This window comes from Phasianus colchicus, chromosome 6 (assembly GCF_987193195.1).
Source record: "Phasianus colchicus chromosome 6, bPhaCol1.hap1.1, whole genome shotgun sequence".
Taxonomy (NCBI): Eukaryota; Metazoa; Chordata; class Aves; order Galliformes; family Phasianidae; genus Phasianus; species Phasianus colchicus.
In genome coordinates this window covers 39,599,375-39,743,553 of record NC_143441.1, presented here as the reverse complement: position 1 = coordinate 39,743,553, position 144,179 = coordinate 39,599,375, and the positions used below count along the sequence as shown (strand labels likewise).

Genomic DNA, 144,179 nt, shown 5'->3' with positions numbered 1-144,179 from the left:
ATATTTTTTCAGAGGACATTGCTATTTCTCCTAGCAACTAAAAATTGTTTATTCCAAAAAATATAAGTGTGAATTAAAATAAAAGTTTGAAAAGCTCTAAGTAATTTGGTAAAAAGTCTCATTGCTATAGGCATCCTCTTTCTGATCACTAAAAAAAATATTTAGAAATATCTTTCTATTTTTACCAGAATAAATAACTTTTTTTCTCAATGAAGCTCCAAATCTCCACGGAAGCTGCAATTTTTTATCAATCCAAAAGAATATTCTGTACATTCCTAAATGTGATGTGATGAACACTTCTCAACTTTTAAGGTTGGGTCATCCTTCTGAATGAGGATCATTCAAGGTCAATGCACTATGCTCAAGAGTGATAATATGAAGCTTACGATGAATCATTTCTACACATGAGATAAAAGCATTAGGCTGCATTTTTTTCCAGATGTATCCATTAAATTACATGAAAAATTAGTAGGAAAGATGTCTTGAGTCACACAATGTCATAGCTCTAATTGAGATGGCTTGTGCTTACTCCAAGATTGAATTTGTTATAGTGGTTGTACATTGTTGACTGAAAACTGTTTTGATTCAGTTTATGTGGTTTCATAGCAGCAATCTTCACTTTAATTCATACTGGCATTGTGGTAATTAAATTTAGTTCATAAAACAAAGCTAATTCTAATAAGTTTTCAATTTTTTTTGTTTTTATATAAAGGCTAGCACTGAAAATTTTAAGCACACAGTAATCACAGCAGGAGCCAAGCAACTAAATATGCAGTCCTACCTCCAGATCCCTTAAATTACCTACTGTTGAGGCACATCATCTATATCAAAAGGACAGAATTCTGGCAGAATATGTCCTCATCCATTACTGTGGCAAGCGAGGAGATGCACAATCAGATTACAATTACACTATGTAAATGCAAAGGATCAGGATAGGACCTCAAAGATATATATTCTGGGTTTCTCAAGTAGAAGAGATCCTAAATGTTATGCAAAATAATACGTGGCATTTAATCTTCTAAGAGATATAAAGAAAATGTCTCCTATTTTATACATTTAAAGGGGAAAGTCTTTTGTTCATCACATTGGACAGAACTTTTATCCTTAAACTGTCAGGATGATAAAGGCATCAGCATACATTTAAATTCCGTACCTCAAAAGATGGTAAATGATGTATGCAAAAGAAAATCAGAGTGCACAAGAAATTTCTTTACACAGAGTTTGTACCATAGAAGAAAATGAATGTAAAAATATAGATGTGTTTTTTAAAGCTGATGTTAATACATGACGAGGTCAAGTGGCAAGCAAATCCAGCCAGCTAAAGGCTTTCTTTCTAATAAGAAAAAGATATTTTTGAGAGAGAGGATTTTTTTTTTGCTTTTGCTTATATTGATGCGCTATGAAGGTCAGGAAGAGATTGATCCACAGAGGCCAGTAAAAGTTAGAAGTAATTTAATTAGCATTGTCCAAATCCGAAATATCTTCAAATCCGATTATATATTTATTTCTTGGGGGAGACTGAATGGATCTCTGTATTTCCTGTAGAAATATACTTTTCTGTAATCAAAATGATTCAGTTATCAACTCCGGAGTTGACACGAGTGAAAACAATAAAAAAAAATCCTGGAATATTGGAGTACTTTTTCATAGTTTAAAAAGTATATATTTTTGTATTAGTTTATACTTAAAATTGACTGCATGTATGTGTCTATGGATTTGTAGAGATATATTATATCTACACTGGATAAAACAGTCTTGTTGAAACTTGGTCAAATGTGTCACATGAGATTTCATTTCAGTGCTTGCTACCTGCTTTATGTGGCTGGAATGATTCATCACAATAAAGCACATATCCTGGGACATTTAAAGAGATGTAATTTTATCTAACTGCTCTAACATTTAGTAGATTAAAATGTTTATGAGGAAGAGGAAGACTATCATCCATTAAAGATTCTTCCTCCTGGCTTTGCTGTAGGTTTTTAAAGGGTAGAAAATGTACATTAAATATAAGTGCAAAAACTGATGCTATTCTTAATAACTGTGAACCAAATGAGGCATCGTGTGAAGGTGAGCATGCTGCAAATGAGAGCTGAGAGGCTGGGAAACAAACTGCAGTACCTACTAAGATAGCATGGTCTGCCTAACAGAGCCTGAGCTGCAGAGGAAGGTCTTCAACCAACTGCCCCTGAAAAAATAAGGCCACAGACAAGTTTTTAGGAATGTATTCCACATGTTAAGCAGGAATTGCAGCCTTTCTTAGCATAGTACAACAGGATTTGCCTGAAAACTGCTCAGTTTTCTCAAATAAAAATCATAAGGTAAAGAAGTTTTGGGCATGCAAAAAGCTCAAGAGAGTAGATTGCTTCCTTCATCTCCCTATGTCCATTTATAACACTGAAATAGAAAGAAATGAGGCTTTGTAAGACATTTGATTATGTTTTTTAAAATGTCCCTCCTTTCAGTTTCCAGAATCCAGAGCCAGAAATAGCAGAGCTAAAATTCTATGAGAAAGACCATTCTCACACTTCTGGAAAATACCATTGTTACCTCTAGAAAGTCTGTTACTGTGAGATTTGGAGCTCTTTTGCTAACTGAGGAGATGTGGATATTCTTCAGATAAGGAATTGAAAGTTCATCTTACTACCAGATGCAAATCTCAACTCTAAGTTCCACCCATTAATAAGTTAGACACCGAAGTATAACTATAGTACAAATCTGGTAGGATCTCCTCGAGATTAATATTTGCAATGCTGCCTTCAAAAGATTTATAAACATGGATGGACCGGTGGTGTTAGCCAACATAATTAAGATGTTCTCTAAATCAATCCCTAATACCGAACTGCCCACAAATGGCACATAAATGATTTTATTTTGAGAAATAAAACATCAGAGATAAAAAGCTCCTTGCGCTGTGTGCTGTGCCTCATGGGCTTTTATTTTTTACCACTAGATGAACATGTTATACAAAAAACAATTACTTTAGGCAAGAACTTAAGTTCCATGTACTCAAGCTCTTTGCCAAACAGGCTTGAGGTTATTCGTGTGCTTACATATGAGTTGCTATTACATAGATAATTCAAAATTTGAAATTTATATCCATGTATATCCTATCCTCATGTCACCGTTTTGGAAATGAAGAAACATGCTGTGCTTTTTGGATCTTGCTGTATCCTGGCAAACAGAGAACATATTCCTTGTTCTCACTGGATACTTCACTGGACAGTTAATTTCTTGAAGAGTATAATGCATGCATTCCTAATGATTCATAAGCTAACCTGATGACAACTAGTTTTACCTTGAATGCTTCCCTGGACAGTGGTGTTTTTTCTAAGGTGCTAATAATATGTCTCAATCTCCTAAAGCAATAAGAAATACTTTCCTAGGAGCTGTGCTTGTCCATAGTGAATGAAGGCTACAAGAACAACCTCAGTGAGAAGTCATAGGAAAGCTTTTTTGTTTTTCCTTTTTTTTTTTTTTTAAAAAAAAGGGAAGAAAAACTGGCCTAAAAGAGTTTACACAGCTGTGAGTGATAAAATATAGCAGCCATGGCAACCTACTCTCCAGTATTCTGATAATGCATCAGAAATGAGGCTATTAGAATTATTAATTCACATTAGTGGCTATTAAAATTACTACCTGCAGATTCACAGCCTGAAAATCCTTTTCTATTTCTGAGAGAAGGTTCAATTGCAAAAGGAACCTTTTTGCTAAATAGGTGCACTGCATTATATGCTAGACATTATGGGAAGTCCAATAGATAATAAAGCTCACATTGAGCTTTATGTGGCTTCTATGTAATGCAAGGGTAGCAGATGTAATACTTTATTCTTTTAATGATGGCAAAGAACCAATACAGCCCCAATAGCAGTAACAATAACTGGACTCTTACTGGTTCCCTGGAAGCTAATACTAGAAATCCAACTTGTTCTAGTCTATTTCATTAAATAGCAAGTGACATACAAAATATTCTACTTCGGTAGGTAATAAACAAAGCTGACAGAAACCAGCAGAAAAGCTGAGCCAGACCCATAGAAAGGTTTTGTAGAGATTCTGCTGTGACACTCAGGGAGTCCTGTAGAGATTTGGCTACATCCTTTCCATCCCCCATTAACTTAACTCAAAATGCAATTGCATGCTGTTTTAAGTAAAAGAAGAAACACTATTACACCAAGGCCACAGCAGGAAATAATCAAGGGGAACAGCAACATGGCAGAGAAAGAACATTTTATTTATGGAAATGAGCAGAAAAAGTAACACACAAGCTACAAGCAGCCAAATAGGTACCAGTAAAAACAACAAACAAGTAAAGAACATGAGCTTGGATCACAACCAGTTTTTAGGAATTCACATCAGTGTCTATCTCCTTTAAGAGCCCATGTACCAAAAATGGATATGACATCCAGTGTTCTTTTTAAAAATTATCGTTCTCAAAAAGAGCAGAGAAAAACAAGGGTGACTGCAAAAAGAAATTTAGCACATGTCCACACACTAGACACGGCAAATTATATAGGCATATATAATGGAGTTTGAGCAGCCTTTTCACCAATTGCACTTCTGAATTCTCTCCCCTTGCTTGCCACCTAACTCAAGAACATCCTGAATTCTTTAAGGACTTTATTTTTCAATAAAATTTACCCAGAGCCTACATTTCTTTATACATACCCCCTTCTGATATCCTCTACAACTAGCCAATGGGCGCCTAGATGTAGAATTTTCTTCATCTCTGAAGTATTACTGACAGAATCAGATTTTCAACAAATAGAGCAATTGCATTTCTTTTCAAACAAGGTAGCACCAAGTATATAGGTGACAGTATTTATGGTCATGAATTAGAAGTCCCAGGATTGATTTCTTCCTGGGGATGTTCAGACTCACAAACATTGAATGTTTGGGTGGCAGTCTAGCCTGTGCTTTGGGAAGCTTGTATAGTTTTATCTCTGCCACCAAAAAACAGTTTCTGTGGGTGCCTTTATGTTAAGAAAGTGAACAGAGCAATTTGTTTTTGTATAGTATGACCAGCTATGACATAGACATTTTAGCTCTTTGAGCATGCAAAAAAATGTTACTGACAGTCCTTAAAAGAGATGACCAAATAACAAAAAAATTTGTCTGTGATCTTATTTATACAGTTTCCAAGGATTACAACTCTGCAGTCTGAGCGCCCTGCCTTTTTCCCATTTCTCCTCAGGCATTCAGAGAAACAATGGTGTATATGATATTATTCATACAGATAACAGTATCCCTGCAGGACGGAGGAGTTTCATGCATGAACAAAAGTATTTTTTCTTCCTCAGTGCTCGTTCATCAGCTCAAGTTCATGTCAACAGGATGACTCATGTGCTTCTGTTTAGCATGTGCTTAATGCTCAGTTGCGAGAAGGAAAGCCTGTTGTGGGCTACAGGATCCAGCTTGTCACTAAAGAGGGAAAGAGAAGAGCAGCCTCTGTGTGAGCAATTGCTACGAAGTCCAACATGGCACTGCTCCACAACATGGAAGAGCTGTTTCATCAGAGTTTCTCCCTTGGTCCTGCAGAGGAGGGGAATGAGAGAGCAGCTTGGGGGCAGCCAGCACTGTGCCAGGGTTAACCTCCCCATAACTTAGGCAGGCAGCTGACCTGTCTTCATCTAGTCCAACTGTCTACCTACCACCAATATTGCCCACTAAGCCATGTCCCTAAGTACACGTTTCTTGAATACCTCCAGGGACGGCGACCCCATCACTTCCCTGAGCAGCCTGTGCCAGTGCATCACCACTCTTTCTGAGAAGATTTTTTTTCCTAATATCCAACCTGTGGCCTACCTGCCTGCCAAGTCTGTTGCCATCCCCTGCTACCATGGCTGCCCAGCTTCTCCACAGCCACGGTGGGGCATGGGGAGCTTCAGCATGATCCCACAGGAGCATGGCCCATCACTGAGCATCTTTTTCTTTTCTCTTTCTGAAAAATCTGAATTTTGTCCTTTTTTTTTTTTTTGCTTTTTCCAAATCACATTTGGAAGTATATATGTAAATATATATAAGGCAAAATAATCTTTCTCTGTATGGTTTGTGCACAATGGAGCAATAAGCAGTCATTTTTTCCCTGCCTTATAAAGGACACTTTTGAACACCTCTCCTACAAAGACAGGCTAAAGGAGCTGGGCTTGTTCAGTCTGGAAAAGAGAAGGCTCCAGGGAGACCTGAAAGCAACCTTCTAGTATTTAAAGGGAGCTTATAAGCAGGAGGGAAATCAACTTCTTACACAGGTAGATATCGATAGGACAAAGGGGAATGATTCTAAAGTAACAGAGGAGAGATTTAGACTAGATGTCAAAGGGAAATTTTTCACTCAGAGGGTGTTGAGGTGCTGGGATAGGCTGCCCAGGCAGGTTGAGGATGCCTTATCCCTGGAGGCATTCAGGCCAGGTTGGGCATTGGACAACCTGGTCTAGTGCCTGATTTAGTGGTTTGGAACCCTGCCCATGGCAGGCGATTGGAACTAGGCAATCTTTGAGATCCATTCCAACCCAAGCCATTCTATGATTCCATGATTCTGTGATTCATAGAGACTTGCTGGGAAGATCATAAGAACTCACAGTGTCAAAATTAAACAAGAAACACAGGTAGTGATCCCCCCACCAAAAAAAGACACTGGGGCAGGAGAACAGGGCAGGAGAAGTATTGGAGGTGAAACACTTCTCTTGCTCTCCTCACAAATCATGAGTGCATATGCAGAGATCACCAGTGTGCAAAAGTATTTGGACACGACAATATCCTAAAAAATGCACCACAGTTCAAAAAGCAGGCCCATACTAGAAGAGGAACAGGCAAAGTATCTAAATGCATTATTACTGCATAAGGGGTCTGTGTTTTAAAGAAAGAGTTCCATTCTATAGTAAAATTTGGACAGATGCATTTTGAAATTCTTCAGCAGGTGAAGGGAGCCCAGCACCACAAACACAGGTTGTTCTGGCTGCAGCTCCTAGGAGATGCCCCATAAACCTCTGCTCTGCAGCAGCTCTGTGGTGGGAGCAGGCTTCCTCGGGAAACTGTTTCTGTCAACAGCATTATTGGGGAAAAATAGTTTCACATCATTCACTTCTTCCTATTTTAACATTCTCTTAACGTTATCCTTCAGATCATGCTCCCCACAAAGGCAAAGCTTCTATACATTGCCCACTGACAAAATGACTGCTGTTACTTTTAGTCATTTTGATTTTAGCTTAATCTCATATTAAAATCTAAATGAGAGATGATTTCAATTTCTTCTTGGAGGCTGGAAGGAATGGCAATGTGGGACTGTACCAGCTGCAGCTTTAGAGCTTTATTTGGAAGGCTACAAGGACACACTATATTTCCTTATGGATCTCAAAGGCCTGGACTAATTAGTACTTATTAGAAAACAAATTAGAAATGCATTTTAGTTCTCCATATGGTGAACGCAGGAGCTACAGTAAAGGAATAGAATCCCAGAAAAATTGAGATGGTGATTTCCAATGCTTTTTTTTTTTAACTAATTTTGCCTTTTCTGCGCACGCATTGTCTACCAGCAGGTAACAGCTTCCCAGAATCTATCTATTGTTCAAAACAATTCAACAAATAATTTTTGCCACACAGCTCATCTGTGAACCCTTTTTTTATTTGATAATGTGGATACCACTACAATAAGGGTTTTTTAATGTGAGTATGCTTGATTTGATTTTTAAATTTGCCATCAGCATAAATTATCCAAAATTTATCTTAAAACTACCTCATTGCCAATAACTTTGCTGTAGAAAAGAAAAAGGGTGCTATGAGGATTAAGTAGCATTCAGAGGGCCTATGGTCTTATCCTGCCTGTTTTGTGAATGTTTCCCCCATGATAAACTTTGTATTTGTAGAAAGTGAGTCTAGAAGGTGAATAAAAACAATTAAAGCAATTTCATTTTTAAAATTTAGCAGATTTGACTCTTTTGAGCCTGGAATAGAGAACTAATTTTTCATTATGCCTTGCATACATTAGAAAACTGGAGCAGTAATCACTTTAATGATCTCTTTCTTTACTTCTTTTTCTTGCATTGAACATAGCAACCATCACTCTGAAGCCATGCTTCTCAGCCCAAATTTTGACCTTGGGACTGGTTAAAGTACTGGAAGGTACTCTTTTCCACATGCACAATGTTCAGGTCTTCTAGGAACTCACCATCAACATCCGTTGTGGAAGTCATGTTGTGTGGTTCTGTATTGCCTGTGTGCTGGGTGTGCTTTCAGCAAGCCCACACACAGAACAGGGAGCCTCAGGGGAGCAAGGGCATAATGCCAGATCTATTCATCCAAACAGTTTCTCCCATTTACCTGCTCTGGTCAATTTAAGACAGCAAAAATGATGCAAGTAGAAGTGGTGAACAGAAGTAATTATATCTATATGTATGTGAACCATGCAACTGCATGAACAATTGATTTCAGATATTCTTTTATAGATCCTACACCTGGCTAACTCCAAGCTGTGGTCTTTAGATCCCTGTCCATAGGGGATACATGCATCCTAGGACCGTGAGCAAGATGGCTAGGATCTTTTGCAAAAAAAAAACAGATAACATTCACATTATCAAAAAATGCTCTACACTCACATACATCTTGGTAAAAAGAAGCGTACAAAGAATTTACATAAGCATGACAATTTGAGGGAATTGATTTCATCTCCAGATTAAACGTTTTTGTTCTCTATTTTAAGATTCCAGTCAGACTTAATCTATTTTATTTCACTGAGTAAAATGGTTGGAGATCTGTTATCTTCCTTAAAATGTTTTTTGGCTAGAAAACGCTTCTAATTTGTATGATGCATTATTCCATCAATGTTAGAAAACTATAATTTATGCAAACTATAAGTATTCATGGACCATACATAGGTTTTAAAATTCTGAAAGACCTCTTGACTTGCTTTTCTCTGTTGAATTTCCTTTACTGAGAGGACTGATCTCACCTTTCAGCCACCTCTTTTAACAGAACATTGCTCAGCTGTAGATAGCATATAAACTCTTCTCTCTCTTTGAAAATCTGTTCTCCAATATGTCCCACACTCAGCGCTGTATTTCAAAGTGCCACTTTAATCCTTTTTATCTTTCTGATAACTTAGAATATTGGTCATTATTTGGTTATTCCAGTCACATTTCACTGTTCTTCACTAAAATCTCTATAGAGAAACAATGCTTTAGGCAAAATGAACTGTGAACTTTTGTGTCATCAAAATCTTAATATAAGTATATTGAATACGGCCTGCACAGCTTAGCCTAAAATCATAGGAAACACATTCACATTATAAAGCTTGCACCGGCACACAAATGTAAGCTTTTGTGAAGAAGCAATTTCATCTCTCAGTGTTATTTCTTATGACCCTGGGTACTTACCTAATCTAATAATAAAAAAAACATTTGAAAATATTTATATCAAATCCAGGAAAGACAATGTAGTGAAGATAACAATAAAAACTTTCTGCTTCCCCCTATAGAAAGCAGAATGCATTTTACTGACCATAAACTTGATTTGAAATTCTACAATTAGAAAGCTATGACATTGTCTTCATGCACCACATCTGAATACATACAGGTCATGACGACACCATAAAAGTTAACGTGCATACTATTTTTTAAATACCATTATTACTCCAAGGAAGTAGTGCCTATCATAAAATTGTGTTTAATTTGAAAAGAGATATTAATGGGAATTAAAGTGTCCTTTTCTCTTTTATTCTTTCGATACTTCTTCCCTTAGGAATCATCAGAAAACTACTTGTTGTTTTTGAAACAGCCATTTCTGACATAGGTGTCTCTGCTCATACTTTTCACATATATTCCCCACATCATTATTACATTAAAATACAGTTTTTGCCGAGGATTTTCTTTTCTCTGCTTCATCTTCTGCATTTGTTATCAAACCTGCTGCTCCCTGCTGGTGCAGACCAATTTCTCACAGCTTAATACACAAATTATTATCTTAAAATTCCTAAAATGCAGCTTCACCATGGCTTAGCCACTTTTTCCACTTTAAAAATCACTACTTATTAACGTTAATCATGTTAGGATACTGGGTTTTCTTAACTAGTATAAGAGCTTACGTTTATAATCTGAGTCATTTTTTTTTCCTCACAAATTTCCAGAAAATTGCTAGGATTAAAATACCATAAAGATTTCCTTTCAACTTAAGTGAGCCTGTAGCCCAGATTGCTTAGGAGAAAATCTTTTATCCCATTTGAAGGACATATGTGCAGGCTGATGTAAAGCACAATCATGTACATATGTGTTCACTCCAACAGGACATTCGCACACTTGCATTCTGTGGTTAACAAAAAATTAAAAACTGATGGAACTGCACTACAAACTATTTCTTCCCTTTGCCTTCACCCATTTTTATGCAACTGTATTTATGTCTTCACCCATATTTTATACAACTTTTGAATGTGGCCCCGGGTGAAATATACATGGCTTTTAAGCTGTGCAGAACCCAAAGTGTAGGGAACACTGGATCTCTATTCAAAGGAACAGAGGTGACCCCAGAGGGGAAGCCATTCCAATCTCCTCCATTGCAATTTATACCTAGAGGAAAGAGTTGGACACGTGAATGCATCATCTCTAAGACAAGCAGTGTCTCTACCTGCAGTCACACAGCTGAGTCAGGAAGAGACAAATGTGACCTCTTCTCTGGTAATATCTCAGCCATTTGAAGTAACACTAATTGTGAAGTTTGTCAAAAGATCTCATTTTGCAGCCTGCATTTTTGAACCAAATTGAGCACAAACACATTAAAACAGATTTTTCTGATTCCTTGTGGAAACTAAAGATAGTATCTTCCCAAAACTACAGTCACTGCCCTTCATAAAAAAGATATTAATAATTGTATGTCTCAGGACTTGCTATTTGTTGTTAGCATTGTTGCTCCATGATCTCCTTTCTAAGTGTTATTAAGAAGGAAGAAAAAGTTCTTCATCCATTTTTAATTTGATTTAGGAGAAAAGCACAGACTATTCTCAGTTCTCTGACTTGTTTTCTGCCTAGAAATGGACAAAACTCTTGGATGTCTGTTTTAATTTCTTAGATCAGTTGGCAGCCTTTGATACCCAATGGTCCTTAGTTGCAATAAACAGCATAGCTTTTATGATATCACTCACTTGAGTGATTTTGTTCTTTCTTCTCCAAACACCAGCTATAGTTCCCACTGAATTCAACTGCAAAACTGCTTTAGGCTTCATCTAAAACAGGTTTGGGCCCCAGGAGATGAAAGAAAGTGATTTTGATCAATTGCTCATCTACCCAAAGAACACTTTCACACAGGTTCTGCCAGGCTACATTTTAGCGCCCCTCCTCTATGTGATGCTGAGAGAGATAATAACACAATTTGGGCTGTTGTACTATCAAGATGCAGATGACACACAGCTCTATGCCTCATTTTCATCAAACCCAGATGGTGCAGCATCTTTGCTTTGCCTGTGCCTGGCAGAGATTAATACTTAGATAAGGACAAGCCGACAGAAGCTTAATTTGGACAAGATGGAGAAGGTGTTATTGTGCTAAGGGAAAATAGGGGCAATCTTACTTCTTTTCCATTTCCCATTTGCTAGTTCAACCTGGAGTGAGTTTGGATTCCCATTGCTATTTGAAATTGCAGGTGGCTTAGAGGGCTCAAGACAACATTTCATATCTGCTTCGATTAAACATTTATCACATTTCTTCTTGGCTTCGGACAGTGCCACCTCCAAGCTATGTCTTTTTGTAAATTCTAGACTTAATTATTGTGATGTGCTCTATATGGGGCTACAGATGAGGACCAACTGGAAACAATAGTGCGTGTTGAAACCAGCTGTTTGCCTGCTTGGCAATGGAAGCCATGGAGCACATCCTAGATAAGTTGTGTGGCAAAAACATCCTGTCTCTCTCCCCACCAAGGAGATGGTTCCCTCCCTATTTGAATCAAGTTTCTATACTGATTTGGTGTTAAATGATCTGGGTCCCATCTTCTTGAGAAAACATTTTCTGCCAAGTGAACTCTCAAAGCAATTTCTGACAATATTATGTTAGAGATCTAGAATTAAACAAATAGGAGGCAGTAGAAATGCTTTTAAAACAAACAGCTCTCAGCTTCAAAATTGGCATCCCCAACTACTCCAGCAGAGCCCAAATGTGTTAAGCTTGGCACAGTAAATGACCCTTCACTTTTCCCTAGTTTTGGATTATCACCAGGCTTATCACAAAGGACTGGTTTGGGAATCTCACAGTAACTGCATCTGTATTCATGAGCTTTTTAACATTATCATTAATATTGCAGTAGAGTTATGAGATCTCCATAAAATTACATTGAACTTACACCAAGAACTTAATCTAAACAACCTTGAAGTTTCAATTTTTATTTTAAAGATCCCACTCATGGTACATTGCTCCCCAAAATGTATGGTTTAGATAAGCACTCCCCAGGATTCAATATTTCTCTCACTTGCCTCTTGGATCAGCAGAAGTGGTTTGGAAAGTTCTAGTCAGTAGTCTTGTTTATGACACTTCAGGACTTCCTTTTCTAGGTCCAGCTAAAACCAGGAAGGAACTCTTAGGACAATAAAAAATTCCTTTCAAATTCCAGAACGACTTTAGGTGTAGTCCTAAAATAGAAATAGCCTGTCACTTCTCACTGCAGACAAATTGTATATTTCAGAGGCAAATTTAAATAAAATACTGCAAACTGTATTTATACCATTATATATGAGATGCAGAGCATCAAAATTCTTTTCTTTTAGACAAATTTTGTTTTCTACATTCATGTCAGATAACGCTATTCTTCATCAGCAGTGAAACTGTCAAAATGGTGAAAGATACAGAGGACTAAGTTATCGCTTTTTGAGAGTAACCGTGGCAGAATACATTTTTTTATGATAATAGACTCAAATTCCTTTATCAGTTGCTCCAGCTGACCAGTTCAGACCTTGTTATCTGAATATGACACTTGCATCTGAAATCTTCAGAGTAAATGGAGTTCAGATGTGCTTCTTACATCTTGAAAAGGAAAAAAAAAAAAATTCCTATATAGACTACATATACCAATAATTAAATTCCTACAGATATGCAGGTGCTTGGATGGAAAAGGAGACATTTCAATTCCTTGGTCTCTGCTTAATTGGATTTTACTGAGCATTTTAAATCGGCTGAGACTTTTGATCAATGGCACATCCATTGCCACTTGCAAGAGCTTTCACAACAGTACAGACCTGAATATTTATCTGACAGACATATTTTTGAATCTACTAACAGTTCCTTACTAAGATATTTTCATCAAAAATGTAAAATCTTATTAAAAATTCAAATGTTTTGGTTCAGTTGAGGCCTTCAGCTAGAATAATGTCATCTCATGTCTATGCTGCATGGTGTTGTATTTAGTTGGGGGCTTTTAATGCTACAGTGATAGTGATTTCAAAGTTTCTAGCTCCTTTTTACGAGATAACTACACCATATTTGATTTTGATCTGTCACCACCTTGCCACAGTATGATATTCCAGGTTTCTTGTTTTGAGTAAATGTATTTTTTAATCATTGCAGCTTGATAAAACAGAAGCCCATTTTGAACAATAAAGCATAAGTAATGTATTTCTATTTTTATGTTTTCTTGGATATGATTGCAATTTATGAAAAAAAAACACTATAATTACGAATGCAAATGATTTCACAGTTACTGCAACAGATTTTGTTTATATATGTTAAACTATGCTGAGAAAGAGCCGGCTTTGATCTGCGAAACTCATTAATGTCTTTGCAAAACAGCAATCAGAACATGGTGTGTAGCAGTGATAGTGACCACGGTTCATCAGGATGTGACTCAAACTACACTACCTTTGAAATTCACATTCTTGTGTCAGAAAACAGAGATAGATGATAGAGAAGCAAGTATTTTCAAGTTAAATTGTTTAAAATTTTCTTTCCAGTCTGATACTAGTAACAAGGTAGTTTATTAAACCAATAGAACCTTGGTTTCTGCCAAAGAAGACAGAAGCTGTCCTGAAGACATACACATATCCTTTTAAAAAAAAGAAGGTGAGGGTGCAAGCCTGAACATTCAGCTATTGACATCCACACTGCGTTCTCCTTTGCAGTGATTTGGACTATCCCCTGTACATCTCTTCAAGATGAAACCTAGGTTCATCCTGAGGTTAGCTCCCACCAATGAGCAGCATCGATGAAGCCATACCATGTTTAGCTATCTCCATCTGTCACCGACCTCCAATGTTATCCCAGAAGACCTCATATCATCACATCCAACCTGAAATAGTCACACAACACTCCAGGGCATGTGTATGCTCTCCACATCACCCTTATTAAAATCTCAGTCTTGAGCCTGCAAAGCCATTTCGTTCTCAGCAGCCTGGCTTATGGAACCTGCCCTGATGACAAGTGTTATTAACACCACATCAACAGACATCCGCTAGGCACTGTGGAGATGGTCTGGGCCTTACAAAGAGAGCAGCCATGCTTTCAGTGTTCAAAAAAAAAAAAAAAAAAAAAAAATGTCTAGGAAGGGAGGGTCATCCAAATGTCCCAAAAGAAACACCAGAATTTTGCAACTTGCATTGGCCATGATGGTAGCACCACACAAGTTTAAAAAAAAAAAAAAGAAAAAAACAGAAAAAAAACAAAACAACAACAACAAAAAAAACAAGAGACAAGTTACAAAAATTCAATGGCTCACCTATACATTCAACACAGAAATAGCAGATCCAGTGATATCTGATGCATGTGTCAGATCCATGCTAACTGCACAAATTATTGAGACACTTGGCCATCACCATGCCCTTCAGTGCCCATGGCCTGAGGCTGTGGTGCAGCAGATCTATTAGCACTCGCCTTTCTTGCTTCTCACTACTGTAGAGCAGGATCCAGGAGAGGATCCAGATGAAGGGGTGTCTCCTTGCATACCCCTGGCATCACTGCATATTCAGAAGTGTCTCCAGCTCCTCTGTCAGAGATCAGTGACAGTTCTTTGTCATCTGATATCACTGGAAGGAAGCCCAGGGAAAAGAATTGCACTCTGGGATCATACAGTTTGTGATACCATGCAGCCTGCATAGGTAAAAATGAGGTATTAGCAGAAGAACTCCTCCAAGTCACTCCTCCAAGTGACAGTCTTCCTTTGCAATCTCAGGGAGAAACTTGCAGCTGTAAATGACAGCTGGTTACAGCACAGATACACTGCCCACAAGACCTCTGACAAACAAAAACTTCATGTAATGTAATAAGCTGTACAAGTCTCCCAGCCAACGGTGACTGGCAACTGCCAATGGTTGCACCCCTGCATACAACTCTCCTGACATCTCCCTCCCTCCCAGATCACAAAACAGAGTGGCAATTCAGAAATGGCCTCACATACCTCAAATGCAAAACAGCCTTGTTCCTTCTTCCTTATCACAAATACAGGGAGCTCAACTGTCAAATTGGATTTGAGCATACATTTCACCATCAAGATAAAATAGCTGCTGCCACAAGCCACTCCCATACACTCTCTGGGCAATGGGCACAGTCCAAATCCACACTCTTGAAAGTACTGATGAAATATTCTGACAGTTTCCCAAAGGCAATGTCTACAAGAAATTCCTTGCCTTGACCTTGACCACTTTCCACACATGAGCATTTATCCCATTCACAGCTAGTCCAAGATGAGACCGGAAGGATCTAGCTATGCCTTGCTCATGGCACAGGGAAGATCTGTGGGTGACCCAACATATGGGGACAAAATGAGCATCACATTAAACAGGCTCAATATTCAGAAGAGTAAGGCAGGAGCTATGGCACAAGGCAGGAAATACGACATGAGAAGGGTCGTCTCCCACCGCTTTCGGTTTTTCCTCAGGACTCCCCAGTTCTGGAGCACAGCACTTCCCATCATGCAGATAAGGCTTCCACCATGCAGTGTGTCAATGTTTTATGGGCTGGTTCAGACCAATTCCATGACTAGTGGGGCGGAGGGATTTCACAAAATCCAAGCCTCTGGAAAAGGGAAACTGGGGACCCAAAATAATTAAAAACGGCAATGATCTGAGGAGAAACAAACTAATTTACTAAATACAGTATTGGAATGCAATATAACACACTATAATACAGTATAATTAGAATTGAAGCTAATAAATCAAATATAATGAGAGAGAGTGTCCAAGAACGATAGACCTCGCCATAACGCTGAGGTGAGATGCGCAGTATGGTTGAGCAGCAGGGTGGAGAGCGTGACAAAGAAGAGCACATCAGGTGCTTGCCAGGGGTTATATCTCTTCTCTGACTGCAAAACCCCATGGGGTATGTAGTTCTTCTTCTCCTACGGGCAAGTGCCTGAACCTGGAGTATTATCAGTTTAACTCCCAGTGCACTACATGATGTTATGATGTGGAATACCAATAACCAAAAATCATAAAACCATGACACAGTGGAAACATATGCATGCCCTTTTCTAATAGAAAAAACTGCAAGTGCATTCCTGGAAGTAGTAGGGGAGCAGATTGGCATAGCAGATATGAGTGGTGCCTCTCTGTCTTTCTTAAAAACATTCACTTTCCTCTAATATGGCATTTGAAACCATAACAGCACTTGACCCACCACTCACTGGCCAAAAGCAGCTCACTGCTGTAGTTCTTCATAGACCTTCTGCTAGCCAGAGCAGTTGGGAACCCTGTACACCCTGGCCTGGCAGAACAGAGAAGACAAAACTATCACACAGCACCTGAAAAACAGGTATTTTGATGGAAGAACGATAAAAACTTTTGCTTATCCTTGTCATCAAAACCCTCTGAGAAGCCCTGCCTGGAGCCTCTGCAATGTCTGGCCCCTGGTGTCGACTCAGGGACCACGCTCCACACCAGGAAGCTGAGCAACAGGTTGTAGTACATAGGGTCACCCTTCACTTTGATTGCTTCCACTCAAAACCAAAAACATGTTCCCCAAATGAGAAGCCTTTCATTCTCATTAATTCTTGATAGGTTTCCATTAGCCGGTTAGCACCAGTTTTTGTATAGCTGCGGTTGTGTGAGCAGCTACTAAACCCATATCTATATTAGCTGAAGAGATGGGTGATGGATTTCTGCTCTGGCCCGAGGCCAACCAACCCACACTCATTATTTGTGCAGTATTGGCTTTGCTCAAATTTCCAGTCAGAAATGGTCCCTGGCACCCTCCAACCCTCACCCAGCCATTGTTTGCAAACATTTTTTTAACCTGATCAAAACCACACCAAAATCATACTGGCAATTAATAGCATCTCTCAGGTCCACACCACATTCTGGTTAGTTTATCAGCATAACCAGGTCCTGTTTAATTCACTGAAATACTAAGTTATTTTAAGCTGATATAAGTAGGGATTGGAATAAGAGTAAGATGCAGAGCGACACTCTTTCTTGCTCTCATCTTTTAGAAAAATAAACTTGTCTTAAGACTCAAAAATAAGTTGACAGCTGACTGAAATTATCCTAATCTTGTTTAAGATATAATAAGCCGAATTTCAGGAAAATGAAGTTTTCTGTAGTGTATAAGCAAGCAGAGTCCCCCTGGAAAACTGACTTATTTTAATGATTATTTATCCGGTAAACCTTTCAAACATTTGCAATAACTTTTTCTTCAGAGGGAGCTGATTATGGCTGGCAGCGTTCCCCTTCTGGGGCAGTGGGTCAATAGGTTAATGTCTTGGCTAAAGGACCTGAGTGTGCCTCACTTGGCAGTGCCGCAGTGTGCTGCCAGCGTGCAGCAACGGGCGATAAAAGTCAGCTTAACCTCCCCAGTAACTCTACTCTTCACCAAGGGAAGCATTACACATGAATATCTCCAGTCTCATTTATATACCTGTTAGCAGCCCTCTGCTGGGGTTTAGCATCTGTGTGCAGTCTTGCTACCATGGCTATAAATGCTGAACTTTTAAGCTAAAGTTTCATTTTTGAAAGTTATCATTGCATAAAATGCTCACATTTCAACTGCAAAATGTAGTCCTTTGGTATGATGAGCACCAGCTCATTCCTGGTCTTCTTAGTCATTAGAAATATAACACTTAAAAGCACTAATAGTTTGTCAACATAGTTTCATCAAGAACTTCATTTTTTTCTCCAAGTACCACATTTACATAATTAAGAACTATTTATACACTCTGATTTTTAATTTCAATTTACCTTCAACTCCCAAAAACAGAGCACCTATACTTTGCTTGAATGGAGACTGGGACTCTGAATGTACTGGTGAATACAGAGTGCATTACATTTATATTGATTGCACCAGAATCATATATGCATGCTACAAAATTATCTTGTAAGACAAAATTCAAGGCAATAAATATGAAAGAGGCATTTCCAATAAATCCAACAAGTTCCCATCATTCTCAAAAATGATATTTTAATTATATTCAGCAAGTGATACTGCGCATGTCAAGAAATCAATTTCATTAATTTTCTAATGTTTCATCCAGATACTGTATCACAAAGGTCTGGAAGCCCTTTTCTAATTATGGGTAATTGGGTGAAAGAACATTTGAATTTTTATTAGCACATGAACTTTCTGCATGAAGAATACAGCAAGATGCTCATCATTTTACTAAGGAGATGAAAAAACATCAGCTCCTAATCCATGTGGTGTGGCAGCTGAGGTAACTTTGTGTTTTATAATATTACTCGGATTGCAGGATTAATTTGAAGTAGAGCTCTTGGCCACTGGTCACAGCATGGTATTTTATGACCAAGTGAAATCATCTTCATTCCAGTCAGTAAAAACCAAGCACCCTTTGGATTCAAATGTACATGCGGTACCTTTTTTTTTTTTTCTGTTTATTAGTCATTAAAATTTGATCCAAAGGAGGAGAAAATAACTGAAGGTTTTATGGTGTGCTATGGCATGATGAACAAGACACAAAGGAAATCTTAAAAACAATGTAACCTATAAATGTCAGGGAGTTCCCATGCAAACACAAATCTCACAAGAATAAATCAATGACAGTTGCTAATCAGAGTCCAAACTAATCTTAAAGAGCAAAGGTGTACCTAGAATTATAAGTACAAGGATGAAAAAAGAGAAAATATATCTGTAAATTCTGAAAGTGTGACAAAGAAGCTTTAACACAGTAAAGCCAACAGAGCAGTTGAGAACAAAAAAGCAATGTCTCCAGATAGATTTAGAAAAACACTGAATTTAATTTTTTTTTCACAGCAAACAAGATGTTCTCTGGCAAAAGATATGAATCCTTTGTCAAGGCTGTCCAGATGGCCTTTGCGAATAAAATACTGCACGCAGCAGTGACATACTTGTTGGACAGATAACTTACAGATTTGGAAACAGCCTGTTGGAGAGCTTCTTCATTAAACTAATAATGTTTCTGGTTATTTGGTTACAAGAAGCCAAGGGCCTGGTGACAATTTCATGAAAAGGAAAGTTTAGGCTGCTATGACAACCTGGACAACTCTGATTCTTCTCATGACAACCCAGACAAATTATATAAAATCATGAACTCCCAGTCAAACCAGATCCCAGAAAATTCCCTAAAAAATATAAAAACATATCCGGAAGATTACAAGAAATTTAATTCTATTCTCTTTTTCATTAATAAGATTGAGAAGAATGTGTGAAGTCTTAAAAACTACTTTGTTTACTGTGAAAGCTTCTTCAGAAAAGACTTTTTCATCATGTAAGCAAAAAATACATTGCTTACATACAAAGTTGAAGTCAACTTTTCTCCAGATTGGTTTCTTCAGTTGTCCTCACTGGCAACTTAATGGTCCCAGTATCAGTAAAACTGCAGTAGAATTGTCAGGTGAGAGAACACAGACAAACACATCAAATTTCTGAGATAGGTAAGCCTACAGGTGAGGCCTTTTAAAACATAATTTCTTATTCAGTCAGACACTCTACAGTTTCTCTTCCATTTTCTTTTCCTGGCTGGGAGAGCCTGATACTCCAATTTCTGTCGCCCCCACTGGGTTTCTCTGACATCCCTCTACTGCACCCCACAGATTGAATTTTAAAATGTTGCCCACCCACCCTTATTTTACGGCTAAAACATCATCCTGCTCTAACTGGATTTTCTTGATAAAGTAACAAAACAAAATATTACTTTCTTTCTCTTTTTCAAAGCAATTTTATGAGAAATAACATTCCAGAGTGATTTTTCTACAAACATAGAAAATAACAAAAAAATACTGAATGAAATCAACATTCTGAAAATGCATCAATTTTATCAGACCAGTAGTGATTCTCGCTTTCTACTTTCAAGCCTTGGTACGAAATACAGTTATCCCGTGTAGACCCTTAGAGCTCCTTCTTGATGTCAGTCTGTACACTTAAGTTGCAAGATCAACAACGGTAGACTTAGAAACTTACTGCATTTAATTTATTTTAATAATACTCCTACCATTATATGTAATCTCCTGAACAAAGATTTGTGTTGCTGGTTGCTTCCACTTCCTCCAACTCAGTTAACCAACTGGAGGCAATCCATTGCCTGAGGGTTAATCCCTTTGAATACGATTCCCCGAATTTCTAGTTAATCCACTATAGTCTACAAATGGTTCCTCCATTCCATGTATAACATCAAAGTATGCCAGTGTAAATGTTCTCTGGTTAATAAATAATCCAAACGAGCATTTAGCTGAAAAGCCATTTAACATCATCTGTAATAAGTGACAAAGAAAATTATGATAGAGAACATCTCTTGAGAAAGATGAGAGATGACTGAGAAAGGGAATCTGATCTGTAATGAATGCAGTACAACTGCTTGTTTACAGTGATTGCTGCATTGTAGCTAAAGGGGGTGCATGACAACCATGCAGCGCCACTGTGACAGCTTCCATTTCCCTAATAACATCACAGTCTTCCTGGTATTACTCTTTCAGATGTAACATATAAAATAGTGCATATAATTTTCAATAATGTGATATAATTATATGGACCTGTACAGATGAGTAGATTACATGAGCGAGACACCAATTTTCCAGCCAAAAACAAAGAAAGGCAAGATATACAAAGATAAATCTAATACAATTTACACCTTCTTCTTAATGATTATAGACTTTCAGTCTAACAAAGCCTTATTTTGAAAGGAACTGTTATTTTGGCTTTTTGCAGCAGATCTTAGTGTAAACACAGACACTGATATACTCATCGTGCAATCAAATGGGAAAAAAATGAAGTTGATAAAACAAGTTTATTATCTGAGGGTTCGTGATCATCATTCAGGGCCTCTTTTCTTCTTTGAAGTCAGTGGAATTTTGCCATTGCCATTAGAGAAAATATAATCAGATTCTCAGTCCATGTGGGTAGGTTTGCTATGTATTATTACTTTCATCACAGAGCTATTTCAGAACCCCTAGAGTTGATCAGGCATTGTTAGTAAGCACACCACCCTAAATCCACTTTCATGCAGTGCATGTCCCCCACTTCCTATTTTAGAGAGAAAGCAGATGACACCGAGAAAAAGGAGTGGGGCAATCTGGTGGAACATGGCATTGACCATGCCTAGATCTGGCAGCACTAGCAGCTCAAGCAGAAGAGGAATTAAGCCTTGGAAAGACCTGACAAGCTTGTCAAAATGGAAACAGCAGTAGAATGATATGTGTGATGATTTGCCTTTGACACAGATGAAAACATTTGACTTTTGATAATCAGATAATCAGCTAATAAAGCTTCGGGCTGTGCTAATTTGTTGGAGTGGAATGTGTTTAGACAGGATGATGAACATGTTTTGATAAGGCATTTGTGAGACAACACAGTAGTGATTCCAAGGAATTTTGTAAGATACTTGTAAAGCCACTCTAACCCTAACAATGTAGTCGACGTGAAGATGATGTAAATGCAAATGAAACTGGTCTCTAAATAGCCACAATAGAGGTTCAAAGTGTATCTTCCAATATATGGCCATGTGTAAAAGTAAATAATGTACAGATCAGATGGCTTTGTGTATAAAAACCACGTATTTGCACTGGTTCTTTGGAGGAGGCGAAGATGAGTGATGAAAGAGGACGGATCGTTTAGATGCATGTGGCTGTGTGTGGAAAAGAGGTGTCGTGAGAGGACAGGGTAAGAAAGCATTGGGTGTGAGAGACTGAGTAGGAGGATAAAAGATGTAAGAGATAAAAGGGGGAGATGCAGACAAGAGAAAATGTATGTCTGATTTTAAAGATAAGGGTAAATACCTTCAGTTCAGTACAGCAAGCAATAGGAAGCCGAGCAGTGATTCATACCGCCAAAACAACAGGAGAGGAGATGACACACAAGCCTAATTTTGGAGAGATTCTTGCAGAAGATAAGCTAAAGAAAAAGAAAACATTAGAAAGGCAATTACAAATGAGTACCCTGCTATATATGAAGATGCTCATAGGTATAAGTCGTAAAGCAAATGTATTTCAAGTTCTCCCCTAAATATTTGCAGGAAGTCTCGATTTTATGGCATTTAATATTATGGATGGGTTTAATTTGTTGTGTTTCTTTCTGAAAATAATACCAAATAAAGGTGTCTACAGCCATGTATTAATCATTTGCCAAACTTAGTTTTTAATTAAATGCATTAACGTGCTATATGAGTGCATAAAGGAGAAAACATCAAAGTTGCTCTGTTCTGCTATTGTTAAAATGGGAAAACTGTTTTTTCCTTTGGATTTTAAGTTTTGCATTACATGATTTAGCCCAAGGCAAATATATTTTATGGCTGAATTATAAACTTCCTGAGAAACAGGTTTATAACAGAAGTGCAGACAATCTTCAAAAAGGTGCTGTAAGCACCAAGTCAAATTATGAAGCAGAGATGGGTCTTGACCCAAACCCCAGAGCTAGCCACTCCATTAATTTCTACATACATGGGATTCAGACTCAGTCTTTGTGACACTAACTCATCCTTTCCATAAAATCCCATTACTGATGTGAAAATGGAGAGCTGAACAAACATGTAAGCAGTTGCAGGATCAGAACCTAAAATACTAATACTAAAATGTGAGAAGTGGATTATAAAAAGAGACTTCTGAATGTTTCATTTGATGACAGTTCATATTCAAGATGATTAAAGCTTAAACATTTTGAGATAAGTATATGTAAACCAAGGAAAGAATGTCTTCACTCATCATTTCAGGTCAGTGCATACATGGAAGATGTATGTGCCTGTGTTTGTGAAACAGAGAGAAAAAGATGGGTAGAAAAAAACAGACTGATGCCATCCACATTGTGATAGGAAAGGACATTAATGTACCAGAGCTGTATTGGCACAGGCTGCCCAGGGAGGTGGTGGAGTCACCATCCCTAGAGGTGTTCAAGAAAAGGGTAGATGTCATACTGAGGGACATGGTTTAGAGTGGCCACAGGCACAGGCTGATGGCTCAACTAGATGATCTCAGTCTTTCCAACCTTCACAATTCCATGACTGTATTCTGCTGTATTTCCTAAGACTCTCAGAATTCAAGAGAAAAAAAGTGTGAAATCCAGAAAGCCTCAGAGTGCTGAAGAAAGGTTGAAGTCCTCATCCATGGCCACAATGGAGACACCCCTGCCCAGCTGTCCTGCAGCACATCTCTGAGCAGGAGGAGGAAGCACTGATCTTGGAGACCTGAGTGTGCTGCAGTCAGGCCTGACGTGTGGATTGGTGGTTACAAGGCACAAGCCCTGCAAGTCATCACACTGCACCATCTCACTAATGTACATGCTCTACCTGCGTTTTAGGTATTTAATTTCTCTTTGAGATAATGGAATTCCCTTAAAATACACCATCTAGCAGTACACTGTGCCTGAACTTATAGAAAGTGACTCTTTGATACAGAAAGAAACTGAAAGAAGCCTGCTGTTGCTCAGTTTGTCTGGAGCATCTTCAAACTGTACAACTGGGAATGGGCATTGGCTCCCTTCAGATTCATGGGCACCACCTGACAGGAGAACGGTGATGGAGCCAAGGGAGCCACTGGTGTCAGAAAATAATTGCAATTGTTAATATACAGAACCTCCGGTTATCTTCTATTGCATTTCACTTACAAAATTAATCTTGGCTTCTGAGTCTGAGCTTTTAAAACTAACATGTATGTATACACTTGTGTATACGCCAATTAGCTGCCATCAGCAGGGAACTTCAGAATTTGGAAATAGATGTACTTTATTTCAAAATGTATGTTGTCTCTCAGTCAGTTGCAGACGGTGGTGTGCTTCAGGACAGAACCAATTTATCTCAAGGACTGTCCAGCAGCATGAGAGCTTTAATCATCAGAGAGCACTGCTAGCTCTCCACTTCCTCCTTTTTCTGGGAACTTCACTAAAAGAAAAAAATAAGGGGGCTTAATGTGCTACCCATAAAATACACATCCCAATTAATCACAGAAATGCCCAAGGACTGTATGTGATGATCCAGAGAGTGCCTAAAGACAGATAAATGAGTCTGAACCCAGTAATTCAGTCTAACTGGTTCCGGTCTGCAGACATAGGCATGGGCATGGACACGGGCAGGGGAACGGGCATGGGCATGGGCAGGGATGGAGGGCTGAGGAAGAAGAGGATGAAGTGTGCAGAGAATATAACAGGATCAAACAGTGCTTCGGTGTGTGATGTTACAGAACTGCAGTCACAGAAGAAAGCTGAGTGTCTGGCAAAAACTCGGAAAGTAGCAATGAAAGTGCGCGGTATGAACCCAGCAGACAGATTTCCTACGGACTTAATCTCCAGACTTCAGCTGACCTTAAAGTCAGGGCTTCAAAAGGGCAGCAAGGGAGAGAGAGAGGAAGAGGGAGAGGGGAAGGCTGAGACGCGGGGCTGGAGACAAAGAGATGGAGGAGGCTGAATCTCCGTACGATGTCTGAACACAGATGTAACACATTTGTAGTTAATCTGTGCGGCTGCAGACTTACAGCTATGTTTGAAGATTATTTCAAACATAGTTACATCTTTCGAGCGGACGGGGATTTACAGCTGTGGCCGCACGGGGGCTGACCCCCAGCAAAAGCCCACCCTTTTCCCCAGCAGCCTTCAGAGGGGCTCCTTGGGAGAAGGACCTCCGTGGGCCTTTTTTGATGGAGCGTGAACAGGGTTCACTGGCTGTGCACCGCTAACAAATCGTTTCCAAACTTGGCTGCGGGAAATGCGAGTGCCTGATATCCACCGCAGCCCCGGGTCATTTCCTAGAACAGACCCATCTTTGGGGACCACTTAACGCCATGGTTTAGCTTTCAGCCTTCAAGCTCTTGGTGTAACCCCTACCGCAGCGCCCCACTGCCTCGGCACAGAGGGAGCTCAAAGCACTCTGTGTGAAGGGAGCACTGGGGTTCAGCAGCACTGACTGCCAAGGCACAGTTAAGCCTCTGGGGCCGGGCAGTGGGGCACGGCAATGGGGCAGGCCCCATTGCTGGCCAGCACCACACCACACATCCAAAGCCACAGGACTGGGATTGAGCTGTGCCCTCCTGGATGGAGATTTGGGGCTGCACATCCTCCCTGCAGAGCAGAGCAGGTCTGGGGAATATGGGCTGCTTCTCTGCTCCTTGGGGACTTTGTGGGGGACGGACAGAACGGTGACAGTCGAGGGGGCACGAGGGGAGGGGGTGATCGGGAGCGGGAATGGGAGATGCGGGAAGGTGCCCACAGGGCGCAAAGGGGACAAGAGCAGGGGGTCCGGGTGAGCCTCCAGCAGGGGCTCCCCACGCGGGAGGGCAGAGAGGGCAGCGGCCGGGAGGTGGGCAGGGGCCGGGGCGGCAGCGCACGGCGGCGCAGAGCCATGCAGGAGCCCACGGGGCGCAGGTGGGTGCCCCCGCCCGGCTCGGCGCTACCTGCCCGGGTGGGCAGGGGCCGCTCTCCGTCCCCCCGTCCCTCTCTTCCTCTCTGCGTCTCACGGAGCCGTCCCCAGCCCGGCCGGCTGTCAAGGCCGTGTTTGTTTGTTGGCTCTTCCGCGCCGCCGATGTCTTGGGGGGCTGAGGAGGAGGAGAAGGAGGAGGAGGGCGGGGAGGGGGAGGGGACTGGGGCTTGGGAGACGGCGGCTCCTCGGCCTCTCTTATTGCCGCTGAGTTGCGCTCCTCTTCCTCAGGCTGCGAGCAGGAGCCGCCCGGGCGCTTCCCTTTCCCGTCCGGCACTCCCCGCGGCAGCTCCGCGCTCTCTCGCTCGCTCCCCGCCGGGGCAGGTGAGTGCGGGGCGCCGCCGCCCCTGCCCGAGCCCCAGCCCCGCCGGGCACCGCCGCCCCAGGGCCGCCGACCCCGCGGGATCCGCGCCGCGGAACAGAGCGGAGCGGGAAGGGCTCGGGGAAGCACTTTGCCAAACTCCGGCGCCCGTCCCCGCTCACCGCCGCTCTCCTCCCTTCTCTCCCCTCCGCAGAGCCGCCCCGCAGCCCGCCCCGGCAGAGCGCTCCTGAGGTGCCAGCAGCAGCCGCCAGGATTTTTGTCTGTCTTGTTTGTCTGTTTGTTTTTCTTTTTCTTTTTTTTTCCTCCTCGTTTTCATTTGGCTTTCTAGTCTCGCTGAGAATGGCCGGGGCAGCGGCGCCCGAAGCGGGAACAAGTGTGGGGAAAGGCAGAGGGAGCCGGAGCTGAACGCCAGGATGCGGGCGAGCTGAGGCTCAGAGCGAGCGGCCAACCTCCCTCTGCCCCCGGGACTGCCCGTGCGGACCGTGCCTTCTGCTCCCGACTCCGGCCGGAGGATTTAAGACCTAGGAAGAGTTGTGCGTGGAGGGCTTTTTTTTTTTTTTTTTTTTTTTCCACATTTTGTCTTTTCCCCGCTCTCGGAAGGGAAAATGGATTGGGGACTTCTCCTGCACTGCGCAGCCCTCACCTTCACTCTCGCCAGGGCTCTGCGAAGCGGTGAGTGTCGCGGGGACGGCTGTTCTCAGCTTGGGGGGCGGCTCTGGGGCTGCGGGAGCGGAGGGCGCACAGCGGGGCGCTCCGAGCCGCTTCCCCCCCGGGAACTTTCCGCCGGGGGACGGGAGCGGTGCGGTCCTCCCCGGTACCTTCGGGCCGGGCATTGCCTTCTGTGCTCTTTGGGTGCTTGTACCGAACAGGCTGCTCGTTCTCACAAGATCAGGACAGCCAATTATCTTAATAGCGTTTCCTCCCCTCGGCAGTTAAACAAGTCTCGCCTTCAGTATCTCAAAGATAATGAACGCTGAAGGCGGAAGGCTCTTCCTCGCCCTTTCTTTCCTCAAAGCGAAAGGTGTCAAAGTGCCGTGCCCGTTTCGGGCTGTCCGCGTACCCGCGGGTGTCACAGCTCTCAGCCCACCCCTTCCCGAGGTGCGCAGTTTGTGTACAACTCACGCAGTGCCCGGGGGGGAGGGGAGAGGGGTGGGCTGAGCCGCCCCACGAAGGCTCAAAGACTCTTCTAGGAGAGAAATCCCGTAACAGATGACCGATGCAGTTGGTTTGCTGTCAGGCATCCCCTGCAAACACAACAAATTGAAAGCACCGCGCTCCTCTTTCCCCGAACAATGCCCGGGCACCGCGGATGTGTCTGTCACTGCCTGATGCATTTTTCAAGACGCTCCGGCTGTGGGAGCGCTGACGTTCCGCTCCCACACAGCGAGCAGCTCCTGCGAGTTTGCCTTTCCCGACAAATCCCGAGCAATTATTATTAACTAATTATCAAATATTTACTTTAGCCTGGCTGGGTTTTCAATCAAAGTAATTAAAAGAAGAGAGCACACTCCGCTCTACGCTGGTATATTGTTTTAATAAGGGACCGCGAGCGGAAGAGAGAGCATTAAAGCCTCGTGGTTTATGACGGGAGTTCATCTCCTTCGCAGCGTTTGGAGGAGGCTGAGTTTAACCGGGGGGAGCCGCCTCCCGGCACAGCGGCTCAGGAGCGGAGGTGTCGGGGTGCTCTTGGGGTGTCCCCCGCCCAGGTGAGGGGTGCTGTTCCCACATCACCCAGGGGTGCCTCGGCCCTGCGGCTTCAGGGCTGTGCTCTCCTCGGCTTCTGGAAGAAGGGAGGAGGGCAGGGTGCTGGGCAGGAGCCTCCGTCTGCTATAGCGGCGGGCTCGTGGCCCTGCCCCAGACACAGAGCCGATAACCTCCCTCTCACCCACCGATGCCAACTTCACCTACATCCAGCGCTGGTGTCTGCTAAATTAATTCATTAACCTTATTTAGAACTAATGGTCCAAAGTCATTAGAAACTACTCTTCTTAATCAAGTGTGAGAGAGATTGCGCAGAGCTGCGGAGCCGAGCAGGGCGCATTATCTTATTACACTGTCACTTTCCCAGAAGTCGCAGATTAAGCAGCGCTGGTGGTAGTGAGTCCACCTCAGCGTCCTCCGAACTGACTCTGTCAAGCGAATGGGAGCAGCGCTGCTTTATTTCAGGCGTTAAGCAGATGCCAGACCCTGCCATGTTGTTTGCAGGGCTGGAGTGGGCTTAATGAGACGGGATCACTTTCCAAGGGTGCTTACAGAGGGAGGAAAAGGCAGGGTTCTCCGGAGCCCAGGCGGCGGATTAGCGAGATCACCAGTGACAGCTTTGAGCTCTGAGCCGCAGCGCCTTTTGTTCTGGTCAGGGGGAAACAGGCTGTTGTGCAACGGCAAGGCGGAAATAAATAATAAGATAGCCATTCCCAGCAGCGTCTCTGGTTCTTGGTTCTTGACCACACAGCTGCGTATGTATCATCTTCTCCTCTCTTAATTTATGGCAAATATTCTCTACAAAGTGTGCAGCTTAATGCATTTTTGATGTGCTCTTCCTCATTCATTTCCATTTGACCTGGTTTTTCTACAATAAAATCCTGTACATTCATAAATTCATGCTGAGGGTAAGGAATGCCATTTTGCTTTTGCAGAATGTGTATAAGATACAGTAGTGCAGTCTGTGTGTACCATTATTGGGATGTAGTGACATACAGGCTCTTTTCTCAGTGCAGTCTTCCTGTATGTAGTTTACTGTTACATTTTATTGCTCAAAATTAAACAGTCACTGTTTAGGGAAAGTTTTCCTTCTCTGAACATCCAGGCGTAGAAAACCATAGTAGAAAAATAAGTGAAAACAGAAATCTGCATTGGACAGTGAAGTGAGTGACGACGTAGACTGGACCTCTTGTCTCTATATTGGTTTCCCTTTATTTTTGCCATAAGCCCTAAAGCACAACCTTGGCAGTGCTGCCCAGAGCACCAAGGTGTGACATAATACATCTCACAGTCATGCTCGGTGACTCCAGGGACTTTTGCAACTATTTTGCTATTAGAAATAAACCTTTGTTGTTGTTGGGGAGGGGGGGGGGGAAGGAGGAGGGCAGGGAGGAACAGAGGGAAGGGGGAAGGATGTTGTTCTGCTCCATTACTTTGATGCAGCCTCCAAGCATGAACAAACTTCCTTGAAGGAATAAATAGTGGATGATTTCTGCTTCACTAAAACCACTTTGTTCTCTGCCAGCATGGGTTTGAGGAGCAGAGATAATTTTGGTCTGCCTAGATTTATGGCCTGATAAGCAAGGAGAGGGTCTGCAGCAAGGAGCAGGGATCCCCAGGACCATCCCAGTGACACTGACCAGGCTCATTTGGACAGAGGTCAGGCGGCCTCCTTTTAGTTGCCCTCCCACAGCTTTCCTTAAAACTTCATCGTTAAGGAGATTATACTTTGGGGGATAATTGGGTCTGTGACACCTCCTGAGCCAGTGTTAACAACGCTGGGAGGAGAGATTTGAACACCGTATGGGCACTGTTTGCTTGGAGAGCTTTTAAAGCTCAGGAAGGGGGGGATCTTGTGCCTGATGTTGGATTTATGGATGGATGCAGAAAGTCAGGCCTTTTCCCTTCAGAAAACTTAGCAGAGATGCCTTTGTGCAAGCACACAGGAAAAATTTGCTTGAGGAAGGCTGTCATCCCCTTGAAGTACCAAAACTGAGCCAACCTGTTTTCCTTCCACTGCAGATAAATGCGGCGACACGATCAAAATTCTAAGCCCCGGGTACCTCACCTCCCCCGGCTACCCCCAGTCCTACCACCCCAGCCAGAAGTGCGAGTGGCTGATCCAGGCCCCGGAGCCCTACCAGCGGATCATGATCAACTTCAATCCGCACTTCGACCTGGAGGACCGCGACTGCAAGTAAGTGCGGCCGCCGCGCTGAGGAGCGCTATGGCGCCACCTGCCGGCGCAGCGCCGCGCAGCCCCCATCCTCCGCGACGCTCCGCAGCGCTCCGCGCCCGCCCCGCCCCGCCGCTGTGCCCGAGGCCGGTCCTCACCGCTGCCACGGGGCTGCGGGCTCCGTTCCGCTGAGTCCGGCAGGCGGAGCGTCATGCGTGGCCCGAGGGGAGGTGGAAAAGTGTCTTTGCAACTTTTCCGTAGGTGATCTGACGTAGGTTTGAATTTCCTCTGCCTCGTGGGAGAGGCAGGTGGGTGACGGTGTGTGTTACAGGAGTGCAATTAAGATGAGGCGTTCTGTGCTCGTTTGCCCGTTTGCTTTTTTGAATAAGTTTCTAAAATGCTAGAAGATGCTTCCTCTTCTTTCAATATTCCTACAGCTGCTAGTAGCCTGTAGCAGAAATGGGCAACCTATAAATTGTAAACTCCTTTTATTAATGCAGAATGTCTGCTATTTACTCTCACCCATTAAGGGGCAGTGAGCTGCAGATATGATAGCTGTACGTCCCCTTTTCTTCCTTTGCTGCTGATTTATAGCCAGGAGCTGCTCTTATTCCTCCTCCTGCTCTGTTGTAATGCTCTGAGAGGAGGAAGGAGAAAACTGAGGCATTCTGTGCATATGTTTCCATTGACCATCTATAATGGGAGTGTTCTCCACTTTTCCCCAAATCTTTGCGTGGGAACCATTTAACCTGAATAAGGCAAGACACAGTCAGGCATTCCCCTCTTCAACATACCCTCTAAGTTCAGCCTACTTGTTTCACAAAGAAAATATTTTAATAACTCGCTATTAAAAAAATTCTTGGGTATCATGGAGTTTCCATCCCCTTCTGACAACTGCAAGAGAGTCATTGTTCATTAATGCTATCAGTCAAGATTTTCTCTGCATGTCAGGAAGAGATTAAACTCAGTTACCATCAGTGTTTGACATTTCATGAGAGTGCTCGATATTCCACAGGCTCTGGTACAGTAAAATGATGCTCAGCATCATCAGGAGTGGTTGTCATGGACTGTGAAGTGGGACTGTTGGACTTAGGGAGTGACTGTACTCAGGCACTTAATTTTTACCACGCGTGTCTCTGTTCCTGTTACTTAATAAATAGATTACTTAGAACATCATTATTGATTTCCCTTAAAATGAAGTTCTTTAATGATACATTGTGGCACTTGTTGTTTCTGTAATCTCTTGTGTATCAGCATTTCAGTTCAAGTGATAATGCAGGAAAACCCTCTGCTATAAAACTAAACGGAGTCTTTGTTAAAATGAATTTTTATTGTGATGTTGGAGCTGCAGCTCATATTCACACCATATGCTCACACGCTCATTTCCCGTTCTTTAATTTTTAATTTGCTGTACTCAGGCCATGATTCACTTCCTTGTGTCTTCTTTGCATGGGTTTTACTTTCTTTCTTTGGGACAGTGCTAGTGCTTAAAAATGATCGTGTGTGTGTGTATCTCTTTGTCTTTTAGACAGAGATTGAGAAATTAAATCAGGCATATTCCAGTGTTAACCCCTTCTTTGTTCCGTGCTGGAATACATGTTTTTCCAATGCTATAAAACCAACGTGGTCTTTGACAGCAGTAAAGCGGTGCACAGCATACAATTATTTAAGGAACAAGTAATCTTTGTGGCGTAGTGTTGTGCTAAATAGTGCCAGACTGAGCTGAACGGGGTCCAGGGAAGAGATTGACTCCCTCCCTTCATCGCTCCCTTCTCAATATTCATTGTCCACTCTCGCCCTTGCATTATTCCTTCCTCTGAAAGGGGCCCAACGCAGTAATGAGATGGCAGTGGGTGGGAGGGAGTCTCTGAACAGGGCTGTTTGCATTGTCTTTGCAGTGTGTGATGGTGATGACTTTACTGTCATTTGGTCTATGCTGAAATGCTAATCTTCTAGGCTATGATAAATTACTCAGCTGCTACTTCACTTATATTTAAAATTGCTCTTTTTAAGTTGAGAAGGATTGTGTTTGTGCCAAGAACCTTAGGACCAGAATAATAGAAAATGATTTCAGCAACAGAAATTTGTCAACAAGCTCTGTGGTTTCACATTTCACTGTCTGCTTAGAAAAGCCACATTCCTTTTACCGAATACCGGGTGCAAGTGATGATTAATGCAGTGAAACATATCATGAGATTTTTTTTTTGGTTTTGCAACTAAGTACATTTTGATTTCCTAATATCCTTAGTTTATTAGCAACTCAGTGTGCCATCTCGAAATGCGCAATTTAGGTTACGCACTGGCTTATTGAAAGGTTTAGCACTGGAAATTAATAAGCACTTAAATATGAAAAGCAGATAGAAAATGAGAGATAGGGGAATTCATGTCTGGGAACAAAAATGCCCCATACAATTAAAGTGGACTGGAGGAGAAGATTAGCTTTCTGGCCTAGCTCCCAAAATCTTCTTCATAATGCTCTTCCTTGCATCTTACACCTCAGTTAGAATTGGAGATAACTTCAATAACAAAAACCCCTGCGCCCGGGAAGGGGAACAGTGTGACTTTGGAAAGGTTACTCTTGTGGTCTGTAGTGTCAGTAGGAAAACCAAGAGGCCTTACCTGACTTGTGAATATCACCACGTGTAGGAGACTGGGCGTACTGAAATGTAAAACTGGTGAAAGGTCAATTCTCTGAGGAGAATCAAAAGCAGCAAATCTCAGTATCAGCTGTACTGAAGCTGTTCTCAGTGAGTCTCTTTGAACATGAGGGTTTGGGATTCATTTTGAAAATATACTCTTGATTTACCTACGATTATGCTGTGCTTTATGGATAAGTGTTTCTCAAATGACTGCTAGTAAAATTCATGTGCGTGTGATTTTCTGATGATCATTTGAGTTGTTTTAAGCAAACACGGTGAAAAATCCTGTTTTTCTGGAGGCAGTCCAGAAAACTTCAGAACTTTCACAGTTCTGAAGAATAAAGATACGCAAATAATTAGAAATATGTTCACACAAGCTAGGTTCATCTGACAAAAAACTTTCTCGCCAGAATTACTGAACCAGCATAATGGAAACACTGGGTCTCAACGGGAAGCATACAATCATGTCAACCACAGATTGTTATCAAGAGTATTAGCACATAATGAAAAAATACACAGTCTCTTTTTAACTTTTAACTTTAATGAGTGTTATGCCTCCTCTTCGGGAGGCAAAGAAACAGCAATTAGTGTTTACTTTAAGACAACGCTAGCTTGTTTGCTGTTTTGCCTTTTCTCAAGCAAGCGTGGATAACATCCATGCATTTTTTGGAGTCAGGAAGATGGTTAAAATGAATAGAAGAGACAAAACATATGTCTGAGTATTAAAATGCTCCAATGTTTGTTGCATGTGGTAAATGCGTTTCAGCACTTGGAGCAAGCTGTATACATCTCGTGTCACTGAAGGAGCCTACTGTGTAAATGTAGCCATCTTGAATCCAGTAAAACTTTATACCTAGATAATAAACAAGAATGTCACTGATACAGTATTTTGAATTTATGGAACTTTTCCGGTTTCCCAGCAATGCACACTATCAGCATGATAATTTATAATGGTTTGTGACAAATGTTGCTGAGCAAAGAGGTGTGTGGTTACATTCAGATCAGATGTCATTATCTGGGGAGCAATAAAAATTTCACAGACACTAGGTTAAAAACATTAAGAAAATGAATGTGAAGCTTCAGAAGAAAAGGGCTTAAGAAAGGTGGAGAATGGGGTAGAGAAAGCCCAAAAGTGTTTTTCTTACTGACAAATTATTGACTTTGTTGCCAGACTTGACTGTATTACTTTACAAGGTCTTCATGGATATTCCATGCAGTACAGTTGTTTTATTGGCCATCATTTATAGATGCATAGAGTAAATATCATCCTTGCTTGACAATTATAAAAGGTGTACATAGTGCTGTCAAATTGGTCTGAACAGAAGAATTGCCATTTTGGAAACATTCATGTCTTAGATGGAAAGATGTCACAGATAATTTTTCTTTATACTGCGTTTACCAGGGATTAGGTACGCTGATGAGATTAGGGCTGAGTAGAAAGTGCAGTTAGTTATATCATACAGAGAAAAAAATACCCACCTGTGTTTGTTTATGTAGAAGAAAGCAGCTCCTGCAGACCCTTGAGTCTGCAAGCAGAAAAGGCCGGCCAGACTGAGTGCAACTGTAGCCCTACAAACTTCTATAGCCCTTAATGATGTTGGAAATTCATCCATCCATTGTATTTCTAAATAATGTCAATGGATTTATGCTGTAAATCTGTAGGCATAACAAACTGAGGCTGGTAAAATAAACAGGAGCAAGGCAAACCATGGCTCAGCCTTGCTTTAGTTTCTGCAAAGTTTAAGCTTTCATTTACTTTTGTTTAAATCCTGGTTCCTATTTCTCCGCACAGTGACAGGCTGCCTTCGGCAGGCTTTGTGGTTTATGTTTCTCTTGTGCAAAGGCAGTTTGAGCCCCAGGTGGCACTGAGCTGCTTTGGCTATGCAGTGATGTCCTGGGAGACCCAGTTAAACCGCATGTGTTGGAACGGTCCTTTGAACTGCTAAGGCTGCACACATTACAGCTGCATTCTGACTGCCCAGAGGTGTGGCTGAGACCTGGCTCCAGGTTTACCAACCCTGAATTGCTCCCAAATCTGTGCAAAGGGCATTTCAGGAGTAATGCAAGATCTGGACTCCATACTGTCTTGTTATCATTGAAAGCAAGGGGAATTTTGCCCTCCGCTTTTGCAAAGCTGTATCTTCTTTTTTTTATAGCTATGTGGAATGGTGGAGCACAGGCCCTGTATGACTGTTTTATAACTGTATCAGTCATTTTGATGGCAAACGTCAATCAGAGCTTCCTAATTTCATCTCCTTCAGTTGCTTTTGAACTCAGTAGGCAGTAAGGTGACTGCAGCTGATTATGGCAGCTAAGCAGCAGAGATAGTAAAAGAGCAGATTAATTCGGGCCTGTGAAAGACAGGAACCATATTTCTTAGAATCATAGAATCACAGAGTGGTTTGAGTTGAAAGGGACCTTAAAGAATGTCAGTTCCAACTCTGTCCATTTGTAGGGCTGCCCCCAACAGCTCAGGTTGCCTAAGGCCCCATCCAACCCAGCCTTGAACGCCTCCAGGGATGGGGCACATACAGCTTCTCTGGGCAGCAGTGCCAGGGCCTCATCACCCATTTCGCCATGGCTGAACTCAGTAGAGGAGCCTGAATGAGCCAATGCCTCTGAGCTTTTAACCAGAAACATGGTTTTGCAGCCTGCTCTGCCTGTCTAGGCACCAGTGCCATTTCTTCTAGCCATGTGCCTCAGGACCAGGTACCTAAGGCAGACATGAATGCCCACTTGCTGCCTGCTGAAGGTGGCTGAAGTGATACCCGCATCTTGTGTGTCTTTTGAGTGAACCAAAGTGCCCAGCCCTTACACCATGAGCACCCCACAGGAGGAGGCTGGCATATACCTGATGGCCTCACTGCAGAGGCCAGGTTCGCTGTGATCTCGAGAAGAATGTGAATCTCAGCACTGTCCTGCAGGGAAGCTGTACCAGGGCCAAAGAGTCAGTTTTTCCACCCTTGGTCTCTCTCAGAAACCTCTCCTTCAACAGGAGCATCAAACTGTTTGGGATTATTGAGACATTATTTGAAATTATAAAAGGAATGGAAGTGATCATCATTCTGGCCACCAAAACAAGAAAAAAGCCTTTTGAGGTAATTTAAGATGAGAGTTGTTGCAGTGGACTTTCAACGTCTGTTTCTGGATGCACTCTTAGAGCATTTCTCTACTTTAAATAAAAGCACAGGCTTTCTCAGGCAGCGTGCTGTTGGTGACCATTATTTGATACTATCTGGAAGGCCAGCAGTGCCAAGTAAGGGAGTCAGCCCAGGGCCTACTCAGAATCAAGAAAGCCACTAACTCTTGTTTCAGTACAGATGGTGTATGTTGCATACAGATAATATTTTTCCTTTACGTAAAGTTTCTGAATCATAGTTCTTTCTCCTTGCTACAGGATTCAGCATGTATTTCCAGACATTTATTAGATGCAAGCATCCAAAGATAGCTCTATTATTGTGTTTTAGAGATTAAATAAGAGTTTAAAGAAGTTGGAAATTAAATTGTTTTTGCGATTACACTGTGCCATAACAGATTCTTTTGTAGTTTTTCCAAGCAATTAACTCATGTGAAAATATCAACTGCTAACATGGTTAACAATTCTTTCTTTCAGAGTAGTGGCAGGAAAAGACATTAGGAAAATCATGACCAAATTACCTGGTCATACCTGGACACCTGGGGTACATCCCTAGCGCAGTAGAGCCTTGATTTCGGTCTCCATACATAGCATTTTACAATTATAGTAACAATCATATGCAGATGTTTATATTAATGTAGACGGTTAAGTGAACTGTGGGGAAAATTATGTCTTGACGTGCTACAACCAGATGCCCTTCAGACAGGAAAAAATCTTAAGGGTCAAATGTAGATTCCCGTGAGCCTCATCCTTCAGATTTCTATGGACGGAGAGGCAAATTTAGAACAGAGGGCTGAGTCCTTTTTAAAATGAAACCCAGAGTTGCAGACATTGGCCCTATGAACCATTCAGGATGCTTTCAGTCAACCCCATCTTGCTTTCCTCTTCACCCCCTCCCCCCCCCATGTTAATGTAATTAAAATAAAAATCTACATGTTGCTGAAAATTAGTTTCTTAATTGTAGCTTATTGCAAGCTATAACACTGGATCATAATTTGATAATTATGATATAGAGACAGCTGATATAAAAGCAAATTTAATTATTTTCTTTTGTCCAGAGGATGAAGTTATGTCTGAAAACAGGATACATATACTCACATGTGTATGTCTAGACATAAATCAGATGAACAACTTGATCACAAACATACATGTTACATGCACATCTTTAAGACTGTGCATATATACATGCATATCATATAGATTTGTTAGCTTATATAGGATTTCCTAAAGTAAATCTGCTAATTAAAGCACTAATACCCATCTTAAGGCTGATAATTAGGTATAAAGAGAAAAAGAGACAGGATTAGTGTTCAGATCATGTTCCAAATGCCTCTTAATTGGGTGTTTGTAATCAATCCTGATTGCAAGAGGCAGTGGTTTGGCAGTACAAAGAATGAAAAACACTTAGCCCTACTATTTTCCTGTTAGTTGACTTGGCCGTAATATTTAGGTCAGGATCCAGTGTCAAACAAGGTAATTTTGTCAGTATTAGCGATCCTCATAACATATATAAAATATTTTCTAATGATAATTTCTCTCAAACTAAAAACTTTCTTTAAGTAGAGAGTTATTTTTATCTAGAACCTTGAAAGTGTTTTCAGGCAAACCACAGAAACGACTTTGTTTCCCTGGCCCCCATCCACCACTGACTTCTGAAATCAGGTCTGAGTTCACTGTGGGTCTTTCATTGCATTGACCTTGGCACTTTTCTCACCGAGCCACAGTTTTCCATCACAAAACCACACAGCTTGGTATAATGATTATTTCTTTTTTCCTAGTAACCAAACAATTTTTTAAATAGGGTGACAGATTTCCCTGTTGTGCTGCGGGAAGCGAGCACCTGGTCATTTCCAAATAGAGTTTTAATGAACTTCCTGAAGGAGATTTGAGAAACGTTTAATAAGTCACCTGCTAACTTTCTGGGAGCATAGGTCATTTTCTGTAAGAATTCACAAAAATGTGAGAATAACCCCCCTTCCCAAGTCCTATACTGCCATGGAGGAAATTGATTTTTGTTGGCAATATCAAAGGTTTATAAAATAGCAACTTCAAAAAATCAAATTTCTGATTGTGTCTCACACATAGGTAAAGTGAAACCCTGTGAGCTACAAAGCTGGCTGTGAACTGTGTGAGGTTGATCATAATTCATTTAAAGTGAAAAAGATTGTCCTTATTTATACCTATTTTGTATGTTAATAACATTACAAATATTTTATGTAACGCTGTAAAATGAAGATGGCTCAAAAGGACTATTATGAAAGTAAATGTGTATATGGAAGGACGCCCATTTGACATGATGATTTCTTCTGGAAGAAACTACACGCATCCCGGAAGCACGCTAACCAGCTGTTGTGCAGGAGAAACTGGGGCACTAGTCTGCTGCTTTTCATACTGATGTGGAGCTGCAGTAGCCCCATGCCTCCTCAAAATACAGATGCCTCACACTGAGTGGGAGCCTGGAGTTATCCTTTCTTTGTGCTCCACCAGCTCTCTCTGCTGCACATTTGCACTGTGGTCTGCTTGTGCCCCCACGTGCAGATACAGCCCATCAGGGCTGGGGGGTGGACCAGGGGTTGGAGCACCCCAGGGTACCAACACACTGCCCACACAGCTCAGGCCTGCACTGGGGCTGTTCCTACCATGTTTATGCTGGAAAAGAAGATACCAATTTTTCTCCTTTCTTCTTTTTTTTTTTTTTTTTTTAATTTTTAATATGCTCCTTTGGCAGTTGGTAGCTGGGAACCTAGGGAAAATTGAGAGGTCTGTTCACAGCCGTATGATTATTCAGCCTCAAGCTCTGAGAAACGCTCCCTTACAGCCACATTTTTCCTCATCTTATTCACATAAACAGTCCCACTGAAGTCAATTAAAAGAACAGACTCACTTGTGCAGGGCTAACAGTGCTTGAAAGCTAGGACATACGTTTATGGCAGTAAACAAATTAGTAGTTACTTCTTGCAACAGTGGATTTCAAATGCTTGAAGAGTAAGTTACTATACAGTAGAAAATTCAAATTCAGTCCCCAATGTCACCTCAATTCGTATCACCACACCATATACAACTTATCATTTGTTCTCTGAAATCTTAGCTCATAATAGCACAGTTTTAGGACAAATTGCTAAGGGCATGGGTAAGAATCAAAGTTTGTCTCGTTGCAGAATCTTGTGCCAGTCTGTCATTAAGCCAGGCAACTTCTGCCGACTTTCCTCTGATGTATTCATCTGTAACAAGGGAAGCAGATCAGCAATTTGGAAGAGCTTTAGCTTGATCACCATGCAGAAATGTAGACTACGCTGCCTATTTCCATAGTGATCACTCCACTTTGCTAGATGCAAAATGGAAGACTTATATCCCTCATGCTAAAACACTTCTTAAACGAATTCCTAGGTTGCCGCTCCATTTGAGTAGCTTTAGGTAAGTCTGGAAAACAATGCAAAGGTAGCTCTTAAGTAAAAGCTTTTTTTTTTCCTCCTTTTTCACAGCCATCTCCATGACCTGTTTTGGAGACAAAGGCATCCGATATCTTAGCATGGAAGGCATATGTTCTGGTTGTGAAGTGTTTTTTCGACATTCCCACAAAGCCCCTGAGACTTCATGTCACAATTCTATAAACTTTATCTATTTGTATATTCATATCTGGGCTCAAATCCAAAACTTCCTTACATGCATTTATAGCAGACAGTTCAGGTTCATCCCCTTGTGTTTCAGATGGCAGGCACTTAAAGCACGTACACATTTTAACCATTCTGCATAGTCTAGCACTGTTCTAATATATTTCTGAAGTTTTCTGTTTCAAATAGCACATGCACAGTGTAGTGTAGGCATATAAAACAGATACAGGACTGCAGTGAGTTGAGCAGCAAGTGAAGACAGCTCCACTGATGCCAATAGCCTTGCACCTGCTAACAGCACAAATACAAAATACCATAAGCATATCATATTATGTTCTAACTGGTTTCCATTTTTATTCACCCTCTACAGCTACACTAGATGATGGCCTTCAGACAGTATAATAGTCTTCTTTATCTTATCTCTCTGACATCATTTTCAAGTTCCTTATTACTCTTGAACAGTGTTGCTAATAGTGCCCAAATTGCTTCTCATTTTTCCCATCATAGCATGCCATTATTCAAGAAGCCAGTGCTCTCCAGCCTTTCCCACATAAATAGCTCTTCCCCAAACTAAACTTACATTTACTACCACGAGCCAGTCTCACGTTTCCCAGGCAATCAGGCTATCCCACTGCCTATCACATTTTTATTTTGTATATTTTTACACTTTTTTTTAAATTAACCATACTTGTGTGTTACTTAAGACTTGAATCTTTGTCTTCTAAGCCCAGTCTTCACACTCTGGTTTTTGTACTTTTATTATTTCAGTTAAGGAGTTGTTTGTGTACAGTTAAAACAATTCAGCACACATGAGGGGATAGGTTTATTCCAGTATCAAGATGCCTTATGTCAGTACTTGTGCAGAAATAAACCTTGCTTTTTTCAGCAGTGTGTAGCATGGACTGTGTCTTTATCTATAATGGTTTCTAACATGATGTAGCTAAAGTGGCTGTAAAAACAGCATATAGTCTGTGGTAAATAAGTCGTCGCAAGTAGTGGTAGAGATTTTTTGGACACTGTAATAGCTAATTTTGTGAGCAGAAATTGGTAAGATTCCCCTGCTGTTTGCAAGCTTCAGACCGCCACATGCATATAAATATATGTGTACACAGTGAGTGACTTAGTGGTGAATCCATTTCCTCCTGGCCTTGATTCTTTGAACACTGGCTCAGGCAAAGTGTCTGCACTAAGCAGTTCCTCTGCTTACAGTAACTTATTCCTTCCAGGAAGACTATTTTTTTTAACTCGCCTCACTAGGCAGCTAGATAAATTACTGCGTGGTGACCTTCAGGCACCTTGCTCACTCCGGGGAAATCGCCCATATGCACACTCTCACCCTATGCTATTCCATATGAAGTGCAATGTAGCTTATCCCCTTTTTTAGTTATTCCTACCCCCCACCCCCAGCAGTGCAAACTAACAACACGTTCATAGGTGTAGCCACAGCTCAGTTGACAATCACCAGGTAATTTTCACTTGTCCCCATATGCTCAGCATAGAAAGGAAAAGATATTCTTCCTTGGCAGATCTCAGCTTCATCTCTTTGTCATCTGAAATAAATGTCAGATTACTTCAGTGTAAATACCTGAAGAAAGGGAGCTGTTTGTCATTGGTCCAAAGTACGTTACTGAAGCTTGTGTTGCATGCCAGCTGAGTGAGGAGCTGACTCTGCAGTTCAGCAGTACTCTAGGAATTTTTGGAAGACCAACACTGCAGCTCCAACTGCAGTAATTCAGAGTAAAGGCAGTTAAAGTTCTGCTTCAGTGCTTGTGCAGAATGGGTAGGAGGTTCTCAAAATTAGGTATAATAAAGACCAAGGTCCTCCCACCATGTATTCAAATCTCTTTCCACCAGCCCTAAAGAAGTACACAAAACTAGGTGCTAGGGCATTGTGGATGTGCTAACTCTCTCATCCTTACTGATCTTGGGCAAGTCAGCCATCATCTCTGTGCCTCAGTTGCCTTACAGGGGATAATATCTTCATGTTTTGAAGTACGTTGAGGATGCATTTACTAATGTTTGTAAAGTCCATAGAGGTTTCTGGGTGGAAATGTAATGCAGTTTAATAATTATTTGCTATTGTTTTGTGTTTCTTAATCTTCTAGACGTTAATTTTTTTAAACAATATACTGCTGTGTATAACTGCAATCTATTGACTTTCAGAGATAAGTGTTATCCAAACAAAAATGAAGAATAGTACTCATGCTCACAAGAGACATATTATCCGTGATGAGAAGAATCTATAACAGACACAGCACTAACTCAAAACTGAGCACGATAGCATCCAAATGTGAGCAATTTCCAATGTGTGCATATTGCAGCACAAAACCAGGCCATTCTGCTAGCACAGCAGCCCCTGAGGAGCTGTGAACCACGCAGCAGCAGCACTAATGGTTGTCTCCTCATGTGCAGCGAGGGAAGGCAGCACTTTAGAGCCGCCTTGGGCAGCTTTTAGGTTATTCATTCTTAACTTACTTCTATAAAGCTGTTATTGGGTGGAAGCAGATGACACAAAGATTTGGGGCCTGCTCTGTCTGCAGCAGGAAGGACTTCCCCATCTTTGCATGTAGGGTCAAATTATGGCTTCTTTTAAGTCAGTGGCAAAACAAATGCATTCATAATACAAGAAAAATGATTAAACAGGAAAAATACCCAATTTTCTCTTGTTAGAGTACACTTAATCATAGAATGGTTTGGGTTGGAAGGGACCTCAAAGATCATCTAGTTCCAAGCCCTATCCCACAGGCAGGGTTCCTACCCAGCATCTCAGGCTGCCCAGGGCCCCATCCAACCCGGCTTTGAGCACCTCCAGAGATAGGGCACCCACAGCTTCTCTGGGCAGCGGTGCCAGGGCCTCACTGCCCTCTGAGTAAAAAATTTCTTCCTAATGTCTAACATAAATCTCCCCTCTTTTTGTTTGAAGCCATTCCCTGTTCCAATGCATGGAGTATTGTGCTAAGTCACCTACTTGGCTTCATAATTTACTTTCAGAACATTTCAGGCTGTTCTGTGATTTACTTGTTCTACCTGATTCATGTTCCTTCCCTGTATTCTCTCTGTGGGTGATTTATTCTACCAGCTAAAACAGTCATTCTCTTTCTTAAGAGCATCCACTCCAAGTTTTGGATATCGTTAGTCCTCAGAAAAATGTGAAACTTCATAAAAGTATCACAAAAAGTACTGAGGATTTCTTTTTCCTTTTATTACATTGTTGGGCATTTTATCTGTGATAATAATAGCCATAAAATTCCTTCATCTTAAATGAGAAATTTGGCATTCCCTGATATCAGCAGCTGATGCTTTAAAACCTGCCATCAAGTTTCACGAGACCAGTGATAAAAATCATGAGAACTGGCAGTGCTGGATTCTCCTTACAGTCCCAGCTTCCTGCTGGTGCATCTTTCCACAGCCCTGGACTTCCACTCAAGTGATAGATTTGTTGTAAAAAGTACAATCAGGAGGAAATTAAAGCATTAATCTCTATTACTTTCACTATTTTGTTATATTTCTTCACCACTCACTGCATGGTCAAAACTTAAGAAAAGCAAAATTCACCCGAGGTAAAGGAAAATCCCCTTAGTTCACCAGCCTCATCTCTGTATATACATACAACAGCATAGAATCATAGAATCATGGAATGGCCTGGATTGAAAAGGACCACAACGATCATCTAGTTTCAACCCCCCTGTTATGTGCAGGGTTGCCAACCAGCAGACCAGGCTGCCCAGAGCCACATCCAGCCCAGCTTTGAATGCCTCCAGGGATGGGGCATCCACAACCTCCTTGGGAAACTGTTCCAGTGCTTCACCACCCTCTGTGTGAAAAACTTCCTCCTAATATCTAACCTAAATCTCCCCTGTCTTAATTTAAAACCATTCCCCCGCGTCCTATTACTATCCACCCATGTAAACAGTCGTTCTCCCTCCTGTTTATATGGTCCCTTCAAGTACTGGAAGGAAGCATTGGGCATCCTGTCATTAAGGAAGCTAAATTTTTGTTGGGCTCCAAAACCAACTTACATCCATGAGAAGAAAAAAAAACAAAACAGTGATTAAAGGTCAGTAAACATCAAGGGTGTGACTTTGATTTAGGAAGACTCTGATCTGCAAGCTGCTGGCATATTTTTGCAGAGCTCACACTGGCTGCTGCAGGGTGCTCATGCTCTCCCTCTGCTCTTTCCTGGCAAACTGTACTGAATAGCTGGCACTGACATTAAGGGTCCTGTTTTTATGTCTGTATATCTCTAGTGAAGACAATAAAGCCATGACTGACAGTTGTGTATTTCCCACAGAGGCCGGATCCTTCCCTGCCATAGTTGCATTACAGTAGTGGGGCTGCTCTGGTGTGCAGCCGCTGAGAAGCAGCCGTGTAGCTCTGAACTCAGGCTGTTCTGAGGACAAAACTAGTTTTCAAAACATTTTTATGAAGTCAGGGAAATCTTAATGTCTTTATTCTGTTATTACTTTAAAATAATAATCCCGAGCTGACCTGGGAGCTATTACTCAGTGAGCACTAGCCCCTCGAAAGGTTTCAGCTTGTGAAGTTTAGCCATTTTTTGAATGCTCAGAGGAAGTCATTAAGGCACATCAGGCTGCTGATTGCTATTAAACTCTGCGGAGAGTTCTGTGTAAAAATCAATGCCATAAGAGGGCTACAAGAATCTAGGAGGCAGGAAAAGCGTTTCTTTACCCTCTGGATCTTGAAAGTGGATTAATAGGTTTTGCAAAACCTCAAAAAAATATCACCTTTGAGCTAGGGGCCACATGTAAGCCTCTGTGACAAAATAATACAGCTCGGAAAGCTCCGAGCATGTGAAAATGGGATTATAATGGAACCCTCAGCGCTATAACCTCAACTGTACATTTCTGTGCTGGAGAAATCTCACACATCTGCACATGTACCCATGCACATGCTCTTTTATTGTATCCCAATGAAGACCTTTTGTGCTCTATCGCCACTAAGAAATCTGGAGGGAAAATTGCTTTTTAGTAAGCGATGATTGCATGTAACTCGTGCTAAAAGAGCAGAGAAGAACTTCCCAGATGAGTTCAGTCTCAGCAATAGTAAAACTGTTTCTTAGATGGCCACTGGGTTCTGCTTGTGTGAGAACTGCACTGAAAAATGCAGCACAGTTTACTATTAGTTGAAGGCTTTTTACCAACATATTTTTTTTCATGGGAAAGAGTAGTTTAAATCATATTAGGAAGTTTTCCTGTAAACAAGTCATATACAAACAGACAGAGCCCATTGGCTAGGAGGCCAATTGCTGTGGAATGGCTTAAATTCAAACCTTCCAATTCTCAGAAAGCAGAGTGGCAGCATTAGATTCCATTTGGGGCATGAATTTCATTAAATTTCTAATGAGAATATGTTGAAACTTTTTTTTAATTTGATTATTTTCTTTGATTCTTATATGAAAATACAACTTAAATGGGTTGTAATTAATTTGTTTCATTCCATCATAGGATTATTTAGGTTGGGAGGGACCTCAGGAAACCATCAACTCAAAGGAGTTGTATTTTATATGAAAAAAGGCTAAAATGAAGTAATCCATGTGAAACAAAATGCTTCCATTAAAAAAAAAAAAAAAAAAAAAAAGAAGAAGAAGAAAGAAAGAAAACATTCTCATTCTCAATTAGGATGATTAAGAATCTTTATTTCATGTTCTATCCCAGCCTTTCTGCTCATATCAATACTGGTTTCTTGCAAGCTCCCCTTGTTCATTTTAAAACCTTAGATTTCATATTTTTAATGTAAAAAAAAATCCCTAGTGTTATACCATTTTAAATACATGGTAATATCAGGTAGGGTTGACCACCGTAGGCGGAGAGCTGAGAGGCAAGGGCGCAAGCCTGGTCCATCATCTCAGCTAAGCCCAGAAAATACCTTGTACCTCAAGGAGAAGCTGTCTCAGCACCAAACCGTGGGACAGACAGAACTCAGGACTGTAACATACACCTTTGGTCCAGATGGAGAATTTTCCCATATTTCTCTCAGGCTGCAAATGCCCAACAATTTTCCCTTTGTCTGGGGGAGCTGCTCCCATGCATCTCCCCATGTCCATGGCAAGAGCATGGGGTTGGGAATGCAACTGATATTGGCAACCCCGTCAGAGAGTCCAGATCCAAGGCTGAGGTCTGAAAAGAAGGATCAGAACTAGGCTTTCTGCTAAGGACTGGCTCAAGCACACACAATGAAAAAGCTCTTAACAAGTGAGCTGTTAAACCTATTTTAGTGCGTATGATCTGGAGTGGCTGCAGTGAGGGGGCAGCTCACAGCATGGCGTCGAGGACAGAGGCTCCTACACTCTCATTATAGCGGGGGAAAATCCACTTTTCTTGCATGGATAATTTGGATGTTATGAATCAGCCTGTTGTTTTTATTTCAGTGGAGTACAGAAAAGAGTTGTGTAAAATGAGGCTGCTGCCTGTCTGTCAGGCAGCTGTAGTTTTTACCCTGCAGCCTCTTTTAATGCACATTCTTGGCAAATTCTGAAGAGAAGCAGTCACAACTGTGCACTCAGACATTCGAGCAGCCCTCATACCATTGTCCTTGAGCTGAGGACTTCACTCGTGCATTGTCCCATGTTTGATGCAGCCATTAGGCATCCTGACCCAGTAACCAGAAGACTGGTTCACTATGTGAATCAAGAGGCAGTGTAAAAATATTTTCTTGAATCATCTGTTTTTGAAAAGACATTAATATCTTCTTGCAATATATCTACTTTTTCCAGGTGTTAAATTGATCATTTGCTATCTGCTGGTTCTTGGGTTTTTTTTAAAGCAGGTATTAAAGGCTATTCCAGCCCAATTCTACAGGGTTTTAAGGCATAAGAGACAGTAATCTAAAGAAAAAAAAATGCCCTTCACTCAAATAATTAGCGTTATCTGTCAAAAAAAGAAATCCTCTAAACTGACTACAGTAAGAAAAACTCTTCATCTTTGGTCTCTCTTTCACTCTCCTTGCCTTTCTCCCTGTTTTCCTCTTGCATTTTCTGAGCAGGCTTTGCCAAAGGAAATACTGATGAAAGTAACTGTCAGTGGCTGGGCAGTTCCCTGAGTCACCTCCTCCCAGTCCGCCCCCTAGATTGCAACAGACTTCTGCCTTTGTACACACCATGTCAGAGTCCATAAGAGACATTATACGTTCATTGTTCCTCCAAAATAAATAAAAGCAGCACAGCCAATGCAAACTGGCTGTAGACATCCCATTGCTAATAATGGAGCTATGCTGGCAATTGCTAATAATGATGCAGTGTTTCGGCATGGGAATGCAGTTCTAGCTGTAATGTGGATCTGGCCTGAATAAAGTGACACAGATGGTAACGTTATTGCATATTTCTTTGTAGGGGAGGTTGACATTTTACTGTGGGAAAAAAAATCCATTCCTACATTTCCTTCCAGTTATTTCTTTAATATCAGCGGTGCTGGCATACTTGATCCATGAACTGTGTCAGTGGCACATTTGCAAAGGAGCCTGCAAAGTGAGGAGAAACAATTGTTTCCATTTAAGCAAGGAAAAGCTTAGATGCTGTTTTACACAACTGCGTTTGCCTTCCTTGGCAGGGATGACCCATTTTGATCACACGCAACAGCCCCACAACAGCCGATTTGCAGCAGCTCAGACTTTAAACCTCTCTGTAGCTGCTATCTGAAAGAACTCCAGCTCTGGAGTCCCTTCTCATCGATGCATCTGCATTTCCTTGTTCGTTGTCAGCCTGTAGGCTACAGACAGCAGGGACAGCACCTGCCTTCAGCTGCCTTTTGATGCACGTTCCCCAGTGGGAGCACCCAGTGCCTTTTGTGTGAGCATGCATAAGCCCTCCTGCACCCCTGGGAGCCAAAACCAGGGAAAGGGCATACTGCTGCTTCAGCCTGACTGCAACACACTTCCTTTGAAAGGTGTTTGTAAAGCTGTGGCAGCTTGTCAGAGATAAGAGAGGCAGGAATCAGGTGTGTTTGCCAAGCGTCTGCCTGCATTGGCTCTGTCCACAGAGCCGCTATCCTCACTTTTGAACTCTCTGATCTCTCTGCGTGCTCACCCACAAAAATCGCTAAGCTAACCCAGAGCCAGAGTTGTCCTTCCTGCAAGATTAGGTCACTGCATTAGATCAAAGCCCTCATATGCCATTTTATACCATGTGGATGCAACAATCAGCCAAGTTTCAAGTCCTCAGCACAGGTGTCTTCGAGCTGCACTATGTACACATGAAAGTTCAGGCCAGGAGCCAAAGTTATGAGTTAAATTCCATCTTGTTCCCCAGCATTACACCTTTCTCATCCACCCTTACAACTTCATTTCCAATTTAAATTGCAGCAGATTTGCAGGTCACTGCTGGTGTCTAAAGCCTTCCTGCTTTTCTTTCCCTGTTTTGCAGTCCTTTGCAATTTTCTCCCTCTCTCTGGCAATTCAAAAGTGAGCTTAATAATGCTGTTTAGAAAGAAACAGTAGAGAAAGAATGATCCACAAACAAAGCTTCTTCCTGCCAAAAGAAGTGCTGCACAGTATTAATTAGCATGTGGAGGGACATGCAGCAAAAAAGCAGTGTTAGTATGCACATAGGAAATAGGCACTGTATTTGCTACGGTCGCCATGCACCTGGAACTGCAAGGCTTGAACCAAAGTGATAAGCAAGTGCCACTTAGTAATGGTTAGGAGAAAAATAGTGAAAAAATGGAGAAAGATTAGCCCTCATCTCATTTATTTATTCTCCTAAAAGCTTGATGTCTCCTTTAAACTGGATCCCTGGCCTTCTCTTGTGGCTGATGGGAGGGGAGATACTAACAGCAAAAATACATCCCATCTTACAACTGACCAGCAGAGTAAATCATTCTTTTCAGGTGCCTCTATCTTTCTGCACAGACTCCCAAGAGATAACTAGCTCAGAGCTCCTCCCTGACCTTTAGATAACTGCTGAAGGTGAAAAAAATTCCACCTGAAGCCCTCAGAAGTAGCTGCCCAAGCGGATGGGAAGGTGGGCAGACTCTGATAGCTGCAGCAGCTCACTTGTGTCATGGTGGATGGAGAGCTGATTGCCTGATGCCGTTGCCCATCTCAGTGAGGCTAAAAACATTTCAGAATTGTTTGCCATATGATGGGCTTGATGCACAAGCGCAGTAGTCAGGCTACAGTAAAATGAAAACAGAAAATGAACATAAGAACTGTATGTTCTGTTTATGTGGAAGTAAACATTTCTTCCAGAACTGAAACTTCTGTTACAAAATATGTCACACGTTGATGTGCCTACAATGTAAAATTACATCTGCTCAGGCACTGCTACCTGCAGCTCAGAGATGAGTCCTACCACTGTGCTCAACGCAGAGCCCTCCTGAGCCTCACCAGGGCCGGCTGGCAGGCTGTGCTCCCTGCTCTGTGGGTCAGTCACTGCAGAGCACACACACTGCAGGAGCTCCGATCAGCAGCCAGAGATCTCCTGTGGCAAAGCAGCTTGATAGGACATAAGAACGTGAAGTGGAAGGGAGTGGAAAAGAAAATGTCAGAGCATAAGTGCATAGGGCATAGTCTAACACAGCAAACACAGTTCGCCCACTTGATCTTCCTCCATCTACTCTCAGCACATCTCAAGCCCTGTTTAATATATGTTTAGTTTAATGTGGCCAACAGGTGCTTACAATTAGGCATGTGCATTGCAACATGACTGAATCAAGGCTCAAAGCATCAGCACGTGAACACGACTGTTGTTTGTAAGGAGTATCAGCCACAAGGCCCTATAATCACTGCAGACCACTCTGTGCAGAAGATGAGGCACTGTGAAATGCTTCTGTTTAAAGCCTGTTCACACAGATTCATTCCGGTCCGAGCTCAAAACTTTTTCTAGTCAAAGTAACAACCCTGTCTTATGGAGCGCAAATTCTGAAGTTACTATTGCTGCGAAATTCTCACAGACTGCACATCAGTTCATAGATTGTGGGCAGACCATCAGGGCAGCTTCCTCGGGAGGGAAAAATGAAGGATGCTGAATGGTCATTTACAAACTTTCTCTCCCTTACATGTTTAACATAGGAATTTAAGCATCAGTAGGTTAAGTGGTAATGACGCCAACATTTTCTTTTGCTGAGGCATTAACAAAGCTAAGGATACAATGCTTATCTAGAGTTGTTTCTCTTTTTCCTTAAATAATATTTTTATTGAGCAAGAAGCGGATGTCAGAATGGCCTTTTGATCAGCTAAAAACAGCAGTGTCTCTAGGGGAATCTTTCCTGTTTTTTGTATGTTGCTGCCTATGAAAAGTGCTAGCCTACAGTAGAAATGGACTTCTTAATATACAAGAAGCAAAGCAAAACAGGATGAGGCCAAAATGGGAACGGTATATCACAGGAACTCAGAAAGGCAGGAAGTAACAAAAGAAGTAGACATTCTTGATTAGAAATATAATTGTACCAGCTTGTGCAAGAGGATAATGACTTTAAAATGTCAGCCTTTGTGCCTGTTCATAATGATAAAGCTATTAAACGGTATGTACTGTTCTTAATTCCATTTCTCATGGCAAGTCATTTAGGATCTGCATCTATTCTGTCCACTAAAATGTAAAGTATTTCTTCAGTAGTATATTCAAACAGTAGATTAAAAGCAGTGCTAACTGCAGTGCCAGCCAGGGCTCCTGCACAGTGGTTTAGAACATGTGAGAGATTCTGTAATAAGCCCTTATTTTCAAGGATTTAAATATCAGCTATAAAAATTCACTCCCAAGATGAAAGTCAGCCAAAGAGTGAATATTTAAACTGTGAGAAGAAAAAGACATCATTTTTGTGTTTTAGGAGATCTATGTGTAAAAATGAAGGAGGTCTTAAAATACTTTCTGCAGATCTGTAACTGGAAAGTATAACTTTCAAAAATTAACTCAATCAAAAATTAACTCTTACTGCACTCAGTGACATCTTTATTTCTGGCAATAAGTTATAACAGAGTTAGTCAGTAACTCTGCTCTGCTTTATAGTTGCTGCACAGTTGAGCTTGGTCCAGCTCTGTGTTGCTAGTGGAAAAAAACAATTTACTTCAGCAGTAATTAGATCAAACACTAACTTCCTCATCAGGAAGTTCAATTCTAGAAGGAAAACTAAGAGCTCAACTTTGCAATCACAATGCCCAAGCAAAATACTCACTTTTAATGTCAGTAAAGTTGCTTCAGAAATAGGAAGACAAACATTGTGATGGTGTCCCTAGGGGTGCTTTTGCCTTCCCAACATTTTGGTCAGTGCCACTGCTTCCTATCCCTGCCGTGGGCTGTGGTGCTTCCAGGCTGAAGCTGGTAATAGCATGTTTTGTAATTGCAGGCACATGCCAACAGAAAAGCTATAGAGTAAAGTGTAATTGCCAGATGGCTCAATGTTTCGGGAGTTGGGGAAAGATGTTAGCAGAGAATTCTGCAGCAGCTTCCTCAAGTCCTACCCAGCAGGTGATATTTATGGCCTGTTTACAAGATTTTCACATATGGCACGATAAAGAAGTTTGCAGTTTTTATACTCTGACATCCATTTTATTTATTTTTCAAAAATCCCACTCCAAAGTTCAGCTATGTTTTGTCTGTCTCAGCAATTCCAGGTCAAAGGGAAAGTACTGGACGTAATCTCAGCATGCTGTAATTAAATAAATGTGCAAATGTGCTTTAAAACATGGTAGAGATGTTTTTGCCTCTTGCTCTTGTTGAGCTTAGACCTGTGTCTCTTGGCTCCAGGTATCATTTAAATGAGAGCACTATTTAGTGCCTCTTTCACATTCAAATGATATATTTGTCTTCTTCTGTGTGGAAACGTGTGTATATTTTCAGCACTTTTCAATTCATGTGAAAGCAGACAGGAACAAACCAAGGAGACAAAGATTATGTCAAAAAGAGTAAATAATACTTAAGTGATCCTGATGCATCTATTCTTTTCTAAATCTTCAGCAGAAAGCCACTTTTCCTTTTTCAGCCTACTGATAGCACTGGGAAGCTCACTGCCAACCCTTTCAGCCTGATGCAGTGCTCTTAGAGCTGTGCTTCCATCCCTAAGCCTCCTCTGGTACATCTGATTCAGTCATGGAGGTGAAACTCAGACTTGGTGGCCTCCCTCCTCACCTGACAGCAAGACAGAATGGCTTCTCTTTTTCTGACCATCTTTTATCCTCACACCTAAAGAGATCCTTACTAAGTGATGACCTATAGGTGAAATTCAAATCATGAAAATGCCACTGCTCTGGCCTACCTAGTTTGTTTTGGGGGTGAAAAATGTGCTTGCACACAGGGAAACACAAATCAGCTTTTCAACTCATATCCCAAATGTATTTGTAGCTCTTAGTACCTTGAAGTTATATTTGCTATAAGACCAGTGAAAAATTTCGACAACTGATGGAACAGCTGAGTCTCCTGATTCACAAAAGCAATGTGATTACAGAGAAACTATTATATATACAAAGTCTGACTTGTGATATATGTGTATAATCAATTGCAAATTATGCGCCTTTCAAACATCTGCTGTGGTTTATTGTGAGTCTATTAGAGGATATCTAATATGCAATAGAAATGATGTGTAAGAAATCCATCACTTCTGCCCTGGCAGGAGGGCCATGCAATTCAGACAGAAACTGTCTGTCTGTTATATAGAACCTCTGCAGTGGTGGATCTGAACCATCATGAAAATACTTTTCATGTCTGCTTTAAAACAGTTCCTTGCTCACCAAGAAGACAAAGCAGCCATACAGTATGCAAAGATGGGCACAACTTTGTAATAGGCATTACTTCAAAGCCATGAGGCAATGCTATTAGACTTGAAAATGCTGTTTTCAAGACAAAATCACATAATCATTTTTTTCATTAGCTGCTAATATCCCAAGGACTGTTCCTTTTAGGAATACTGCCTGGGAATGTAAATTCCCTTTGCTCTTAGGAGCCTGATGTACAAACCTTGGAAGTAGTGTGTGTGGTTGCACATGCAGTAGATAGGGAAGTTTGCAATTTCTGGTTTTAGGCAAGTTTTGTCAAACAACCACAATTTACAAATTCCACATTCTTCACTGGAGAGAGAACACTTGAAACTGTGTCTCAGCTGCAAGGTATATAGGCAGCCATTAAATAAGCCTCTGCTATGTGTTTAGAGGTGCACTGAGGAGGACGTGTCTCAGGCAAGGAATCAGCGGGTTAAATTGTGTCCACTTAAATCCAGAGAACTGCGTCAGTTTTCAACTCTGGCTGAGCTGGAGCAGCCAGACAGGACACCATGCAAACCCCTCCACTACCAGCATCTGTGGAGTTTCATAAAATGGACTGGAGAGAGCCAAGTGCAGGTTTTGTGGCTCCGTTTGACAATGCCCTGGCCTGGTGCTGCATGGAGGGGTGCCAAGATCTCCCCTTTTGCTCCCAGGCTGAGCCGTGTGTCAGGCTGACCCAGGTATGTTTTTTCCTCTCTTTTCTCAGCCTGGAAGATGTTCCATCATCTTTGTGAGAATTTAACAGAGGCTGTGGGACTGTGGCCATGGCTTCCCATTCCACCTAATTAGCCCTGGGAATTCATCTCCACCACACAGAACTAAGGCCAAGAATATAGGTAGCTTTAAGAAAGAAAATGAAGGATTTGCAAGGAAGATGTAGAATATCCACAATTACATTTCACATGATACAAAATAATTAAGGGATATAAGCCATAATGGTTCATGGCACAATCCACGTTCTAACAGATGGGGATACAAGAAATTTCCCCATGGGAAAGTGATTTTGTAATTGTAGAGGTGGGTGTATTCCTTTTACTTCTGTATTTATTTTAGCTGTGTATTTATATTTGTATAAACATTAAGGAAAAACATCAATCTGTAACCTCTGGGTATTTTCACCATTTCTTTAAAATACAGAAGTAATTGCTGCATACTTCTTATAGAATAAAAGGGAAAAAAATTAAAACCTTCATTTTTCCCCACCCACACATTTCTCTTCGCTCAGAGATCCCAGCCCTCAGATTGCCCCTCCCTCTGCAAAAGCCTGGGAAAAGATTCACAAGCACATGTGAAAAATGATAGTTTCACATGGCTGCAGTAGGTTCACATCCTTATTATGTAAATGAGTGGTTTTGGTTTGAGCGCCTCTTTTGTGGGTTTTGTGCAGATGGTTAAATACTTAAACACAGTGGGCCAAAGTGTTCCTACTGGAATTTCACTGGCTCTGGATAAACTACATGAGGATTTAAAACAGGCCTCGGACCCAAACTGTAGTTTTGCTCATAATGAAATGACCAAATGGGCAATGGGATTGCAGCACAGTAGCAGGAAAAAATTTCCCTCTGTGTGTTCAGTAATTAATGAAGTACCTGGTGAACGGGGTAGATCTGAGGAACCTCTCCTTGCTGCTGTGATCTGCACTTCCTCCAGACAGGTAAGTGCAGAGCTGTGTGTGCTGGAGACTGAGTAATTAGCTCAAGCAAGTCGTAAAATCTTTAGGAAGCAAGTGGTGTCTGTTTTCTTTTGCACAGGATGCCAAGAGATGTATTTAAAGTGTGAGAGTCAAAGGTCAGCTTGACATCACATACTCTAAGAACTCTCTTGGATTCCTGTTTCATGTTAGGAATATCTTCTGAGAGCTGGGAAGCTATTGCCCTTGATAAGGAGCAGGATTCATACATAGCAAGCAAATTTTAGGCTCAATATTATGAAAAATGTTGTAACTGTGGGATCACTTAAGCAAAGTAGCTGGCTGTCAAGGGAGACAGTCAAGGCTGGAAGTGACACTTTTACATCAGAGTGGGCTCGCAGAGTAATGAATAAGAATTGCTTGTGGAATGGGGAGGGCTGTGGGCTCTGCTAGTGGTCCCTGCCCGATCAAAGGAGTCCGGCAGTAGGCAGGAGGCTGAGTGCCTCTGCACAGGGAAAATGCAGCCCTGAAAGGAGTGTTCCAGCCTCTTCTCAGTGTCTGTTACATATCAGAAATGTAAATCGAATGCAAATACTTTGATCTGCTCGCTACAAAACGATTTACATTCTCCTGCACCAAATATGACTCAGTGGAAATTTAAGGGGCAATAGTAATGCTTTGTATAATTCTTTCAGAATTAATTGAGTTACAGCAGTGAAAAAGTCTTGTCCAATCTCTGTGATTTCGTACACCTGTTTCATATTTATGTTCCCAAATTTCTTGCTTCGGTTACAATATTTCAAAGTTTTTCACCAGTGTCTTCCACTACCAAAGCTAATAAATGTATTAACGTTGCATTCAGTGACAAAACACATAAGCCAGACGTGAGGCTGAAGTTCTAAATATTCTGCTAAGGTTTTTATCTTCAGATTGTTCAGGCTTATCCACTTGCACTGAACTAGTGATAATAATGTATCTTTCTTTCTGTCTTTGCTCTGGAAAGATAAAATTTGTCATTTCCTAGCATTATATCCAAGTGCAGCAAATTGCAAAACAAACACATTACCTCTGTATTATTTTGAGGGGACAGTGTGTGTTAAATTCAATTTCAAAATCAAATTGCAGGAGGTTAAGTCTCAGTTCCTAATTTGTGCCAAAAAAGTTGGCAAATCATCTTAAAAAGGGCCAAAGAATTATTGCCTTGGTAAAAACAGCAAATTTGAGCTTGTCAGTTTAATAGATGGGCCTGTGTCAGAAATGCTGATGGCTTTCAGAAGGTTTAGGAGGGGCTGTTCTCCACCATTGCCAACGGAGCGATGCTTCATAAAAGCAAGCATTCATTGTGCCTGCTAACAGTGGTTTTAGCTAAGTGAAGGGGGTCATAGGCAATACAAAATATAATCCATAGCTTTCCATCCACTGCGCCCTACAGAGCCACAACCAGGGAACCAGAGGAAAGAGATCAAAAGGCTCTAAAAATGTCAGGCAACGGGATCTTATTTAAATTATTAGGTGAGTTGCCCTCTTGCTTTTAACAATAGCAAAAACATATCACGTTGCCTGTTTTTCTCTCTCTTTTATGCTGCTTTTGACAGACTGGTGTAAATTGCGTATAGAAATTGTGTTTCTGTTTTCCAGCATCACTTTGGACAATGTTTGAAAACACATTTTCATAGAACAGTGTAATATTCAAAGGTATTTGAATCACGTAGAAGCTGGAGGATTTGGAACAGGTTCCTAACCAGTATTGACTGAAATAAAACTAATTGGGAGGGAAAAAAAATCCAAAGCCAAAGGAAAAAAAAAAGCAAACGACAAAACCCAGAAACCTGCCTTTGGTGACACTCAGTGAATACAGGCAATTAGGGAATGAAATAAGGCTTATCTATAACTCTGTTAAGTGATTCAATTTTAGGAATTGCTTGTTTCTAATTCACATGCATATGTTATAAGGCTTTTTGAGTTTGCAACAATTTAAATCATTAAAACCACATAAGAAGACATATTTTCATTGTTGTTGTTTACGTTGGCTTAAATGTAGAAAGTTAGATGCAGTTGTAACTTAACATTGCATTGCGGAGTAGTAAAGCTTTTCTCCTGAGTTCTGTGTCCAAGCTCTGTGCTGCCAAATCCTTGTTCACTGAAGTGAATGTCAGGAAAGCCAGGGTGCTATGCTATCCATAGTGTTTCATGAGTATGTCAATTCTTGATACAATTGCTACTATTTTGGATTTTATGAAGTAAAGCATATGGCCTACACAAGAGAATGGCTAAATATTCAACTTCTCTGATTTACTGGGTACTTTATGTTCCTAAATCACATGAGTAGCGAATAGTACTGATTTAATAAAAGACCAATTGTCTGAGACTGATGTGCTTAAAATGAAGGAAATAGAAATAAAAAGTCATCACTCTACACATAATTAATGATCGTTCTCAAAGAGTTTTCTCTGTACCAGCTAGTTACAATTTTCTCTTCTCTGTGTCTGTGCATATGAAAAGAGGGCTGAAATGAGGGCAAAGAAGACCTCTGCACCATTCTTTCTTATTTATATTAGTGCCCTTGGGATTCTTACACAGAATAACAGATTTAGGAAATCAGTACAAGCTATTTCTAGGATTCAGTTCATATGAAATCGTTTTCATTTACCTTGTCTCAGTTCTCTGAGTTTCTTCTCACAAGCTGTGTTGGCTTAAGGTACGGGCAGGGGACTGTGAAACTGAAGCGAGTTGGGCTCACATCCTTGAGGATTAAAAGCACCAGGAGACAAAACGTGTGCTAGAGACAAGCAAGTTTAAGCTCTGGGTGTAAAGGGCAGCAGTCAGACTGGATGACAGACATCTCAGCATGACATGTGGTAGAGAAGCGCGTTGCTAATGGTGCCTGCTTTCTCTCGTGTTGCCCCAGGTAGCTAAGAGAGTTCCTGGATGGCAAACAGAGGGAGAGCCATTTGTAACGCGACAGACTCACACTAGGGCTGGCAGGGAGTGCTGTTAACCTCAGAAGCCTTGATGTGACTGAAGAGCCTCGGGATCTGTATGGGAGACAAGTCTGAAAATTAACAGCCTCATTAATCAAATCACAATGTTTTGACAACTTCGTGGTGTGTATGTAATCTATCCTGTATACAATTTGGCGAAGGCTTTCAAGCAACAAGATGGTTTTTGCAATAACTTTATGTGGTAAAGCTCCACCCACGGTGCAATTACTGGATTGTATGCTGATAATCAAAGGGTGAAAAGGCTTAATCAGCTGAGCTCTGGAAAGAAAGTACTGCCAGGATAGTGAAGGAATCACACATCTCTTTGTTTCCCATTTGTTTTTCTGAGTGAAGCATAGTCACCTTCATCTCTTGCTTAGAAAGTCTGTGAAAAGGCATCCAACTCTCCCACCTGAGCCCAGGCACAGGACTTACCCTTCTTCAGAGATGAAATCCTTAAATTCAGTTTCTGATTTATTTAGTCAAGAGAGAAATGTGCAGGAAACCAGAGCTTATCCTCAGAGCTCCAGATCTGCATAGCAGCAGGACGCTCAGCACAGCATAATTTTGGGGTGATTCTGGTTGCCTTACACGTCAGACAGACATTTTCTGCCTAAAAAGCAGATTCTCCCCCAAATCCTTTGTTCTCCAGGCACCTTGTAAGTACCCTTTCTAAGGAGCTTAGAGACAAATGGCTGCCTCCTTCTGCACCTAGGGATTTATGCAGAACACTCGTACATGCTTTTGGGTATTAATTGTGTAAATGTCTGCACATCTAGACAAGACTTTATCCACAAGTATTTCTGGGCGATAATGAAATGTTATTGCTTCTTATAATGTGCTTATGAGAATGAACTGGCAAGAGTCACACAGTGCCGTATTTCATCACCAACACTATGAAACAGGCTCGCAAAAAGTACATAGTATTACAAGTCCCTTTGTCCTTCCTGTTTGTCTGTTTGCAAAGGTAATCTTTTAAAATCGTAGCTGAAAAGGATTAGGAGCAAGAATGCTGTGCTGTCAACTTCATTCGGCTGTTTATGAAAGACATATTAAATCACAGAGTGAATGACGGAGACACAGTTGTAGCCATCTAATTTCTTCTCATGCTTTCAAATGCTTTCAGGGAGATCTGATTTTCCAGACTGGGAAACTGAGGCACAGTAAAGTTACCTGTACCTGACTGTGCTGAATAGTGATGCCACAGGAGCAGCACCTGTGCCTTTGGCCTTTCCCATCCATTGCTCTACCCGCTCTCTCCCTTCTTCCTGAGTGACCCAACCCCCATTATATTGAAGGCCAGACTGGCAGCTGTTTGTGGCACCAAAGTGTAAGTGGTAAGGTGGTGATGGGTTGACAGGTGGGCAAGCTGATCTTAGTGGTCTTTTCCAACTTTAATGATTCTATGATTCTATGACTCCCAGTTTCCAACCTGCCTTATGTTGGACATCTGTATCCACACTGCAGATGAAGACGTGATTGCAGCATCCATAATGGTGCCAAAACTCAATCCTGTTAGTGGCAACACTGCAGTGCCATAGGTTTTATAGTCCCTGATGGGAACATGCAGCACTGAACAGAATCTATAGCACTATTAGTACCTCAGCCAGTTAAATAAAAATAGCTCAGACATGTGTCCCTCTGCTGTAATCACATCTCCAAGTGCTAGAAAAGCAAATTTTGGTAGAGGTTATCACTGCTCTGAGCAGCAGCATTAATGAGAAATACTGTGATTTTCCCAGAGCATAATTCTGCATAGAAGCCTTACTCAGATTTTTTCCAGCTGATATATCTTTTTGTTGCTAACATGAGGCTCATCCCTGATCCTTATTCCTATGGGATAAAAGAGACAAGCCTTCATCAATTCCTCTCTTATCCCTTTGCTAGCTCTGATTTTGGTGAACTGCCACGTGGAGTGTTCATGGGGGTAAGGGCCACAGGTATGAAATACTTCTCAAAGTTGCCTGGCTGATATGGCTCCTAAACCAGACATATGGCAGTCGTGCAAGAAGGAGGGAGTTTCATGGTATCACTTTTAGGAGAAATGGGTCGTAAATGAGAAAAAGCTGAAATATGGGATGTTATATGCCAAATACTTGAAAATTCCACCCCTTGGGGCTGTTTCAGGAATCCGTTCGTATTAACATGTGTTGTTACTATGAGTCAGGCAGAATTTTGTCTCAGTAGTGTTCTCTTGACATCCCTTTGTTCTGGGAGAGCAAGAAGGACTGGCCTTACCACGAACATAAGACCCAGCTCAGCTTAAAGCTAACGAAGAATGCGCATATTTAATTTGTTAAAGGGTTTTTCTGCCTGTTTCAGGGAAGGGGGGGGGATTATTACCATTCCCCCCTAATGAAAAGCAGGATCCTGTATCTTGGAAATGTTTACAGTGCAACAAAATGCAGTTATTTTGAGTTGTAAAATTTTAAAGGGGAGTGTGGACGGACAGCTTGGCTTGGAGCGGGTGGAGGCTTTGCTGATGCTGAGCTCCTCCAGTCCAGCCAGGCGTCCCTTCCAGCCAGCACGGGGGGCTCAGGGCGAGGAAAGGGATGTGGCATTATCTCATTTCCTTCCCAGACTTCCTACTACTGTTTTGGGCAATTTATACCTTAAAGAATGCATAAGGCAAACAAATCTTTTTCTCCCCAGTGTGTGAAAACATGTCTTTTGCATTATTAAGCTGCAGAGGAAGGCATGGCTTATCTGGCTCGGATTCTCTGCACGTACAGGAGAATCTGGCCAAAATACATTTCACGGCTTGTCTGTCTGGGTTAGTGTGCTGCTTGCTGTGAGTGAAGGAGAGGAAAGAATCAATGCTTAATACCACACAGCCTTTCAGACATTGCTCTTGTATGCTTATCTCTGCTAAATAGACAAACAAAGCTAAATGTGTTAATAGATACCTGACTGGAAGTGTAAATTAAACAAAAGCTATCAAATCAGGATTTTATCCATTTAATTGCGGAGTAGGTGTTTTCATCAGCCGTGTAATAGTTTATTGCCTTTCAAGGCTTATTTATTGTAATTGATTAATGAAGACTTTTAGAGCACCATTCTCTTATGGCTAACAAAAGGTATGAAGCTGCAACAGCTTCTATGTTTCTAATTCACTGGATAACTGCAAGCCTCCTTCGATATTTGAGATAATGCATTATTACAGCTCCATGTCACACTGCATGTTCCCCTGAGTAGAAAGCAAGGACAGAAGTCTGACCCATGAGATGAAGAAGACAAATCTACATCCTTATCCCATGCTTGCTTAAGCCCACTAACAGCCATCTCCAAAAGACTATGTTCTTTTCGGGATCACAGCTGTAGAAACAGCCAGAATAAAAATGAGAGAGTGGTTCTATGGAAACATTACTGGAGATCTCAAAAGCAGCAATTCCTATGTGATTGCATTAGTCCTGACTTAGTTTTTGAGTATAGAATGTATGTGTGTATAATGACTGAGTATAGGCTCAAATGCTTAGCAAGCTTGAAAGAGCAAATCTCAAAAAATTGCTCTGATGAGAGAGGAAAAGGAAGTGGAAAGACAAACTCCATCCCATCTAATGAATAGTGCCCTGACATATGCATGGCTCCCACTAGGAACTGAGCAGATGCGTTTATGCAGCGTGGTCCCAATTATTGAAACCCATGAGCTGTGTATGTGCTTGGGTTGTATGTGTGTTCATTACCCTGCTTGCTTTCTCAGATAAGTACCTAGTGCCAGAAAAAAGCTATGCAAGTTTTCTTTCAAAAACTACTGTTAGGCTTTTGTCTTAGTTTTAAAACAGCTTATGATGATGTATCCCTAAAGCAACTCCACTAGACTCTAAATTTGCACCAGGAATGATGCTGATCTGCTGTACACATTTTCCTTTCTGAAAGTCACATGTCTCTCTGAGAAAGATGTATTTATGAGAGGTGGATCACTGGGGTGGGTTTCTTTTGCATGGCCGATGTGCCCCACGTGCCAGCCGTAACAGTGCTGTTTCTCTGGATGCTGGGTCATACGGCTGACCTCAGCTAACAAGATGTTCCTGTTTGTAGGCTACTGGGAATGTTTATTGGCCACTGTTTTCCTCCTTTCTGAACACATAGTTATTTCCCAACATCCAAATAAATCATAAGGTCACAAAACTCATAGAAACTCTGACATTCTCTATGATACAGGACACAAAGGAACTAACTTCAAGCGTAGCAGCTTTAAACATCTAATATATATTTTATCATAATGTATTCACTGAAGTTATTTGTACTTTTTGGTTTGATTATATACACAATAAAATGTAATAAAATCGCTCAGTGGGACAAAAAATTATATAGTGATCTTTCAAATTGGTGCAGTTTAACTGTGGGCTCTATTACAAAAAAAAGTGTACTACAACTGTTCTAAACTGAGCTTAAGAGTAATGTTAATTATCTACGTACTTTCTAAGAAAATGATACTAAGGTTGCTATTGAATTTCTTAATGCAGACTTCAAGAGTAGAAACTTAAGAGGAGACCCATCCTAACATGCTACATTGACAAAGTCATCTGTACAAAACCCAGCTATACCAATAGGGAAATACACTCATTTATCAATAGCAGTTTTATTCATAATGTGAGTACCAAATCTGGACAACAAAGTAGTGGAAAATGATTGGTAGACATTACTGTAGTCATTTTGCAGAAGTTTCCACTCTGCTTCCCTGTCCTCATTTGGTTCAGTTGTTTTAAAATGCGTATCTTCTGGGCTGAAAGTTTCCCAGGCTGCTCCTCTGCTTGAGAATGAATTTGAAAAGAGAGATCTAGGATACGATTCGGGTCTTTTTTAGTACAAGGAATATAAAAACACAGAAGATAGGCACACACATGCAAGCGTTCCCACTGAAAAACAGAAAAAGAGCAAGAACTGTGTTCCTTTTTTCAGACAGATCTTCAGCCACACTTACAAAGATCAGAAAGCTGAGATTTGAAAGCAGCCTCCATGAGAACATTTGTTCTTTGCACTGCTCTTGTGAAATGTTGAAATGTCATTTAGACTTCCCAAAGCCACGGCTGCTTTAAAGTTGCTGTCTACACGAATTACTCATGCTGCTTAAGGGTTGTTTGTTAAAATGGCAGTGTACACAAGCAGATGATTTTGTGCTGAGATAACAGCCAGCCAGGAAGCATGCAAACACTGTAAGTGGGCTGATCTCTGAACTGGAAATGCTTCTTATTCAGCTTAGTGCTGTGATAGCACTCCTAGATGCTACAGCCAAACACTTTGTCTTTCCAAGTTTGTGTTACGGGAAAGACATAAGGAGAGGTTGTTTTTTCTCTATTGCAAGAGGCTGTCAAAGGTCTTCTCAGCATTATAGCAGTATTTAGCTAGTAAATCTCTACATTCACACACCTAGGACTTCATTTTCAAGCCAGAAAATGTTTGAAAGTTGTGAGCTACTTTCACAGAATCATCATAGAATCATAGAATGCCCTGGGTTGAAAAGGACCACAACGATCATGTAGTTTCAACCCCCTGCTATGTGCAGGGTCACCAACAACCAGACCAGGCTGCCCAGAGCCACATCCAGCCTTGCCTTGAATGCCTCCAGGGATGGGGCATCCACAACCTCCCTGGGCAACTTGTTCCAGTGCTTCACCACCCTCTGTGTGAAAAACTTCCTCCTAATATCTAATCTCAGTCTCTCGTGTGTCAGTTTAAAACCATTCCCCCTTGTCCTATCACTATCCACCTTCATAAACAGCCATTTTACTTTATTGAATTATGTTTTGTTTTTTTTACAGTAGCTTAAGAGAGTCCATGTTCACCTCCAAACCACCTCACCCACCACAAAAAAAGGGGGGAAAATTTTAATACATGTACACGATTAAATACTGGCAGGTCAAAACTTCGGCAGTTAAGTTGTATGTCCTCTAATAATTCCTCTTTTCTGTAAGTATGCCTTACTCTCTAGTTGTGGGACTATATATAGGTTTTACTTGTAGCTCCTCCAAAAATCAGTGCATTTGTTTACATGTGTCACGCTTCCAGGCAAGAAAGATCCAGAGGAATCATTTATATCAATACCAACTATGTGTAGACACTAACCCAGCGGTGGGTTTTTCACTTGGCCAATTGTTGGCCCAAAGGAAAAGTGGCATTGAAAGTATAACAAAGGGAAAAATGTTGAGAAATACTGAGTTCCAAGTGCCTAACGCTGCATCCTTAATGCTCTCTTAATATAGTTACTAGCTGAAAATAAATGAATAAATACCTATCATTTTGCTGCATTTACAGAGCTTCAGGACATGGTTGTCATGGAGGAAAATTGCTGTAACTTGTGTCCTAATGCTGATACGTATGTCTGCAATTTCCTTTCTCCTTTAGCCTCTTTTAGTTTCATTAATTACGGCTGTTGCTCGGAGAGGTTTCAGACTGCCCACAAGGGACAAATATTTGAGAATTTCAAAAGCTTGAAACTTATTTTATGTTCTGAACTTTCACAGTTTCTGTGAGAAGCTAACATGTACCTAATACTTCTAGAAGTCGAGTTCCATAGGTTATGATTAATATACCACATAGATCCCGAAGGGATAATTACAAATTAATCAGTGGTTCAGAACTCCCAAATGAAGTACTATAAGGTTGCCATTGCCATCCCTCTAAAGCGTTCCTTTCCTACTTTCATGGAAAGAAAAAGAAATCACAGAAGAGTCTGATCTTGGTTTGAGTCAGACCTTTTCTGTTCTTCAGGTAATCAAGGAACCAAACCTGAGGCTTCCATTACGTAGCAGTTAAGTAGGCTTTTTGGTGAACTCAGCAGTACGTGCTAACAACACTCATCCAACCACAAGCCACTAAACCAGTTAGGCACATGAAAACAGTGCTTAATGGATGTAGAAATGTACAGATAGTGCTTGGCTCCCTGCATGTGTGTGTGTGTATATGCATGAGTCTCTTTATGTATGTAATTTAGTCTACAAAAAACATACAAATGTGTTTAATTTTTAACCACACAGTTAGTGAGTAGACTATGCAGCCCCTTCTTCCAGTTCTGTTGCTTAAGAAAACTTCCAAGTTTTGAGTCTCTTTTAGGAAGCCTTATTAAAAAAAAAAAACACAGAAGCCGGTAGAAATCTTTCCATTATTTCAGGAGGAGCTAGACTGAGTTCTTACATTTGAAACACAGTATCTGACTATTTAGGCTTTGTTCCTTGCTGTTTGCAAAATTTCTGGAAAGTTGTTGGCACTCTGTCTCTCTCTTCTGTCTCCACATATGTAAAATGAGAATGACAACTTTACCTCAGAGGAATGCTGCAGAGCTTTACGTATAAACAGATTGGCATACTTGGGTGAAGTTCCTCAACTAACAAGAAGTGTTCTGATGGATGGGCGTCCCTTGGGAGGTCATAAAAACAAAAACAAAACTGTGTAATTGAGTTTGGGAAATTATTTTTTTGGCTTTCATGAGCCTACTTTTATGCAAGATGACTGATTGGTCCTCCTTTTTTCTCTCCTTATCATCTATAGTGTCTTTACAAATCTAATTATGTGGCTTTATACAAAACTAAGCCAAGACATATCTGAAATGTCCATATGAAAGAGTATAAAACTTGAGCATAGCCAGCGATAAGAAAATTCCTTTAAAAAAAAAATAATAAAAGATTTTTTTTTCAGTTTCTTAAACCCTTAAATAGATAAAGTAGCTATGAAAGAACCAGTAAAACTTAGGCTGTATTTTATTTTGTGAAGAAGACTGGAAAGTTGGCAAGAGGTAAGATTTTGCAGTGAAATAGGGAGGTGAACAAGTTGTAAATGATTCTAATATCTTCCAGATGGCATATTTTACTTGGGATCTGAGTTTGGAGTAATTAGACGCATGTGAATTTCCTATAAATACTAACCTTCACCAGTTTGACATTAGAAAGCTCCATCAGCTCTGATGCCTTTCAACTGCTAAGTGTTTCTTTTTCCGCTACTTAAGTGAAAATCGTGGTTTTATAAATTTGTCTCATTTGACAGACAGAAATCTTTTTCCATGAAAAGATAGCATTTTTCTATGCCAGAAAGTTATGGACTGAAGTTCCCCACTGAAGAGGTTTAAAATTGAATGTTTCTTCCCAGAAGAGGTCTTCATTTTTATATACTGGGATTATTATATTATAATTTATTACAGTGTGTGGCAAGCAATGAAATTGGTGGAGTGAGCTTCAACTTCAAGATCAACTATTTTCAGTGGTAAAATGCTTTTTGCAGATAGATATGCTGAAGACCTTAGCAGATGAATTCTGTTCTTGCTTCCCCTAGGACTCTGCAACGCTAAAATGATCAGAGCTGGTCTGCAGCCTCCCATTCTGCATGATGTTGTTACATTCACTCCTGGAGTGAATACTGATGTTCACACTTATGTTGAAGAATTTTCCAAATTTATTTGATGTATAGAATAGAGGTAAATAAATAAAAGGAAAAGTATTTTGTCACCACTTGTGCTCTTCAGCCGTGTATCAGTGTAAACTGGCTTAGATCTACTGACATAAAGGGGCTAATCTCATTTGCAGCAGCTGAAGATCTATCTGCTGTTCTCAGTGGAGCAGTATAGATAAGCAGATGTAATCTTGCTTATTTAGTTCGTATCTTCAATTCCACCAGTCCTGGTTATTCAAAATGCACGAGCCAAACAGCCAGAAGCATGTGATAAGATGAAGGATAATCAGATTTTGAAAAAGTAATGATTATTTTTATTACTTCTGGGTTTTCAATTTTTATTGGTTAAGGTATGTTGTATATCAGATTGCTCTGCTCTGCAGAGAATTAAAAGCTTGATTTTAACATAGAAGGTGAAATCTTAAAGTACTCAATGATGCCAGAAAACAGCATAATAACAAAACTGTTGCTAACAGTCTCAATCAAACTGTTGTAGTGGGCAACTGTAGATCTTCATCCATGTCTTTGTCAAATCTATTTTATTTTTCACTACAGCACTGTCATGCACTAAAATAGACCCTCACTGGTTCATTCTTAATGGAGACCCACTGTCACTTAATGGCATTAGTAAATTATTGAACAGTGGCCAAATCCCAATGGCCTTATTCCCAGAAACCTCTTAGGTTGACAGGATCTTTGTATGAGTAACTTCAGTGAATTTTGGCCCTGGGTGAAGGACATAAAAACACCAACTCACAAAAGACCAACTGGAACAAAAGCCTCCCAAACTGATGGGCATTTCAGTAACTTACAAATCTCCAACTGGTTGCAAATTGCTTATTTAAATACCCAGGCCTTTCAGAGAGCAGTAGATTCAGAGGGTATACAACCTCCCTCACTGTGCTTCCACACTGTGCATCCTGCACAACCAAAACCAGCTTAAAAGACTCACTGCCATCTCAACCTCACTACCATAGGGCTATGCAGAAGTTTTGATGCAGAGCAGTGACAGACACTGTGGTTCTGGGCAGAAATACAGTCTCTTTGGGGCTGCGCCTAATTTTTTATTTGTAACAGCGTGTGCTTCTTTTTCTTGTCGCTAATAAAGCGGGATTAAGTTTGGTATCCCTGGGGTGCCTGCTGTTCTGGAGCTCTTAGCTCTGGGATACAGATTGCCTTGTGTTGCAGGCACCACAGTAAATCCCACACTGCTAACCTTCAGTCACTAATGGGACACAAATCCACAGTGCAAAATAACTCAAAGTAGTGGTTTAGCTTCCCCTTTGCAATGCCTTCTGCTTGGCTAGAGTAGAAACTTGCGAGGAAAAAAAAATGTTACAAAGACAAAAGAGAGTAAAAATTCTCGTAAGCAAAGGTAGTCTAGCCAGGGTGAATAATTCCTATCAGGGAGAGATTTAGCAGCTTGGGGAAAGGGGGACCAAAGAAGAAAAGAAATAGAGATGCTGGAAGATCTTTTCATTCTAACAAGTGAATAACCAAAATACTCATAACCAGCCTATAGATGCATATCATAGTAGGCTGCAGAAAAAATATGGTGTATTCTGATGTAAATTAGAGTTGTATATGCTTCACTGATTGTTTCATAAGTAACATGGCAGATATTTAGATTTCAGGTGAGTTATGCATGTGTCTTCAGGAGGAATTATTTCTAGGCAAAATGCATGAAATTTTGCTGCTCTAATGCTGTGCAGGATCTGAGCACAGTGTGTCAGGATGGCTGGTTGCAGCGCTGCAAAGCTTCCCAGCACCCCGCCTTCCCTTCTGCAGCACAGCAAGTGGTTGTGCATCTCAGGTCACCATCATGTTCACAGCTGAAAACAGACAAGAGCTCTGTTATCACCTACCAGAAACTGGAAATGAAAAATCTTCCAAAATCTGTATTCTGCAGCTGTTGATGTTTTTTCACTGCCCGGTGCTCATTTTTATAGGCATGGCTTGGCCTTTTCCTCAAACCTATAACTTATACTTGCCAGGAAAAAAAAAAAATACTTAAAGCAATTCCTTCAAGAACCTGCAGAATTCTAGATTCCCTCATCATCCCAGATATCATGTTATGGTACCATAAAACTGGGACCATTCAGTGTGCACGTGCCCAGGCACCGGTTGGGAGGAGCAGTGCAGCACTAGAGTCCTGCAATCCAACAGGCTCCCATCAGGAGAACACCCCACACACCACCAGGAGCTTTGTTACAGAGCAGAGTGAACACAAATGGGATATCCAGAGGGAGCCAGCAAGAAAGGAATACTTTTTACCTCTTGGCATAGCAGCTCCATGAGCGTACCTGCTGAACCCACCAACACAGAAGTACCTTTCCTGGTTTCATGCATGAACTCATGCAATGGTCTTTCACCTGAAACTTGGAGCAGTGGTTAGCTCTGTGTTTTTATTTATGTCTCCATGCCATAAACCCTAGAGGACTATAACATTACGAGAAATATTTGCCACACCATTGGCAGCAGTAACTGAGCAAAGAATTGCCAAGTGGGAAATCCAAATTTGCAAACTCAGTTCTCTGGGCTGCACGCCAAGGCTGTCTGGGCACTGCGGAGGTGACACATTCAGTCTCCTCGCAGGGATGCCAGCATGCCAACTGCATCCCTGGCACAGCATCTTCTCCTGACAAACTTATGGAACTGCTACCAAGTCCAGAGGAAGATGCAAGCTGCTTCCTGAGCTTCCTTTCGAGTTGTGACTGTACTTTCCCCCATTTACGAGAACAGTTGTTTGCAATACGCTGCGGTCTCCAGTAGGATTTTGAAAAGTGCAGAAGTGACAGCAGGACTTTGGTTTCCAAGTATAAACTAGTAAAACGCAGAGTAAGTTAATTTCCCTATGAAAAAAATCCATAAATACTCAGTTACTGCAGCCCAGCCTTCAGATGTTGCTGCCAATGTGGGAGAATCCAAACCCATTTATTGCCAAATGCAGAGCAGGATCCCCAGAACACAAAGGCTGTGAGGCTGATCTCTACAGCTTCCAGTTTTCAAATCTTACTTCATATCTATTGTCTCACAGCTCAACTTCTTTCCTTTCTGTCATTTTTCAGAGGAACAGAAAAAATCTGAGAAATCCTCCAGTCTTCAGCAGGGCAGTAAGACCTATAACTTGCAAAATCCATTAAAAGACAGCCTCTTAATAGCCAAATTGTGTAACTTAGAACTGCACAGCAGCCAGACAGAGCACTGTAAATTACAGTTCTATTGCTATAAGGGACAATAGGAAGGTGTGGGCAGGCTGTTTGAACAGAGGAGGAGATACAAGAGAGTAAGAGAATATAATCTTAATGTTTTTTGCAGACTATTACTTCCTGTAATAGCATAACTGGTATTTATTTGTCAGTGATTTTTTTTGTTAAGACTGTAGAAGACTTTTAATCTTTATGTGTAGAAAAAAATAAATGCTGAATGCAAACTTTTTTTTCATTATAAAAAAGCATGTAAAATGTGATTAACATTTTTAGTTAAAATTGTTCATAACATTTAATAATTCAGTAGCAGCATTCTTCTGAATTTGAAGAATCATTTACTTTTGAGCCTTGAGCAATGAATGGCATCAGGGAAACTGGTGAAGTAATGCTGTCAGAGAGAGAAGAGCAAAGACCTGCTCGGAATTGGGAAGGGTTTAACATACCTGAACCCCACAAGTGTCAGATGATGCAAAATACAAATAGCTTTAAGCACCTGCTCTCCAAACAAAAGAAAATACTCTGCATCAGTGTTGGAAGTGCTGGGGCTGTGGGAGACTATGCATTCTCTTTAATGAGCAGTTGAGAATGTGGAGAAAGGTTGTCCCATTAAAAATTCCCTACAGTTGTTATTCCATAAGTCTGAAAACAAGCAGCCCTGAGTACTTCCAAGGGATGGAGGCACTCCAAGGGACTTCATGTTTATATTCCTAGGCATATTTGTAACATAACCAAAAATCAAAAAAGAAAAGGAGGGGGGAGATAAATCCTTCTGAAGCCCTTTAATAGCTCCTCTCCCAACTTTCAGATCCTCAAATGTATACATCATAATGAAATTACAGCAAAAACAGAGGTCCAATTTAGGAAAAAAAAAAAAAAAAAGGCAGCTTACTTAAAGTATAACATTCTTTCAAAAGTGAACATTTCCCCTTTGTATTTCCACCAATTTGAGATGGGGCAGTGAAGCTAGCTAGCTGAGCAATAGCTACTAGAAAAATCAAATCCACAGAATGAAATGCAGTTAACACAATATTTCACATATGTTAATGCTTACGGTTCCATCAGTGTCAGCTTTATTTTCTACTTGATATACACCAAAGCTGGCACACGGTTTTAACTGATGAGGTAATGTCATTTTTAATTTAAGGAGCCTTAAGCCGTCCACTTTAACTAGTGATATCATCTCTGCAGTTGTCTTATGGGACTTCATGTAAACATAAGTAATGTGCCCTGGATGGTTTGGAACAGGGTTGTTAAAAATGACATTGGTCATCATGAAGACATTTTTTTTCCTTTGATCTCTTTAAAAATGTCAGACACACTTTACTGTCCTGTCAGTTTTAGCTCTTCCTTGTATATTAATATGCTCAGAACATTTCAGTGAACCCAACAGCGGAATAAAGGTCTAAACAAATTAATGGCTACATTTCAATGTCAGTTGTAGTAGGATAATGAAAAGTAAATGGGATTGTCTGGCTAACAGCAACCTGTGAAGTGAAACGGCAGCGTGGCTGAGACACAAAGAGGCACAGACAGGGCAAAGGCTTTTGCTGCAACCCAGCAGAGAGCAGAGCAGAACCCGGGTCTCCAAATGCCACCTCATTTTAGAGAAGATTAAACCAGTTCTTCAGATTGTGTCTGCACGTCCTTCCTGCCCAGGGCCAAGTGAAATCATCTGCTAATAAAACTTAAAACCCGACCTGTCTCTGCACCTGCAGCTCGTGCCTCTCTGACTAGGATGCTCATTTGTATGCTGAGGGCTGGCTCAGTGCACCAAGCTGCCGGCCCTGCACAGCCCCCTGCAATCAAAGCGTGAGACCCAGCCCTGCAGGCTGGCATTGCTGGTGGCACAGCTCAGGGTCCCTGCTATGACTGCTGCTCCCAGGCACACATTTGCTTTTGTATTGCATATTTGTACTTTCTTTTATGAAGTCCTTGGGAATCTAGCAAGTAAGCAGGGAAGGGTTTAGCCCACCCTGTTTGGCAATCACCGTACAGGAAAGAGTACTGTAGCATGCACTCCTTGGCTCAAACACCTATGCAGGGGTGTTTTGTAATGAGGGATGGTTCATCTGAGAAAACTCAAATGTTGTGATAGATGTGCAAATTTTGAGATTTGCTGAAAATTGTTTGTCCAGCTATCGGGGAAAAGAGCAGATTTTTCTATCTGTGGCATGATGGAGTTTTGAAGAAAATCTAATGCTTTGGGATTTATTTATTATTCTGTGGACATATGTTTGGAGGACAGCATATGGAAATGAAAGTATTGTTCATGAAGAGCTCCGGCTAAAAAAGACGTTTCTGAATTCATAACAGAAATTCACAGTTTGAAAAGAATGCTATGCATTATGTATTGATAACAACACCACATAGACAAAGGAACACAATTTAATAATGCAGAATTGTGCTCATGAGATTTCCTTTTTTTTTTTTATGTTAATTGGTTACTTTAGCTGACATTGTCTGCAAGCATAATGGACACCATTCTTCCTAATAGTTCTATGTTGCCAGATGATGTCTACAGACATAATGTAGTCCATTTTAATTATTTCATTTTGCTTACATCTTTCAGCATAATGCATTTTCCAAGCAAGCTAGCATTTTTCTTGATTATCTATGTTGTGTTATGGTTTCTAAATTAATTAGGTCTCCTTCTTTCCTGGAAGTTAAAAGTTTCTTCCTTCCATTTGTCTACCAGGTATGATTATGTTGAAGTGATTGATGGAGATAATGCTGAAGGACGCTTATGGGGAAAGTACTGTGGAAAAATTGCTCCCCCTCCTTTAGTGTCTTCGGGACCGTATCTTTTTATTAAATTCGTTTCCGACTATGAAACACACGGAGCAGGATTTTCTATCCGTTATGAAGTTTTCAAAAGAGGTGAGAAGCAATTCATTGTTACTCCTGTGACTTCTACTTTCATCAAAAAGTTCACCATATTTTTTAGGGGTGGGGAGAATGCGGGAAAACGTTTGAAAGAGAAGATTGTGTTACCTTTGTCATTACAACGTGGGGCATGTATGCAGTGGGTGGAAAGTGTTATGGAAGCAGTGGGTCAGCTGTATGTGAGAAGTGACTCCTCTGGGTGCAATCTGATAGTCTTCATCAGCTGTTTGTTTGGACCTTCTTAAAACCATTAGCTTTCTTCTTTTGTGTGATAATAATTACTGTATGATTTACAGTGTTTCAGCCCTAACAGCACTGTAACCTTCTGACTCCCTGACTTACTCTGGTTAGTGCTCACTCTGCATTCCCGAGAGACAGCTGTAGGCTCAGAAAGGACCGAATTGCACATGGGCAGCAGATGATGTTGCTGTTCCTATCACAAATCATGTTTGGGAGCTTAAGGAGTGGGGAAGGTCACACAGTTCAGAAACGTGTCCTACTGGATGATTGTGCAGGGAGCACAGATAGCTGTACAAGGTGCAAAGAAAGCCCAGGGAACCAGTCGAGGGTTAACCAAACCAGTAAAGAATCCCTCTTTGATAACTCTCTGAGCCAACAGCTACAAGGACAGTGAGATCATGTTTGGCATACACCTTCCCTATAGCTGGATGGAGATAAATAATTCAATTACTCCATTCCTGGAGAATACAAGACCAAAACTAGATAGTGTACAAAAAGACAAAAAGCTCAGAACAAAGTGACAACAAATATTGGCTTTGGTATCAGTTTTTAGAGTCATCTTTACAAAAGCAGCTTGAAGGTGCAGACTTCCAGCACAGACCCCTCCCACTTACTACTACATTTTCTGAACCAATTCAAGTCCCTTTTATGTACCTAACGCAGAGCCAGATTTTTCAGCTGCATTCAGTGCACACACTTGGTGGCAGCCGTACTGTTAATGAGGAGAATCACAGTTGTGAGGTCTCTGTAGCATGCTAGTGCTGCTCTGCACAGTGCTAATTGGGGCCGCAGACCTCTTGGTCACCATCTTCCCTGCCTGTAAGTCCACTCCTTGCTCTCAGAAATTCTTCTGGTGACCTTCAGGGTCAAATATTTTGAAAGAACTCACCATCCAAGTGACACCAAGCTTTCCTGAAAAAATATCTCTGTTTATTCTGGTGTCTTTAGGAAGCTAAGTTCTTGAAATCACATCCTAAAGTTTCACAGTGCTTATATATATACTACCATCTTTCATGTAGATGAAGGCTGAAACACAGAGAACAAGCGAAAGAGTAGTCTGTGAAACAATCTATTTTAGCAAATGGATGTTTCCAAGAAGAAAACAGTGAAGTTGTGAGTTAGAACTCTGACAGGAATGTTGTGCTTATTTTCTTGTGTGGTCACTTGCGTCTCTCAGTGATGCATATTAACTATGAGAAGATGATTATGAATGTGATTGTACACACACACAAGTCAAGAAACTCAAAATTATGGTCCCTCAGAGCAACTTTAAGTCTCGTACATTCCACATAAACCGTATTCTAAGGCAGCAAAATTATCACCAGGTACAGCATTAGAAAATGCTGTGTGTACACAAAGGGCACATGTTACAGTTGCAGTGGGAATGCAGCTCTTTTTAACTTTTGAGTTAATGCACAGATGCTTTTCCAGATTTGCATATAATAATTTCTGTACCAAAGGAAGCTGACCAGTTTACCCTGTTCTGCAGATGAAGCTCAGATGCACACATCAGGCTGCCATGCTCTTCTTTAGCATACCTCTATAACCTTGCTCAACCATCTCCCAGATAGGAAAGGCATTAAAATGATCCCAATCTCAGCATCCTGTGGTGCTGAGCCAAAGGCTTAGCTGTACTCTAGCATTTCTGCATTACAAAATGTGAAAGTAAGAAAGAAAGTAAAGAAAGAAAAGAAAAACTTCCTTTCTCTACCAGTGTCCTAAGCTGAATCCTCAACCTAGCACTCAAAGAGCCACATGCCATGGAAACTGTGAGGGGATTGACTATGACAAATGCAGAATGGGCTTTGAGAGTAGGATCATATATAATCTCTGTGCCTTGGAAGTATCTGTTCTGTTGGGTGTCCACAGAGCCTCTTCTTCCAGCTTTCCACAAAGACCTCTCCATGGAGTTCCTTGTATCCTCGGTGTTAATTTAATTCCTGAAGTTACTTCACAGTGTCAGTAAAGGGTCAAAATCTGTGGAGTGCATTTTAGTAAGGCAGCTCTTCTGAAAACAGTTTTTGTTTTTTGCACCAGATTGGCTTGAACATGTTTAAAATAATACAAGCTGGTACAGAGATGCCATGTGTGAGCGTAAGGAGCCTGACGATCCTGCACTCACAGAGCCAGGATTTGGCTGTATTTAATAAAGCAATAATGATCCTGGCTTACATTTTATAATGCATCTTTTATTGGATTCCAAGAAGAGTAAAGAGCACTTTATGCCATGAATGGCATACTCCACAGCTCTTTTATCCTGGAACAGCAGCTACTGGTGGGAGTGAGGAGCAACAACCAGAATATAACCCTCCCATATGTGACAGGAAGACAAGGGAATGACGAGGAAAGGAGAGAAATATCTGGCTAATGTGTATGGGTGCGATTTAATTGTGGGCAAAATGTAATTTCCCAAATTGGAATGGGTCAGGTTAAGTGAGCATTAATTTCTACATCTTCCAAAATATGCCATGAAATGTTCTGAACACTTATGTGATAGCTCAAGCATTTTCCATCAGTGTCTGCTGAAGGACAAAAATACCTGAACTGATTACATTCATTCAGCCCTCTCTCTTGCTTGCTGAATTTACTTGGGAGGTAGCCAAATCTGTGGGGGGTAATATGTTTGGCACATTCACAAGGAAAACATTTTCTGTGGTGAAATAAGAGTATGCATGTATGCAACAAGCCAGACTGTTTTCCCTCAATGATCTCTGTTAAGCGTTAGAAATCCTCTAAGGCTACTGACTACGGTCGCTAAGGAAGCTGAGCATCCTCATCCGAACCAACAGCTTTCACACACTCAGTTGCAACAGGCCTGTTGCAACTCAACTCTGCTGCCTGCATCCTTCCTTTACTCCATGTCAGAAGAGCTTCATCTGAGCCATCCTCCCCAAACTCCCCAGGTCAGCTGCCGCTCACAGATGATGCCCCGAACCCCATCAATCACTTTCCATTAAACTGGGAGTGTCAGAAGGCAAAGAGAGGGGTACCTGAGTTGACCCTGTGGGAAGATGTGTGGGCAGAGCCTGAGGCTTACCCACAGCACACCTGCAGGTGTGGGATCCACAGAGAGGATTCCCGAGGACATAAACAAGGGAGAAACACGATCTGTCGACAAGAGGCTCTGGTTTTAGTCCTGTGTGTTCACAAAGGCAATTCCAATGACCTGGCCTTTCATACTCTTGTTCCTCCATTGCTACCTGCCTCCTCCACCAAAAGCAGTGTTAGGGGCAGCACATTATGCCATGGTGGGGACACTGGGGAAAGCCAGCATGTCAACATTGACATTAGGTGACTTCTAGCAACACCGCCTGTAATCACACAGTTTGTCATGCCTGCACTAACAGCAACATTTTACTGGTGCACCTGTGTCAACACCACTCAGAATGAGTCACTCACCCTTGGTACATGTACGAATTACCTTTCACATTTAGTTTGTCAAGAAGGCATAGGTCACATCTGGCAGAGTTACTGAGTCAGTGCTCCAGGAATCTGAAACCACTACTCCCTCTACTGAATTCACTCACCGTCTTTCGTAAAAAATTCTATTTCACCAATAAAAGCCTGTCAGCCATAAGATTTAAAGATTTGAGCTTGAAGGGGCTATAATTATTTCTCTAGGGCTCTGTTGAGATTTCTGCAGCTTACACTTTCATTGTTCCCACATGACTTCGTATTTGTCATAATTTTTTCTAGAGCTTGTACAAGTTTTCATATTGTTCCATACAAATTGAAAATTGGAGATCAGACAGTGTATGTGAGCTGCGCTTTAAAAACCTGACTATCAATAATATGAACAAGCTGGCTGAATGATTAATACAGCAATTAAAATGAGGTGTTTCATTGAAAAGCCACCTTTGCTGCTGCAGAGACAATACAGCCTAATTTGTTTTCCAGCTAACTGCTTTGTTAGTAACATAGTGTTAACTCAGGTGAATTTTTCTTTCTCTTGCAGGACCTGAATGCTCCAGAAACTTTACTTCATCAAGTGGAATGATAAAGTCCCCTGGATTCCCTGAAAAATATCCCAATAGCCTTGAATGCACTTACATTATCTTTGCACCAAAGATGTCAGAGATTATACTGGAATTTGAAAGCTTTGAACTAGAACCTGATTCAAATACTCCAGGGGGAGCATTGTGTCGCTATGACCGATTGGAAATCTGGGACGGATTCCCTGATGGTAAGAGAAAAATGGACTGTGATACACGTAACCATTACTCCATAGTGGGCTGCAGAAGGCACATTCTCATTTTTTTAAATGCCACAGTACAGAGGTCCTTGTTTGATTTATGTGAAATGAGTTAAATTGAAGAGAAATGGAGAAAATGCTCTGTAAATTCATTCAGTAAAGCATATCACAGTGTGAATGATTTTTTTATGAAATATGTTTAATTTTGAGCAGTTGGCTCAGGGAAAAATTCTGTTTTTGGATAGAATATGTGATGGACCTCGTACACTGAAATAAATCAAATATGAAACCTTATGATGGATCCCCAGACTTTCACAGATAACACATTGAGATTATCCAGTAATTTCCAAAAACTTGCACATATTGGAGTTAACCCTTAACCTTAACAGGAGAAGGAATGAGGTTTCAGACCAGCTACCAAAGCAGAGGATTTTTGTGCCAGAGCAAACATAGCAAACCTGCAGTCCACGTCATACTTGGTGAACCATTGCCCAGGTCAATGGGCAGTCCCCAGTTGGCCATTCAGGTAGCATTGGTGATCGGGCACCACAGAGTTCTTTGCTCACAGTGTTCTCTCTTCCAGCAGTACAAACAAATCCAAAGGCTTTCTCTTAGTTTGTTAACTTATAATCTCTGATTAACCGGGCAGATGTGCCAGGGTGGGTGTGGTGGTGCCCTACTGGAACTTACTTCTCTGCCATCTCAGTAATTTTCCACTTATCTGTTGACCACACTTAACCTTGTGTAAACTGGAGAAGTACATAGCTAGATCTTGGCTGAGGCTGGGGAGCCAGTCAGCCCCCATTTCACCTCGTGCCTGATCTCATACCCTTTTTTAACACTGAGACTGTTGAACAAAATAGTGATGTGATTTCTTTATTTTTTCTTCTCCTTTTTTTCTTTTTTCCACTAAGAGGGGCTGCTCAGACTGAGTGCCTAGCCTTTAGGGTGTCCAAACACCCATACAGATTGTGCAAACAGCTATGTCAAGCTGTTTGTGATGTCTTTTTCACTGTTTCTATGTATGGTGCAGGCTGATAAAGAGAAGTATCATGTAGCTGTCTTTTTATTCTTTCTTTTCTAACTGGTAGTAGAATTCATTGACTGAGGATTATTGTTTGTGTTGGGTGCTAATTACAGATATTTCAGTTTTCCACTGGTGTGATAACCCATCCTAACTAATAGATATTTTCTGTCAGTTTCTACAGACTGCTAAGGCTACATTTATATTTCATTGAAATGAAAACATATAACTTTAGGGACGTATTTTAATAACACATTAGAACTTGTCTGCTTTCTTAAAAAAATCCTCAATAACATTTTAATTAAAGTTTTTATTGATGCTGCAATAAATAAGTACGTGCTTTTTAATGTATATCTGTTCTTCCTTTTTGTTTTATGCTTAATGGGTTTATCATGGCTCTTTTCAATCCTCTCCAATAAACAGGGAAGAAAGAGCCATGACAGAGACTACAAGCAGTATTTAAAGCTTCAGTTAGGAAAACAGCATTGTAGCAATACAATAATGATGTCTGGAACATTTAATAATATTTGTATTTGTACTTAGGCCAAATCCTTTCAAGCTGAATTCCTGTAGAGCTTGGATTTCAACTGATATGTGAAAAGATGATCCGGTCAATCAATTTGTGTAATATAACCCGAAAAAAAAGGCATTATTGTTAGTGTCAGAGGGTTTCAAAGCGGTAATTTCCTGGTTCAAGAAAGTGACTGAGCCATATTGAAGAGCAATTAAGAACAAGAATTATCTGCCTTCCAATTCCCTCACAAACTGTCTAAATCCAAACTGCTCCTGACGTCCAGTAAGGGTGTTTAGATGTTTGTAAATATTCAGCTGAATTTGTAGGCTAGAAAAAAGCATTTCCTTAGATACATACTGTTGGAACTTGTGGCATGGTAGGGAAACATTTGCTGCATCATTGCACTGTAGGATGTTCCTCAGCCAGAGGTCAGGCTCTCTTGTTTAACTTAACAAAGATGAAGAGGATGTGTTTGTTCATGTGACACACACGTCACAGGATGAGTACTTGGGAGGGAGAAGAACTATTTCAGACAAAGCAGACACAGGAAACTGCTGGGATGACCTGGCCGTAAACTGTAGATAGAGATTAAAAGTTTCTAGGTATCAAAAAGAGATCTCCAGGTAATAAGGAAGTCAACATAAATCTAATTTGCATCCATGTGGAAATAGTACATTTCTGAAAAATGTTAGATAATACTCCCTCACATGGTTTTTCGCCCACTTCAGCCAGCGCTTTCCCCAGCAGTTCCCAAGCATGTTTTGAAAAGCAGCAGGTCTGGATGGCACACTGAATGCAGCTATCCTGCTTCAGAAGGAGGAGCCATCTGGGAGCAAGCTGTGTCACTCTGGATAGTCTGCTCCTGGGAGCAACCTCTGGCCACTGAACACAGGTCCAGAGGGTGCTCCCTGACCACCTTAACTTCCTGATGTGGACACGGAGAAGAAAGCTATTTTTCTTTGCTGTACTGTGTTACTGCTCACACTCTCAGTTGTGGTAGAGGTTAAAGCCCTCACTGCAATGCACTTATATAAACAGAGTAGAAGGATGTCTAGCTCTAATAATAGGGCAGACAGCTGGACTTAGAGGAAACAAATGCACAGAAAAGAAGTTTCAATTTCTTTTTTCTTTCATTTTACTGTAAACTTTTATTCTAAGAACTTTTTTTTCAAAAAAAGTATATCCTTCGGTTCAAGTCCCCAGAACCAAGCAAAACATCTCTGTTTTGCAGATATGAATATGTTTTGTTTTTTTTTAAATACAACACAAAGAGCAGTTTAATGGAAACTGTCGTGGCTATATCCAGGTGAGAATGAGGTGGGCATCCCCTGTACATGCTGCTCCACTGTAAAAGCAGGTGTTCCTGGAAAGCAAGTGTCAGTGTGTGAGTAGACACTGCCAGTCCCACTGTTCGAAGCAGAGAACAGGACCCCACTCTGGTCCTCGTCTCAGACATCTATTGTAGGGTCCAGGTAATGCTCCTCTGGAGTTGCTTATCTCATTGGCTATTCTGGGAGCTGTGAATCACTAACTCAATTATAAACTTTAGGTACCTAAGTCAGGTAAAAATCCTTGTAAGTTGAGTGCTTTCACTCTAGAGTTTGGTTACAAGCACTAGGAAATCAACAGAAGATGAATTTGCCGTTTTCAAGAAATTCCATTATTTCTCTTAACTAAAATTTATCAAAGTAAATATGCTTTCATGTATATTTTGCTTCTCCATCGTTAAAATTTTTGTGATGGAAAACAATTATTCTTCAGAAAATTTTCCAGCAGCCATAGGAATCATTCACAAAGAAGTTAATTCTGAAATGCTCTGTCATGATTTTAGTCCTCAACCTCCCTGGTTATCCTTCTACTAGATGGAATCTGGCAGGGGCTGAATACCTGTGACTTGATTCTGCAAAACAAGTGCTTATTTTCAGAGCACATGAGCAGTTAGACTGACTTCAAAAGGAATTCACTGAGGACACTTACAGGTCTGAAGTTAAGCACTAGTTTAAGTATTTTGTTGTTTCAGGAGGGGAATGGTAGGCATTGAGGAATCTTCGAGCACAGCACTTTCTTTCTACATAACTGTATGCCAAGGGCACCCTTTGGTATCTTTGTTAAAAGAGAGCTTGAAGTGAAACAAGTCCTGTCAGAGAATATTTGGGAACTACAGGTGCCTTTTGCAAATACTGTGCAGAAAAAGAACCGTGGCTGGGAGACAGAAATGAGTAAAGTTGGAGCAGAAGAGCGTAGATGACAGAATAGAAACGGATGGTTTCACATTGATAAACTAGACACCAAAGATGTCTTTGCCCAAGGCACAAATATACCTCAATCAGCCTTGGCCAAGAACACTCCATTGATGGTTTTGAAGAAAAATAGCCCACTCAAAATGAGGGCTAGCTCAAGTGATGAATTGCATCTATTCATCATGCAGTATTCTTTGAAGCTCTATGGACTGTCTACTAGGTGCTCAAAAATAATTTAAGGAAGTTTACGTATGGTTTGAGAACCACAGGCTAAGCATTGCTGCTTCAGTCAATACTACTGAGTTACAGAGCAAAACAGAAGGCTTCACTGCAGTTGTTTACATCAGTGCAAATGAAGGTTGCTATTAATCTGGGTTTTTCTCCTCAGCTGTGGTTACATTCTACATTCTTATGAGAAGCCATTAAGATTTGAGTGTATACAAGCTCAGTGTGACTAGTGGACTGTGAGAACAAAACTCATTTTTCAGTTGTTTTCTCTTTAGCATCCTAAATTACGTGCAAATGTTTTGTCAATAACAATCACACTGCTGTGAAAATACTGTTTGCAGCACACCAGCACACTTTTATAAGCAAACTTTAAAATCCAATGAAAACACTAGTTAATATAACATTTTGTCTGATATTTTAGTAGTTCAATACAGTTTTTTTTTTTATTTGCCTTTTTTTTTATAATGTAGTCCTAAAGCTCGTGGAACTGCTTTCTTAGTTACCCTTCATTCTTTTAATCCGGAAGTAATTTGGTTCTCCATTCTATCATACCATGCTGAGGCCCCAGAAATAGCTAGAGCATGGGCAGTCAGTGAAGTAGCTGGCTCACAAAAATGCCTCTGTTCCGCAGGTAATGCAGAAGTGACCTTGAGTGAGAACATTTCCAAGTGGCTCACATTTGGAGTACACCATCCTGCGGGATGCCAGCAGAGTCACCTGATTGTCTGCAGGCACAGGCTGCGAAGAGCTTTCTGGGCCTAATGACTTCTCAGCTCCTGCTAGCCTGAAATTTCCATCTGTAGCTGTATCTGGTCCATTATGAAAACCCATCTCAGCTTGTAGAGAACGGTCAGGAAGACAGCACAAAAAACAGTGGCATAGTCTTAAGCAGGCAGCATTGCCTTTCCCTGGATGAGTGCTCGGTGTTCCCCACGCTGCATTTGTTTCATTGGTGACACCTGAAACGTGTTAATTTACTGTCATTCAAAAGTCATCAAGACTTGAATAGGAACAAGGAGGATTTTAATTGCATTAGCTATTTATGTAAGAAGAGTAAGAATCTCTATTTGATCAATTTCTGCTTAGATCAATACCATATTAGCTCCGAACACTGAGGTTTACATGCTGTGCAAAAAATTCAATACCTCTTTGTCATGTTCTGCAAGGTTTTGCCTCTTCATCTACACAGCTAGCAAAGGGAATAGTACTGTGATAACAGTGCCAATTTGAAGAAGACTGAAATGCAGAATTAGTGAATGTCTTAAAAATTATAAACCAGTGAGTCATGGGGACTCTTAAAGCCTGTCTGCTTTAAACAAAGTTCTCTTCTGTTTGTCATTTCAAAGAGGCTTCCCTGCAGGAAATGGGAGGAGGGAGGCTCAGAGTGCCCTAACATGGTGGCCTTATCCTCCTTATTTTGATTCAAGGCAAGATCAGCAGCTGTAATGTCAAAAGGCCATCACAGGAAAGAGCAGTGCCAGAGCTGTGTGCACATGCAAAATTTTAAGTATATATGTACTACCAGTGCCACAATTGGAGCCTGAAGTGGGGTATAATTTTGTCTTTTTTAAAAAGACAGCAACAGTAACACTCCAGAACAACTTCCTCACTCCAAATAATAAAACTGTTAAGCTTTATTATTTCTGGAATGAGACGGAATCCAACTCGTGCTCTGTAGGGTGTTTCAGTCTATCAGTATGACAATGAACAATGCTGGTGAAGAAAGACTGGACTGGCAGGTACTCAAAATGCCCTGGGATTGCCAAAGCAAGTGAAGACTATGGCCAGAATATGGGTTGAAATATATATGCTGGCAGCAAAAGCTGTATCATACGAGCTCCCTCTTTCTGGCAACTCAGGAGCCTTACAGAATTGTATAGCTTACAAAATAAAGTTATTCCAAGCTGGAACTGTTTTACTTGTTGAAAAATGCCAACAAATGACTACAAAATGATGTTAGCTGAGGATTTTTCTTTGAACTGTGAATAATTAGTATATATAAACATTTTATAATTTAAACTGAATGTTAAATGGAGTTCCTAAAGAAATGACAAGGTGTTAAGTCTAGAAAGCCAGTGGTGAAAGCATTAGAATGATTTCTAACCATTATTTTTATTGTTGACTCCATGCATGGGTTTAGCATTATCTTTTCTTATTGTTTGTAAGCAGAGATATGTCAGTACTCAACAGCCTAGGGACTTATCTGTGGTGAATGCTCACAAGTTAGAAGACCGCATATGTTGGTTGTGATTTGAGTAGCGTAATTAAGGGAAAAGATTCTCTCCCTGCATAGGAAAGCCAAAAAAAATAGCAGGAACCAGTTTATATGTTATGAACATTAAAAGAAATCATGTATGTGTACTTGTTATGTGACAAGGAGTTCCACTTAAGAAATCTTTCCATTGTTGAATGGATTAATATTTTCCACCTGAATTCTTTCACGGTATTATTTAGTATTGAGCATATAGGTGAAAGATCCATGAGGACGTGCTGAAGGTCTAAATAGGAAGGGGAAAAGAGAATTTGATCATTGGCTCAATATGAGTGCAAAAATGTTTTTCTAAATTTTCTCTAAAATTAACAGATTGCCTGCAGTATTGGGCAGAAATCCTGAAAGATGCTGTTTGAACTTTTATCAGAGCTAAGAGTGTTCAGCATCTTGTAGGCTGGGTGGGCAAATCAGGCCAATCCAATGTCCTTGTCATAAATAGGTGCTTCAGTCACTCTTTGGAAAGTACTTCTGCTGTTTTGTACATGTAATTTTGCGCATCGTTTCCCTTTCTGTGCACTTTAAAGGACACGTTTTGAAATCCTGATTCTTTATGTTTTCTGAGGTTTTATGGAGTGCTATCTGAAACATTTTAGAAGCAAGACTACTGGGGCAGGATAAGCAATTTATTGTTCATTGCTAAGTTATTGATGAGGCTGTGATTTTAAGCTATTGTGGAGTTTCACTTACTCCTGCTGAGGGAATCTCTGTAGGAGGCTATTGTAGCGTCATCTATTGTTGTAGTAGAAGTGCTCGTTTACCATTGTACTCTGTCTCTTTGCAGTTGGCCCGCACATAGGACGTTACTGTGGGCAGAACAACCCAGGCCGCGTCCGTTCTTCAACAGGGATTCTTTCAATGGTATTTTACACTGACAGTGCAATAGCAAAAGAGGGATTTTCAGCAAACTACAGCGTGTCGCAGAGCAGTGTATTGGAAGGTCAGTATTTACGCATCCTGCAGAGCTTCTTGGAAAATATTCTCTTCTTGCACACCAGGTGTTGCATGAAACTTTAAAGAAACCTTAAATAAATAAGATGGTAGGGGAGGGTTGGTTCTGTTTTGCTGTCCTGCTTTTTTTTTCTTTTTTTTTTTTTTTTCCTTTTTCCTATCTTTTTTTTTTTTTTTTTAAGACCAGCTACACTTTGAAAAAAATGTGCAAGAAGCAGAGTTCCTCTGACAGCCTTATTCCTCAGTATTTCCAGGAAGTTGAAACAGTTATTAAAGCCTCTGCTGACCAAGGAAACACAGGAATGCAGAGCAATTGAACAGTTGCATTAAAACAATGAAGCATGTACAGTGAATGCACTATCCAAAGCCTTATTTTATTACATGGAATAAGCTTTGATGATCGATTTCATGAATAAAAAGAACCCATTTAATATATATGCACTTGTTAAACCATTTCATAAGCTACCTAAGCTTTGTTCTCTGTCTATTATTTTTCTCCCAGTTGCCTCATTTTCATGCTTGCTGCTTGGACAGAGAATGAAACCAAGAGAGGGAGATGCAGGAAAATAATGGGCTATGTTATGTTATGTCCTTGTAGATTTCCTTGCTTTGTTACATGATAAAATACACACTTTAAATCAAACTCCCTCCATTCTGTGACTGAGTTTTGAGCAGGTTCAGAGCTGACGTAGTTGTTTAATCAAAGATGAAACAAAGGAAAAATCGACAAAGAGAAATTATTCCAGTTTCATGAGGAGGTTGATGGCCCTGCATGTGGCAGGGGAGTTGGAGATTCATGATCCTTGAGGTCCCTTCCAACTCTGGCCATTCTGTGATTCTGTGAGTCTGTGATTCTCCCATCTTTTCTTTGCTTTTGCATCTTCAATTTTTTCCTTGTACATTCATAGCCAGCAGGAGGTAACAGGACATACCTAACTGGCATGGATGGGAAAGCATCCATCAAACTGGACATCTGCTTTTCAGATATTTTAATAAGGCTCTGCTCTATCATGCCTTGGGTCCTTTGTAGTGGCCTTCTGATTCTGAGCAGAAGGGGATTAACACTGATGTAAGAAGTCTTACCTAAGAAGACTTACACTAACATGCTTCAGTTTCAGTACCTCACAAAGGCTTCTAATGCTCTTTAGCAACACAAAAAGGGGGGAATGGTTGGTACATCACAGAGAATGTGATTTCACCAGCAAAGTTGATAATTCAGTTATCCTCCTTTTTGGGTCGAATGCCGAAAAGCAGTGAGCTGTACATCTCAAAACTCAAGTTTGCATTTGTTCAACTATATGAGATGAATCAGAAGCAGCTGCAGATCAGGCTTCCCATACGATCATGAAAATGCATCTCAGTCCTGAATTCAGTACTGAACCCAGCCAACAGTATCTAGTAGTTCTGAAACCTTTGGCTAAGCAGCCGCTTCTCTGTTAGAAATGAAGTTCTTTCTTTCAGATTCACAAGCTGGGCTTTTGTCTTAAGCTACCAGTGAATGATTCTCCAAACTGTAGTGCAGGCACATGCTCTTTTCTTTCGCCCTTGCAACAAGGTGGTAAACCTCTGACAAAGGTCCATATGCAGCTGGGTGTGAGGATCCATCTAAAGCCACTAGTCTCTGTTGCTTCAACAGTAGTATTTCTGAAGAGAGAAAATTTAGACTCCATACACTATCAGCCTTTGAACTCCCAATAATGACAACATTGTCAACTGATTCTAAGTTATCTAGGTAATTTTTATGTGTGCAGAAAGAGACTGGATGGAAATCGTCAACTCACGAAAAATGCAGCACATTACAGAAGAGGTGGTAATTCCCTTGTGTCAGTGCTCTTCTGAACTGGATTCAAATTTTGTTGGTCTTTTTCCTTCCAGTATCCAGGATCAAAAGAGAACAGCTGCAATTTTAATAACATTTTAAAACATTTTATACTTTTTGTACTGGAGTATATATGTAGTTCTAAAGTTGAATTATTTTGTACAGTCATCTAGTTTGTCTTTCCTGGCTTTGCGCGTAATTATGGGTTGAACACACATTGTTTTATATTGTGAACCTACAGAAGTGCCTGTGCTGCCCTAGAAAAGAAAATTCTATTGTCCTATACTGAAATGACTACAACGCTGGTCTAAAAATATTTGCATGGCATTATTATTGCAGGAATTGCCATGGCAACTTGAATGACAATATTAAGAATGGCACCACAAGTTCCATACTGCTTCGCTTAAAGTTGCTAAAGAATTCAAAGTCACATAAAAATAAATTCAAAAACCTGACCATAGTAATGATGGTAATTTATTTTTCTTCAGATTTCCAGTGCATGGAACCACTAGGTATGGAGTCAGGAGAAATTCACTCTGATCAAATCACTGTCTCCTCCCAGTACAGTGCTATCTGGTCTTCAGAAAGGTCCCGGCTAAATTATCCTGAAAATGGATGGACCCCAGGGGAAGATTCTGCCAGAGAATGGATACAGGTAAAAATACAATGCTTTAAAGATATTATTGATACCCCGTGGAGTTTATTGAATGTGGAGAATGCAAAAGAAAAAGGAAAATAATACAGTAAAGTACTCCTACATAATCTAAGAATTGCTGTGAGTGAATAGTTTGCATTCCCTATTAAACACACAGAAAAACTGACTCCCAGAGCTATAAAAAAAAAATGGTCAGGAAGATTAATTCTTCTGCTTCCCCCTTCTATTGTTTTTCAGTCTTCTGGGCACAAATAGCAGATTTTGGTTTAGTGGAAAAGTCAATATTAGTTTAACATGCACTTAAAGTGGAATGTCGCAGTAAACTGAGCATGTGCTATGTCTCAAGCTGATTACAGTTAAGCATTAATATGGGATGGTGTTTTCATGCACTCAGATTTCACCTCAGAAGACCTAGGTCCTTTCTAGAATATCTTAAGCAGAAGGTGAATTTACTGGTCTCTGTCTAGTGGCAGTTCTTCCACATCCTTAAACAAAGCACTGTTTAGTATGATTGTCTGCCTCAGCTTTGCTCTGATGGGACGGGAGCAATAGCAATCCTGCAAACACTTGTCCCCATGAAGAGATTCCTTGGGTTCAGTGTGTTCACAGAAGGCCGTTGCTAATTGTTACCAGGCCCTCAGATTCATGGTGCACGATCTTTGAACAGGTTAAAGTTGTTCGTACGAGTTACTGTACACAAATAATAACCTATAGTAGCACACCAGTATTTATTTCATTAGGTGAAGAATACTGATTTATCCTGATTATGTAGGTTGACTCCTTAGTTGTGATCTAGTTTCTGTTTCTTCTGTTAAAAATAAATAAATAAATACATAAATAAACAAGAAAGGTTCATGCATATTAGATTAATATTACAAATACTGAAAGTTTGTTCATGTATTTGAAACATTTCTCCTGCTCCTGTTGTTTTCTATAGGAAATTGCTAACTGACATATAAAAAAGGTCTCATTAGCTGTCAATAGGAATGTTCACATCAGTGTTTCCTGTGAGGTTTGCTGTCTGCAAGAAAGCTTAAAAACATGTTGAGCAGTAGTTAGTAAATGAGAGAAAGAAGGGGAAATCTTTCATTTCTGATCCTTGGCACACAATGGGATTCTCAGGTGTCCTACTTGGGGGCCCCTACACATCCTGAGCTCTTGTTGATGGACCTAATCAGGCTTCAGAGTGGCAAAAAAAAAAAATCTCTTGATCCTTCTTCTTTACTTAGGAATAAATATTAAAACCTCCCTACTCTTATCTAAGTGCTAGGCTTGTTATTAATCATTGCTGCTTGAAATCCATGGAATGCTCATAGAAAAAGGATGGAATGCATCAGAATCAAAGTCCATGTGTTTCATCTGGTCAGAGGGCCACCACTTTTTTTTTATTACTTCCTTCTTTTCTACTGTCACTTACACATTTATGGCTGGATAATCAAAACAAGAAAGCTTGTCAAATCTCATTCATGTGTTCTATGTGCTTATTAACTTTAGTAAGTTATGATGACTACATACATATATATATAGCTTAATCCTTTCACTTAGAACTAGGCCTTTCTGAGAAAAAATTTCAAAGGACTTTTTTAACTATTACCTTCTTTAATAACAAATGCTTAACAGAATCCAAGCCACTCGGGGATTTATGCTTAAAACAGTAAGGGTACCTCAAGCCTCCTAACCAGAAATTTCTCACCCTCTCTTGTGTTTTGCCACAAACCAGAGTGCCCAGTGGCAGAAACAATCACCAAACAAAATTTTGAGCACCTTTATGCTGCTTTCAACAACCCCATCAGTCAAGAAGTTGGTGGTTATTTGTATGCTGCCCTGCTCAAGCCACAGTTCTCACCTACTTCACCCAGCCCCTGATTTGAAAAAGGCAGCATGAACCATTTCCCTGAGTGTTCCAGCACTAGAACTGTGCCTAGAAGCCATTATGAGAGTATGAGCAGCTCTGAGGCAGACTTTGTGTCAGAACTATAGCAGCCTTTACAGTGGAGATAGGTTGTGTTTGCAGGACCAAGCCTACAAAACCCTTCTTGGAGATTCATTGTGTTGACTATGTGTGCTTTACACATGCTGCAGAACTGTTAATCATTCCACTCATTCTGTGTAGTGTCTCATTATCCTACCATTCATTGTCTGCATAGTAGAAGCAACCATAGTTTGGGGACTTGCCATCCCCTGGCCTTTCTCAATGTACAGTGGTTTAACACATCTTTAGTTCCATTTGTGTGAAGAGGATATGAATTATTATTATAATTATTTATTAGCATTTAATTCAGCACTCATTGATAATTCAAGCCTCCAAATGCGTTCTAGATGCTTTCCTGTTAAAGTTAATTGGCAGTCTTCAAATGGATGTTAAGAACTTCAGACCATCAAGTACCTTGGTGGCAGTGTCCTTGTGCATGGGAAAAGCTGTCTACAAAGGCTTGATGCCATTGGCAGTGAGCACGTATTGCGAGTTTGTATCTGGGTATGGTAATGAAAGCCCATGTTTCCTCTCCACAAATATCTGCAGGAACAGATGTTCATATCCATAAGAGCTTACAGACAAACAACCAAGGACATGCAACTAATAAAACACTCTGAAATTACCCACAGAAAAAAAATCATATTTTCTAAAAGGAGGGAGGCACTTGTGTATGAAGGACTGAGATCACTTTGTTCTGTGTGGTTCTGTATGCTGTTGTGAATTAGTCATTTGCATGAAGTTTTTGCTTTTGTGCAGTACAACGTAAATACATTTTTGTGGGACAGTGCAAGACCTCTGGAAAATACTCAGTGGGAAAAAACAAGCTGAATATACAGCCATGCTGAACTTGAAACTTTTAAAGTGAAAATTTCTGCCTTTATGCCATTGTCTGAGAGTTAGGGATTTTGTGTATATTACTATTCATTAATCAGTTCACGTTTGCAGGTTTGCATACCTGCACACACTGCAGCTGGTTAAGTAGCAATGTCTGCCTTTAAACTGCCAATACGCATATACAACTAGGGCATATATTTGAGATATGTACAATTATATGTGGGCATAACAGCTTGAAAATTCAGCTCCAACTTGTAATTTCCTTAGTGTATCATTTTTTGTATAAGGGAAATATTATAGTTCTCCTTTCCCTTCCTTTTACCCCTCCCTTCAAGGTTAATGTTTTTGCTAAGACAAAAGAAACTGAAAACCTCAGTTAAGTATCAGCAAAGGGAGATTGGTATCTACAGAGGACGTCTAGAGGGCATGCGATATGATTGTCTCCTTTGAGGTGTTGACGTCTTTTGGACCATTTCACTGAAAATAATTAGGAAAATAGCTTTGGCTTGCTGTTAGCAATGGATTTGCATGAATTCCATCTGTGGACGTGAAATCCATTCTTTGGTGGAAAAACTGGGTGGCTCCTTTGTGGCTGACGAGGCGTGACCTCCTGGGTGCATCTGAGTGTTGCCTGCCTGCCAGGCTCTGCGAAATGAAAGCTGTATGTCCGCTCCTTTCTTGTTTTGAAATAAATGTCAAAGCTTAGATTCCAAATATCAATAGCACGGTCATACCATCAGTCTGCACGGTACCTTCTCCTTTTTTTTTTTTACCCTCAAACACTCCTTTTAAAATTACTCAACTGACTTGAGATTTGGAGTGACTCCATAATCAGAAACAGAGTCACTCCAGATTGAATTTCTTTAAAATCACATTAATAAAGTCTGTGGATTTTCTAATATGAGCAGACTAAAGATATGCATGAGACAAAGGTTGTCAAAAATAAGCAAAAAGTTAGTTTATTGTCATATGGAATGTTATTAGCTCTTCAAACTTAAGCTAAACATCCCCGTTTATTACACTTAGGTTTTATACACTCAGCTGCCTGACAGTGTGAAGTAGCATAATTTAAAATTTAAAAAAAAAAAAAAAAAAAAAACCTTTAATTTAAACAAGAGCAGAGTACTGACATTGCATTGTAAGTCATTGTCCCTCATTAACGTATCCTTTCACAGGAAAAATAGTATAGTGTTTCCATTTCTGTAATCTGAACAACAAACATGTTAATAGGTATCAATTACCAGCCAGTTTCAGTACTTAGAACCAGTAAGAAGGCCAGCACAAGGGTTTCACATCTGGTTTTAGTGAAACTGTTCCTGTCTGTGGTATTTAAAATTTAAAGAACTGCTGTTATTGTGCAATTGGGAATCCTAGGGGAGTACAATGTTAATGAAATCCATAACGTGCAGGGATTTTATGATTGCATTTTCAGGGCATTCCTTCAAAAGGGACAACTGATTTCTGCCATGGCAGCAGTAATTGTGCTTTTACAGAGTAGATTTAATGTTTGCATTTAAGAATGGCAGTTATGTTTACACACATCTGAGCAGGCAACACGTGAAATCTTTGCAATTAGGGAACTTTCTGCATCTTACCTTTGAAGCCCTGGAGCAGAAGCCATAGGTGCTGCGCATGGAAATCCTTTGCATTTCCAGGCCATATGGGTGGTGGCAGTGGCCCACATGGGCAGGGCTGTAGGCAGACACTTGAGCCCCGTGTGTGTGTGGTTTTGACGGGAAACTGATTGCCTATTAACAGGGTCACTGGAACCTGTGCTATCATCAATTCACATAATGATGTGGGTTTTCAAGCCCACAAGGAGCAACACCTTCTGGGTACTTTTACTGCAGCATCTGTGTGCTTTCTGACAAAATCTTTCTCCTAATGCTTATGGCACGAATCTTTATGCTCCCACCAAGCTGAGTGATAGTTTCTGGGTGGCGTCATTTGTCACTCTGTGACCCCCAGCTTGCCCAGATAGCAAAGATGTGTTTGCACAACATCTTCTGTTCGTATTATGACTGGAGTTCAACAAAACCATAAATCCAGCTTTAAGAATCTAGAACCAGATCAACACTTTGCAGCCATAAGACAGAAGGCACTAATCTGGTATAAACACACTCTGCCAGTTCAGATTTGTTCCAAAAGGTTAACAGAGGGTTAACATAAATAGACATTATGCTCTGGATTGGGTATTATCTGTCATTCTGCAGCTGACACAGGGCCATACGGTACGATGAATTCCATATTGTGTGTTCTGGCTAACATGACAGAAATGGCTAATCCGGTCCAAATTTGTGTGCTAGGTTTTCCAGCGGGGCAATGGAGTGGCCGGGTTGGAGGCCTGCAGAGAGCAAGCCTGGCACAGAAGGCCCCCATATCCCAGCCTGCTTGCACAGACTCCCTCCTGCCACTCAGACCTCCTCCCAGCATCACGCCTCGGGCACCCAGGCTTCCACAGGGCCATCCTCCATCCCAGCCAGCCCTAAAAACAGCAGCCGACCCCGTGTAAAACTATCCCTCTACATCCTGCAGCAGTGAGGTCTCTGGAGTAAGAACGGGCCTCCTCACAAAGCAACCTGGGGGATCCCCTCGCCTCCACTGATTGAAATATCAGTTGTTTATTTAACACGAACTCTCCCATGCAAGGAAAATATACTTCCATTGATTTAAAATACTTCTCCATGTATACACTGCTTCACCAGAACGAGAGGGACCTCTGAGGTGGAATTTTTCTTCCACATTTGTCTTCATTCCTTTAAATTTGCAGTAACCTACCTTCTTCATTACTTGCTCCTTTGTAAGTGAAACACAGAAACATGCATCGTTGATGTAAACTGGTATATAGATTAATATAGATTTATTCCTGCAGCACTTCTGAAAATAATCACAGTTTATCATTTGGTGTCTCGACCTTTCATCAGTGTCAGAGCTTATTTCCTTATCAGGTATTCACTTAAAAATGCAGTCAGTATTTATATATTGCTTCTGCACAGCCCATTTGTTTCAGTAACAGGTTTATTCTTAAATCAGGCAGCTGCTCAGGTTGACTTTCCTGAGTGAGCTTATCTAAATATTTCACATGAAAGCTCAAGGAAGTGCAAGTCAACAATGCCTGTTGTTTTTACTGCTATTATTTCTGCTTCTTTTGGAGTGTGATATTGCAGTGAAGTACACTGTATTTCTGCATAGAATAATGGGAAACCCAGGAAACCCACTTCTAGTCTTTGAAGGACTGCCTGAGAGCTGAGCTCAGAGGCTTCATGGCAGGGCTTGCCCATCATTAGGGAGCACACTGACATGAAAGCACAAAACCTGCCAGTCCTTTGCCTTCCCTACCACTTCAGAATGCAAGTCATGTATTTGGTTCATGTCATTTTGCAGTTCATAACTGTGCTTCAGCAATTACAAAAAGCAGAGTTAGCTTTATGTGGAAGAGTGTTACAGTTATCTTATAGTCTTAACATGTGTTTGCACATGGGCAAAGAATGACAAAAGAATATTCCTCTCTGGAAATCACAGTCAGTACAGACTGTGACACAGTGCAGAACCGAGGTTAATTGACCCAGCAGGATGCATTCGTACCTTTATTTACTGTGACATGGGAATAAATGGTACAGTTTCTCAAAGGCAAGTACTGAAATTAGGCAAGAGAGAGGGAGAACTAAAAGGGCCCTGCAAAGTATGAAGTTTTTGTTGTTGTTGTTGCTTGTTTTTTATTGTTATACAAAGCATTTTAAGAGCTATTTTAGTACCACAAAGTTCCCAGCCATAGATTTATCATTCTGGGGAGGCTGAAGGGATGTTCAGAGTGCTGTGTGCAACCACTGGCAGCCTTATTGCTCCAGAAGTGCAGATGCAAAATGCTGTTTAGAGAAAAAGCCTTGCTACATCCCACTGACATGTTTCTGCATCAGCCCAGGTACAGAGGGGAGTCCTGTGTGGCTTCGAGCAATCCTGCATGCAGCATATGGAGGAGCAGCAGAAGCAGAGCCCCTCCGAGTCTCCACCAGCAGCCTAATCATTATAATAGTTGCACTTCTTTCAGGGGATCCATTATGCAAAGATCTGAGCAGTTTGTATATAACTCCATAATTACCTATGCATCCACTTCCCAGTCCAGCCCTGCATCCCCTCAATGGCTGCAAGACAGATGGCCCTTTAGAGCTGAGGTAGCAAATTAAAAATGTGTCCAGCAAAAGCACTGAATCAGCAGCTACTAAAATAATCTTGTAAATTTATCTCACTTTCACAAAATAGTTCATTTCAGGAGGCAAAGAAATTAAAACCTTTAAATATGTTTTTAAACTAGATGCTTTTTTTCTTTTTTTTTTTTTTAATGAAAGCATCTTTTCCTTCTACTTTCTCTCACAGAAATTAAAGCCACTTGAAAACATTTGGAACAGAATGATTCTTCTCTCTTTTTTCTTCCCATTCATGCTCATGTGTTTAGCTTGACTCAAACCATTTGTTATTGCTCGATGATATTTTTAACTGCCATGAGGGCAAAAAATCAGTTGTTTGTACCACTCTGCTTGGCAGGGAAGCTCTGCTGGAGGGTCTGCAGAGCCTGTGTGGGCTGAGGCAGCCTTACCTATACCACACCACAACGTGTCTGTTCCTCTGAGCCTGTGCTCTACGCAGAGGTGAGGGAAGGTATCTCAAAAGGAGATTTTTTCTGAGTCCAGCAGAAATAAATTAATCTACAAGACCAGGCAGGTGTCAGGCTGCAGGGAAGGCAGAGCTCAAGGCTATAAGTTAAATGGCTAAATGTAGTGGCTAAAAACACAGTCTTGGGTAGGAACACGCAGCTGAGGCATGTTATAATAAGCAGAGTTGTTACTGAGCTAAAGGTCTCTGCTCTCACAGGGCTGACTTCAGGCTGGAGATGATAGGTGCACTGCTGAGTGCTTTGCAGAGACGATTGTGCGGTTTTATTCACTCTTTCCACACCTGCACTGCAGTATGAGGCTGAAGAGTTCATGAGTCCTGTGGGTCCTTCCCCATCCCGGCATCCACGCTCCAGATTTTCTGCCATTTGCCTCCCCTGCCCTTGTGTTATCCTGCTTCTCTGTCCCAGTTTGATGCTGTTCTGCCCATTAGGTGACATTTTCACAGCAGTAGAAAAATAGGTAAAGTGGAAGGATAAATTAGATTTCTTCCAAGTGGTAAATAGATTCCTGTCAGAAAGCAATTTGTCTTCTTCTCACAAAAAAAAAAAAAAAAAAAAAAAAAAAAAAAGTATATATACATACATATATATATTTCAGTAGAGAAATACTTCCATTTTTGCTTCACCTCTAACATTTTTGTTCAAGGCTTTAAAAAATTCTTTAAAAAAACATCACTGGAACTTCATAGCTGTCTGATAAACAAAGCCTATAAGCAGAGAAAGCACAGCTGACAGTCAAGAAATTGTTAAGCCAAAGTTGGGTTCCTTGGCTTTCAGGAGTGCCTGGCTCTTCCTCAGCCCTGTTTGCATGCAGCTCCCAGCAGCTGGTGGTACCTGTGCAGTCTGGTTTTTCTCTCCTCTGCAGCCTCCTGCATTGGACACTTTGGGCCAAATTCATTTCTGGTGTTGATCCTTTGAAGCTGCTGATAAGATTAATTTGTTGCGTTGCTTATAAAACCTAGGCATATTTTAACTGGTCATATTTAGGTTAGAGATGATTGAAATGGAGACTAAGGTGGCTTTCAGCCTTAACAAAGGAAGCAGCAGGTCTTCCATTGCAAATCCTATTAAACTCAGACTATGGGTTGAAGGGCTGACAGAGCATAGAATAATTTTAAAATGCTGTTATCAGGCTGTAAAAATTAACAGTCCATAGTGGTTTTTCCCCTTTCAGTGATATGCTTAACTAAGAAAATACATCCTGTGTTTATTTTACAAAGTCACAGCACTTAAAAATCAATGGCTTTGCCCTTTGCATGGCTAAAGATAGAGCAACTTTTAGAGAGACGGGGTGGGAGTACACAAACCAGGCACATTCCTTGGCCCGAGAAACCCTGGAAATGAGATCCCAGAAATCTGAGCAGGCTTTGCTGAGAAAAGGGCAGAAATGGAAAGGAAGCAATCTTCTGATGCTTTGCTTTAGCACCAGAGGGGAAGCACTAGTGGGAATCTGTAAGAAAGAAGGGGAGACACTCTTTAGCAACATCTGTTATGACAGAACAAGAGGAAATGGTTTCAAACGAAAAGAGGGAGATTTAGATTGGACAAAAGGAAGAATTTTTTTAAACTAAGGGTTGTGAGGCACTGGCACAGGGTGCCCAGAGAGGTGGTGGATGCCCCAGCCCTGGGGACACTCAGGGTCAGGCTGACAGGGCTCTGAGCACCTGATCTAGTGTAGGTGCTCCTGTCCATTGTGGGAGGGTTCCTTCCAACTCAGATGATTATGTGATTTTGTCTGAGTGGTCACCAACCTCTGCATCCCTTCCCCAAAGGCACTCACCAACAGGTCTTCCAGATCCCCGCCTCAGAAGGACTTCATCAACAGCTAAAGCTATGAGAAATGTACCAAACAAGATGATCTTGGCACGTCACTCCCTTTTCTCGGAGCATTTACAGTCCCTTCAGCACATCATCTGACTGCAGTTACCTGACATTTTCTCTAGAAAGTAGCAGAAACTCATTTCAAAAAAAGCAGTGACTTGTTTGGTGACCCAGTAGTAAATTAAAATCATCATACACAATGTGTATGAAATAGAAAATCGAATTTTGGTGCAACAAAACTGACAGTTCCATTTAACAGAGAATAAATGAATGCAGACTCCCGTGGATGACTGACTGATTTAAGGAGACTGTGCCGATTTTCCCAGATGAGAAAGCTGATCACAAGAAAATACATATATTTCTGTGTGACACAGGTTATACACCTTTTCCAATTCCCAGTGAAATTAAGCTTAAAAAATATTGAATTGTAGACACTGGCATTTTTTCCACATTTTGTTGCTTTATATATAGAAACCTCAAAGCTTGAACTTTGTAGCAGATTCCAGTGATTTCAGAGGCACTTCCTCTGCACAGTCAGATCTTTCTGGTCTGAGACAGCAGAGGTTTAATTCTGTATGGCACATCACACCCTCACTTATGAGCTTCCTACACAATTAGCATAGGTATGCTGTGAAACAGGAAGAAGCAGAGGCAGTTCCTATGTGTTTATGCGTGTATAATACTGTACTTATATTCAGAGTGCCAAAATACATTTCAGATCAAGCCTTGCTGCCTCTGCCTCTGATTTCAACAGGATAGTAGCTGGCAAACAAATGCTAGAAGAAAACGTTGTAGATAAAATACAGTTTTTTCCACCCAGAGTGTGGTTATTCACATGTGAGGCAGTCTGATAGAAAAGCTTTGCATTACTCGTTTCCCATTTTGCATTAGTTGCTTGGTACAGTTGGGAGAAAAAGAAGTCCTACAATTATGTCCCTCTCTCAGAAAAGAGCGGTTCTGCAAGTATTGCTATAGAGTTTCCCTTTTCTATAGTTTCTAACACAAACTGGGGAAGGTTACATTCAGACTGCACTAAATAGTTGTCTTCATTCCAGATTAGAGGATTAAACTCAGGTTTAAAATTAAATGTAAATTACAAATAAGTATTCAGAAAACGTTAATTAAAAGTATTACGTTCCTGACTCATTTATGGCTCAGCAAGGGTTCCTAAGTATCTTAGCTGGAGAAAGGGGCCATTCACATTCCTCTTTTTTTGACCAAGTCATTGTACATGTCTTAGGTTATCCATTTGCAAGTTAATGTAGTGCTGAAGCAAAGGTTTTCATTTTAAAGAAGTAATATTTCACAGCAAGATATGCTCCTGCAAGACGTAAAACAATCTTTTTCTAAAGGACTGGGAGTTAATCAGCCTTTCTCTGCATTGCTACAGAGAGGTTTTGAATGGCACAAGATACCGATTACTTGTATCCCAGAGTCTATAGAAATCCCAATACTATTACATTCTCCTCTCTTTGTTATCGTATCTTGGTGTTCAGGTTTTAAGTAGTTTTGAAGTAGGAAATAAATTAAAAAGAAGGTATTTTCTGAGTCTTCTGAATAGTGATCGTGTTACATCAGAGCCCTACAAAACCACGTCAGGTGCAGCTTGGAATCAATGAAGAGTGGCAGCAGCACTCTCCGTCACCACACACCAACACAGTCAGCCCCTTCCAGGGGACCAGCACACTGCCCCTGCTCTTAAACCGACCCCTTCCAAGCCCCACACTGAAAATATCACACCGAGCTAATGTGTACCAGTGGCAGCACTTCTCCCAGCCTACTCACAGTATTTCTCTTTCGCATTTGATCTTTATAGCTTCCATACTGGAGCGATTTGGTTTGCTGAATTCTGGAAATGTCTCAAGTTGAAATGCTAGTGTATTAACCTGCTGTACTGAGTCTCTTTTGTTTCTCTTTACCAGAGTGCTGCTTGCCAATTTTTACAACTACAGCAGATTTTACTATTCAAACAGAACCAGATGGAACACCAGTTCAAAGAACATGTCAGAATTAAATATTTCTTTTTTAATTAGTTGCTTCTGATTTATGCAAAAAAAAATTAACATAAGAGTGGGAGAATGTGCCATGAATCCAGATGCAACACAGCCCACACAAGCATTATCTTTTCTCTGTCAGAGACACAGAGGCCTTTTCTTTCATTTTTTTCTAGTCTTTTTTTTCCCTTTCTTTCTGGATTTCATTTTTCTTATAGTTTCTGCATCTTTTCTTTCTCCAGGAAGCCCCATAGTGACTACTGAGGTTCTTTTATGTCTCTTAGTCATACTTTTTCAGGACCATTTTGACTTTTCTCTTGTAGAAACTAGCTGATCTAGCTCTGAAAAAAAAAAAGTGTACTCAGTACTGCAGTCCCAGCATCAGTATCTCATTGTGATAGGCTCCTCTGAATCAATTCTTTGTCTTCAGGCACACAGTCTTTATACTCACGTTTTTTCTGCTCAGAAAAGCATTTGGGCAGAGGGCAAAGATTGCAAGGAATATTTCAACTGCTAAAGAAAGTTCATTTGCTTGTTGCTGCCAAGCATTCTTACTTCTTTGGCATGAATATTTGCTCATCTTCTTGTTCCTACCTTCCCACTTTTGCCAAGTCACATAGGCATCAGTTCAGTAAAGCATGCTGACTGAGGGCAGTTGTTCAGCACAGGCTAGAAGTTGAGCACATGGTTAGCTGCTTTCTCTTGTCATGCTTTCAGGATGTTGCTGTCAAAGTCAATGAGAAAAACTACAGTGACTCAGGAGAGATCCTACCAACTGCAATATTTTTATCTTGCTTTGTTTGTGGAGATGACATAAGTATTGCTGAGAATTCTGCACAAAAGCCTGAGGTGCTTTACAGCCTTCACTACTTTCACTGAAACCTGGGATGAATATTTACACCCTGTCATTAATCAAGGGGTTGTGCTCTTTTAATGACAATTCAATTCAGGGATGAAGGCTTTTGGAAGTAACATTCAAACCAAATTAGTGAAACTCCTTTCAGAATTTCTACTAGAGCTTGTGCCATTTTTACTTAGCATTGTAATCTTTTTTACTTAAAGCTCAATAAATAAAGCAACTAATTGATAGCTGTATGTATGTCATGGGAGTGTGTGATTGGTCAAAACAACAGCAACATCTAATAAAAAATATGGGCTTAACAAATGAAAAAGATTAGCTCTTGATTAATTAAAATATTTGACAGAACAGTGAAGCATCACAACAGTTGATGCAAATCAGAGCACTGTATGCTATCTAGGGAAATGACACAGTTCTCTAAAAATATTTACTTTGGTGTGTTGTGTCAAGTGATGGATTATACAGCTTTTCAAGCCACAAGAGATGCCCACAACAAAAAGCTTCCTGTTGTTAATCAAACTCCAGCGCTTTGTCCTTTATTTTCTCAGGCTGTTGAACAGACCTACAGTAGGAGTGTTAAAAGCTCATGAAACTGCTCCCTTGCTACAGCACACTCAGCGACTGTATTTTATTTAGGGAGGCAGATTTTCATTCTGAAAATAAAGTCTTCCATACAGTGACATGGTTATGTATGACGACAGGAAGAAGCAATATTCATTTCGTGCCTTGCGTGTTGTGTGTTGTTCATTAACCAGCAGTTTTGCTAAGATTTGCTGTGTGATATATTGTGCAGAGCTAAATGTTATTCTTTTTCTCTCTCCTTAAATGGTCTCAAATCAAATGTGCATGCCACCCATTGCATATCTGTGTCTTACAAGTGTGTCACCCACCCACATATTTTGAAGACAGTAAGACAGCAGTAAAAATATTTTTCCTGGAAGCTAAAAGATATTGCAGTATAAATAGTGAGGAAGTAATTCATATGCAGAAATAGCATCTTGCAATATGATTTCACAGGAAATAAATTGGTTTTAGAAATAGGAAAAACTGGGACTTTTCTACATGAAAATTTTTCTTCTGGAGAAGAAACACACACTTGAGATATTCCTCATTTCTTGGGGCCCATTCCTGTAGGTAGGTCTGCTCCCAGACTTGTACTTACCAGTAGAGGTGATCACATTGCAACACAGGCAATTACCAAAGCAGTCTGTTGGATAGGGCCCTAAGGCACCATTTTCCAAAAGTGAGAAGCTTTTTAATCTGAATGAAGGAGAGCAAGATTTTGAAAACGGACTGCAGTATACTGCAGTTAGTTAAAGCAAAAATACTGTTCGTGGAAATGAAATGTCATGATTTCAGGCTTGGAGACAACTGTCTATCTATGACCGTGACCGTACAGTATGCAATAACTTAGAAAATTGTTTGCATCCTGTAAAATAAATTCCAGATGTTTGTTTATCATATGTGCAGAAAGCTAAATGTCAAATAATTGCAGAGAAATTCATTTGATGTTCATCTTCAAAAGTACTGTGATTCATCACCATCTCTCTCTGCAGTTCATTTTAACGTGAAACACAAGTTCTAAACACACACACAAAAAAGGACAAGAAGTCCAAAACAAAAAGCTAGCTGTTAAAGATTCATATTAACATCTTGACTAGAGAAGAATGGAAATGAGAAAAATGGGTTACCTCTGATCATGTTAACACTCGGAGACCTCTGTTGAGAAGGCACACTGAGCTGATTGGAAATTTAATTACTTGAAAAGCAAACACCTCCAAATAGCATGGGAACTCCTACCTATTTGGTGACACGTCTGTACTAGAGCTGCTGCAGTGGTTCTTCTGGGTAACATAGCACAAAAAGAGCTCTGTTTTACAACCTCTACATTCTGGTACCTTCAGGTTCCAGTTGTTAATAGCAGTTAAAATGGTTGAGCTTCAACCCTGAAAAAATAGAAAGAGAACAAAATACATCAAAAAATGACTAGTGAAGATTAATTTAACAACTCTTTTAAGATGTTTCATGCAATTCCCAGGGTTGCCTTCTACATAATTTATTTCAATCACCTTACTTAGAGAAGATTGGTAAAGGTAGAGTTTGATTTACAAACACAGAGGTACCACAGAGAGGTCCTCAGCATTACAATTCTATTTTCAGGCACCTGGAGAGAAGCAATTCCTCTGTAGAACTGTACTCCATGTCACAGTTACTGGCGCAAGGAGCACAATGAGGTTGCCTCTTCCATACCTGTAGGCAGTGAACTGGAGGCCTGCTCACAGTCTCCCTCTCTCAGTCCTCTGTTAACTTTTGGCAGGATAATTTCTACCTACCTATAGAGTTCTGTCAGGTTTTAGGTCTGACAGTAGATTCAGAACTTCAGGATTTTGCTCCAGGCAGTGGGATGGATGGGTTTCAGAGTTTTCAATGCCTAAGAAGTTAAAGGAGTGTTTTGAAAATCAGCATTTGGGCATTAGCAAAATGTGGGCAACTGAAGTTCTGTGATGGGACAAGCCTGAGGTGCCCAAGTGATCACAGAGCACTAGCTGTAATTGTTCGCTCAGACATCAACTAATCAAATCTTCCCCTCTATCCACAGTGTTAAATTTTAACTTAGCTTCAAATATCTAGAATTCTTGTAATAGGCCATTGCTTGACTTTATTCACAATGAAGTACTTACTGTATATTAAAAAGCCCCTACTAGAATCATTTCAAATCAGTTGGAACGGTACAGGCTTGGGACCCTAATCATTTCAAAACTGAAGAGCTGTTTCAAATTGTAAGAGAAGCAGATCATTTAAATAACTTAGCTCTGCACTCCCTCAGACTTCCAGATTTTCAAGTGCACTTCAGTCTGGAAGTGAATGTGGTATTGGACATAACTCAGCGCAGCACACTTTACAATCAGCAGAGTACAGTTTGGAGAGCATTTGAAGTTAAGCTGAGATTGCTCAGTGCAATGATGCCCAGATTCCCCCATTAACTTTCAGATTGCAACAATCTAACATCTGAGACTCTCCAGTTACTTTAAATCACTTGATTGTTTTTGCAAGGCGGTGCTCTGATTTTTTTTTTTTTTTTTTAAGATTGATTATTTTTTTTTTAATCACGAGAGAACAAAATGTTGCACTATTTCACCTCTACAGACCAACGCTAAAATGTTACATATAGGCTTCAACAGCCTTAAAAACCATGGCAGGGGCAGCAGCTTTGTGCTGAAAGCTGGTTCTATCTGTCACACACAAGGCTTCTATTCTTGTGTTGGAAGACTTCAGAATGACTTGCATATGACATGGGCATTGAGAGAGCAGCCAGTCTGTCCTCAATAGCACTTCCTTCAGCCTTTTGAGAGAGAATGCAGAGCATGTTGATTTAACTGCTCCAACGCCTTTGGATATATGACATACATCCAGGAAAAAGGATGCCTGTGGGACACAGGGGACATATGTGCCCCATCCTGCATACTTTGGAAATAATGAGAAGGCCTGAGACATTCTTTGGAAATTCACGTGAGAAGGATTAATCAACGTGTTACTATGCTCCTAAAGCCTGGTCAACAAGTTTAAGTGAATGAATTGCTCTGATTAATATTTTGTGAACAGTGTAATTTGTATTGAACTTAAATAGTTTGCTTTAGGAAACAAAGAGAAGGTTCTAGCTGTGGAGAAAGCAGAGTGATAAATTTGATTTTTATCAATTTCTATGGCTAAAGAAAGGCAGTAAGGAAATGGAGTGTTTCAAAGCTGTGGTCATCAGCCAGACAGTGTGAAAGTTTCATGCCTAGTTTCAGCTATTTGGCATCTGGACTTGTGCTCTGTGACAAAGATTTCTCTTGCCAGCAGAGCTGACTTGAGTAGTCTTGTTCCTGCACCCCACATCATCCTCCCAGCTACACTCATACAGCTTCAGTGACTACATATGATGAATTAGATCTGGATTAGAAATAGTTTTTTGAGTGGGGATTTAGTCTAAATCACTTCTCCATTTGGTTGCAGTGTAATATCGTGACGGAAAGACAGAGAATGGTTGAGGAAGAGAGACAGCCTCTAGCAAGCATTTGTGTGCACACAGTAGCATTCATTTCTATAGCAAGTTCAAATTGCCATTATTTTCTAAAGCTTGAAGTTCATTACATTTGTCAGTTGGAGCAGAATTACTGAACTTGTGTTAATGCCTCCTTCTTTTTTCTTCTTTTTTTCTGCAAGTGCCTCATAGCATACAAGCTAGCAACTCGTTTGCCTTTTTCCCAACAAAATTGCACAGTGATTCATAATTATCATGTGACTAAATAATATACCATGGGATTCTTTTCTCCTCATCTGTGTGCAAGTGATGAGCTTGTAGGCTTCAGCAGAATTCTTTTTATCATTCCCTAAGTGCATAACTTCGATATTGTACTATTAAATTTTATCCCATTTCTAATACTCCAGTCCTCAGGGTCATTCAGCTTTCACTGCATGGCTCTCCTCTGTATTGACAATGCCTGGTAGCTTTGTGTCCTCAGCAAATTTCATTTGCATCTATGCAAAACAGTTAATGAAAGTATTAAGTAAGATTGTTCACCAGACTGGTCCTTGAGGAGCTTTGCAAATAACTTATCTACGGTCTGGTGCCTGGTTGCAGTGATGGAGTTTCTGGTTCCTCCTCCATAGAGGAAAGATAATCCTCTGCCATGTGTGTAGCCCTCTTAACTGATGGAGCAAATGTTTCTTTCTCCTTTGATGGCCCTGTTAGCAATAAAAAAGACTAGTATTATCATTGGAAACAATGTTCCGCAGTTTCCTTCATATAAACCCTTATTACCTCTGTGAAACATAGGGATGGGGAGGGTCACTTATGCATTGATTGTCCTCTCATCCCCATTTGTTCACTACCACAGGTAGATCTGGGCCTTCTACGCTTCGTTTCTGGAATTGGGACCCAAGGAGCCATCTCAAAAGAGACAAAGAAAGAATATTACCTGAAAACATACCGTGTAGATGTCAGCTCCAATGGAGAGGATTGGATTACACTGAAGGAAGGAAACAAGCCTGTTGTAAGTTCTTTCTCTTTTACCTTTTTTTTTTTTTTTGCCAAAAAAAATAGGCTGTTGAATTCCTTAGTTACTTTTAGTTGTTAAATAAGAGGGAAAAAAAGAAGAATATAAAAGAGGAATAAGATATCACAGGTTTAATCAGCAAGATCAGTGTTAGCAGTATCCCAAATCCAAAAGGCAGCAATTTTCTCAGTAGCAAATGGCCCCAGAAATCGTTTGTGTGCAGCAGCTGGAAAGGGTGTAAGGTTCTGCTTTGCTTATTGTAGCCACCAGAATTGGAATGGTTTGGATCTTTTCCCCAAAGTGTGCTGCTGTTTCCCTATTGACAGAAATTTCCTATGTGACCTTGAGAAAAACATTATGGAGAACCTTTTAGAAAATGTATCAGCCCTTTATATATGGTGAAGCTCTGGATATGCGCTGCTTTGGTGCCTCAGCATAGTCACAGAATCACAGAATGGCCAGGGTTGGATGGGACCTCAAGGATCATGAATCTCCAACCCCCCTGCCACACACAGGGCCACCAACCTCCACATTTAATGCTAGACCAGGCTGCCGAGGGCCCCATCCAATCTGGCCTTGAACACCTCTAGAGATGGAGCATCCACAACCTCTCTGGGCAGCCTGTTCCAGCACCACACCACTCTCTCTGTAAAGAATTTCCCCCTGACATCCAATCTAAATCTCCCCTCCCTCAACTTAAAACCATTTCCCCTTGTCCTGCGGTTATCAACCCTTTCAAAGAGTTGATTCCCCTCCTGTTTTTAGGCTCCCTTTAGGTACTGAAATGCTGCAATGAGGTCACCCCTCAGCCTTCTTTTCTCCAGGCTGAACAAGCCCAGCTCCCTCAGCCTGTCTTCACAGGGGAGGTGCTCCAGCCCCCTGATCATCTTCGTAGCCCTCCTCTGGACCCTCTCCAACAGCTCCCTGTCTTTTTTGTATGGGGGGCTCCAGACCTGGACACAGTACTCCAGATGGGGCCTCACAAGAGCAGAGTAGAGGGGAACAATCACCTCCCTGTCCCTGCTGGCCACCCCTCTTTTGATGGAGCCCAGGATATCGTTTGCTGTCTGAGCTGTCCTGCTGTCTTACAGGAGTGCCAGCAAGCCATTAGTAATTTGTTAGACTTTCAAGCATCTCAGTGATGGGGTCATGCAGGCAGATAATTAGGCTTATCTTTCCATCCTTATAGATTTTTATCACCTTTCCATTTTTCAGCAGATTTACTCCCTGTAACCTCCCAGTGAAACAGCTTCAGACAGTTGTAAGAAAAATCTTCATTATCCACTACCATGAAAATAAAGCTCATTACTGAGAAGTCAGTTCTGTCTCAGCTCCCAGTGAGGCTGTAACTTACACTCCACCTCACCTGGGACATGTCTGAGAGCAGCATCCCCAGCAGCTGCTGGGGGCTGATGCAACATAGAAGACTTTCTGCTGTCTCTCCTCAAAACAGCTTTTTTTGCGACCCTTCTGCAAGGACTCAGAATGGCTGTGTAATATTATGCTCTATCAGTGTAACCGTATCTAACTCTAAATATTTGGTTACTGGTTTGTCCCTTATTCATCTGTAAGTGTCATGCCAAGTCTGCTGCTTTCACCTAATCAAAATGGTAGTAGTGTTTAACACACTTATCTTTCTTCTTTGAAATACTTTGTAAAGAAACAAAGAACAAGAACCCCGAAAGCCTCCTGAACAGGTATTATCCTGGTTTTACAGATGAGAAGGAACTTTAGAAGGTCAAATGCCTCAATGCAGGCACTGTGTAATGATGTACAAAGGTACAATAACTGACTTGCCCAAAGTCACAGGAGGAGCCAACACTACAGTGGGTACAAGGCACAGGGTTTTCTGGCTCTGGTTCCAGTAACCTGAACAAATGCCTCTTTCAAAATCAGACCATGCCTGATTTTCATTACCAGCTTCTCTCTGTAAACTCTCCAAGAGTGTATTTTAAACAAGTTTCTGTTGTACGTGCTGTCCTTCATTCGTTCTTAAATCACTTATTTTTTCAAAGGGTTTATTAAAAAAAAAAAAAAACAGGTTTCTTGAAAGGTCATTCTAAAATGACCTTATTTTGCTGCTGATCAGGAGAGGAAAAAAAACAGTACATTGGTCTCCCTCTAAAAGCTTCATCCAAACCAATGAAGGAGACTCAGCTGCTAAAGGAATGACAAAAGCAGGCAGCCAGCAGCATTCTAAGGAGGCCTCATGGCAGCGTTGCACTGCACGCTCGGGAGTTGGATGCCTTGAGAGACCCATTTCTTTGATCAGATGAAAATCTTTTGAGAACTACAGTAGGTCCTCCCATAGAAAAAGAAAATAGTTGCTGAAAATAAATGTAGATCCATTTAAAGTCTCTTTCTGTGTATGAAACCCCTTTACTAAATTATTTAAGAAATAACTGAGCCTGGTGAACTGGCAGCTGTGTGCTGCTGGCCTCCGCTTCAAATTAGTGCAGTTACTGCAAGTAACAAACAGGAAAGTAGACACTGTATGTAAGAAATGGGAAAACCTCCTATAAAAAGAGAGGGGACTGTATCTATGGAAAATAACAGGAAGCTGGTCCTCTCTACGTGAAAAAGAGGCAGGAAACTGAATCACCTTCTTTGGACTGGAACATTGCAAGATCTCGGCTCTGCTAGGAAGGAGCATGTTTGCAGGATCCTCAACATGAAAGAACAGCACAATCCTCTCTCTTCTTGTGGAAGTCTTATTGTTCATCTGATTTGACTGTTAGCCTCAGGGGACACACAGAGGCTAAATCTTAGAACCCGCCATATAGACTTTAAATAGACTTCCATCTCAGAATGCAAGGAGAAAAAAAGACTGAGCATTTGTTAAAAAGGAATTAAGCCCAGAAGGTCATCAGAACAAGGCTTGCATGACACACACTGAAAAACTCTGAAACCCAGGGACAGCAAAACAAAGTGTTTTTAGCTTAATTCCATATAGGGATTTTTACATGGTCTAATTGAAATCCAAACCTTTAATTTGGGCATGAGGTTTTGTAGCTTTTGGCATCATTCTACAAACATTTGAGTAATCAAATTGCCTTAGTTGGGCAGCGAGGCGTTTGGCCAGGACATGGCAATCCTTGGGTGGCAAGGACCAGTGTATGCCAGTCCCACAGAGAGGCCTGGGCATTGGGAAGGTGTTAACATAGGCAGGGTGTGGGCACGGCCTTGCTGTGCTAAGGTGAGTTCTCCTGATGGCCTTGAGCTCTCCTGCTGTGTTCTGCAGCGTGCTATGGGACATGGCTGTTTTTTAGTATCACCAAACATCTTTTTCCTCCCAAAGGAAAGCTTAGCTGTCTGCAAAAATTATGCTAGGAGTTTAATGAAATACTTCCCCATGCAAGACTTTTGTCTCATCTCCCATAGAAATAACCCTGGCTAGATCTTATGTCTCTAGTATCTATGAAATACAGAAATCTAAACACCATTTAAAAGAAAACCTAACAAATATATACCTTTTCTTTCCACACAAAGGTGTTTCAAGGGAATAGCAACCCCACTGATGTTGTTTACAGACCTTTTGCCAAACCAGTTTTAACACGTTTTGTACGAATTAGACCTATGTCTTGGGAAAATGGAGTGTCGCTGAGATTTGAAGTGTATGGCTGCAAGATAACAGGTAAGTCTTGGGATGGATTTTAAAACCAAGGGAATTTCTTGTGCCTATGCTGTGCTGTTTATTTTTATTCGTGAAATACATCTTCACTATTTGTGCTGTGGTCTGACTGTAGAAATGTGAACAAAATGAGAAAGAAAATAAAACCCAACAACCCAAACATACAGTGTTATCAGAATATTGTTCCAGCATTCTCTTTCGAATGTTCTGCTTTAAGAAGTTAAATAAATAAAATGTAATTACTTTTCATGCAATTACTCTACAGCTTCATGCAAAATGCCTCAGATACACACCACTCTTTTTTTCCCTTTCTTACCCTTCAGTTTCTCTCTCTTGCCTACTGTTTGCAGTTTGTTCTCAGCAGGTTGCCCAAGGAACAGACATATATACCTACATTTAAAAACACTACAGGGTAAAAACCCCGAGATCTAAAGCCCGTTTCAGTATCTAGACATATAAACTCACGTTCCCAGTGATAATAAGTATTACTTTTTGGAATGTAACTCCTTTGTATCATACAGATACCTACCTACAGAACAACATTATAAATAATTTGCAACTGTTTTTTGGTTGATTTAAGAAACTTTCCCTAGGGAAAATTCAGGTTCAGATGTGACCCTGCACTCTTTGAGCAAAAAGAATAGAAAACAAGAATAGAATAGGATTTTCTGATTCTTTTGGTTCCCATAAGGACAGAAATACTTGTGGTATTTTGGTACTTCCATTTCCTGCCAAAACTAGGAAGTGCATGTTTGAACAAATGAAAATTATATACAAATCCAAAAAGATTATTTTGCATGTAAGAACGAAATAAATAGCTGATCAGAGTTGAAATGATCGATACGACCTGTTTCTGCTTTGGTGTTCAGATTAACAGTTCATTTGTTTTTTTCTCTGTAGATTATCCTTGCTCTGGGATGCTGGGCATGGTGTCTGGGCTCATACCTGACTCTCAGATTACTGCATCTACTCAAGTTGATAGAAACTGGATCCCAGAAAATGCTCGCCTTATAACAAGCCGCTCAGGCTGGGCACTGCCACCAACTACTCATCCATATACAAATGAATGGCTTCAAATAGACCTTGGTGAAGAAAAAAAAGTGAGAGGCATTATTGTCCAAGGAGGCAAGCACCGAGAAAACAAAGTGTTCATGAAAAAATTCAAAATTGGCTACAGCAACAATGGATCAGATTGGAAAATGATCATGGATTCCAGCAAGAAAAAGATAAAGGTAAGGAGGAATACTCTGTATAGGGAAGAGCTTGCATTAAATTTTTGTACATTCATTTCTGATCTGAGGAAAGGCACATGGTTGGGGTGAAGCTAAGGTAGGACTCCTAGGACAGAAACACCAAATTGGTTGCTGTGGAAATGGTAAAAAAACCCAGGGACAAGAGCTGATCCCATGACATCAAACACCACAGCAAAGGTTTTGTTTGTTCAGCATCTAGTTCAAAAGACTTCTGACAGGAGTAGTGTGCCTGTGTGGCTTCTAGGTTTCTCCAGAATCACATGTAATGGTAATATCCAGCACAGCCAAAAAAGTAGAGTTACCTCTGCAGTTTTTTCCGTTGACAGTGAGTGAGCTCATTTGAGATACAGAATTGCTTTTCCTCTGCTTCTTTTTTTTTTTTTTTTTTTCAGCTATAGAATGAGGATTTAACTCACTAGGATACCTGCTGAATTTCTGAGCTGCCTGTAGGCTGCTTTGTGAGCTACACAGGCTCTCCACGATGGTCTGATCAAAGCTGAACTGAAAGAAAGTGATGTGGTTTTTGACATTATCCCATCTTAGGTGGAATGTACCAGTGGAGATTACTGGTGAAGCACCTTGGTACATGCTTGGGAACAACAGGCAGCTGGTTCCTAATTTGAAGCAGAAACCACAAGATGATATTTCCAGGGATGGGTCATATGAATTTCTGGGTTAAATGCCAAGGAAAAGAAAATGTGTGTGTGCTCCATAAATGTTTCTGGGAATGTACTTGTCTTTTTTCTCTTTGTTTTTGAATGTACGCACTTCAGAACATCATATGCACTGTTTAACATGTTTGCCCAAAATCCCCTTTGTTGTTTTCCATCCAGATTTGCTATTGTTGCTCACAAAGTCCATTTTTTGCCATGAGAGGCGCAATTTTTTTCAGTCTTCCCTTCCTTTTCATTCAGGAAAGGAGCAGGCACCTTTACAGGAGCTGGTGCTACAGTATTGGAAAGATCAGGGAATCAGATAAACCAAAAACATTCCCTCAAAAGGCAAATCATTATGGTGCTTGGCAAACAGAAACCTTGAGAGTTGCTCCATATCTTAGCAGCGTTAGTCTGAAAATTAGATGTAAAAGCTGTTCTGCTACATAGACTCATCAGTCGGGCAAACCTGTGTTCCTTTAACGGAAGAGCTGAGTGTGCCCATGAATGTAGCTTTTCCAGGCACATTTGGTAAATATTGGACCTCCTTCTCTCCTGTTTTAATCTCACTGAATATCACTTTTCATCATTTGTTACAAGGATTAAAACTAAATGAATTCAGCCTTTGCAATCAGCTCCTTTCTCTTGTTACCATGAGTTTTGACTTCATCATAAAGTGTGAAGAGAGTGTAAATCAACAATGGGATCTAACCATTTTCTTTCTAAAATAGATGTTGTTTTGACATGTACTTCTACACTGGGGCTCAATGAGGGAAAAAATAATGCCATATGCTTTCAAAGCAGTGCGCCGTCTGCTGCATGGCTTTCTGTTTTCTAATACAAGCACTTGCCATCATTGTCAGAAGTTAGCAGTTTGACAAGAAAACTAGAGTGCTAACTAACACACTGAGCCCATCCTCAGCTTTCATCACTACCAGAAATTAACTTTCAAAGGTTAATGGAATGAGGAGGGCTGGAATTCAAATCTCTTGTGGCCTAATTATAATCCTTCCCAAAAATTCAAGACATTTAATAAACTTTCCTCCAAAGTACAAGTTTTCTTAAAAGAGAATTAAATAAATCCTATGATTTGGGAGACTGAAAGATTTAAAATGTTAATACTGGAATGTAGCATTTTTAAATGTAAGTAGAGCTGGATAGGACAGAATGCTATAATGAGTCACAGCAGGAACGTGGATTAGAAACAGCCCCATTTTATGAAATGAAACACATCATTTCACTTGGTTAAAGTCTTGACTTTCAATAAACAAACAACTGCACGCAAGGAAAGGGAAGAGAAACGAAAAGCTAAATGTAAAAACAGAATATGTCCAAAGGATGAAACATCACCTCAATATGATCTTGTCATCCATGCCTGCAGCTCCTTCCCTAGGACTATCTTAACTCTTTCTTCTTTGGCTGACCCAATTTCTGCTATTTTTGACTGTGCAGAATGTTTCCCCCTTCAGCCTATCTCAAGCACTTAAAGAAGTGAATATCACTCAAATCCTCAAACAACCACGCAGAATCCCACATTCATTTCAAAATCCAACTTGTGTTTATACTCCACAGGCTTGCTCTAATTTACTCCATAAATTCATCTTTGTGTTCCATTCTTCTTTCCTCCTTCCTCTTGCCAACTGATGACCTTTTTTGGTTTTCACACCACTTCTGGTCATTTACTGCACAAGAAAATTCTAAATGTCCTGCCAACTGGAACAACCTTTTTAAAATTTCTCTGCCATACTTGTTTTGATTTACAAATCTATTAGGAAAATCTTTTTCTTTTCCCCTCTTGCTAGTTTATATTCCCTTTTGTTTTGTGATCATTTATTCAACTTATCTTTGTAACGAAGTAAATCGATTTGTGACATAGCATATATAAAAGATGCTCACAAAGTGAAGTTTTACGGTGTACTCCTCTCTCCTCCCCCACAAAGAGTATCAGTATGTATTTTAAATGAACAGTCAAAATTGAATCACAGGCAGCTCTTCACTACAAAGGACAATGATTCAATATAATTATGATTCAGTATAATTCTAGATGCCTATTGAATTCTAATGTCTATGTGTCAGTACTTCAGTATTGATGTCTTTTATAAAACAGTTGTCGTTATTACATGTTGCTATTAAGACTACTATTAAAAAGGAAGCAAGGATTCCTCAGATACATCTGTCTATTTTCTGCACATAAAATGGCATTCATTCTTTCACATGCAGTAGGTAGCTTTTTTGATCATTTGCCCTGTATTGGAATTCAAATCTAATAATATGTAATTGCAAGTTAATTAGTTCTTGACAGGCCATCTACATGTGAATTCTTGACAACTTTCTTCCAGGCACTGTCTGAACACGAGGTCAGACTGTGCCTCCTGAACCACTCAGAGTTACAGTCTTCACTAAGAAATAGTAGCAAAAGCATTTATGTAGAAATCACTTCACCCATCAACACTGGCTTATGTGACTGCAACATTGTCTTATGTGACTGGCACTCTAACCAGTGGCCAGAAGGGATTCTGGACCGTTTGGTAGAAACAAGTGTAAAGCAAACACAAGGCTTTTAGGACTGCACAAGAAGCACAAGCAGCTGTCAGTTTTAGCTGTGCTCTTGGGCAATACAGCCAGTTTTTCCTGTGGCTTCAGTTTTCTCTGTCCCAGGTCAATAGGAGGGCCAGGTTTTGTTGTCATCCAAAATGAAGGAAAATGACTTCTTCCTGAAGAAGGCTTTAGACCTCACAGCTATGACTTGGAAGTAGCAGCACTTCTGGTTAACCTGTTCAAAGATTATTTTTACTGATTTGCAATTTAACTATTAACAGAAAGAAAAGCTGAAATCATTTTACTTTTACTTCTTTTATATACATTTAATATTTTGTTATTTATTCTTTACAGGGCCTTCTGAAGTTAAAAAGTAGGCCAAAAATAACTCTATTTAACCATCTAGGCTTGTAAACACATCATGCAAAAGACTATTTCTTTGTACAGTCAGTTCATTCTAAGGACTTATTATCTCCATGGATATAATATGAAGGTGTTGGTTTAAGTACGAATTATAACTTGTCCCATATTCAAAATGTAAAATGTCAATGAGAGGAGACACTGAAGGTATCAGACAGATGCCACTGAGAGCTATATTATGGCTAAAGAACCCAGAGTACAACTCAGACAAGAGATTTTTGTTTGAAAGGTACCTTCACTGACCTGCCTTACCTGTTAAATTATTATATTATATTGCAGTTTTGTCAGGAAGCAGCTTTCTTCTTTCTTTCATTCTTTCTTTTTTTCTTTTTTTCTTTCTTTCTTTCTATTCTTATTCAATAGCAGTCTCCCTGGAAGAACTCTTGCAGCTACTGTTACTGGAGTTTAATTTATGCCTTTTGAAATAACTACAACTTGTGAAACTCTGTCACTGGGGGAAATCAGATTGAAATTTTCTCTTGAATAGTTGGATTATTATTGCAACCACTTAAAAGGTGACAGGATCTTCACCTCAGTCATTTTTTTTCCCTAAGAAGTGTTGAAAATGTCACCCAGTTAAACCCCAGATCAGAGCGTCATTTAAAAACATGTCTCATTAAACACTCAGCTCTTGTTATGACCCTGATGGATTGGTAGCTACTGAGTTTATGAAAAATGAAATGCATTACTTTTCCAAGAAGCTTTAACTGTGTATTTTCCATTCTCATTTAGGATGGGGAAGTCTGAGACTTATTAAATGGTTAGAATCTGGCCTACTTCTCACCTAATTCAAAGACTAGAGAGTGAAGGAAACGTTGAAATATCTTTTCTTTTTTAACAAGCAGCATCTGTCATGCTTTGCAGACTTTTGAAGGCAACACCAACTACGATACACCTGAACTGCGGACTTTTGAACCCGTATCGACGAGATTCATCCGCGTCTACCCTGAGAGAGCCACACACGCAGGACTGGGACTTCGAATGGAGCTGCTGGGATGTGAACTTGAAGGTAATTGCTCTGCTAGAGATGAATGCACTTTATTATTTTCAGACATACATTCTGTACTTGGACTACTGCTGAACACTGCTATTCTTGTACAGGCAGCACATCATACTCTTGCTTCCGTGACTGCCATTAGTGCTGTTTCTTGGACTAATCAGTTCCTTCTGGGCAGACGTTCGAATATGCTGAAGGCACAAATGTTATTCTCTCTCCCATCCTTTGTTGAATCACAGTGATACTCTCCACTTGGTTTCTGTTCCCTCAAGCAAACTTATGATTATGCTTTCGAGAAGCATAGAGCTATTCAGAGAAAATAAAGACAGAAACTTATATTTTCTGTCACCATGATAAAACCCAGGGAGAGACATTTTCTGAGAATGCAGAGGGGGAAATTTTACCTTTTGCTCCTTCAAAGGATGTGAAAGTCACACCAGACAACGTGGTAGGCAGTGATTACTTGTCTGGACAGGGTCTGTGTTCTTCCTTTTTAAGGATGAGGAAGATCCTTTTTGTTCCCCACCATGCTTTAACTTTGCAACAGTATGTAAAGAGATGAAAGACCAGGAAAAGGAAAGTTTAGACATTTATCCTTGGACTATGACCTGAAGTATTATTATGCTTTGATTTTTGTTATATAAACAAGAATTATTTAGCATCATAGATAACTACAGATAGCACTACATGAATTTCACAGTGTTATCTGGTGGATGAAGGTTCAGTGGCTTGGCTTATAAATCACAGAGCTTACCAATAAGCAGCTAATAACAAACCATATTATCAGGGGTTTCATATGATACCTCAGAAAGAAGTCACTGAACAGGCTCCCAAGATGAATGACTGCTCCACCTCCATTTTTTTCTCACTGCCTCATTCCCACAGTGGAGGAGTGGGAAGCATTACTGTGAGAACTGCTGAGCTCTCTGTTGTTTTTTAGTGAAGGCCAAATTGAATAAGTGTGCTTTTTACTTGGCCCAGAAAGTTGGGAGTTTGGAAATTCTTCTTAGTTCCTGCAGGAAGTCCTCATTTCCTGTGAGAATTCTTGGTTCCTGCAGACTATTGTACTATTTGCTCAGAAAAGAGAAAAGAAAACTCAGCACCTGCCCTATGTAAACTTACAACCTGTGGGTAATGTTCTCCTGCTATGGGGGTTCTGTAGCCACCTACACATCAAGAAGTGATCTTATGGATGACCTTACAAGAACATGTGGCTCAGTGAGGTGGAGGAGCCAGAGAAGACTAAATAGGCAAACTGCAGCAGCAAGTATTTTGCTTCCCTGGGACACATCTACTTGCATTCATCTTCCCACTCTAGAGCTCTTCTGAAAGTTGCTCACCTGCAGGTCATCCATGGACAGGCAGGGTCAATTTCCATTCACCCACAGGAGAAACATAATAAGAAAAATTTGTTGTATAACTGTATCTTAAGGAGGGAGTTGAATGAAGAGAAGTCACTTGAGATTTACTGAGGAGGATAGGTGTTGAGATGAGAAAAGAAAAATGGAGATAGGCACAGACAGGAGTAAAAATCAGCTCTTCAGCAATAATGAGCAAGGGGAAGCTTTGTGTCTTCAAAGCATCCCAGGGGGCTTATGTGAATTGATGGCAGAGACATACGCAAGCTTGAGGCTATACAGGGGCATGAAGATCAAGATAAGAAACTTAACTTGATGTAGAAAGCTAGAGGGAGCTCCCAGAGGGGTTTTCAAGGAGATATGGGGAATAGATGCTCTGAATAATTTATAACAGGTACAGAAATGTTTCTTTAGTGCTAGATTATACCTGTAAAGCAGAGGTCAAGGTCCAAAAAAGCCTCGTTTCATCCCAGAATAGAGCTTCCACAGAAACTACCATCCCTACTGACATTTTCAGGCCATGAATTCAGTGCATAGGATCTTATGTGGCCAGTGGGCTCTGGAGGCAGTAGAAGGGCAAAGAAGAATCCAAGGAAGTGAAGCACTATTATAGAGCTATAATCACAGTAAAATATTGTTAATGAAAATAGCAGTAGTTGAAAACAGGCAAAAACCTGGACCACATTCCCAGACTGGTTATCTTAAGAAAAGGAAATATACTTCCAGCATAAAACATAACCTGTATCCTGATTTTCCAGATGTTATATGTTTTGCAGACACTGGGATTTAGATATGTTTTCTGGTACCCTGCACAAATCTCAAGGTCTTAATTGCAATAACAAAGGTCAGACTTTTACTGGTTGTGCAGCAGCTACCGGAAAGTCATCACCAGTGAGAAGCAAGCAGGTGGCCAGGAGGGATGACTGACATCATTGATGTCTTACTTATTTATAACTAAAACAAGAACAAAAGAAACTCCTTCCAGACCTTCTCAGTGAGCACAAAGTGATTCCACATCACACTGCCTTCCTGCCACTGTTACTGTCTGCTCAGACATTTCCTCCCTTACACGTGCTATGCGGAGATTTCTTTGGCAGTGTGGTAGGTGCTGGAGAACTACCATCCTGACCACACACCCCTCCTGCTGCTCTGTACAGGCCTACTCATGAGCACTTTGGCCACACGATAAGATTATGGGGTTTCTACCCAACCTTGAGACTTCCATCCCTTCACTCCTGGTTTGTAGAAACAGTAAGGTGTCATCAGTCAATGAACAGATAGTCCAGGACTTTACTGCCCACCTCCATCCAGCCCTTGAGCTCAAACACAGCAGAGCGCCTCAGTGCAAGAGGAAGAACAAGTATTTCCCATTGCAAAGAAATATTAACTAACCTGCTGAGTTGCTCCTTCTCTCAAAAACAGCGCAAGAAAACACTGTATAGTGTTCATCAAGATATTACTGCCAATTGAATGCTGATTCTCCAGCACACCTTTTAACTAACAACTGGATTTTCTTTCAGCTCCAACGGCCATCCCTACTGTTTCTGAAGGCAAGCCCGTAGATGAGTGTGATGATGACCAGGCGAACTGTCACAGTGGCACAGGTGATGACTACCAACTGACAGGTGCAGAAACCATCCTCATTTCATTGCAGCTTCATTGTAGCTCATATTCATCACCAGTAACCAGCCAAACATTTGTACTGATTTAATCACTCAGCATAAACGGACATTGGTATGCAGTTCATATTGTCGGTGCTGTCAAAACAGAGGCATCTGCCTTTTACATGTGACAATACTTTTGATTGTTTTCTCAGCTATGTAATTTTGGAAGCAAATAATAGTGACTAGCTGGAGCAGAGGGCTTTTATTTTTTTTTAATCAGGAATTAATCATAATGTCATAATTAAACTTTCTCTTACTAAGAACAAAGCTGGATAAACCTTTTGAGGTTTATTGTCTGAGGTTGAAGAACTCAAAATGAAATATTGTTTAGGCTCTTCCATGTTGTTATACTCTTCCATGCATAAAATTTAGCACAGGACTCAAATCTCAGCCCTAAACCTTACTCAGACAGAAACAAAGCAGATTTGCTTCATCAAAGTATACTCACATGTATACCACCAAAAAGATTTTCGTGAGCTTCCCCATCAGCACTGCATTACAGCCACAGAGGGGCTGATGTTCTCCAAGCTGCCATCACTAAGAGGAAAACAGGACATAAGGTACTCTGCATCTGGAAGGGAGAAAGCTTCTTAAATTTCATATTTTTTCACTTCTGCACAGAACCACTGTCTTTCTGAGATAGCTGATTCTCCATCACTACGTTCTCGATCACTTCATGAAGGTCACTTACTGCAGAAAGCTCTGGACCTGCTCTTGTACTAGATCCATACTTCTGTAGCAGCTGAGCTTATTTTTGGACATAGCAACACAGGTTATTTCATCACCTCTCCCTGGTGCACTTATCTAATAAAAGTTTACTGCTTCTTATATTTGTGGCATAAAATAGCACCACAACCTGACAATAGCTGTCCACGAGGACATTGTGAAACCTTAGGTAAGAGAGAGATTGGCTTTTTGGAAGCAGTCAAGTAGAACATTTGACAGCAGGTATGAGTGAAAGTGCAGTTTCAGCATCAGACCCTTTCTGAGCTTTGCCAGTGTCTCCCGTAAATGTATGTTGCAAATCAAAAATTGAAAAAAATTTGTGAGCAGAAAAGACACCGCACGGCCACTGTCACTGCTTTTCAAATCAGTATTCCAGATGAATCGTATCCTTTGTGAAAAGAGCTACGTACAGAGTCTAATAAAATAGTCCATATTGTGTTAAGGTAGCTCAGAAAGCTTTCAGTATTACTAAACATTGTAATTTTGTAATTTTTCTGAAAGCAGAGCCAGGTCAGAAAACCCTGGGGCTTTCTGCAAAGCTCTGCGATGAAGGCTGGCTTGCAAGACCCAATAGGTAGAGACATATTTCACATAGTCAGAGACTGTGTGAGGGCAAGGAGACAGATCTGTGCAAGCACCTTCCTGTTCACTCACTAATAGTCTCTGCACTTCAAGCAGCTCAGAACTGCATCCCACATGTCCCTCAGGGAAAGGTTATCGAGCAGAAGAAACTCCCTCTGGCAATTTTTGCAGGCTGTGCTTAGGGAGCAGTTTATAATCTGTAAGACAAGGGAGCAGCCATCACCCTTCCTGAGCACCAGATTTTCTGGGAACTGAACCTATTTCACTACTCACATTGAAAATTACTACACTGCCCTTCTACAGAGTGCTGGCACTTCCATATAATTTACGACTCCACCTAGAAACCCTGGCTCAATTGTTCCGGGCACAGCAGTAATGTTACGTTTTATGTTTGATGTCACATATAACACAAAAAATGCACAAAAGTGATTTTACCAAAAATTTTACTGCAAATATTCCTCCAAAATGCATAGACTGAAAGTATGTGAGTCTCACAGCCCATTAAGGATGGCAGAGCAAGGCAGTGCCATCCCCTCTTTCCTCTACTCCCCATGGGTGCAGTGCCAGCATTCTCATGGGTACGGCTGCTTGAGTCACTTCCCTGATGGTACTTACACATATGTGAGTATCACAATGAAGCCTCCCTTGCAATTAACTATAATTGTTCTGTAGGCCAGATTCCTTCCTGCTCTATTTGGACCCCATACAGAGCTACTCTATTTGCGTGTCTTATAGCATTTCCCATCAGATCATTCTCACAAACATAAAGCTGATATAGCTTGGGCATTCATTCTCACTGGAAGTCATCATAGTCATCCTTTCTATAATGCTTTAAGCACTTGCTTGCTGGAGAAGAGAAAAGCCATTGACTGGTAATCAGCACCCCACTGTGCATTTATAATTGCACTGGTTTACTTTTTGTTTCCTTTATCAATATGAGGCTTACCTTTAAAAAGTCAAGTATTTTTAAAATATCAATTAGTGAGCATAGAGAGAGGGCCATGACCCCTCTCATCTCTTGTTCATCTACTTAAGACAAAGTTCTTAATTTCCCCTGCTCTTTGAGACAGAAGTGAAACCTGCCTAAAGAACAGCCAAAAGCTGGGCAATTCCTATGCAGCTCATCTGCAAGCTGGCCTCACAAAGTGGTTGTGAAGCAGTGCAGGGGCTGGAGGACCTCAGGTGTCTGATGTGGCAAGCATGTGCTTGCTGAATGCACAGATTCGTGAGCGTCAGGGGGGCTAGGGAGATCAGTCACTGACATCCCATCTGATTTTGACAAATCACTGTCTGTAAAGTGAGGACAACCGTAAGGGCACGATGGAGATTGATTAGTTGGTGTTTGCAAGGACTCAAAACATAGAAAGCTTTATTTGAGTTTTAGGTGTGGTGGTTTTTGGTTTGTTTGTTGGGTTTTATTGCTTTGGTGGTGTTTTTCTATTTTGTTTTGTTTTGTTTTTGTAAAGAAAACCAGAAATGTAATGTCATATTTTCATGCTTAAGATACTCAGTTGCCTTCATGTCTAATAAAGGTGGTCATATTTCAGATTTATATTTAGGATATTCCTAATGATCACTGTGTCCTTTGTTGTGTCGCATGTATCATGATATACATAATTTTTTTTCCAGGTGGAACTACAGTGCTGAACACAGAAAAGCCGACAGTAATAGACAATACATTACAACCAGGTATAAAAAAAAGTTTTTTCTTATTTAAAAAAAAAAAAAAAAAAATCCATGCCTAAATTTCATGCCAGAGACAAAATAATGAATTGCAGCTTCCTGACTCCCCAGCCCCTAAAAGTCTCTGAAGTAAAGAAGCATCTGGTCTCTCGGCTCTATACAGTAAATATTTTATTCCTTTCATCCACATGTAGACAAAGCAGAGAACAAAATTTCCTTTTGTACTATCAGCAAATGGTAAATGCTGACAAAATTAAACTAGCTTAATCAAACAGTGGATTTTGTTATAGTGTCATCTTAGCGATAAAGAGTTTGTTTGCAAACTTTAGGAAAACAAAAACAAGCCACACATTCACTCTTTATATCCGTGGTTTCACAAAACAGACAAGTAAAGTTTGCCAGTTTTCTCCACCAGAGAGCTGGCAGGTTTGCATGTTGTTTTCTAGCAAGCTTTCTCAAAATGGGGTTAGGTAAACTACTGCCGTGAACTTGAAAAGAGAGGAACAAGTTGTCACTGGCAGCAGGTCCTTTCCACTTAATCAATATAGTAACTAGCAGCTTTTAAAATCCTTACTTTTCTGCTTCCAGATCCTTCATGGCATCTTTTTAATATCCTGTTCAGTTTACTAGGAATGGGGGACAGAATAGATTTGGTCAGAATATCTGAACTATAAAAACTGGTAACACCAGCTTAAAATGTTGTGTATTAGTGAAGGTGGAGTGGTAAAGAGGTCAGCTTTCAACGACTCCCATTTCCTCCATTAAAGTATGGTCAGGCACAGCCTTGCAAGTGATTTGTAGCAGGGTGGGCAAGTGTTTATCACTGTTCCCTGAACTGTATGACACAAGCTGTTTTTGCTTCAAATGAAAAAAAAGGTACTAATAATGGAAAAGTTTCCTACAGAGCGCCAGTGGTGTCAATCTGATAGAGAGATGGACCTGGCTTCTCTCAGACGTTGTTCCCACTCTCTGTCTCTGCATTCCACTATTGCAGAGGCAAATGGTTTTAGTCTCCCTAAAATTTGTCCCCCAGGCCATACTGTTTGCTTTGTCAGCATACACTATTCCTAACTGACTTCTGTATGAGTGGGGCAGATTGAGGGGTACCAGAGTCTTCACAGAGCACTTCTTCATGCTGTTCTCTCACAGCCAGCATTGCTGCAGGGCTGAGGAACAACTAGTGATTCCACAATTTGGGGATGGTGAAGGCAGAAGGGATATTGCAGTGGGCTTAGAGTAAAACTTTTGGATTCTTCTGTCTGAAATGAGCTTTAAGTCTTCTACTTGGCTGTTTAGTTCTTTTAACTGTCTTCTTGCATTCAAACAAATGCTAATTGCAAACTCATACAGTTCTCCTCGCTCCTCCCCAGTGCCAGCTGCAGTTGCAGGTTGTGTTTAATCCCTTTGGCTTGGGTGGGACTGTCTGTGCCAGAGATGAAGATGTCCTCATTTTCCCTCCTTACTTCCCTCCTGCACCACCTTCGTTTACTTCACCATGAGCCAAGTTTTTTCTCGACTGCAGAAGTTTACGAGGTTCCCTTCAGAGCATGCCAATGCTACTTCCCTACATTGTGCTGGTAGGAGCTGTTTCCTTCCGAGCAATAAGGGACAAGCTCACATCCCAAACACCAGGCTTCCACATGACACTACAGTACAAAGATCATAGATAGAGATTACTCAGATGCTAATAAATAAGAATAGGGTTTCCAGAATCGGCAGTTTAAGACATAAAGGCTTCCAGCTGCTTTGTAATCCCTCACTGAAAACCAGCCAGAAAACTCCCAAAAAGGGGCAGCCAGAAATTCCCCTCAGCATGGGGAAAGCCCTCCTGGCAGAGAGGTGATGCAAGCCACTGCCAGCCACGGCATCTTGTGCCATGGTGATTTGAAACACCTTTGCCAGCCTTTCCAACACCAGTACCTCCCATGGCACAGGTACTTCTGCAAGATGAGCTAAGGCCCTGGACTCCTGAGCTATCTTCCTGCCTGCGTTCAAGCCCTCAAGCACCCCTAATCATGTTATCCCAGACTAACGTGCTTGTGTATGTCAAAGTCTTGAGATTATCCTATTCTTGCCAGCTTTCATACACTATGGAAACAGTTAAGCGCAAATAGCTGGAAAACCTCCACATATAAACAAGCTTTCCATCAAAGAGACTTTTACAGTTCATTCCAAGGAGACTGAATTGTAAGAAAATAAAAAAGAATCATTATTTCCAACTGCTCAAAAAGTTTAAAGCTTTGGATTTTTTTTTTTTTTTAATAGGATCTACTTTTCTTCTCAGACTTAAAAATGTGCTTTTAAGAAACCTGTCTGTCAAGGTAAATACCTTTCAGACCTCAGTCCTCAGACTCGCCAGAAACTCTTGACTCTTAGCTATTTACATACAGAGCAAGCTGTTCATTTACATAATGTGCTCTTGGAGTGTAAGCTCAGTTCTTTGTAAAGCAGACTGTTCAAGAAGTAACGTATCTTGTTTTTCACACATAGAGTAGCTATTTTGGAAAAATGTAAGAAATCTTGAGGTTAAAATCTATATGAAAAAATCATTTAAAGGTAGAAAATATCTGAACCTCTTTTATGGCAGGATGACTTTTCATCGATAAAGGATGTAAAGAGATATTAAAGCACTTAAATTATAATTTACTGTCATTTGAGGTAATTCCAAGCTGCCAATATAAATAGTATAAAAAGGTGAAATGCAAACAAGAATCAGACCCAATACACTACTTTGAAGTGTTTGCAATTTCCTTTTTTAGTGTTGATCTACCTTTTGGCAAGAGCATCCTATAAGTAATTTTCATAGCATTTTTAATGCCATCATGCTCCTTCTTGCCTTTTGTTGGAGGAGTTATAAAAATATGCCAAAGTCTTTAGGCCACAAAAGATTAATGGACTTGCAAGAAACTCACTCAACTAGATTTTCAAATGACTTTCTTGTTCACGTGCAGTAATGGTTCCAGCTGTGAGCAAGATGTGGTCAAGAAGTACAGCTGTTGGTTATTCTTTGAGAGGATAAATCTGTTTTAATTCAGTATCACGTACCCTACATTTTCAAAAAGACATATGGGATTTCGTCACACCTCCGTCTCAGATTCTCATCTGAACTGCTGCTATGCAGTTACATAATAGCTGGCTTTCTTCATCCTCTCAATGTACACAAACCCCAAGATCAATCACCTGCTGGCAAGAGAATTATCTTAGCAGGGGAATAGAACAACACTGCAAAGGGAGCCCACCAGATTCTGCTCATCCTTCCCTCCCCTTTTCTTTCCTTCTTTCCCCAGGAGCTGCCAAGCTATAGTTCAAGGACAAAGAACGGACAGATTGCCTATAGCATACTGTGAGCTACTGTATCAGCCTCCTGGGGCGTTTATTAGAATCACTGACCTATTCTGTCTTTTGCTGGGTTAGACCTTTGTCCATACAGCTAATGAACCTACCCTGATGTTACAAGTGTCTGTTATTAATTGGTTAGCAGGTTTTTTTCTTTTTATGGGTCCCTGGGAGAAGCACGGGAAGAGACATAAGAATAGACAGTAAGAGATGGCATGTTTAAGGAGCCCATAAAATGAGAGCACTCTGAAATAAATGCCTTGCTTTTGATTTCCAGTCCCATTGCTGTGAATGTCTAAGGAACATATTAAGGCAATCACTTTTGAGAAAACAGTAGGGACCTAGCAAGATGTAGCTGACAAAGAACGCGTTACAGGCCAAATCCTGCTCAATTTCAAGGGGTTCTCCTTAACTTCTACATAGAAAATCAGTTCATTTTTGTGCTTCAAAGCAGCAAAGCCAAGGAACAGGCATGGCCAAAGCATATCAAATTTAGGCATTTTGCCAGTTTCCTGGACTATATATTTAAAATGAAAGTGTAAGAAATACTTTATTAGATGCTGCTGTGAAATTTAGCCCTGCTTTGAAGTTCTCATTCTAGTCACAGTGTTCAGAGCTTGCTTCAGACCATGAAGAAGGCGGCTTTTGTCACTCCCTGCGTGTTAGAATTAACAACTAAATTCTGGATATTTTCCTCATCCATTTCAGTGCCCATTTCTCTTTGAAGCATTCGGAGCACCCTTAGCAGTATTCAAGGGAAGAAAGCGTTGTTCGCACCACATGAGGTTTTTCCTTTGATTAGTATCGAACTACACTGTATATCTCATAGTTCTCAGGCTGTGAAACTGAGAAAACAGAATATTGTAATTCTCCTTCTCTAGATTCTTTGCCCGTTCTTCTTCTATGTCCTCTGCTATTTACTTTTATTCAGAGTTGAACAATCCCAGTCCTTTCAACCTATTTGCACCATGTGTTCATTTATGCTGTCTTACATCTTCAGATGGATGTGATCTATCCACCATTGTTCTGCTTTCTTGTGGTCTGAATACCACACAGGCTATCACAAGCTTCACATGATATAATCCTTTGGGATTAATAAGATTAATTTTGTTTTAGGTTCTCTAAGGCCTTTTTTATAGTTCTGTTTCATGACTCTGATGACAAAACCATGCAGTATAGCTCTCCCTAGGCTTCCTTGACAATGAAAGGAAATTTTTCAAAAAATTAAAACCCTTTAATTCATTTCAATGTCACTCTATTTTTTTAAAAACTCCCCTTTATTTTCAGATGTCCCCTTTCAGGGAAGATCTCTTTGATCATGGCCCCATTGTCTAGGAAAAAAAAAAAACATATACTGAAGCAAGAAGCATAATGGATTGCGTTTTTGTACCATGTGTGCACAGGCTGAGTTCTGCTTTTTCAACGTTTTGAGCCCAAAGATACATTATTCACCTCAACCTGCCTCTTTCCTAGAAAAGGCTGAGGTCCGCCAGGAAACATGTTTTCTCCACATTAAATTCCTGTGACAGACAGTATCTGTTTAATTCATTTGTTCCCAGTTAAGATGCTGCATCCGTGACAATGTCGGGTAGACCCCTCCAGAGGCCAGCAGGAGGCCGGGGAGTTGGGTTGGGATGGGGCAGATGAAAGGCAGGGGTGAGGAACAAGGCACAGGGATTGCAAAGATGCTGCAGCACAGCCGCGGTGGAGGAGAGGGACAGGAGCTGCAATGCACTCAGACCTCTCTGCTGACAGAACAACATTGGGGGGGGGGCAGAGAAGAGAGGGCACAGTGGCTGAAATGCAGGAAGCCTTTGGATTTGGCTTGGGTGAAAAACATGTCTCAGAGCAAGGATTCACTGAACAAGGACACTGTGGGCAAGGAGGAAAGTGACAGATGAACTGCTTTTATATCTGTTCTGTCTTGACCTACTCACTTGAGGTTTTCTCTCTGTTCATAAAATAGTTCTATAATACTAATTCTAGTTTACTTCCTATTAAAATCTAAGGTGTGAGTTCAAAAGTCTTTCCTGTCTTCCCTGGGCTGCTTTTTTATGTGGAGCTCTTTGCCACATTAGACTGGAAGAGATTCACCTCAAAAGTCTGCCCAGTTGCAGGTCCCAGCAAACTTCCCATATTTCTCTCTATTTTCCCACAATAAACAGGAGACATCCATCCTATGAGTTACATTATCTTTCTCTGGTTATTTTGTTTGGGTTTTTTTTGTTTGGTTCTGTTTTTTCTTCTTTGTTTTTGTTGTTTTAGTAATGGGAAAGTCAGCAGAAGAACAGAATTCTTCCCCAGACCTGATAATGGTGGGAGAAAAGAGTCCTTTGTTCTTAGTTCATACTTGCACAAAGCATCTCATTAAAGTAAATCTAAGTTTTTTCCTTTAATAAAGCATGAGTCAAGCCTGAGAAAAGACTCTGGGATTTGGTCACATTGCTGTGGGAGGGGTATTACTCTACTGGGAGCTGGCATTGCTCTGGGTGAGGTAAAAGTTCAATGTGGTAGAAACCAAAAGCCAAAAAAATTTCAAATTGGTTATCAAAATAAGAAATGTAAAGAATATGCTATGTTTGTATAATCTTTCCATACAAATTCCAAGTTGTATTGAGTGAAATAAGCTACAATCTATTAAACCTTTGGGCAGAATTGAAGAGAAGCTGAAAACAAGATATGATCTCATCCTGACCATAATACCAGATTTCCCTTGTTTTACGTGAAGCTTGTTTTGAAGCTTATTTTGAGTTCTTTTGGCAATCAGCCACATTTGTCCCTTTTCTGTCTCAATTTGTCCATTTCAATGCTGCCATCTTGTGGGCCAGCTTGTCTGGAAGATGCTGCAGTGCTGTTCCTAACTGATGCCATGAGCTTTGCATTTCACCAGAAATCCTTTCCTGACGAGGACATTTCACTAGTGTTCCTGAGTTTTCTTATTTTTATCCAAATCTTATCTTGGTTTGTTGCACAATGTTGTGGTACAGTTAGAGTACAAATGCACGTTAACAAACAGTGAATGTATCTGATAAGTGAGCCAGAGTTTTCTTTTGGAGTCATAGATGCTTCAACAGAGTTATCAGGTAATGTGGGGAAATTAATCTAACCATAAAAAAATCACAAAATAAGGTTGATAAAGAGACAAAAAACAGGCACATCGTTTACTAGAAATAGCCCTCCTTTTTCCTAGCAGAACTACTCTTGCTTATGTCTTCTCAGATTTTCAAGTGGGAATGAAAGGGGTTAAATGAATGCATTTGGTTTTGAAAGGCAAAATCTGAATAATGCAACTTATAATCATTTCCACCCTCCTTTTCTATCTTTTCCTGCAGAACTGCCATTATACAACTTCAATTGTGGCTTTGGCTGGGGATCCCACAAGACTTTGTGCCAATGGGAACATGACAACCAGGTGGATTTGAAGTGGGCAATTCTCACCAGCAAAACTGGGCCAATTCAAGACCACACAGGTAATCTTGAGTTCATGACTTAGCCAGTTTACGTGAGAAGAAGTTGTTCTGTTTAATACCAACATGCCTTCCAAAACCAGAAAAGTCTCAGATATACCTAAAATATGTATTGTGGGAAAGATAAGTCTAGGCAACCTGATCCATTATGTGTTGACACAAATGTCCATCATTATCTCTTTTTTGGGGGAATGAAGATCATTCATTGTCAGGAACTGAAGATATACGCTTCTCCTGACTATCCTTTCAATAACTGCCATCCAGGGTAAAAAAAATCTAAATAATCGAACATTCTGCAAATATCACTTACCAAATGATATGATCATGAGCAAATCCCACACTGTTCCTATTTGTGGTTACAGAAACTGCCCACCATGGAAAGGTGGTGTGAGTGAAACTTCTCACAAGAGCTTGTTTCCATACCCTCCTGTTCTTGAATGGGAGTTGGAGACTGCAGCCATCCCTTCACTCACACAGTTTTTCCAGAATTACTACCCTGGGAAATTGATTAGTTTGGTTTGTAGTATCTGACTCGTGGCTCTGCATAATTAGGCAATAAATATGCCGCTGGCTAACAGAGAAGGGAGCACATTGTGTGACCTGCATGGCCTCTCACTTCAGTGTTCTCCTTTGCATACGTGCAGATTAATCAAATGTGTTAGGGATGAATACCCCTTCCCACTTCTGCAACCCCTTTGCTTAATGAGAATGACAAGGAAATTAGACAAAATTGGACTTTTTAAATTCTGAGACACTTTCAATTGAATCTTAAGACAAGTACAGTAGTTTCTGAAAAAAAAAAACTTATAATACTTTGACTATAAATGGCATTGTACAAATAAATGGCATCAAATTAACTAAATGCAGTTAGCTGAAGTGAAGTCTGTAATGGTGGAAAAATTGATGTAAAGTAAAATGGCTCAGTAGGATCTGACATTGAAAGGAGGTTAAAAGCTATGTTAGCCAGAGACTGACAAAATCTAAAAGGCATGCATAAGTAAAGCTCTAATTAAGACAATGAAGACAGAGTTCCTGACCCAGCACTACAGTAATATTCTGGAAATGAGAGCTATCTGCACTTTGCCACCAAGGATTATAGAGAGACTGAACCTGTCTTCAATCAAGAGATGAAGAAATGATATTCTTCAAATGAGATTTTGTTGTTTCCTCCGGGTTTTCTATTGCAGAAGACTTATTCATTCCATTAGCTGTAGCTTCAGTAAGTCTTCCAGGCAGCTAATTTTGCTTCTTACCACACTCATTTTCAATATTTTCCAAAATTTTTCTTGAACTCCAAGAGTACCTTCATCTGCCACATTTGCCATAGGGGTGGAATGGGTGTGAACAGACCACAAGTGGTCTGAGTGTCACTGCCCTCACAAAAGTGCACTTCAAGGTATACTGGGAAAACTGCAGTGAGCGATTCCCAGCTGTACTTCTATAAAACTGAAGAAATTCCATAGAAGTGATCTTCAACAGCAATTGCTTTAAGACAGCAGGATACTCTGTACGCCACTTCAAATTATTCATGTTATGATTAAATCTGGCCAGAGTTAGGTCTTCCAGCTGAGATGCCATCCTAATGCTGTGATTATTTTCCTTTTTTTTCCTCCCTTTGGTGTTCTCTATCACCATTCTTTGATGAGAGAGATTTGCATTTGCGTTGTGCTGTCCTCTGCACAGGAGTAAAGTTGGAAAAAGCCTGTCAGCACAAACACTCCTACTGGAAAAGCTGGACTAGGTGCTACTGCACTAAAATAGGGGGGGGGGAAATCTAAATTTTTGGCAACTTAACATCAATTTCTCCTTCCAAATTCTTTCAAAGATCAGATACTTCCATGTCTATTGGCCAGGGTAATTCTGACTGCTCACAGAAAAATCCAAGTAAAATACTCACATTTCATGTTAGAATAAATATTTCTCTCTTTCTCTTAGTAGCCCCACTCTTTCCAACGACTAGGTTTAACCCACTTGTTTTGTTTCTGGTTAATCTTTTACTATCCTGTACTTCTTCACTGATTCAAGACCACACCATCACAAGCCCGCAAATCTCAATTATGTGTTATTTCAGATGAAACTCAAGAATATTGTACATAATCAAAGGCCATTGTTGAAAAAGCCTCACCCTTTTAAAATATCTTTTGCCTCTTTTTTAACTTTTCTTTAGCTAAAGCTCTGGTATAAGCATATGCTTATTTCAGCAAATCACCAGCACTTTGCTTCAGTCAGTATCTCAACTAGTGTTTTGTTGTTAGCAAACTGATCATGTTCCCACATGCTTCCCTACCCAAATAAGCAACTGATTTTCAAAACCAAAGATATCTAGTGTTCAGATTTCTTATATAAAATCCACATATAAACCCCTTCTGTCATGATTATCTTACGGGAAGTGGCTCATAAGAATACAGAACCCAATATGCTATTGCCAAAATCAAAGGGATTAACTCTGGTACCATTTATGACAATACTCTGGCTCAATTTAGGCACCCCATTTAGATTTCAGTTCCTCATCTCTGACCATGGCTTCTCAAAGATATTTTATTCTCCACTAGTCTTCCCATCCTAGCCCTGCCTTCTCAAGCACAGCCTAAGCAGACACTAAAAGCAGCTCTTCACACAATTAGTGTGGAGAAGGGAGGACTTCAGCCAGGCCTACTGCATGAGGACCAGCCCTCAGAAGCTGTGCACTGACTGACGAAGCACTCATTGTCACTCCAAACATGCCATTGCCTCCATTCCTGAGCAGAAGGAAACAAATTCTGATGCTTCATGGCACACACTTGGCACGGGGCAGCAGGAATGCACTCCCTCTGGGGCATACTTAAAACTTCACCCTCAGCTGTGAGACTTGGGGCAGAATGCAAAGTGACTGGGACTGGCGGAGCTGAGATTTCTTAGTTGAAGAAAGAAAATGACATCTGTTCGCTATCCCTAATGCAGTCCTTTTGTCATAGTAGGAGATGGCAACTTCATCTACTCTCAAGCTGACGAAAGCCAGAAAGGCAAAGTTGCCCGGCTGTTGAGCCCCGTCATTTACTCGCAGAACTCTGCGCACTGCATGACTTTCTGGTACCACATGTCTGGCCCACATGTTGGCACCCTGAAGATCAAGCTGCGGTACCAGAAGCCGGACGAATATGACCAGGTGCTGCTGACCCTGAGCGGGCACCAGGCAAACTGCTGGAAAGAGGGCCGCGTTCTTCTGCACAAATCCGTGAAACACTATCAGGTGAGCCCTGCTGGTCATGCTTTATACGCCTCAGCAGAAAATGTCACTGGAGGATTTATGTAAACAGTATTATACCTACAGATGAGGTGCTGTTGCTGTGAGAGTAATAATAGTGGCATATTTCATGCTATCACAGATGACAGTGATACAAGCAATTTGTTATAGAAGGCCAAATAAATGCATTAGAAATCATTTCTCAGCTGTCAAAAAAAATGCATCCTTGCCATAGTTTTGCTGCTGATGTAAAATATTTCTGTGAAGTTTTGACATTATATGAATTCACATTTGTGCATATAAGTTCGTAAAGGCACATAGTGCTGATTGACAGGCCACAATCAAAGCATATATAATGTGGCGTCGTGACAACTGGAGACGTGTGTTAACAGCTAATTAAGATTTCCTGAATGCTTTACTTGTGTGTTAACATGCAAACAATGTGAAAATTATATTATTTTTCCAGGTGGTTATAGAGGGAGAAATTGGAAAAGGAAATGGAGGAATTGCCGTGGATGATATTAATATTGACAATCACATATCTCAAGAGGATTGCCAAAGTAAGTATGCATGAATGTATAAAGATCTCATCCAGTACTTTTATTTACTTAGATTTATTTAGATAGCTGATTTTGTGGGTTTTTGGTTTTGGTTGTTTCTTTTTTCTTTGTGAAAAGGATACATAATTATTGGCTATATTGGAAGCTTAGCACTGAAAACACCCTGATCTGGTCCATAGTCTAATTGGTAGACTGGCCTCAGTACTGCAGTGATGCAGTCTTTCAGATCAGAACTGGCATCCCCCTGATGGGTCACAGCGCATTTACATCCTCACGTCTCTCCTTGTATTTTTTATTGCTGTACTCTTTATTTTTTTCTGCTTTTCCTAATGCTCTTGCCTACCTTAAGTAATGCTCAAAATTCTTCACTCCTTTTAGATCACTTATCCTAGGGTTTTTTTAACACTTTATCAAACCTACTTTGGATACACAAATATGGTTCAGTGGCCTCTTCTCTGTCCTTTGCTACCCTGCAGCACAGAGTTTGCTATTGCTCATTTACCGTAGTCGTCAGCTCCCAGAATCGTGTCACTGAGTAGTCCTGGATCATGGTCTGTTTTGCCTCCGAGCCAGACTGTTCTTGAGCCACTATTTCAGATGTTTTATTTCTGGCCAGTCTGGAGTTATTCCAGTCACAGCCAATCATATGTGCATTGCATACTGCACGTAATTTGGCAGCAGCACCTCCAGATAAACACAAGCAACTAAATCCTGTCCTTCATGATGGAGATTGAGTTATGACTTCTGTATAAGAGAGAAAATAGAATGGAGAACCTTCAGCATCAGAAATGTAAACTTACACCACTTGAGTTGGCAGCACAATGGAGAACAATGATAGAGGCTGTTCTCACCCTTTGTGGCTAACAGCCATTTGAGGATAATATGACAGACTTCAACTACATGGTAATTTCATAGCTGAATAAGACTGCATAGTCTCTTCATTGTGCAGTCTGTCTCCTCGATTCATCCTACAGCACAATTAAATGTTACCAGGAAAGAGAGTCAGGGCACACTGCCTGGTCCTCCTGCAGTGACTTCAGTGCCAAGCGAGATGCTGAGACCACAGTGATGGCACTGATTTGACTGAAATGAAAGAAGCAAGTAATTTATTTCCTACTTCCTCATTTCAGATGTACAAACTGAAATCTCAAGCAAGAAAAAAAGACAAATGAGTTTCTATTTATACCATCCCAACCAAAATAATAATAATAATAATAATAGTAATAATAATAATAATCAGGTAGATTGTCCACCAGGAAAGGAGGAAAAAAATTCAACCCCAAACAGTAAAACTCCAATTGGCATTTGTATATTTCCTCCTTTCAGATATACAAACCAAATGGTGAGCAGAAATTTTGGCCTGTGGGAGCTAAAGCTCATTCAGCAGCCCAAACACAAATGGTCTCGCTGCAGTTCTTGTGATTAAATGTGCCTTCACTGATGAAGTGTTGTGGAATCGGGCTCCAAAATTGTAAATACAATGAATGAGATGCTAATTTATCATACTGATTTCTCTTTTGTAGGCATGGAAAACCCCTGCTGATAACTCTAAAACTGTGCCAAGATTGGGTGGAGAGAAGTTTTTAAATCTTTCTTTTTTCTCCATTAATTTTCAGAGCCCGTCATAATGAACAGTTTTGTCAAGCTGACATAATGATGCTCTGACACAGAAAAATCTGCTATACCATTATTGCCAGCGTGATAGTCAATCAGTGTTTGTAACCCTAATAATCAATGTCAATTCTCTTTGCTTCATTAGAATCAACTGATGAAGAGAATGAAGTAGATGAAGAAGACCCAGAAAGTAATCAAACAGGTAAAAATTATGCTATTGTTACAAGGAAATGAATTACCATGTGCATTTTCACGTGAATTTGTGTGTCCTATTTCCTTATTTATGGACTGGTTCTCTTAATTGCATATGGCACTAAGTTTTTTTTGTTGTTGTTTATCTAGAGCAGATAATCAGAAGGCTTACATTTATACTAAGGATTTCATAGTTTTATTCTTCTGTGCCTTATAATTTTGTGGATTTTCTGTCATATATAAATATTTTGGAAATTCAAATTTTGTTTACATATATTTGTTACATTGTATACATATTTATGCACACACACACTATAGATCCCTAATATTTTTTTATCCAGAAGGCATACCCACAGATGAAGAAAAAGCTATCACTGTATTTTATGTCTCATGCAGTGTCTAGGTAATTAGGCTCAAAACTCTTCAGGCTAATCATTTCTCAGACCTTGCAGAAAATGTCATTTTATAACCAGTCTACCAAAGCATTATCATTTTCAATGATGATAGCTGTAAATGGATCATTAAATGGATCATAATTGTCATATTGTCCTAGTAATAAAATACATTCGCATTTTTCAAGCAAAGAGCTTCATTTTTTTTTTGTTACAGTCAACAGGATTATCATTGGGTTTAGTGAAAGCAGAGTTCATCCAGAAATACTCCTTTGCTTTTCTTGCAACAATTAGCAAGTTTTATAAGCTTAGCATATCTCCTTAATAAATTGAGTTTAGGGAAAACATTGTGATATTCAGTGAATATTTGACATAAGGAGGCAGAGTGTTGTCCTGTGTCAGTTCTGTCACTATCCCCATTTCAAGGTCCATTCCTGAAGCAGAGACAGACTCAAACTGGCTGATGATTCCTGATTGATGTCTAAGACTATAAACATTCACACTGAGCTGTGTAGTATTTAATTAACATTTTGGAGCTAAATACTGAAGACAAGCAAAATATAACCAAAAGGTCTGGTTATTCATTCCTGAGACTCCCACATAAGTCAAGGCAGAATCAGACTCCTGCTACCATGCAACAGATTTAATTACTGGAGAGCAGTATGAAGAAAACAGCAACTATTTAAGCCACATTATAGTTGCAGTTATTTGTGACTACTTCTAAGAAGCTGGGTTTTCAAACTAGGTAGCAATTTATGCCAAAAGCTTGATATCCTTTCTCCAAATTTCCAGCTCACCAAACAAAGATCTAATTGGAATCAATTCTAAACATTTTGCAACTCTTACTCTATTTCAGGGTTTACTCCTTCCTACCATACAGATGAGGACTACGATGACATCTCCAGGAAACCAGGCAATGTCCTGAAGACACTAGACCCAATCCTTATTACCATCATAGCCATGAGTGCACTTGGGGTGCTTTTAGGAGCCATTTGTGGAGTTGTCCTGTACTGTGCCTGTTGGCACAATGGGATGTCAGAAAGGAACTTGTCTGCACTGGAGAATTACAATTTTGAGCTGGTCGATGGTGTAAAACTGAAGAAAGATAAACTAAACACACAGAATTCTTACTCGGAAGCATGAAGGTATAAAGCAACTTGAGAAGTTTCAGAGAATCGGGATGGAAGGACATAGCTCGGTCGTGCTGGGGAACTGTTGTTCATCTTTTACTGTACAGGCTGTAAAGTGCATTGATGACACTGAGCCAAGCTTTTCTCAGGAGCTTCAGCGAGTGTGTAACCGATAAACATGGACAACAATCTGTGTTAACAATCTGAATCATGTACAGTCTGCTTTTTCTGTTGGTTTTATTTGAAATAATCAAATGCTGGTGTTGAGACCAAGTATGATTGACTTCTAGTTCATTCTGTCTTTCTTTCTCTCCCTCTCTTTTGTTTTCCGTTAATGGGTAATTTTCTTTTTACTGTGCAAAATCCAAGATGCTGTCACAAAATGTATTCAGTGGGGTCCTTCGGATGGACATGCTGTTTGTAGCTCAGTGCCCAGAAATTATTGGAGTAACAGCAATTTAGTGGACTCCTGCACCTGTATTTGTGTATAATTGCTCGTGTTGTGCATAGGCAAAGAAGGGTTAGGATGTTTTTGAAAGTACTGCTGCATCAGTACCAATATAGTGTGTCAGCTCTGTTTACAAAGCAATACAGTCAAATTTTATTGATGTTTTTCAGTGTTGTACTAAATTTTGTGCTTGTGACTCCATAAAATGTGCCATCATCAGACACAACTGGTAACCGAGTATACTGCCTAAAATCTAAATAGAAAAGTCCTTGGCACTGGCTAGTGTATGTCCTCTCAAGTGCCTTTTTGTTTGTACTGCTTCTCATTGTGTTAACATTGACTACAGCTCTGTTTCTCTCCAATTATGCCCTTGTCTTTAATCATATTCTGATGGCTCACTGAATAAAAGAAAAGTATATTTTAGTGTAAGAGAGTAGCCTCGGCAAGGCAAGGGCTAATCAGATTTGACCACCTGACTCGATTGTTCTGCTTTCTGTATTTCAACTTCATGTCTCTTGACCCTTTTGTATAAAGCTGCAATATCCCCTTTTATTGTTCTTTCATATAGAATGTATTTTCAAATGTAAAATCTCTCTACCTTTCTCTTCTTGTTCTCTCTCTTTCTCTCTCTGAGTAGATTACATAAACATTTGCCATTGCCAAGGAAAGAAAACTGCAGCTTTAACTTGCTGGTAATGGCAAAAGATTTTATTAGAGTTTGTGTTAAAAAATAAGGGAAAATTCTTAACTATACCCTCCAAAGTCGAACTTTGGGTTTCTTCTTAACGGCATAAAGTGACAGTATCTTTTTTCCTGAAGTCATGAAACGTATTTTATCCTAAACGACTTGCCTGTTAATTACACTAGGGAAATGAATTCCCAGCTGAAAATATTGCCTTTAAAACGAGAAACTTTCCTCCTCCTGTCCCTACCTGAATCAGAGTTCTCTTCTCTCAATAAACCTTCATTTTCATGCTAATCAGTGCTAATTGGGCCTGCACATGAGTTCTGAGGGCAGAATAAAATCCCACAGTGTGTGGGGTAGATGTCCTTGCTGTTCTGTTATATCCCATTGGCATTTCCTACCACGAGGTTTCTGTTTGACCAAAAGTGCAGATAGCAAAAGATTTGGTGAGCAAAGCTAATTTAAGCTGTCAGGACAACATACGCTACAATTATGTGGCAATTTTTAATATTTCAGAACAAGTATTATTGAAAAAAATAATATCCAGCAGTTGATACAGCTGGTCTGACAAGGTAGAAAGAAATAAAATGATGCTGTGCTCAGAGGAGCTGTCTGCAGTGATCATAATGCAGCACAGTCAGAGCTGGGAGGCTTCAACTCATGCAGACCTGGGGAAAGGACCGTTCTGGAAAGAGCTGAAGTCCTGTTCTTCCTCATTGGATTCCCTCTGTGGAGCCAGGGAAGAGACTGTGATTTTTGGAGTTAGTGTTTTCTGAAATTGGTTTTGTAGGTAAGCAGTGAAATATCCTGCCCAGGATTAGGACTATGAAAGGAATAATTCAGCCCTGGATTGCAACAAAATCCACCCTTGTTTATCAATTAAATGTTTTAAAGCATGTCATGTAACCAATACTAATCTCAAAACAAAAACCAATCACAAAACAGAAAATCTACCAACTTAGAAATTGAAAAAGAGGGAGGGAGTCTGAAGATAAAAAATATGAGTTATGTAGCTGAAAATATTTTAGAGGAAGACTCAGTAAAAAAAGCAGTAGATGGTTGCTACTTCAAAGGACTCCTGAAAGCAGAAACTATAGCGAATACTGAAACACACATCAGGTCATCACACCTTTGCCTAAAGTGGAAGAGATACCTCCCCAGGCTCTAGGCCTCAGCCCCTCCAGAAGACTTCAAAGTTAAGCCCAGAATTTAGACCATGAAGTGGTCCAAGTGGCAAGCTCACTTGGACAGAGGCAGAATTTGCATTTACATCCAACAGTGTAAGCTGACCATCATTGTATTGCAGCAGCTAGTTAATTAACCCAAAGAAAAGAAAGGATTTTTCAAAATTATTTTCAGGACACCGCCATGTTATTCGGTTGTGTTGTGTTAGAATCTGCTCTGCTTATCTCAAAGCACATCCACTAGCATGACTGAGAGTTACGTTATACATTGCCTTGAAGAGAAAATCCCACAGGGGAGCCCAGGCCCAAAACTTTTTGAAATATTCCCATGGATTTCAGTAGGTTCTGGACCAGCTCTTGGTCTTAGTCTCTTTGAACATAAAGCTGATGGTTGTTTGTGTGGTGTTTTTTCCTTTATTCTTTTAATGTACTGAGGATGGTAAACATAAAAAAGAATGTTAACTCCTTTGTAGTCTTCAGACTTTACTATGATAATGAGGATCTAGCACTGAAGATTTGATTTCTCTGAAGGTAATAGAATGAAAGTTGCCCTTCAAAAAAGGAAAAATGATACTGCAACTTTACATGAAAAGTATCTTGCACTGATAAATATATTTAAAAAAATATATGTTTATAAAGTTATTAATTTGTAAAGGCAGTGTTACAAAATGTTCAGTTTATATTGTTTTAGATTGTTTCATAATTTTTAAAGTGTAAAATAACATATTTTTTTCTTTATTGAAAAACTATAAAAATCTTCTGTAGTAAAATGATTTCATTTTACTGGTATATTATTGCTTCATGTTTTGTACCATCATAAAACTTTGTGCAAATTTTTTTTACAGAAATTTTTATTTTCTATGACAATATGACACTTGTAAATTGTTGTTTCAAAATTAACAGCAAAGCCTTAACTTTAAATGACATTTGTATTCTCAGACACTGAGTAGCATAAAAAGAATCACATAGAACTGAACTGTAACTTAAATTTCCAAACTATGACTACTACATTCCAAAGAAACAGTTGAATTAAACATTTTCATAAAATATCCCCTACCTGATGTATTTTATTATACCAAATGCATTTGTTTTATTAAATGTCTGTTTTTCTTTAGAATCTTGCAACAATCACATTTTAATCATAGTCAAAATTGTTTCAAGGCAATTAAAATAAAAGTTAGGGTATGTCTTGCTGGCTTTAGGAGCTTCCTAAACTTACCCTTCTATTCTGATCCAGTTGTCTCAATTATCCATATGCTCGGTGGACAGACAGACACCTTGGTAGGAAAGCTCATTGTTTAGAAAGCTTTTAACAACGTGCTTTTAATGCTGACCACTCTGCAAATTAAAGTTTGTCAAATCCTTCATTTGCACACAGGAACAACACACATACTGTCACTGTGTCGCTAGGTTGAGTGCTCATAGACACATGGTTTACTTTATCTTCTTTCCTGTTCCTGGGAAAAATACTACACTTACTACTGTGCTTTTGATGATTGTGGCATTTAAAAAGCACAAAATCTTCCCTGGGGGAGCAGCATTTAGGGTGCCTGATGGAGCTACAGCAAAGTTTCTGAGCAAAGCTATGCTTTGTGGTCACAGTGGAGGTTGCTGAAAGGATAGCTGTGAGAGTTATTGTCCATATAATCACTAAATCCAAATTCCATAGGAATGTACTTCATCACTTCCTGTTTGTCTCTCTAATACTCAGCCACAGGACATCTTGAGGGAATATAAATGGCACTTAAATTAATTAGTGAAAAAATGAATCTATAAAGTGAATCCATCAAGAGGCTGAGAAGAGATAAGTATTTCAAGTTAAAAGTTCTCTTTCTTTCTCTTAGGGGAGATGGATTAGTCTAGAAGCTAATACTTACCTAGCACTAAACCTTCTGTTTTCCACACTGAACAGGCTTCATGAAGGAAAAACAGAAATAGCACAGCGAGTTCTGGTAGTCAAACCCACCTGTGCAGAACTGAAGCTTACATTTCAGAACATAACTTGTAAACTTGAAAGAAAATGATGAGCAGGCTGGAAAAACAGATGGGTCAGCTGAAGAAAAACAAAGCTGGGAGCACATAACCGAGGCTCCAGTAGACCCCGAAGTTACTGACAGCAAAAAAGAATCTTAGGTGGGTAGAAACAAGTAAACACTTATAATTTTACCAATTAAACATACCAGTCCTAAACCAGCATCCATGTAGCTGAGTGCTGAACCCACTCTCTTTTCCTTCCCTTTCAACAGGACGGAAAGTAGAGTTACACAGCAGATGCACAGGAGAGGCAGGGGGGCCTGGTTGGCACATGGCTGGGTAGGGCCTGCTGGCACCCAGGACGATCAGCAGGGCCTGTCCATACAGACCTACCTGCAGGTCCAGAGCTCCCACTCCTGCAGAAGTAACTCCTGACCCTCAGTCCTCCAAAACTACTATTACAGTTCTAAACTTGATTCCTTGTTTTGTCTTACGTGCAATTAGTGTATTTCTAATTCACATCTCCTTATTTGCTTTTGCAAAGTCAAATGGCAAAATTGCTCTTGATTTTCAGATCACTGGTAAATTTGCTTGTATGGCGGATGTTTGATCCCAGAAGTAATTCCCTTCCCATTCCTTAATTATCCTATCCTTTGCAATGCATTATGCCTAACAGCAAATTGGTTCAAGCAACATTAATTTATTAGAGCTTCAATTTCTTTTTTTCTACCATTTTATGCATCAAGTCACCCATAACCACAATTTTATCTACAAGTGTTTGTTAAATTATAACAGAGTGTATCTTAATTTTTTTGCCATGGGATACTTTGTACTGTTGTTTTATTTGCCCATTAGTCACTCGGTAGACCCTAATTGCTTTTCTGCAGTAGGTCAGTTCCCTATATACACTTCTATTCTCATAGTAACACACAATCAAACTCTAATCTTATCACCCAAGGACTGATGGTGCCCCAATGTTTATGGCTGAAAATCTCATTAAAAAATCTTCTGGCATTTTTCACGGATGAATAGATTGTTATCATGTGTCCAAACCTAATTTCACCTTCAATAATCATATTCTCCTATTTAAATTTACATTGTTTTTATTCATCTCAAACATTTAATTCATGTCTCTGTCATTGTACAGCATTGCTGTGCAGCATCACTGTGCTTGGCTACAGACAGCTGCACTTCCATCATGGGTGAGGAGAATTCTACTGAAATAGGAATTACTCCTTACTGAAGTCAGAGAGACAGGTCAGGTGGTGCTCTCATGGGGAGAAAGCAAGGAGGAGGTTTGCAAGTGTTGTCATAATGCAGACTGAAGAATTTAATGACAAGAGGCTGAAGGATGAAGATCTTGCCTGAGGGAGCAAATACTTCAGGTGATAGGAGTTGCAAATGGAATTATCAAAAAGCTCCATGTTTGGTCCACGACTCCTCTGCTTTTCCCTTCAGAAACAAAGAAAACAAAAACAACAACATAATTCTCAAAAAAATGTCTGCTTCACAGAAATCTCTCAAGCAGTCACTATGCACCATACACCATGCACCAGTCACTTCATGCACAGAAGAAGGGAATGGAACCAACACATCTCTTAGCCAAACTTAAATGGTGAACTTATGCACTCAAAGAGGCAAAATGGGTACAGATGTGTCTTTGGAGACGCTGTTAGCATCTCAGGACAATATGATACATGTTCTTCATGCATCATTTTCATCTGAGCACCTTTACTCTCTTTCCTCAAGTTGCTTGATACCATTTGCTCCATAAATAAACTGCTCTGGTAGTATATTTTATGATTTCTTAATATGCATTTTTAAGTGCATTTTTTGCTTTCCTCCCTGCCAAAACATGTGTTTCTAAGGCATGTATAGCATGAAATAGCTCTGCTCAAAGCTAAGCACATTCTGTGTCAGAAGAAAGGAGAATACTCCACCTGGTCTCACCCTTCCTTTCCACATCTCTACCAGGGCTGTGCTCTTCATGTCTGTGGCCCAGTCTTTAATAAGTAATCTACCTTGCAAGAAGCTTCACTGTTTTCTAGATCAGGACTGATATATTTGTACTAATCCATTAATTAAATATTGATGTCAATCTTTCTGCTTAATATTTACTTACCAGCTTCATAACTGTTAGCATAATAGAGTGGGTCACTCTCCCTCTGCCTTTTGAGACTGCTAACTAAACCCCAGTGTTTTATCTTTCTCTCCTTTTAACCTTCTAATCTGACTGTGTTTCCCATAGCTCTAGTAGCAAGGAATAAAAAAGTGAGAAAAACTAAAATGAAGACATAGCTGAACCCTTTCTATCTATGAGACTGGAAGATCCTATTGAATAAGTAGAGAAGTTAAATTTATTCTGAAATGTGTTTTTGTGGAATGAAAAGCAAAGGCATCGGGCTGGTTGGAGGTGATGTTTGAGAGGGCAGGGAAGCAGTAAGGAAGCAGCTTCCAGAGCTGAAAACTATCCTGTAACACTTGAAAGGTTTAATAATACTGCTGAGTCAGGGGAGCAAAGGACTACCAAAGTAGGCAGGATATGAAGATATGGATTTACTCCAAATATGATTGGCGAAATGGTAGAAAAACAGAAAAATATTTAGTGCTAAGAGAAGGTCAGAGATGACCTTCTTGTTATAAAATCTATTAGTGTCTCACAATCAGTGGTCAACCAGTCCTACCTACAGCTCATGCTGACTAATTCATGTCCTGCAGTTATCAAGCAGCTCTGAGACTGAGACAAGAAGAAGCTGCTCACCACCACCTTTTGCTTGAAAAGTTTCTGACCCTTAACACAATTTCCTTGCATGTTCTTCAAATGGTTGCATGCAGGAAACAACACCACTTTGCACACATTGCCCACATACTCAAATTTATTTAAAATATTTATTGAGTGTCATATCGTCTTCCTTTTCCATTTCTTTAGCCTTTCTCTTTATTAGACAGTACTTGTCAAACAAGACATGTTCCTCCAGGCTCTCTGCCTTGCATGGTGTAGTACAGCCCAGGTCCTGTTTTTCAGCATAGGAAGCCCCACGTGGGACCAAGGTACCCATTTGCTCATCTAATGCTGTTCTACCACCTGAGCCCTTCATGGTCTACTGATTGTTTGCATCACTATCCTGTTTGCAACAGGAGGTCATTGAAAGTTCACTTGAAATCTAGACTATTCCAGTGCCATTATAGGTAGACAACCAAGGATCATCTTTGCTACTCTTAACAAGACTTCTACAACCTATTCCCTTTTCTTCATGCATACTGAGGTCTTAAAATGTCTTAAATCCATATAACTCGATAAAGTGGCTGAATTATTGGCACTGAATTGTAGGCCATTATCTACAATTAGTTTATAGCTCTTAATAGCTATTATTGCAAATGATGGACTTTTCAATATCATGTCTTACCAAAGATCCTGTTAGTACTCTCGCTTGTGGAAATTTAAGTTGTACCTGCTTTCTGGAAAAGATCAGCTTACTTTCCAGGCTGAAAAAAACTGGTACCAGCTTACCACCATGGGTATTATACAGGTTATTTACTCTATGAGGATTATTTGGTTCTTCTTTGTTATATATTGTATGTAATAATGGAAGTGTGCACAGCACTATATAGTCTGATTGAAGAAATGCTGTCAAGGTGTCACCACCTAGTTTAAGAGGATGTCTACCTGTCAAGGAAGACATGCAGTAACTTGTTTCAGAGTAACAGCTTCTCTTTTTCTGTTTATAGAGGTATGATGATAGAACACTTAGATTCTAAGTGTTTCATTTCAATGAAAAAAACTGTGGATTTATGAATCTCCTTGAGGAAGTGCCTTCTGATGAAGGACATGAAGGAGCAGAGAGTAGAGGCAGAGTAGATGAGGTCATGAACTTCATTTTACTTCTCATCGTGAGTAATAGTGCTAAACTGATAGTCAGTCAGATCTCTCATTTTCTTTAATTTAACGCTATTCTTCTTGCTCCTTGCATTACTGACCCCACATTATAACTGAACCATGTGTTTTATTACAATGATAAGCACTGCTTTAAATGCACATGAGAAGATTTCAGTACTTTTTATACTGCACAGTTATGTGCAATGAGTTTTGTTCTTTCCATATAAAGAACCATCTCAGAGCTAACAACTTGTATTATTTTAATCAAGTCTCATTTCACATAGGTTGTGAACTCTAATACAGACTGCCATTTCTTCTGAGTTTCAGATATAAGGCACAACTCAGGATAAGTCTGACCTTTGTGGTTTCATCTCAGTACATACTAGCTGAAGTTACTTCATTATATACCAAGGATGATAAAGCTTTCAGCTTTTCTACTAGCTTTCTTTGGAGCTGTTGGTGATTACCAATATATACCTTTTAAACAGTAACATTTTTTCTGTGTATTACATACAGAAAGCAGAGTACCACCTCTCTTGAGATGCAGCAGAAGGTGAAGAAGCTCCAGAAGTACTGGATTATAGAATTTGCCTAAAAGTAAAGATATGCACAACTATTAAACACATGAAGGTTTGAGTCAGGTTTGGGGCTTCCTTGTGAAAGTGCAATGCATTTAGAAATGCAAAGAGCATCTCTACAGGCAGAATTATTTTCAGACTGCTTTTATGTAGCTCTCTTCCGTAGCTCACTTCCTAGCTCAGATTTTGCAGGCTAAAAAGAGAATCTTTAATATTCAGCAACTATTTTTCTCTACTGCTTTATGGATCCAACGCTTTTTTAACTAAAGCAATTTGTATTTAATGTTTATGCGATGAAAGTGCCTGTGGTATATCAAAATTGGGGTTCAATAGTGCCAAACAACATAAAAAAGATACAGAAATGTACATTCCTGCTCCTCAGAGAGAAACTGCAATGTGGTTGTTATGGGGAAAGATGATTCTGAAGCCAGTGTTTTTGTCAAGCACCTTTGTTGCCAGGTTTCTCTTTTGTATTTTCCAGAGCTGTTGCTGTTTTTTATGGTCAGTGCACCAAAAGAATGGAATGCCACTATGTAGTTGAACACTTAAAAGCTAACTGACTAGTTTTGAAGGCTTCAGTTATCTACCACTGGTAGTGGGACATCATACCCAGAGCCTATACCATAGCCACTGCTACAGACATCTACCTCAGAGGGGGATGAATTTTCCTCTCATAGTATCAATTTCTCCTATCTACACAATAGTCTGGACTGTAGTTTAAATAATATAAGGACTATGTTTTAGATGCATAAAATGAAATGGATAAAATTTTCCAATTATTTATTGTGATGAACAAACTGGTGCTGGTTTTATTTGCTTTTCCTGGGGACAAAGATTCAAATTGCTTTGGTTTATTTCTTTCACAGTTTTTTTTGACATCTTAAAGCATTGGTACACTTTCTGCTCTGCTAGCTGAAGGGAAACTTAACTGTTTAGTTTACAGTTAGATTCTCAAATCCCATTGGTTTAACTTCAGTAGAGGAGACAAATAAGTTGTATGAAGGTAAGTAGAGCATCCACTCCTTTACAATTGTCATTCACTACTACCTACAGAATTAAAATATGCCTTGAAGAAGTCTTATCCTGCCCTCATACTTAAGTAGACTTGGGTTTGATTGTGCCTTTATTCAAGATCTAGAACTGAGAATTAAACTTGAATTTTTATAGGTTTCTTTGAATATGCATCTTAGATTGGTTTTGTTCCAGCTGCTATGAGCTAATTATCCTGCATTCCTACAGTGCTGCAGGTTAGACTGTTGCCTCCCGCGCAGTCATCTATTCATTTTCTCACTTCCTTTTCTTGTGTTTTGGTTTTGTTCTGATCTGTATGTATAACTTTACACAAAGCTGTTATTTTTTTTTCTTAGAGATTTGATCTACTTACAGTTTTATTATCTTATATTCCTTCTGAATCTTGAATGAAAAGCATGCTCTCTGCATTTCTGAAGTGCAGCTCTCTGCTCTCTCTAGGAAATCTCAAACTTCTACAATATATAGCTATATTTCTTAACTTGCCATGCATTTCAAACCATTATATTAGATGGTTTCCTGAGTATTTTTCTCAGCAAGAAACACACTTATGTCAATGACAGTCTGCATGAGGGATGACCCAAAACCTTTCATACCAGAGTCCTAGTGAACTTATTAATGAAACCTGACAGAACCTTGAAATGACCTGGAAGAAACTATCAGAAGTGTTATTAGGGAGTATTTTAGATAATGTTATTGACACCAATATGCTTGCAGCAAATTTCAAGGTCTTTTCTGATTACCTCTGTTAGGAAAATCCATAGTTCTTATCTGAATACGCATTATCTGAATACACACTTTAACAATAAGGTCATGTCTTCCTTCTTTTTGTATTTACATAGGCAAACAGAATGGGCTCCAGTGTGTGACATGTTAATCACCATCTTCAGGAAGTTTGCTCTGATTTTTTAACGTTTGCTACACCAAAAAGACAGAGGCATCCAAATTATTTCCATGCTGCTCTTTAATAAATTTAGCAGTCTTCAAGTTTCAGAGAGTTATGACTTTCAGCCCTTCCAAGCCCATTTTCTCCATATTCACTATGGAGCATGAGGATAAGGGTTTGCAGAGTCTCTTTTTAACAACTCTAAAAAATACCTTTTATAATTATTGCCTCAGGTCAATGCAAGTTCTAAAGCGAATATAAATGCATTCACAAGGCAGCCATGATCTCTAAGGTGCATACACTATCAAACGGCTGAAAGACATTGTACAAAACACATAAATGATAGATAAGTGGGAACTGGCTCACCATTTCCAAGTCCTTTAAATAGGAGTGATCTGACATCTCAAAATCCATTAACTCATGCCGAAGCTGAGGAAAGCACTGAGCAATCAAACTACCTCTGCTCTTCCTTCCAGTGATGCTGATGGACTCTGTTCTGTGGGCCTCAGTCAAGAAAAACAGCCCAGAAAATCAGATGGAGCTTTATAAGAAGGAGGAAGATTTAGATTCACTGTCCACTGTTGACAGCTGAAAAAATTATACCAATGTTTCAGAGGACTGTTAGCAGATAAGTAATTCATGCTACCATAAAAAGATTTTAGAAAAACTAGAAGAATGCAAAGAAGTGTTGGCCAATTGCAGAAGTTGAGAGAACTGGCCATTAGTAATGGAGACTTTCTAACTTGAAATAAACATCATCATCATTCGCACAGAACACAATTTTAGCTTTTAGCATTATAGCTTATATATAGCTCCCAGTACTGAAACTATTTTTGATATTGAAGCCAGCATGATAGTTGATGTCACTGTACGAAAATCAGGACCTGTAAGTTCAGAATGTACATTCAGAATGTAAGAAAAACGCAGATGGCAAGTTTCAAATAACGACTGTTGCTAACAAATATATAAAGCCAGTTTTTATGTCATTTCCTAAACTTAGTAGCTTCTCATTCTCCAAGGAGTTGAAATAACTTTTATTCCTTGTTACATTGCGTGATGCATAATGGCATACAGACACTAGTTCACCTCAGGCACCTAACTCATTGAAATCATTAAATGTCCAATTCAGCTGTTCTGAATTACTGTCTGCAAGAACAGATTTCTCTCAATACAAATGAAATGGTCAAAGAAAAGTCTTCTCATCTCCTTTCCCCCAGAACAGTTCCAATGTTCTACTCCTGCTGTAAATTACTGTTCAGTGTAAGCCAAAGTCTAAAGAACTTACTGGCTTGTTTGCTATTGGCAAACAGGACATGATCATACAGCAGTTTTTCAGATTTTTGAAACTCTTCTGCTCTTAATTTCAGTGTAAGGAATGAGAACAGCAGCAATTGATTAACATACATATAGAATCCATCCAAGATTTTTGACCCAAGAACCTGGCCGCCATCATGTGCAGGAGAATAAATAATACTTTAAAATGCATTTGTAAGACTTGGCATCATCTCAATATTCCACACACAACAAAACTGTATTACTCTGAAATGCATTTGATGGCCATTGATAGTGACAAGACTTGTCTTTTTAAATTCCATCTCATCTCTGGAGTAATTGAACTCCAGTGCAGCTGCTAGAAGCTCAAGTTCAAC

General features: G+C 40.3%; 1 protein-coding gene across 4 annotated transcripts; it reads left to right on the top strand.

The window, feature by feature from the left end:
* The first annotated feature begins 25,925 nt into the window (after nucleotides 1-25,925).
* NRP1 (neuropilin 1) lies at nucleotides 25,926-135,240 on the top strand. 4 transcript variants are annotated; one of them, XM_031616034.2, is made up of 18 exons: nucleotides 25,926-26,073; nucleotides 26,265-26,743; nucleotides 29,795-29,969; nucleotides 70,937-71,118; nucleotides 75,320-75,547; nucleotides 82,616-82,771; nucleotides 85,090-85,256; nucleotides 102,292-102,447; nucleotides 105,940-106,084; nucleotides 106,982-107,313; nucleotides 111,810-111,954; nucleotides 114,821-114,904; nucleotides 117,902-117,961; nucleotides 124,624-124,761; nucleotides 127,713-127,987; nucleotides 128,448-128,541; nucleotides 130,301-130,357; nucleotides 131,596-135,240. In XM_031616034.2, exons 2-18 carry the CDS (start codon nucleotides 26,677-26,679, stop codon nucleotides 131,880-131,882), a joined length of 2,748 nt encoding a protein of 915 aa, XP_031471894.1. In that variant the 5' UTR covers nucleotides 25,926-26,073; nucleotides 26,265-26,676; the 3' UTR covers nucleotides 131,883-135,240. The 4 variants fall into 4 exon arrangements, with proteins under 4 accessions (XP_031471894.1, XP_031471892.1, XP_031471895.1 ...); XM_031616032.2 differs by having other exon boundaries at nucleotides 114,821-114,925; XM_031616035.2 differs by having other exon boundaries at nucleotides 25,927-26,073; nucleotides 127,716-127,987.
* The last annotated feature ends 8,939 nt before the right edge of the window (nucleotides 135,241-144,179 follow it).

Bases quoted from the DNA above. Each gene is read 5' to 3' on its own strand.
- NRP1 (XM_031616032.2), top strand. From the start codon at position 26,677: ATGGATTGGGGACTTCTCCTGCACTGCGCAGCCCTCACCTTCACTCTC. The intron at 117,962-124,623 runs GTATAAAAAAAA...CTTTTCCTGCAG, and splicing joins AGACAATACATTACAACCAG to AACTGCCATTATACAACTTC. The intron at 124,762-127,712 runs GTAATCTTGAGT...CTTTTGTCATAG, and splicing joins GCCAATTCAAGACCACACAG to TAGGAGATGGCAACTTCATC.